Source organism: Oreochromis aureus, linkage group 23, assembly GCF_013358895.1.
Source record: "Oreochromis aureus strain Israel breed Guangdong linkage group 23, ZZ_aureus, whole genome shotgun sequence".
NCBI classification, from domain to species: domain Eukaryota; kingdom Metazoa; phylum Chordata; class Actinopteri; order Cichliformes; family Cichlidae; genus Oreochromis; species Oreochromis aureus.
This window is the reverse complement of record NC_052963.1, coordinates 6,041,090-6,185,268: the sequence shown is the minus strand read 5'-3', so window position 1 is coordinate 6,185,268 and position 144,179 is coordinate 6,041,090. Positions and strand designations below refer to the sequence as shown.

The 144,179-nt window shown below is 41.0% G+C and overlaps 3 protein-coding genes across 4 annotated transcripts; all 3 read right to left on the bottom strand.

Annotated features, from left to right (window-relative positions):
• Positions 1-32,452: 32,452 nt before the first annotated feature.
• Positions 32,453-86,250, bottom strand: fam155a (family with sequence similarity 155 member A). Its single transcript, XM_031732362.2, has 4 exons — positions 85,371-86,250; positions 41,582-41,753; positions 36,594-37,313; positions 32,453-32,924 (listed from the first exon to the last, which is right to left on the bottom strand). The coding sequence occupies exons 1-3, from the start codon at positions 86,055-86,057 to the stop codon at positions 37,015-37,017; spliced, it is 1,158 nt and encodes a 385-aa protein (XP_031588222.1). The 5' UTR covers positions 86,058-86,250; the 3' UTR covers positions 32,453-32,924; positions 36,594-37,014.
• A 2,397-nt stretch (positions 86,251-88,647) lies between these two features.
• On the bottom strand, positions 88,648-97,542 carry lig4 (ligase IV, DNA, ATP-dependent). Its single transcript, XM_031732352.2, has 3 exons — positions 97,442-97,542; positions 94,301-96,371; positions 88,648-91,977 (listed from the first exon to the last, which is right to left on the bottom strand). The coding sequence occupies exons 2-3, from the start codon at positions 96,361-96,363 to the stop codon at positions 91,308-91,310; spliced, it is 2,733 nt and encodes a 910-aa protein (XP_031588212.1). The 5' UTR covers positions 96,364-96,371; positions 97,442-97,542; the 3' UTR covers positions 88,648-91,307.
• A 32,555-nt stretch (positions 97,543-130,097) lies between these two features.
• On the bottom strand, positions 130,098-143,772 carry LOC116314366 (insulin receptor substrate 2-like). 2 transcript variants are annotated; one of them, XM_031732353.2, is made up of 3 exons: positions 140,882-143,772; positions 140,215-140,696; positions 130,098-133,009 (listed from the first exon to the last, which is right to left on the bottom strand). In XM_031732353.2, exons 1-3 carry the CDS (start codon positions 143,551-143,553, stop codon positions 133,005-133,007), a joined length of 3,159 nt encoding a protein of 1,052 aa, XP_031588213.1. In that variant the 5' UTR covers positions 143,554-143,772; the 3' UTR covers positions 130,098-133,004. The 2 variants fall into 2 exon arrangements, with proteins under 2 accessions (XP_031588213.1, XP_031588214.1); XM_031732354.2 differs by having other exon boundaries at positions 140,215-140,693.
• Between the last annotated feature and the right edge of the window lie 407 nt (positions 143,773-144,179).

Here is a 144,179-nt window from a genome sequence, read left to right as displayed (position 1 = left end):
TAGTCTTTACCTAAAAGCATTTTTCATGTTGTTTGGGAGCCTTGGAAACTTCCGAGATCTGCTTAATTTAAAGTCTTATGTACTTGCCTCTTATGCAAATATTGACCCTTGAACTGTGCTTTTTCATTTCTGTCCAATTTGCATAGCCCAAATAAGCTCCACCATGTCTGTTAACTCCATGAGCAATAACTTACACTTTTATTTCTGAAAATGGTTGGGTTGTGCCACAGGCCCCCAATGGCGCGAAGGTCAGCGTTAAAATGAACCCAGGCTTCATAATGAGCTTTTTAGTAGATCTGGAGGAACTGCGGTCTGACAACTTCACAAAGGAAGGCAGTCCTCCTAGAGAGAAAGAACAATCAGGGAATTTAAAAAAAATGTAAAAAGCATAAAATTATGGTGGTATTGCTTTAATGCAACACTGTCTTCATCTCCACATCTCTCCTATGCAACATTATGCTCAAAAACTGCTCAATATGTAGAGCCAGGAAAAAGAAATGTACAATCTCTGTGGGGAAATTGGGCTGATAGAATACAGTGTTGAAGAAAAAAGCAAATCTAGGTATTAAAAATGTAGAAATAACTAAAGTATGTATGCAGGCTGTGCAAGCATTGTTATATAACCTATTCAGCATCATTTAGTGTATATACATGTATCACCTTGCCATTATAAGAAATTAGCCATAGTCCACGTGATCATGTACATCAGGTCCAGATCTGCATACTGTAAGTGCATCACTGTTCAACCCTCCAGCTGGAAGCACCATGTGCACAGGAACATGTTCTCTGTCAAACTCAGACCACGTACAGCTCTGTGGGAAGAAAACCACTCCTTTCAAACACATGATAATTTCCCAAAGTCTCAAAGAGAAGAGACTGGCTCGAAATGTTTTCACGGTTTTCTTGGAGAAAGAGAAGACAGACACAAACAGACGGGGATGGGCTTTTCACAGCCTCATAAATGAGCATCCTCAAACTCTTTCAGTGCTGTTGGATTAAGTAGCCACTAGACGATTTAGAGCTCCTGCATTCTCGTGCTTTCCCTCCGTCTCTCTTTTCTCCCGGCGCATGGCATTTCACTTTGATTAAAAACATGCTGTATTGTATTCGCTCAGTCTGCTGAAAGAAAGCACAAACCAGTCGAGCGAGAAGCTTTGTTTTACTGTCATTTGGTTACTCTGCGAATCCAAGACCTCTGAAAAAAGTTGTTCTAAATTTTGAGTCAAAACTCGACGTTTTCTGACAAAACAGGTAGGCTACATATTACTGCACTGTTTAACTGACAAAAACGTAATCAGGCAAGTTTTCTTAAGGTTTTTTTTTAATAGTTAAGTAAGAAGAGCTCTGTGGAAAAAGATGCAGTAGTTAATCACTAATATTCTAATACAGACCTTATCTGGTAATTATGACTATGTCTTAATTACTGATGAATGAGAAAGAAACTGTAGTACCATCATGTTTTTATGGGGAGCTAAAAATGCTGATATCTGGATCTGTAGGGGCTATTTATTCATACATATCTGCATAGTTGCATATGTTCTACTGGGAAGCAGTCTAAGTTACTGTCTCTTTAAGCCCACTTTCTTCTGAATGGCCAGCTTTCTGAAGCCTACTGAGGGGCAGCACACCAGCACTGTGATAAGCTGCCTGTATATTGTAGTTGTTCTGGCAGCTTGTAGGAGAAGATGAAAACCCCAGGGCTCACAAAGATTACGTTTACATACATTTAACTTTATCTTTAACTTTTGCCGCATTCATCTGTATATGAAACACGGACATCATAGCCACTATGACATAATGTATTTGCACTTGCATTTATACCCTGCTTTTCAAGCCTCACTGATCATTTAAAGCCTTTTGAAGCCTGGTAAGTTATTCTTTGTTTGTTTATTTGTTTTTTTGTACCAGAGGAGTCTCCCCCTGCTGGTTATTTCAAAAGAATGCAGGTTTAAATTGATGCAAAAAAAATAATGGTCACAATTTTCCAGAATATAAACAAATTCAGACTGAAAATCAAGCTTCATGTTGAAAAATGACCCGACAATCCAGTTCACACTGCAATATTAAAAAAGTTGTAACCTTCTAAAATAATGCTGATATTAATGTACAAACTCATATCCATTGCATCTTATCAAACCACCTTAGCCTCTGCTAACCTCTGACTTACACAACAATTCAAAACTGCAGGATATCAACCTTTTACATGTTTGTTCCTCTTTAGTATACGGGTACAGACTCTTGTTTTTTTCTTCCAATATGTAAAATTTTGCACACTGCATGTGTGGACTTCCTCTTTTGTTTATGTTCGCTACACACAGTTTAACACCTACCTCTTACCATCTGACTGTAAAACACAGAGAGATTTTGTGACAAAGATGTGAGGTGAAATCACAGTAAGTGCCGTTGCCATCTGTTCTCCATGTGTGACTATGGCTGCAAGCATTATTAAAATAATTTGTAGCTGTCACATATGTTTAATGAATATGCAATTGTTATTTATATAAAAGTATATGACTGTTTATGTGAGTGTGCGTGTGAGAGAGAGGGCGGGCACTGAGGTTGACTTTGTACATAGAATTAATTTTTGGCTGCAAAGATGCAAATTAAACCAACAATAGCTAATTTGTTACCTATTGTGCGAAACACTTGGCCAAAATATGAACTTGTTGTAAAAGCCACTGGTTAGCAAATAGTCATCTGTGTTTACCATAGACTAGATTCAGTTTAATTCAATTCAATTTTATTTTTATAGCGCCCAATTAAAAGATGGCTGGAAGTTTTGAGTTTGAAAAGTGAAATCTAAAGTGGACGTGCTTTAGAAAATGTGTTAGCAAATGAGTGTGCAGATTGTCAGCCAGAGCCGCTTTCAAAACTTGAAAACGGTGATGGTGAAACTATGAGGCTTCACACCGGGCCTTAGAATCAATGGTTGACATTATGACAACTACATCCATCTTTTAAAAACAGTCTATTCATACATCGCCAATGCAGAGGCCTGTTAGCATTGTTTTTGGTCTGGCTATTTAGCCATTAAGTCCTACACCCTGCTACTGTAACTAGCTAGTTGCTAATTGTAGTTTTAAAATGATCAGTTTTGAAAACCAGCTGGTATAGTGCCCTAATGAAACCATTTCCAAACTGTTTTAATGGTCTTGGACTCATGTGTGTTGCCTGCACTTAATATAATTTTTCAACTCAAAAATTTTAAGTACTAGCAGCCTAGCTAGTTCAAGGTTCGGGGGCGCTGCAGAGGGAAGAGTAGGAAGTCTGTCTTCTGTAGCTCTTTTTCTCATTACCGTAAGAGCTTTGATAGATCTGTAGCACTAGGACCATAGGTGGACAACTCTCAGTATAAACTCCCTGGTGCTGGCTAGATGGCTCATTTCAATTGGGCATAAGGGCTGTTTAATTTGAACTTTGCCTGCAGTATGTGTTGCATCCTGTGTAAAAGCATCTTTAGCTCTTAAAGGTCAGATTAGCATTAATTTGCCAAATAAAAAAGTGCTAAAATCCAGTGATCCCTCAACAGGACAACTCACCTCGTAGTTTGAAACAGGCAATAAACCAAACGTTCCTATGTACAACTTCTGAACTGTTGTCTGCAGGCGCCTCCATGACTCCTGCGGGCTGAAGCAAGCAGGGTTTCAGACCTATATTGCAACCATTTCACAGCCTGTTTGAGATACTTTGGCTTCACTGCCAGTGAGGTGCCACCTTCCATCTATAGAGAGACTCACTTTCTTACAATGCTAATCGTCTTCATATCATCATAATGGCAGTTTTGTGAGGCGCCATTTCAGGCAACCTCTGCTCAGACCTCTTATGGTTTTGACCCCACTAGCAAAACATCTTTAGCTTTTGGAAATAAGTGTTGCAAACACACTTAAAAGTCCAATCAGCAAAGCCTGACAAAGAATGCTTTTTTCTTAAATGTATTCAAATGGCGTAGAACAGCCCATTTATGGAAATGAGGCAGAGACGGGTTTTCGCTCCATCGCTCCACCTAACCATGAAAAATTGTGGTCTGAGAGTTGAGCGTGAATGAATTAGACTCCACTCAAAGAAAATACTTTCAGCTGAAAGTTTCTTAAGCATTATGACTCCATCAATCCTCCCCCTCTCTCTGTCTGTTTAACTGTCTGTCTGTCTGCCACCAGGTTGTGTGTTTCTCTCCACACAAACAGCAGTATTCATGATTGTTCTTGTAAAATTCAACGCTGTTTGTTGTAGCTCACACAAAGAGAACATAAACAGTTTATTAATCCTGTAAATTGAACTTCTAGGTTCTCATCTATCCGGTTTGCCTGTTTTCACATCATTCTCTGTGTCCCTGGAAGTAGAGTTGCATTATTCACAGAGGGCTTCAGAAGAACATCCAGTTCCACATGTGGAACTGCTGACTTAATCCCACTCTTTTGGTGTTTTTAGACACTGATTTATTTATGAGAGCTTCTTTGGAGAGAACATACTTCAGATGACACCAAACACTGCTGTTTTCTGAGCCTGCATGCCTGCACCACTGCCAATAGCTTACTACTGATTGCTGCGCTGGGGAAAAAAAAAAGTCATTTTAACATACCTGTAAAATCAGTTAATCCAGCTTAAATGTGGGTATGTACTTGTTTCCGCACTGTTCACCTGATGAAGAATATGAACTATAGTGTTCATATTCTACACTGTGTAAGTGGATGTAATGTGTATTATTTAATCTGTCTGAGGTTTTGTCACGTGCCTATTCTTGTATTAGCTAAAATTATTAAAGAAATGATGTGAGTTCTGAATTCTTTGCCAGACAAAAAGGTCCAAGGCTGTGCCATCAGTGCAGAACTATCCATCTGTTCCCCTTCATAGTCTAGTTACTACTGCAGTCCTGGTCCAATCTGTTCTCTCCAATAGGTTAACAGTCCTCTAGGGCTGCTACAACAAGCTGTTGGCTTGTTGTTAGCATTCGGTGAATGCAAGTAGCTAGCTACTGCTTGGGAAATGAAAGGGAAAAACAGAAATGTAATCAGAAAAAATATATTTTGAACTCTTTAAAAATGCCCTAAGTAAAATGATAATTGTTTAGTCATGTGGTTAAAAGTAGCCTGCACAAAGCAATAAGCTGATCTTATGTATGTTAAAAGATAAATGATTGTGAGATTTGGTAGATATTTATTTCAGTCAGTTATGTTCTGATCTCCATCTTCTCCCTCCTGTGAAAAATAGTCCTCTACTACAATAGACCCACCAACAGTGGTGCCATGCTAGCACCCCCACCCGCTCATGGGTTATTTTCCATGCCCTACTATATAGAGAACTACTATAGTGTATAGTAAAATTATCTATAAATTAATAAATGGTTTGGGATAGTGTATATGATTATGCACTGTTCCCACTTCTCTCCTCCATCAATATATTTTGTCTAAAGCATTCGTACACAGTCCTTGGGTGCACACCACTGGTTGGACATTAGTCTTCATGAGGCAATTTGGGAGAATTTGAGGAACTAGGCGCTCGACTTTGGAAGTATTTCTACAAGGACACAGTTTTTGGATTTTGCATGTGTACACCAACACAGACCAAAGAAGATGTGAGTGAAGTGCCACATTTCAGCCGTAATTTAAGCAGAATCCTAATTAATGATTACTGCTTAGGAATTACAGCCATTATTATACACATCCCTTTTTTCAGTGGCTCAAAATTAATTAAACAATTTACAGGAAAGCGGTTTTTGTGGTCAGGTGAGGGCTGCTTCTTTTCACTCATGACGAAGCGACATGATTAAAAAAAGGTCTGCAGTTTATTCCAGGTGTTGAACTTGCATTTGGTAACTTTACCTTTACCTGGTACTCTCAGTTGTTGATGCAACGGACAGAGGCCATCATTACACTGAAAAAACAAACTCAATCAGTCAGAAATAGCAAAAATTCAGCAATTTGGTGGATTCTTTGAAATAAAGGAATGCACTGGGTAACTCAGCAAGGTCTGAAATACCACAGAAGACAACTGAACTGCATGAAGACTTCTTTCCATTGCTAAGAAAAATCACTTGATAACACCTATTCAGTACAGTACAATCTTGAAAAGCTTTTATGAATGTAATGAAATTCCAGTTTACAATAAAGGAGGCCAGATTTTAAAAAGACAGAGAACATCTAAAAGAGTCTGCAGAAAAAAAGAGAAAGAAGTTACAGAAAGATGGGAAGAGCTTTCGTCCCATCATTATCGTTATTTGTCAAACAGTTCTGGCAATATTATAGCATGGGCTGACATGGCTGCCAGTGGAAGCAGGTAACTAGTCTTTGGAGTTTCTCAAGGCAAAGAAAAGAAATACTGATTAATGTCCAGATCAGTCACTTTATGTCAACCTGCGGGAGAAAGATCCACAAACAAACAACAACTGAAGTTGGCTGCAAAAAAGGCCTAGCATAACATCTCAATCTTAGCTTAGGATTAGCTTACTATGGAATCCTAAGCTAATAGCATGAATCCTAATTAATAGTAACCCCCGCTGATGTTGCTGTATGACTGTGTTGTGTGTATATATATATATATATATATATATATATATATATATATATATATATATATATATATCATGGCCAAGCTTGAAACCTGGATCCCCGTAGCGGTTACCAAGATTACGTGAAGTACCCTCAGAAGGTCTGCTGGATGATGTTAACGCAGCACCACGGATGATACCTACAACCACGATTACCGACACTAACAAGCTGATCTACACTACGGCAGCAGTGATCAGTGAGATGCTTGGCTACAAATTGAACAGCCACAGGGGCAATACCCTCCATGGAGAAGGAGGCTAGAGGGCAAGATCAAAGTAGCACGGAGGAGGTTAGCCAACCAACGGAGTTGCAGAAAGGTGCGACAAAGAAGGTGCATAAGAAATACAGCAAGCTGTCCATACCTGAGGCCTTGGAAACTGCCAAACAAAGACTCACAGCCTTGGCCACCCGCTTGAGGAGGTACACCAGAGAGAGAGAAGGCAGGAGAATAAACCAGCTGTTCTTCACAGAACCAGCAAAGGTGTACTCTCAGTGGCAAGGGAACAATAACAGAACAGCACCACCAAGGCTGGAGATGGAGCAATACTGGAAGAGCATATGGGAGAAGGACGCAACCCATAACGGCAATGCTCAGTGGCTAGTGGATCTGAGGGCAGACCATAGCGACCTCCCCTGAACAGGGTCCAGTAACCATCACAGTGGCAGATATCCAAGAAAGGGTCTCCAGTATGAAGAGTTGGACAGCACCAGGGCCCGACATGGTTCACGCCTACTGGCTGAAGAAGCTGACTGCACTCCACGAGCGTCTGGCAGCACAAATGAACCAGCTGCTAGTTAACGAGAGACACCCGGAATGGCTAACCGAAGGTCGGACGGTCCTGATCCCCAAGGACCCCAAGAAGGGACCGGTCCCATCCAACTACCGACCAATAACCTGCCTCAGTACCACATGGAAGCTCCTGTCAGGCATCATATCGGCTAAGATGAACAGGCACATGGGTCAATACATGAGCGGGGCACAGAAAGGGATTGGCAAGAATACCAGAGGCGCAAAACACCAGCTACTGGTAGACAGAACGGTCAGCCGAGACTGCAAGACCAGACTGACCAACCTGTGCACTGCCTGGATTGATTACAAGAAGGCCTATGACTCAATGCCCCACAGCTGGATACTGGAATGCCTAGAATTGTACAAGATCAACAGGACCCTAAGAGCCTTCATCAGGAACTCAATGGGGATGTGGCGTACAACACTAGAGGCCAACTCCAAGCCCATAGCACAAGTCACCATCAAGTGCGGGATCTACCAAGGAGATGCTCTGTCCCCACTGCTGTTCTGCATAGGCCTGAACCCCTCAGTGAGATCATTAACAAGACTGGCTACGGATACCGACTACGAAACGGAGCGGTTGTCAGCCACCTCCTGTACATGGATGACATCAAGCTGTATGCCAAGAGTGAACGAGACATCAATTCACTGATACACACTACCAGGCTATACAGCAATGACATTGGAATGTCGTTCGGACTGGAGAAGTGTAGTCGGATGGTAACAAAAAGAGGGAAGGTAGTCAGAACTGAGGGGATCGAACTACCAGAAGGCAACATTGCAGACATAGAGGACAGTTACAAGTACCTGGGGATCCCGCATGGCGAATGGGAACCATGAAGAGGGCGCTAGGAAAGCTGCAACCACCAAGTACCTGCAGAGGGTCAGGCAAGTCCTGAGGAGTCAGCTGAACGGTAAGAACAAGATCCGGGCCATCAACACCTACGCCCTGCCCGTGATCAGGTACCCTGCTGGGGTAATAGGCTGGCCAAAGGAGGAGATAGAAGCCACTGACATAAAGACAAGAAAGCTCCTGACCATGCATGGAGGGTTTCACCCTGTTATGAGATTCTATGTTTTTATGTGTTTTATTCTTTGTTTTATTATCTTTTAATATTCAAGCATATTGTAAAGTGTTTATATATTTCACAGAATTTGCTGTACTTTCCCATGTCACAAGATTCGATGTATTGCTCCATTGTCATGCAACCCGACAGTGAACTCTGCAATACATATAGTTTAAGCAGGAAACAGATGCGGGTCACCCAGACTACAATAGAAAACGGATGAGGCACCTAAACCACAACAGGAAAACAGATGCGCGACTCCCTCAACCACAAAAGATTAAGTCAGCGCCACGTCTTTTAGAAAGAAGCAGACACACACACACATATACAACTGTTGGTTTAAAGGAATTTGTAAAAGAGGAAATGTGACGTATTTGCATACGCGATGTAACCTATAAATAAAGAACTGTGCCTGCACTCAGGGTGTGGGTCTCGCCAGAGTCCTCACCCGTGCGTGAGTCTCGTCAGAGTGCTCACCCGTGCACGTTAATGTTATTACATTCTAACTGTTTGAGTGTCTTTATTCAGCCTGAAGAATGTCTTATTGAAAATAAACTCTTGACATTTAATTGGTCCTTCGAGCCGGATTTAGGACATCGAATTATAACTAATTTTATGCTCCAACGGAGTGACCTCGTCGTTTCCTGACATCGTGGAGAGCCCGCGCTGAAGTCTGTCGACAGCCTCTTTCCTATGAAGGAGAAAAGACCAACCACGTGAATTCGGGGTTGGCCAGCGTTCTTAGTAAGAGGTCCACGATCCTGGGGAACGAGGAGGAATCTCTGACCGCACTTATATCATCATAACCAGGTGAATATTAACACTCAAAGACACATCGCAAATAATCGTCTTTTAGATTGACACTTTTCCAAGGGAAAAAACTCGTCCTGTAGGGACTGGCAGTTGAAAAAGAGACTCGCTTGTAAGACGAAACTGGCAGTCCAGAGGTGACTCGTTTCGCAGCAAAAAAAGCTGGTAGTCTAAAAGACTCGCTTGTAAGACGAAACTGGCAGTCCAGAGGTGACTCGTTTCGCAATAAAAAAAAAAGCTGGTAGTCGACAAAATTTACTCCGGGAGTAAATGGGAAAAGGAAAGTGTCAATTAAAATAGGATTACACTGCCGCGTATGTGAATTGTTTGTATTTAAAAAGAGGAAGTGAGTGTCATTTGAAGAGGGACAGTAGGACCCTACACCACTTCTATTGTTTTCCTGTGTCGACTGAAATACTGGTGAGGAAGGGAAAGGTTGCGCTCCATCGCATAAAATTAAGGCCGCCCTTGACATTAGGACAAGGGTAGAAGGCTGCCTTAATAACCTCCCCTAACTCTAATACCAGAGAAGGTCACACAGTTCTGTTTGTAGTATTAATAACACAAAATCAAAATGGGAAATAAGGCAACAAAACTCACTGCTGACGAGCAGTGGCTAGAAAAGAAATGTCCAGGCGCCGGAGAAATTAGTGCATATAGATGGAGAAATCCAAAGAAAACTAAATGTCCCACGTGGGAGGAAAATGCATTAACTAAATTATAAGAAACCCTCCAAGCAGAAATAAATACTGAAAAGGAAGCCAAAAGAAATCAAACATACACAAGAGTTGTAATATTTTAAAGCATGGAAAGAGGAATGAAGTGGAATAAACAAAAGGTTAAATTAAGGTTAACTTAAATTAAAGCAATGAAACAAAATTGGGAAGACAACCAAGCTGAATGAATAGAATGCGTGAAACCAGATAATTCACACAAAATATATCAAATAAAAAAGAGACATGCATAAGGTATATTAAGGCTGTGTCATTGTTCAGCCAAGGAAAATGTCTCCAGCTTGGGAAGGTGTGAAGCTGCAGGTCACATCGGCCTTTGATGGATACATAATAAAATATAAACTAATAAACTATTGTATATTAGTAGTAAAGTAGTGTATTGTGATATACTGTTGCTGTTATAAAAAAGGAAAAACAATACAATGATAACATTAATAATGACATACTATTAATAGGAAGAGGCACTTCAGTCAGTTATGATGTGAGGTGGAAGATTGTTAAAAGTAGTCTAAATCAAGCTTAAGGTTTGCTCAAACTCAGTACAATGATATAGGAGATGAAGAAAATAAGGAAATAACTACACTAATCAGGTGCATAGAGACACTTGACCTGCTTGTAAACCTGTCATCTTAGATGAGACTTTGTTAAGATGAAGAGCAAACCTATACTAACAACTAATGAGTCAAACCCTGTATACAACAGCTAAAGCTACAGGTTTGAAAAGCTGAATAAAATGAATTAAATATGTGGACACTACCAAGCTGATGAGCAAGTTACACATTTTTTTTTTTTTATTTATTTTTTTAGTGCAGAAGCTGCATATTAAAGGTCACACATGCAGCTGTCTGTGAGCTCAGTTTTTCCTCACACTTCTGCTCTGTTTCTGGCAGCAGCTTTTTCTTTTTCTTTTGTGTCCTTGATGATGATAAGTCCAGAGCCAGCTGAGAGCTGGGTTATCTGTTTTGTTTTATGTGACAAGGCTGAGAAATTAAAACTTAGTTTCTTGTTTTGAAAAAAAAAAAAACAAGAAAAAAAAAAAAGAGGTTTTGTGTTTCTCAGCCAAGAACAACTACAATTTAATTTTCTGTTTTGAGACAGGATAATAATAATAACAATAATAATAATAATAATAATAATAAAACAAAGAGTGATGTTTTGTTTAAGTATTGAAGCAGGCTAATACTGCAACATATCGTCTAGTGCATGATCTGCGAGCAATATATGAAATCATCTTGTTTATCTTTAAATAAACTCCAATTATGGAGACCTGAAGTCACATGCTTAGGGCACACCCTCAGGTAAAGGCAGAAAGCTACTAAACAAAGAAAAAAAAGCTATACAGAATGCGCCACAGCCACAAAACTAAGTATTTACATTCTTTCTGACTCTTTGTGAGCCTGAGTTATGACCTTGGCTCCCTGTTTTTCTGCTTCCACCAAGGGTGGGGGTGACACTCCCGTGGCATGTGCTCTGTTCTCTTTACTATCACAAAGGAAAAAAAGAGAGAGGCCCCTACTCTCTGAATACAATATTCTCTGCATAACTCGGCAGTATGAAATGTCATGAAACAGTGTAACTCACTCACAGTAAATCAGCAGTAAATCAGCAGTATAGGATAATACAAACCTATCTAATAAATCTAATGATTTTCACATTCTTTTAACTAAGAAGTATGATGTGGCCTACAGCAGTATCATGATTCACTCATTTTGATTACAGGTATAATGTAATATAATCTCACAACTGCTACAAGCACATTTGCCTTTCTTCACACACGCGAGTGAAAGGCAACTGTTAAGAAAAATGCCCTTTGGGTGAGACAGGCCCAGAGGCCCTGCATGCAAGCGTACTAACACACATACATGCAATGAAGAGCAGCTTACACTAGAGCACACACTATATGTGCGCCTCTATATCTCACATTGGTGTTAAAACAGGAAAAACTTAATAGTTTTGTTATCAACTGCTGAATTTACCCACTACTGACATTTAACTCTCCAGCTTGCAGGACAATAGGTGAAACGTTTGTGAAAACAAAGAAGGAAAAATAAAGACACAGAGAGAGTCTGGTATGACCAAGCAGTGACCAGACAATAAATTTAGTTGGTAATACAATAAATTGTGAGATGCTTTCTGTTTGATTGATGCAACACAAGTAATTTACTGTATGGAGGAAATTCTCTTTTGTGATAATCTTTTGAACGTGCATTTCTGTTGACCTGTCAATTTAGCGCATTATAAACTGATATGCAAATTAGTTGATTGATATTAGATTTGAAAAATAACTGTATTATAAAATAAGTGAATAAGATGTAACAACGGTTGAAATTAGTTTTTGTTTCTAGTGTGTGGAGAAGGTTTTATCATGGCACACATCTGTTTACATGGGAGGAAACTCCTCATGTGATGCGACATTTAGCAATTTGCAAGTGTGCAGCACATCAGAAGAATGACTATGAAATTACAAAGGGAAACAATTTTACTGACAAAGGATGAACAAAAAGCAGCTCCCACAGCTGAGCAAAAGAAATGGCTGAAATGCGGAGCGAAACTAAAAGATGACTTGATGATTTGTGAAGGAAAACCAATACTTCCAAAATCTCTACACAAAACAGCAGTTTTAGTGACACATGGAGTTACTCTCCATGCGTCAACAGGAGGGATAGGAGATATAATCTCCAAAACACACTCTAAATTTCGAACACACTCTAAATTTGAAACTTCAGCAAAATGCTTATGTAACCATTTTATTCCAACATATGGCATCCCCACTCTGATAAGATCAGATAATGGGACACACTTTGTCAATGAGGTAATCAGCAAAGTCTCTGAAGCACTAGGATTCAGCATCAAATATCACTGTGCTTATCATCCTCAAAGTGCCGGCCTAGTAGAAAGGACAAACGGCACAATAAAACAGAGGCTTAGAAAATGCATGGAAGAAACAGGAAGACCGTGGCCAGAGTGTATAGGCCTAGTAAAAATGTGGATGAGATTAACCCAATGTTCGCAGAAACTGACACCATTTGAAATTATACATGGTAGACCCTTCCCTCTGCCCATCACCAGTGAACCAATAGACAAGTCAGTCAGAGAAACAACCCTAGCAGAATGGATGACAAAACTGCTAGAGAACAAAGAAATAGTTCTGAGCAACCAACTGCCGAATGATTCTTCTCCAGTCTCTTCCAGGTTGAAACCAGGCGACTGGATCCTGATCAAGGTACTCCAGAGGAAAAACTGGAGCTCTCCGAGGTGGGAGGGCCCTTATCAGGTCCTGCTAACGACGCCAACAGCGTGCAAGATCGCTGAAAGACCTTCGTGGATCCACCAGAGCCACACCAAAAAAGTACAAGGGGACACAAGCCCAGACGCCAGTTCACCTGTCATCTAGTGATCTGTAAGTAAAGGAGAGGGCAGATCGGGTATACCCCGCCCTCTTAACTTTTCGCTTTCAGTCGACACACTAGGTGATCTGGTGAACTTGGTCGACCTGAAGAAACCCCATTGTAGCCCGAGCACCGACCTAGCCCCACCTGCCCGGTAGAGTAAAGGAAGATCAGTCCAACCTGCAAAACCAGAAGAGCAACCCATCACTCAAGTAACTACTCAGACACTCACAAACAATGCCTGACATAGACGTGCAAAATGAACATTCAGACATTTCAGATGGAGAGGACCCAGTCCCCAACAGGACTCGACGACGATGCTGGTCAGAGGAATGCCAACTAATGCATAATTATGTACCCCATAACAAAATTGAAATGGCATTCTTTGTAAACCTACTACAAACTCTAGAAACAGTAATAAATACAAGTCTGCGTGCATGTGCTCCAAAGGAACCAATAAAGAGCTTAATAACACTTCCGGTCACACCGCCCGAACTAGCCCATAACATGACCATGGTCTGCCTATGGAGACTTAGAGTCCCAGAAAAGCAGGGTGTATCTTTTGTTTATCCAAATAAGACACTGCAACCGGAATCTTCCTGGCACAAGCTTATAGCCCGATAGCAACTGAGGAAGAAGAAGACTGTGTTTAAAAATTTCCTGTACTTAACATGGACGTAGCAATTGAAAATGTGCAAACAAGTGATTGTCTACTGAAGCCTATGAAGTACGAGTGAAATATATTAACAACAGGAGGGAATGTTATGAGATTCTATGTTTTTATGTGTTTTATTCTTTGTTTTATTATCTTTTAATATTCAAGCATATTGTAAAGTGTTTATATATTTCACAGAATTTGCTGTACTTTCCCATGTCACAAGATTCGATGTATTGCTCCATTGTCATGCAACCCGACAGTGAACTCTGCAATACATATAGTTTAAGCAGGAAACAGATGCGGGTCACCCAGACTACAATAGAAAACGGATGAGGCACCTAAACCACAACAGGAAAACAGATGCGCGACGACCCCTAACCACAAAAGATTAAGTCAGCGCCACGTCTTTTAGAAAGAAGCAGACACACACACATATACAACTGTTGGTTTAAAGGAATTTGTAAAGAGGAAATGTGACGTATTTGCATACGCGATGTAACCTATAAATAAAGAACTGTGCCTGCACTCAGGGTGTGGGTCTCGCCAGAGTCCTCACCCGTGCGTGAGTCTCGTCAGAGTGCTCACCCGTGCACGTTAATGTTATTACATTCTAACTGTTTGAGTGTCTTTATTCAGCCTGAAGAATGTCTTATTGAAAATAAACTCTTGACACACCCCAAGTCCAGCACCCTGAGGCTGTACGCTAAGCGGAAGGAAGGGGGCCGGGGACTGGTGAGTGTCAGCACCACAGTCCAGGATGAGACAAGAAACATCCACGAATACATCACGAAGATGGCCCCAACTGACAGCGTGCTCAGTGAATACCTCAGGCAGCAGAAACCCAAGAAAGAGGAGGAAGGCGAGGAACCATCATGGAAGGACAGGCCCCTGCACGGTATGTACCACCGGCAGATAGAGGAGGTGGCTGATATCCAGAAATCCTACCAGTGGCTGGACAAAGCTGGACTGAAAGACAGCACAGAGGCACTAATCATGGCAGCACAAGAACAAGCTCTGAGTACAAGATCCATAGAGGCTGGGGTCTATCACACCAGGCAAGACCCCAGGTGCAGGCTGTGTAAAGATGCCCCAGAGACAATCCAGCACATAACAGCAGGGTGCAAGATGCTAGCAGGCAAGGCATACATGGAACGCCATAACCAAGTGGCCGGCATAGTGTACAGGAACATCTGTGCCGAGTATAACCTGGAAGTCCCGAGGTCAAAATGGGAGATGCCCCCAAGGGTGGTGGAGAATGACCGAGCTAAGATCCTGTGGGACTTCCAGATACAGACGGACAAAATGGTGGTGGCTAACCAACCGGACATAGTGGTGGTAGACAAACAGAAGAAGACGGCTGTAGTGATCGATGTAGCGGTTCCGAATGACAGCAATATCAGGAAGAAGGAACACGAGAAGCTGGAGAAATACCAAGGGCTCAGAGAAGAGCTCGAGAGGATGTGGAGGATGAAGGTGACGGTGGTCCCCGTGGTAATCGGAGCACTAGGTGCGGTGACTCCCAAGCTAGGCGAGTGGCTCCAGCAGATCCCGGGAACAACATCGGACATCTCTGTCCAGAAGAGCGCAGTCCTGGGAACAGCTAAGATACTGCGCAGGACCCTCAAGCTCCCAGGCCTCTGGTAGAGGACCCGAGCTTGAAGGATAAACCGCCCGCAGGGGCGTGCTGGGTGTTGTATATGTATATAAAAAAAATAGTGATTCAGTGTTAGATATTATATCTGTGGATTGGTTTCACAGTGCTTCAAATAGGAATGCAAAATTTACTTGCCATCTCTGGTGTGTTTGTTAAGTAGCTGTTAGCTGTTATTTGCCAAGCTTGATATTACACCTATGTCCCAGTAAAGCAGAAAAGGTGAATAGTGAGTGTTTTTGGGTAAACTGCTGACTGTACTCTTATGAAATCAAAACAAAAGATTTGAGATACAATGGTCCCTCGCTATACTGCAGTTCACCTTTCGCGGCCTCACTGTTTCACAGATTTTTTTGTGTGCAATTTTGCATGGTTTTTTTTTGTTTGTTTGTTTTTACAGCACATTGTGTTCTGGGTCCTAATTGGCTGTAGACCATTGTCAGTCAATATCGTGCCGTGTCTCCTGTACAGTACAGAATGCGTTCAGCTTGTCAAATTTACATAAATCTTTGATTGCTAGCAGTGTGACTCTGAAGTGCTGTACTGTATGTCGTCATCTGCGGGTGCCTTTGGTTTCATTCTATAATACTGGACTTGTTTTTCTACATGGTTTGAACTTTGAGAGTGTTTAAAAAAGAGAGAAAAGTGTGAAAATATTCATGCCTGTTTGAGAAAAGTATATAAAGTATGTAGTGAGGGGTTTTACAGCCTTAAAACATCTATAATAATTGATTAAAAGTTGGCAACTTCGCGGATTTCACTTATTGCGGGTTATTTTTAGAACGTAACTCTCACAATAAACGAGGGACCACTGTACCTCAAGTTGGATAGCTGGCATCACAGCTCATTATCATCACTCCATCAGACTCCATCCAAACTTCAGCACTGACTTAATTACTTTACCTAACACGGTAAAATACCCTTTGTAGTTATTCTCCATTGTGTTACTGTTATTAAAGTGAAAATATGAGCTCTCTGACAGGGCCACAATAGGGTGCAGCAATTATTATGTATTTTGGAGCCAATCTCCTTTATGTGCCTGAAGGCCAAAGTAGTTCATGATTGATCTGAGGTCAAATTAATTTTAGCACCGGAAGGAAATTCAAATTACTTCAAGATTAATAATGTACAACCAGTGTTCTTGAGGAGAAATCTTACAATTGTAAGGAATGAAGAATTTCAGTAAATGCACAGACACACTTCTATTAAAATACACAATAGATACACTGCCTTCATTTTCTACCAAAAAAACCCCAGCAATGAGGTTATGATTCATAAGAGCTACTTGAGTCATAGATATGCAGAGCTTTGTTTTTTTCATGCAGTCTGGAATTTTGTTCTTGTCTCTCCACAACAAACACTTCCATCTGCTCGCCGTGTTTCAGCTCACTGATTACAATCAATGCGTGTGGGTGCTGTGGGTTTTTAAGTGTTTGCGCCCCCTCATTTCTCCATCCCTTGCAGGTAACTGGGTAGCTGACAGCCTCGGCTCGCCTTGGGCTTCCCACTTCTCGCCATCCTTTATGCCGTCACACTGGCTGTGTGGGAGGAACACACTGATTTTGAAAAAGGTGCGTTGCTGTCATTATGTGACACAAAACAGCAAAAAAATTCACATATTTCAAGCATGTCTCTGAACTTTTCAAACCTATTCCTCTGCTTTTTTGCTTAAAAGCAGTTGAGTTCTTGTTTTTTTCTTTAGATTTCTTCTAGTTTACTCCAAGGAGTATAAAGTGACAGTAATTACCTGTGAGTAACAGCCAGTTTACATACTTTTACACAACCTTACATACACAACCTTTAGTTTCCTTTTCTTATTACATTTGACCTCTGATTTCACTTTTACATCTGTTAAACCTCTAAAGTATTGTGAAAAAAAGAGAATGATCTGCTTAGTTAGTTAAAATATACTTAAGTAAATATATAATAAACTCAGTATATTCAAATAGTTTTCAATTCAGATTCATCCATCCATCCATTCGCTTCCACTTATCCTTTTTCAGGGTCGTGGGGGGCGCTGGAGCCTATCCCAGCTGTCATAGGGCGAGAGGCGGGGTACACCCTGGACAGGTCGCCAGTCTGTCGCAGGGCCAACACACAGAGACAGGCAATCATTCGCACTCACATTCACTCCTGCATTCACACCTATGGGCAATTTGGATTGATCAATTAACCTATCCCCACTAACTGCATGTCTTTGGACTGTGGGAGGAAGCCAGAGTACCCCAACCCACGCAAACACAGGGAGAACATGCAAACTCCACACAGAAAGACCCCGGCCTGATGGTGGAATTCTTGCTGTGCTGCCACAGTGCTAAGCACTGTGCACCGTGCTCAATTCAGTTTAAATCAATTTTATTTACATAGTGCCAAATCACAACAACAGTTGCCTCAAGGTGCCTTATATTATTATTATAAGGTAAAGACTCTGCAGTAATACAGAGAAAACAGTGAAAAACCCAACAACCCCCTCTGAGCAAGAGCTTTGGTGACAGCGGGAAGGAAAAACTCCCTCTTAACAGGAAGAAACCTCCAGAAGAATCAGGGTGAGTGAGAGCACATGTTTTATATTATGGTTTAAAGGGGATGTGGGTCGGACTTCTGTGCTCACAGATAGAGCTTTGTGTCTTATGAGTGTATTTTTGAATCTAGTGACATTTCCACTCTAGCTATCATTTGCCACTTTAAGAAAAACATTTGTACATTTAGAGGCAGAAACCTGCACCCTAGAAGACTTAATAATATATTGATTATCAAATACTGACTGATATGATATGCATGTGCATTTGGTATGCTGCCATGCTAGTTTCTTGAAACAACATGTTTCATATTTGGAAAAGAGGATGAAATTGTCAGCCAAGGCTAGGACGCTTGACTAGCGAGCTGCATTCAGTTCACTTTGCTGAATAATCACAACACAGTTGGTCTGCTCTGCCTTCAAGCCTCAAAGTTTGCCTGTAATGAATCCAGAGCTTTAGCAGATTTAAACTGCCTGATTCCCTGATGAAGGTTGTGTGTATGCTTCCTGCCCAGCAGCTCTTTTTTTGATCGTTTAGAAGAAGTCGAGCTTCTGTGTTAAACTGGGGTCTCTGGTTATGACTGACTCTAACCGAGAGGCCAAAACATTAATTTTTACTAAAAGACCTCTTAAAAAAGAAAAAGGTAACTCAACTTGGTGGGTTTTTGTACATCCTGCCTCCTGCAAGCCAAACTAAATGTCACATTGAAAAATCATCACTAGAACAAATTAAGTACAGCTTGTCATTTCAGCCTCCTTCTGAGTGACCTTTACAATGCATTTCTTGCTGAGCATCTTGATTGTGATTATACTGCTCTGCTTCTTAATGCAGAGCTTTGCTTTCCCTGAGTAGGAGTTAGATGATGATGGTGATAATATCTGATTTTAATTAACCAAGATGGCAAAGGCCTTCATTATGTGTCCACTCCAGGATTTTCAAGTGTCACTTTGCACAGTGTGTTGGCATCCCTCGCTGCTGTCCACACTCCCAGTGTGAGGTGTGTTGACCTCAGACGCATTTCAGAATCTGAGCTCCAAAGTCTGTGGAATGAGAAGCAAGGGAGATGTTGGGTGTGCATCAGGCCATGAAACAATGTGGTTAGTATGTGCTGAAGGAAAACAGGCCTCTGATAACAGTCCCCTATAGCTCAGCTATACGGCTTACTGTTTATGAATGATTCATGCAGCGAGAGGCTCTAATAACACAGAGGCAAGAAGCTAGAGGAGGAGATTTACGAAAAGTCATATCTGCTCAATGCTGGTTCAGCCGGGAACGTCTCACAAGCCATCTGGCATTTGTGACTTTTTACAGATTCTTGGACACAGGGGAAAAAAAGAAAAAGGTGTGTGTGTGTGTGTGTGTGTGTGTGTGTGTGTGTGTGTGTGTCAGTTTATTGAATGGAGATTCTTCGCATTGATCAGTTTACCTCAGTAGCTTCTGCCAACAACTTAAAAAATATTTGTTTTCTGTTAAGGAAATACATCAGTTTATGTGTCTTCCTTTTCCAATGAAAGACAATTAATCACAGCCTGATTCCCTGTTATTTTTTTTCTTTCCCCATGGTCAAATAGTGTGACCGTCAATAAGTGCAAAAAATCCCACAGAAACCACAGTAGCCTGAATGTGAGTCTCTGAGAGCCTGCAGCTGAGCCACAAACCACACCCTGCCACACTGAGCTTACATAGACAAGATATTAACAAAACAAAACCCCTTTTTGAATCAATTTTGGTAATATTGACTTACCTCTACTCCTTTTCCTACTTGGTTAAAATAAATAATCTGCACACTAACAGGATACTTGTGCAATGGCAAATTCAAAGCCTCACAGGACTGTTTAACTTAACATCTTCAGTTTAGCATGTTATTCAGTAACATTGTGTTCAGAGTTTGATTCTTGTGAGAGTATAAAGTGACTTTCAGGGTTTGTGTGGCCAAAAACAGTGTAAATATTTAGCTAGCAGCAGACCACCACGGCAAGGACTTCTGTGGAGACGAATGACTCCCGGAGTTCATGTTCAGGATTGTTGTTGAATTAAAACCAGTGTTTCTTTAAAGAAATGTAACAGTTTCTGGTAAGCGCTACACACCACAACAGAAAACGTTCAACAAAATCCAGCCTGACTCTCCCCACATTTTCCAAAGCATATGCATGAGAACAGCTTCATTCATGTCACTCTTTTGGTTGATGGCCAGGATGTTCGTTTGCGCCTTCCTACAGAGAGTGAGTACTCATGTGAGCAACAGGATACTGCCTGCAGTTCACTAATGACCATCTGTGGCATTTTTAACAAGAAGTTTCTGAACATTACTCTTAGAAATTTTACATTTATGTAGCTGCTTGCTGACAAGATTCAGAGATTAGAAGAAGACTTTTATGTGCTTTCATACAAGGAAACCAGCCAAGAGAAAATGTGAAACACTTTTCTCTGACCAAATGGTGGAGAGTCCCAGGTATTTAAGCCCTAGTGGAAGTTATCCTTTAAGAGGGTCGTCGCCCACTATTGATTGCGTGCCGCATCACATGAGTCAAGGTGTGGAAAAGGGTTTGGGTCATTATCAGCAGAGGTTTCAGGTCAAACCATTGTGAGACATTGCCTCACCCTATCACCTATTGCGACCTATTGCGATCAACAGACTGTCAAGACGTGAGTGGGCGTTAAGGCGTCTGGGAATTCAATGTAGTTCAATTCAATTTTATTTATGTTGCGCCAAATCACAACAACAGTTGCCTCAGGGCGCTTTATATTGTAACGTAGACCCAACAAAAATACAGTCAAAGAAAAACCCAACAATCATATGACCCCCTATGAGCAAGCACTTTGGCGACAGTGGGAAGGAAAAACTCCCTTTTAACAGGAAGAAACCTCCAGCAGAACCAGGCTCAGGGAGGGGCGGCCATCTGCCGCGACCGGGAAGAGATCTCAAAGGTGGATTTTAGGTGACAGAGAGTTGACGTCGTAAGCTCTGTCCAAAATGTGGACATTGGTGTCCTCGAACGAGTGACCTTTGTCCTTTAGATGAAGATGGACAGCCGGGTCTTGTCCCGTCAAGGTGGCTCTTCTATGTTGTGCCATGCGCTTATGAAGTGGTTGTTTGGTCTCTCCAATGTAGAGGTCTGAGTACTCCTCTCTGCACAGCATACACTATGTTCACTGTAAAAAGAAAATAGGTGAACCAACTTAATTGAATTATTTCAATTGGTAACACCTAATTTAATTAAGTTCTTTGAAATGAAGTTAATACATTAGATAACACAACTGATTTATCTAATGTATTAACTTCATTTCAAAGAACTTAATTAAATTAGGTGTTACCAATTGAAATAATTCAATTAAGTTGGTTCTTTTTTCAGTGTTGTTTAGTTTGTGTTTGTGTTTTTAGTCTAGTCCTTGGGATTCTGAGAGTATGATTGGATCTAAAGTACACTGGGATGCCAGGCTTGGAGAAGACTCTCCTAAGTTTGTGTGATAACTTGCTACCTAAGGGATGACAATGCTGCTCCATTTCTTATCCTGTTTCTTAGTAGTTGGTGTCTGACCTCCCTTAGTCCCTCCCACTAGGGCTTAAATACGTGGGACTCTCCACCATTTAGTCTTAGAACTGAAGAAGCTTCTCAGATGAGAGGTTTAAGAAACTTTAAGAAGTCAAGTCGCTTTTCTTTCCATGACGTGGATGACTGAGAACCTACACAGACAAAAAAACATTACTAAACACTAAAGTGAAACACCAAAAAAAGTGACTATTTAACCTACATGAATTATTGATTGTTTTGTGGCAGTCATTAAAAATAATGTACTGTAATTCAATAGTAAGAATGTGTCTTCAACACATGTTGAAAACTGTCAAACTTTGTGCATCAACACGGATAAGCAGATACGAGTCTGGTCTACTGAACACTCGTGTTCTTGTAAACAGAAATAAAATTAGCGTCTGGAAGCACAAACTATTAGATCACATGTCTCAACTTTTTAATAAACTCCCATTCGCCTTTGCTGAAGACACATGAGCACCACAAGGCGATTCTTTAAACACAACAAAACACATGAAGAAACTCATATGACAGCGTTAAAATTTAATGTGCTGTACAAGATAGAGTAGCTGCTCTTTCAACCAAGATTGAAAACACAATGGCTTCGGGAGCTTGTTTGACAAGAGTGCACAAGACAGATGGAAAGTGACACGTGTGTCCCGAGGGCACGACGCGAGACTACAGAATCGCCGGACTTCAACATTGTTGTGTTTGTGTAGCACCTTTTTTTCCTTTGCTTCCCTTTCAGACAAAAAGACCATGTAAACACATTATTCTCTTTCACTCTGATGTCAAACTGCCTAACTCCTCAAAGGAAAGCATCGCAGTGGTAGCACCAGTTGTTCTCCCTCAGGCACCTGCAGTAACAAATCCAGGAGTTTTTTTGTAACCTCGCCAACTTGCAGTCGCGGTGAGGCCTTTGATGCAGATGAGCCCGGGCGCTGGGCAGTCTATTGGGCACCGGCAGCTGAGGTGTCACGTTATTGAAGCGGCTAAGAATGAGCCTGGATTCCAGTTTGCTCAGTGATTAAACTGCGATTGGAGAGAAGAGTGGGCAACGAGAGGACAAGATGTGGGAGGGAGGCTGGCATCTCCGATTCATTTTGAGCATGTGACAGCGAGAACACAGACTGGGTTTTTTAGCGTTAGTGATGAGCTGCTCAAGAAAAACACACGTGCTCTATCTACTCACACAGAAAAGAGAAAGAACAATATTTGACTTACTAGTTAGCTTCTATTTGTTCTTGTGTGTTCTACATGCAAGTCTGTAAACTTTAGTGTTGACAAGATGAAAGGTATTTTTGAAATGCACTTAGTAGTACAAAAGAGATATTGTACTTGTGTAGATGAAAAGTCCTGCTTCAGTGAGAATCCATGAAAACAGTATTTTATGTCAAAGAAAGGGTTCTTTTACACGGGATTGTTTTTCTACAGGTGTATATTTATCATACAGTTTTCGAGTAAATGAGACAATTTGAAAAAAGTGCCAGACTTCAGCATACCAATAAGCATTTAACAATATGTAAATCACAATACAGAGTGCAATGTCACAACCCTGACCATATCTAGTGGTTGTGGAATTCTCACTTGGGTTAATGGTACTTCTTAAACACACATTTTATCTACAAAAAAAGAAAAGGAATATTGTAGTAATTAACACTATAAGGTGGGACTGTCATTACATTTTTATTTAGAAACAGCAGCCTGGCAGTATTAGTGCAGAGTTTTTGTAGATGATGTGATGAAGTAGAGATCATGGGATATTGAACTATAACATCTGATCAAATAAATTTGGGGCATAATGCAGGAGAAATCAAAGCAAAGCAATGGTCTGAACAGTTAGCAAAGATAGCTAAAACGAAAAGAAAAAGTATTTTTTTAACCCATTAAATAGTATCAGACACTGTTTGAAAAAGTTTAAATTGCCTTAAATAGCTTAAATATATCTAAATATAGTTGCCTAATAAACGCATTAGCTAGTTAACCCAGAAAAAGAGGTTCTAATAGTTTTACCCCAAATTGTCTGTCGATGTACGCCGTCGAACGCCTTCTCGAAATCAATGAAGTTGATCGAGAGCTTCCGTTGGTGTTCCTGCGTCTGTTCGACGATGGTGCGCAGAGTAACGATCTGCTCCACGCCTGATCAACCGCTTTGAAATCTGCCCTGCTCGTCACGTAGCATTTCGTCGACTGCCTACTGTAATCGGTTCAGGAGGACTAGACAGAATACTTTCTCCAGGAAGTGAAAGCAGGGTGATTCCTCGCCACTTGTTGTAGTCGCCTAGATCACCCTTCCTCGGGAGCTTAATTAATCCTAACTGAAATAGCTAAAAACAATTGGAGATGGTTTAAATATATATTAAAGACAACAACAGTTAGAATGAATGATAGTAAGAATATTTACAATGCTCTGCAACAGTTAGTTAAAGGATCTGTAAATAAGCTCCTGAGATAGCTAATAAACTATAGTTAGAAAAATCTGGCTGCATACTGGCTTAAGAGACTAAATATGTTATATAATCAGAACATTCATGTTATTTATGCAGTAGTTAAAAGACTTATCTGGCAAGCAAAACAGAACAAAACATAGAATCCCCCCTTTGATTTAAACTCAGCTCTCTCTCTTTTATGATGTCTCTAATAGCATTAAATTCAACTAAAATGACCAGTGTGGTTGATGGATAGGAGCTGGTCACAGATTTCGAGAGACTTCCCGAGGTCTACTGCCATACCACCCTAAACATGCCTGACTTTGTCCTATCTTGGAAGCTAAGTAGGGTTGGACCTGGTTAGTACTTGGATGGGAAATAGCATGGGAATACCAGGTGCACTAAGCTTTCCTCCCTGAATCTGTTTTGGCCAGAGGCTTCGTTGTGTTAAAAGGGAGTTTTCATCATTAAGTGCTTTCTTATAGGGGGATATCTGATTGTTGGGATTTTCTTTCTATTATTGTAGAGTCATACACTCTTATAACCTGTAATACTGTCCAGAGTTCATGCATGAACAGTTCACTTTTTTGTCTGCACATAGCTGTTTGCAGATTAGGCTCTGAACAGCAGGCAAACCAGAAGAATTTCACTGTGCAGCCAACGTTAGCTGAGATATAACAGATGGATTTAAATAAATTTTTAACTTTATTATGCAAAATCCCTGACTTTAATAGAAACACTTGCTTGGCGAGTTTGGGGTCAGTCACTCGATTCAGGTCATACTGCATTACTTTGAGCACATTTACCAGATTTGGTCATTCTAACTGCCAGAGACGAGGATTATCCAGGGTTGTTGGCTAATGACTTGTGAAAAGTCATTAGCCACTGAGCGTTCGGATCAGAAGAACTGAGATCCTTCCTTGACCTATCTCATCTGGTTTCAAAACACTAAAGATGGCAATGGTGAAAATGCTCATCACAGGCCAATGGATAATGTCATGGTGGCTAAGTCCACAGCAGCTGTAGTATTTATGACTTTAGCAACCTACTTTGAATTGCATCAATTATGCATTTTATACATTGAAGAAACAAGTACACAAATTTCTTGTTTGGATTCAACAGGAGCTCAGAGCTCAAGATGTCCATCCTCTTTTCCCCGGCTTCTGTATGAATGTCTTCCTACCTGGATCTGACCCCATGAGAAGGGGAAATGTCAGTTGACATGTGGTTCAGAGGGGAAAAATGAGTGGGAGTTAAGAGAGCATTGCTGTGGGAGAACACATGAAAAGGCTAAGGAACAAAAATGCCCTGAAACTTCAATAACAGTCAGACCTGCTGCTGGAATCATCTGTTTGGATAAGGAAGTGAGCTACAGTAAAGATGAAGTAGCAGCTTTTATGTCATGTCCGTATGTTGTTTGTTTGTATGTACAGTAGATACATAATGTAGACACACCTTGTGTTTCTTTTTTTTATGCGGGGTGCTTTATCTTACATCTTCAAATTCTGTGATGCATCACTTGGATTCTTTTGGATTCTAGTTTTTCACCTATTTCATAATATTTAACACATATTTCATTATTCTGTTACAGTATTTTTCCAATCTCACACATTGCAATGCTTGACAATGGCTAAACTCTGCTAACAGCTGCTCATTTAGCCTGGTGCTATGGTTCCCCCTTGTGGCTAATACAGGGTAATACATGCATAAAGCAATGTGGACTAAGGAGCTTGGAAAGAAAAGCTTAGCTTTTCTTTCCAAGCTCCTTTTCAAGCAACTCAAAGAAGTCCAGACGCTTTTCTTTCCAAGCTCCTTAGTCTACGATGACCTGGATGACTGAGAACCTTCACAGACATAAAGCAATGTGATTCTCCCAGTGCTTTCTCAAAGTGACTCTTGGACTGGTATTGAATTACCAGTGAGACTGTGTACTCTTCCATTGGATTTTTCCCTCTTTAAAAAGTCCGTATGACCCAAACACAGAGAGCTGAGAGAGTTCATTTAAGTTCTTGATTGTTTCTTTTGTCAGTGGGCTGTTTTTTGTTTTTGTTTTTTGGAGGGGGGGGTGTAAAGCCTGCCATATCATGACATAATTTAACTTTATCTCAAATATTTTTCCTGTTTTGACAATAATGGCTTCATTAAATTCAATGATGCCCACAAGTGAGAAACCAGTTTCTGACACTAGTGGAAAAATTGGGATTTTACACTTGATGTTACACTGAGGGAGAGGAAATGCCCCCGTACTCAAAGGTAGACTGATGAATAGCAAATTTCATCAGAACAAGTGGAAGTGAAACGTGACTGATGCTCAGGCCGAGGTGTGACGACGAGGCATACTGGTGGTGGCCAGAGGGCCCGGTGGCGCCAGTGTTCGGCAGCCTCGCCTCTGTCAGTGCGCCCCAGGGCAGCTGTGGCTACATATAGCTTGCCATCACCAGTGTGTGAATGTGTGCGTGAATGGGTGGTTGACTGGATGTGTAAAGCGCTTTGGGGTCCTTAGGGACTAGTAAAGCGCTATACAAATACAGGCCATGTACAGTAGGTTCAAGATGGCGTTCACTGTAGCGTGAAACTCCCAAATGTGAAGCTGTACTCCCCTCTACTGGTCAGTCTGAGAAACTGTCCCAGTTATCCCTGCAACCATATTATCAATAAAGCACCAGTTTTAAATTTTTATACAACACAAAATAATACAGGAAATGACTGAATCTCAATTAGTTGTATTGTATAACCCTTGGTCACAAACTCCCTACTTGTCAACTACTTTGAGCCAGTTTGTGACAAATATTACATGCTCAACATGTCCAGGTGCTACCGCAATTAACCTGTTCGCTACTTCCACTCATTTAGTTATGATTGATAAAGTTAAACTTTCTGTTTCTGACTCCATCAACTAGAGGCTGCTGTAACTAAACATGGAAGCTTAGCAAGGCTGACATAATACCACCATGCTAGGCAGGACAAAAAGTTTTTATTTCGTTTGGGGTAAGAGTTTTAGTAAAAGTAGTTGACATGATCTGGTTACACTTTTTTACACTTTGATTCTGAAGATGCTTTTCAGAGAAAAGCAGAAAACCCATCATGGGCAGAGTCCAGTTATCAACAATTTATACTTGGCCAAGCCAACGAGTGCTGATATCAGTGATGTTGCAATATCAAAGTGGCTAAATGTAGCCGTTACACCCATACCCAGAGGGCATGGGTACCTTTGGTATCTTCAAGAGGATGATGAGCTGGTCCAGTGTTCCCTTACCAAGGGGAAAAACATCTTGCATGGTTTCTCTTGAATCTGAGATTAAAGGGCAGATCTCCTCTCCAGTACTTGCCCAGCTAAAATGAGGAGTGCGATTTCCCTGAAGTTGTCACCCACCATCCAGTCCCTCTTCTGAACTTCACATCTAGCAGATGTGTTATTTATTTTTGACATACTGAAATGAAAATATTCAACAGAAAACCTATAGACTATAAGGCCCATTAAAATCGAGGGTGAGGAGGTGGAAACAGTGGACAGCTACAGGTTCACCTGAATGACAGCCTGGACTGGAGGACCAACAGTCATGAGCTTTTTGAGAAAGTTCAAATCCTTTAATGCGTGCAGCAAGAAGTTAGAAATCTTCTACCAGTTTGTGGTAGCGAGTGCATTCAAGTTGCTGTCGTCTACTGGGAGAGGCAGCATCAGTGCCAGAGATGCCTGCAGCATCAACTAACTGATTCACAAGGCTGGAACCATCATTGGCCAGAATTTGGAGGCATTGGAGTCATCAAGAGGCAGGAAGTCAAACTGAACAAACTGCTCTCCATCACAACCCATCTAACCCTGCTCTAGTCCACAACTACAGAGGCAACAGAGCTCCTTCTCTCTCAGACTGATCCAACCTTGGTGCCATAAAGAACACTAGAGCCTATCCCAGCTATGACAGGGCGATAGTCAGGTTACAACCTGGTCAGGTCGCCAGTCATTCACAGCCCTAACACATAGAGACAGACAACCATTTGCATTCAAAAAGACAAAAAACAAACCAAAAACCAGCAATAAACAACTTAAACATAAAAAATCACAAAGAAAGAACAATACAGTATCCACATCTGAACCAAAGAGTAAAACAGTGAAATGTGGATTATTAAATATTAGGTCTCTCTCCTCCAAGTCTCTGTTAGTACATGACTTAATAATTGATCAACAAATCGATTTACTCTGCCTTACAGAAACCTGGTTGCAGCAGGATGAGTATGTTAGTTTAAATGAATCAACACCCCGAGTCATTCTAACTACCAGAAATCCCGAAGCACAGGCCGAGGGGCGGTGTGGCAGCAATTTTTCACACCAGTCTATTAATTAACGAAAGACCAAGACAGACTTTTAATTCATTTGAAAGCCTGATGCTTAGCCTCGTCCACCCCAGCTGTAAAACTCAGAAACCAGTCTTACTTGTTATCATCTATCGTCCACCTGGGCCTTACACAGAGTTTCTCTCTGATTTCTCAGACTTTTATCTGATTTAGTGCTCAGCTCAGATAAAATAATTATTGTGGGTGATTTTAACATCCATGTAGATGCTAAAAATGACAGCCTCAACATCGCATTTAATCTGTTATTAGACTCAATTGGCTTCTCTCAAAATGTAAAAGAACCCACCCACCACTTTAATCACACTCGAGATCTTGTTTTAACATATGGCATAGAAACTGGACATTTAACAGTGTTTCCTGAAAACCCTCTGCTGTCTGATCATTTCCTGATAACATTTACATTTACAATAATTGATTACACAGCAGTGGAGAGTAGACTTTATCAAAGTAGATGTCTTTCTGAAAGTGCTGTAACTAAGTTTAAGAATATAATCCACCCACTGTTATCATCTTCAATGCCCTGTACCAACATAGAGCAGAGCAGCTATCTGAACGCTACTCCAACAGAGGTTGATTATCTTGTTAATAATTTTACCTCCTCACTACGCACGACTCTGGATACTGTAGCTCCTGTGAAAACTAAAGCCTCAAATCCAAGTACCTGACTCCGTGGTATAATTCTCAAACACGTAGCCTAAAGCAGATAACTCGTAAGCTGGAGAGGAAATGGCGTGTCACAAATTTAGAGGATCATCATTTAGCCTGGAGAAATAGTTTGCTGCTTTATAAGAAAGCCCTCCGCAAAGCCAGAACATCTTACTATTCGTCACTGATTGAAGAAAATAAGAACAACCCCAGGTTTCTCTTCAGCACTGTAGCCAGGCTGACAAAAGTCAGAGCTCTACTGAGCCAACAATCCCTTTAACGTTAACTAGTAATGACTTCATGAACTTCTTCACAAATAAAATTTTTATCATTAGAGAAAAAATTACCAATAATCATCCCACAGATGTAATATCATCTACAGCTACTTTTAGTACCATCGGTGTTAAGTTAGACTCTTTTTCTCCAATTGATCTTTCTGAGTTAACTTCAATAATTAATTCCTCCAAACCATCAACGTGTCTTTTAGACCCCATTCCTACAAAACTGCTCAAAGAAGTCCTGCAAATAATTAATGCTTCAATCTTAAATATGATCAACTTATCTCTAATAATCGGCTATGTACCACAGGCCTTCAAGGTGGCTGTAGTTAAACCTTTACTTAAAAAGCCATCTCTAGACCCAGCTGTCTTAGCTAATTATAGGCCAATCTCCAACCTTCCTTTCATATCAAAAATCCTTGAAAGAGTAGTTGTCAAACAGCTAACAGATCATCTGCAGAGGAATGGCTTATTTGAAGAGTTTCAGTCAGGTTTCAGAGCTCATCACAGCACAGAAACAGCTTTAGTGAAGGTTACAAATGATCTTCTTATGGCCTCTGACAGTGGACTCATCTCTGTGCTTGTCCTGCTAGACCTCAGTGCTGCGTTTGATACTGTTGACCATAATATCCTATTAGAGCGATTAGAACATGCTGTAGGTATTACAGGTACTGCACTGCAGTGGTTTGTATCATATCTATCTAATAGACTCCAATTTGTTCAAGTAAATGGAGAGTCCTCTTCACACACTAAGGTTAAATATGGTGTTCCACAGGGTTCAGTGCTAGGACCAATTCTATTTACATTATACATGCTTCCCTTAGGCAGCATCATTAGAAGACATAGCATAAATTTTCACTGCTATGCAGATGACACGCAGCTCTATCTATCCATGAAGCCAGGTAACACACACCAATTAGTGAAACTGCAGGAATGTCTTAAAGACATAAAGACCTGGATGGCCGCTAACTTTCTGCTTCTTAATTCAGATAAAACTGAGGTTATTGTACTCGGCCCTGAAAATCTTAGAACTATGGTATCTAAGCAGATTCTTACTCTGGATGGCATTACCTTGGCCTCCAGTAATGCTGTGAGGAACCTTGGAGTCATTTTTGACCAGGACATGTCCTTCAATGCACATATTAAACAAATATGTAAGACTGCTTTCTTCCATTTGCGCAACATCTCTAAAATTAGAAATATCCTGTCTCAGAGTGATGCTGAAAAACTAGTTCATGCATTCATTACTTCCAGGCTGGACTACTGTAATTCTTTATTATCAGGATGTCCTAAAACTCACTGAAAAGCCTTCAGCTGATCCAAAATGCTGCAGCAAGGGTACTGACAGGGACTAGAAAGAGAGAGCATATTTCTCCTGTTTTGGCTTCCTTCATTGGCTTCCTGTTAAATCCAGAATTGAATTCAAAATCCTGCTCCTCACATACAAAGTCTTAAATAATCAGGCCCCATCTTATCTTAATGACCTTGTAGTACCATATCACCCCATTAGAGCACTTCGCTCTCGCTCTGCAGGCTTACTTGTTGTTCCTAGAGTATTTAAAAGTAGAATGGGAGGCAGAGCCTTCAGTTTTCAGGCCCCTCTTCTGTGGAACCAGCTTCCAGTTTGGATTCGGGAGACAGACACTATCTCTACTTTCAAGATTAGGCTTCAAACTTTCCTTTTGCTAAAGCATATAGTTAGGGCTGGACCAGGTGACCCTGAATCCTCCCTTAGTTATGCTGCAATAGACGAGGCTGCCGGGGATTCCCATGATGCATTGAGTTTTTCCTTCCAGTCACCTTTCTCACTCACTATGTGTTAATAGACCTCTCTGCATCGAATCATATCTGTTATTAATCTCTGTCTCTCTTCCACAGCATGTCTTTATCCTGTTTTCCTTCTTCACCCCAACCGGTCGCAGCAGATGGCCCCGCCCTCCTGAGCCTGGTTCTGCCGGAGGTTTCTTCCTGTTAAAAGGAGTTTTTCCTTCCCACTGTCGCCAAAGTGCTTGCTCATAGGGGGTCATATGATTGTTGGGCTTTTCTCTGTATTTATTATTGTGCTATCTACTGTACAATATAAAGCGCCTTGAGGCGACTTTTGTTGTGATTTGGCGCTATATAAATAAAATTGAATTGAATTGAATTGAATTCAGATTCACACCTACGGGCAGTTTTGAATGACCAGTTAACCCCACTAACTACATGTCTTTAGACTGTGCAGTTAGTGGGCGGAAACCAGAGTACCTGGAAAGAATCCAAACTCCACACAGAAGGGCCCAGCCAGGTGGTGGAATTGAACTCAGGAGCTCCCTGCTATGAGGCAACAGTGTTAATCACCGCGCCACCCTAACGTAAACTCTGTAAACTCTTTGCACTGTCTAAGTCCTCACTCTGAGCCTGTGGCACTTTACCTTTGTTGTTTACTTATTGGCAATAAAGGTAGTATTGTGATTCTATAATTTCCCTCGTGGGATCAATAAAGAATCTATTTATCCGACCAAAATACATGAAAACACTTACTTTGAAAGGTAACAACTTCTAGTTTGTTAGAGGCCTAGTGGACGTTAAAAGGGGGAACCACAACCCCAATTGACAGTCCAGAGGCACTGTACCCAACCTTGGTTTGACGTTGCAGAGGTACGTCAGCTGGGACCGCCCCACAACATCCAGATCTTTGAGTGACTCAGGACAAATCCATCAATCCAGAGGGCTTTGGGCATCGAGGAGTGTTTTTTTAACTACCTCAGTGACCTCTGCTCCACTGATAGGCAAGCTGCGTCCCTCGTCTGATGCAGCACTTCATCCCTACTGTATACAGTTTGCACAAAGCATTGCTTCACCGTCCTACCAAACATGTCCCACACCCCAGTTTTTGCTTCACCCAACCCACTCCTCCTGGTTCCTCTCATTACTAAATACTTTGCAGCTCTTAATGACACTGGAAAAAAGCACAAACAGCAGTAATGTTTAACATAATTTATATTTATTTTCTTTTGAACAAAATGTTAATAAATGTATTCGTTTTACGTCCAAAAAAGGTCATGACTCGTGGGACGCATTTTATAAATAATTTCATCCAAGTCTTTTGTAGAAAAAAAAGAAAGTAAATTAGCAAACTAAAGCATCTCTAGTATGACAATATGACAACTTTATCAGATTTTTTTCCTCTATATTTGAACCCTTTTCTCAATCCAAGCTTCATTTTTTGTATATTTTCCTTTAATACCTCTTTCATCTCCTCAACTCACACCACAGCTTTAGACAACAGAAAAATGCAGCAAAGGTCTCAAAAAACAGACAAAAACCAAGGAGCCGAACAGAAAACACAGTGAGATTCCAACAGTGGGGGAAGAAGGGAGAGGTTAGGGAAGATATTTGGGATTCCACATCCTCAGGACATATTTACAACATAAAGGACAAGGAGCCGGTGGATGGGTTGGCGTGGGGGCGGTGCTGGAAAGTGGTATGTTGATTTGGGGTGGGGTTCATCTGCATAGATCCACAGGACTCAGATCATGAACACCTAGAGATTGAAGGAAGGAGGGAGAACAAAGTGTGGGTCTATTACATCCACTGCTGTCTTCAAGGGAATGTAAGTTCTTGTCAACAGAGTTTGTCAAGGAAATCAAAACAAATCGCAAAAAATAAAAAAATAAAAAATAAAAAATGAAAGCCAATGTGGAAAGGTTGTATGGCGGTGGTAGACGTAGGGGTAAAACTATGGACATCTTAAAAACCTGACTTACTTTTGGACTTTATCGTTTCGCTCTGACATGTGAGCGAAGAGCAAATCGATGGGTGGTAAATAATGTGAGGCTGTAAGTGAGGAAAAAGCCAATCTGGAAACAAAGTTCACCATAAGCAGGACAAAAGAATGTCTTCATTTAGATTTGGTGTACTTATTGTAAGATTTTTGTCACTATTTGCTCACAGTTGGTTAAAATCCCTATTTCTGCTGCCTAATAGGTGAGTTCAAACTAATCTTAATCCCTGCGTGATCCATCCTCGTGTAAATGTGCACTTTACTAGCAGCAGCCATGCAAAAAAAAAAAGGAAAAAGAAAAAAAAACAGAAAAAAAAATCACACGGATCAGCCCTTGAAAACTCCTCACACTCCTCACACGCTGACAGTAACACAGCCCTTTGCTAGTCTGTGAAAGATAGCAGTTGATCAGCTTGTCTAAGGGTGATGTAAGAGTCAACGGTTTGATAGATTGGGTGGCTGGCTAGTCACATGCACCAACTCTGTGATACTGACAAGCTGAGCCATCAGCAGTGAAGATGTCACAAAGTAGGACACTAACCCCAGCTGTTTGTTTTTTTCCCTCCTATATTGCACTTTTGCCTCATTAGATTTATGCAGCAGAGGCACTCAAAGATCTCGGGGCCTCATTTATCAGAACTAAAAATGACGTTTTGTGGGATGCATGGAATGGGGCCTGCAGCACTGAGTTGCTGGCTGGTTAGGCACGTTAGTGTTTTCTGTAGTAATTTAATAGACAACTAACTTGAAAATCAGAAAGGAGACATTTGTTCACTCGCCAGGTTGTTGTTGGTTAATACTGACAAACTGATCAATGATCAATAATGCAATGTGTTTAAATGCTTTCAGCGCTTCCATTTTTTCAACATCTTTCTTGCACATTGAAGTCTGAAGAATGATGTCAGATCTAAATTACTTGGAAAACGCGAGGAGCATGTGAATGTGGAGTAAAAAGATTTTACAACCGATTGACTGACGATTTCTGTGAACATTTAGGGGCATTTGACACTGTTGAACTTTCGTACACTTTCCTGTAATTATGATTTTCTGTTTTCCAGCTAGCTAGTAACATCAGTGCCATTCTCCTTGATTTTAGCTAGTATTTATAAGACAGTTGCCATCCTCAGTCATCTGGTGAAGTGAACACTCACTTGTTATAAAAACGGGAATCTTTTGCCTTCTTTCCCACAATGGGTGTCGCGATAACTGTTGATTACACCGATTTTTCACAATTAAACATCGGTATTGTACGGTGGCCCTGAGAGATCAAACGCACTGCAACTTAGCATAACAGAAAAATTATGTTTTAGGACTTTACTTTTTATCTTTAAATTACACATTTGTGGTTTGTGTAGGGTGTGGCGCAGGACCCACATGCATGTGAAGTCAGGGTGAGGCTGCCGTGGAAAGCTACTAGACTGCATAGAAACAGGGAGATAGGAAGGAGTTTTCCTTTACAGGAAGAAGACCTGTGATTGGAGCAGAGATGAAGCATGAGCCGGATGCCAGACCAAACACCAGTAAGGGAGAGCCTAAGCCGTGGCTCCTCCCCAGATTTTTAACAAATCAAATTCATGTCTTGTTTGTACCAAAATATAAAAACTTTGTTAATTAGGGAGTGGCACCCTTTCTTTGTCTGGGCTACAGGAAAGAGGGATGCCTATGGCGCCATGTGTAACTTGAAGCTTCAACCATTTAAGAAATTTTAAAAACGTATCATTTGAATTTGTTCATGTTCTCTCAAAAAAGAACACAGCAGCTGCAAAATCTCACAAAAACCAATGAAGTTAAATGAAAAAAACAATGTAAATAGAAAAAAAAGAGACAATAACTTCACGGAACAGTGGCGGAAGTGACAAGCTAACATTAAACAGCTAATAACAAAAATGTAGCTACAGCATTATATGACTCACGATTAAAACGCTTTACCTGGGAGGGGGGGATTTTTGTACTTTTGTTGTATTTTGTGTGCCTCTGCAGTGTCTCTCTTTTTCCTGGTGTTCTCTCAAGTTGATTTGCATTTGACCACTCAGGGCCACCGTAGTATTGTGTCGACGATGCACGTATAATATTATTGTAGCTACACGTCATGACTGTAACTGTAAGCGCAATGGCAGAAATAATGCTACATAACAATTCTGACAGCAAAATTTTTGTTTCTATTTTTTTAATGACTTTTTAGGAGATACTGAGATAAAATGGAACTTTTTTTGGGTCATAATTAATGACAAGTAACCCAAGCATCCTGGAGAAAAGCTTGATGCCTATTAGAGCCTGATGTTGGCCTCACAAACAACCTTGTGCAGTAAAAGTGACATCAAAACTGCCGGCGTGCGCTACACTTTGGTGTTTCAGATTGTCGTGTAATTCTTGATTTTTGTAACCTGCTGTATGAGCGGGTCGCTTCCATGATACATCAGCGGAGTAGTGCTGTGATTCCCAGATTACAAAGACGGAGAGTACTACAGCTGGAAATGGCGAGACTTTCTACAAAACAAAGTCTGCAATCCTTTTGATTCCAGTTTGGATTTCTTTTAATCCCAACAGCACTGTTATGACTTCTTTGTGTTTCCCTGAGAGGCAACATCTACCGCTCAGGAGAATATTACAGTGAGTCTGGCGTGCCTTGAGCATCAGTAAATGGATACAGGGCTGTGGTGATGTCACAGTTTATGACGTCCATAGGCTAAGCTTAATGAGGGACTACATAACAACATGACTGCACTTAAGGTTAGCACTAAGGTCTTGTCAAGTGTAACTGATAATTTGATAGCTTACGTGTGGCTGATAAATGAGGCCCCTGGTGTTTTGGCTTCATGCAACTGTCCTCTAGTGTCCCTGGGTTGTCCCTGCAAGTCTAAGTACTCGCCGTGCTGCCTGTCTGCAACACCAACACCACTGTATGAGGTAAACTGAACACTTTAGAAACCAGAAAACACCAGTTCCCCCCGCCCAGGAGCGCTACACGGTGACTAATCTGAGCTTCCTGTTCCTGCAACACCATGCAATTGTGAGCTGAGCCGTCACTACCTTTTCTTTTTTTTGTAACCACTCCACCTCTCCTAACTTGCTTAACAACCCAACAAGCTAGAGGAGAAAGTGAGCCAGTCTCAGAGCACTTAAGGTCCTAAAATATGTAGGCATGTACTGTCATAATGGGTTGAGGAAAGGTCCGGTCTGACAGAAACACAAGCTGAACATCAGAATACAGAATCACATACATTTTGTTTTCTGGGAAACAAGACCCATGAGTGATAGATGGAGCTGGGCCCGGCAGGCCCTCGAGCAACATGACATACAAGGTAGTGAAGAAGATCCCTCTAAGGTGATGGAAAGCAGGAAGTGGGAAACAGCTGATATGTCAAAAACATTCTGGCACCTGAAAGAAAGTGCAGCAAAAATCTAAAAGTAACGAATGAGAGTGCAGACCTCATCGATGTCCATTTTTTCCTCTGACATGCTATCCGTACACACACATCGAAAACAGACAGAGGAGGGCGGAGAGAAGGGAGGGGAGGGAGGTTGGGGGAGGGGAGGACAATATGCTAGAAAACATTTGGATGGAATAGAAACAATGAGCAGGTTTCAAGTGGCAAGAGGTCAGTTCTTTTAGGGGTGGTGGTTCTCAAACATCTCTCTTCAGTTGATGTCCAATCTCAGCACCCTCCGCTCCAATTAAAACCTTCCCACTTCCTGTGGTTGGCGGTTCATCGGCAGCAGGCTTGTGGAGGCATTTCCAGCACATCTCACCAGCTGTGTCCCTGGCAGCCATGACACTGTAAAAAGCCTTGGTCTTCCTCCCTGTCAACAATTGCTCTACGCAAGCTCCAGCCCTGATTCAACCCAAGGTTCACTCCTCATTAGAAGCACTTTCCTCTGGCGAGAAAATGGCAGCCACGCCCACCAACGAAGAATTATGGGAGGCTGAAATGATAATGACAGTGTGTAGGAGGACAAGGGCCAGCAGGCAGATCTTCAGTCGCCCGCTGCACAGTCTCGGGGTGGCAGCGGAGGTGACCGAAGCCCCCACAGGCTGGCAGGAAGAAGCAGTTCTTTTTAGCGTGCCGCCTGAAGGGTTGTCCATTTTGGAGTCCCATCGGACGTCACAGCACTCCGCCTCACTGTCTGATGGATGATCTCCCAAGAGACCTGAGAAAGAGAAGACACTGGATGAAAAAGCTGACGTTCCCCTGCTGTGCACTTGTATTTATAACAGGGGGTCACTGGTAGTTTGGTGTTCTCACAGCATATATTACAGATATAACAACTGTGTTCTGTAGTCCACTGTTTTGCTGCACAATCAGCTGCTCACACGCTCATATGGAAGGCCAGAAAGAACCCAACCAAAAATAAGAAATGGCTCATATGCCATTAAATGTAAAAGTGCATTCAGTGCTTTGCAAACTTTGAAACACAAGAAACTAAAGTCGTGACACCATAATTGCTTCAAGATGTGACACTAAAACATTTTAACATTATTAATGTGACTTTTAAACATTTAAGCTAACCGGTGCATTCAGGTCTCATGCCGTCTTGTAGCCTGGTGAAGGAGTTAGTTTCTTTCCAAATCAAAGACAATTGAATTATGCTTGGTGATAAATGAGCTGAAAAATGGACAGTTTTGTTTGCTGCAATTCCAACTATCCAAAACTGATGGCAACAACATATTTACGCATTTGCGGCTTATTGTAGGGCTCCTGCAATAAAAGTAATGTGCTCAGCACAAGTTATAATGAACCAGCCAACGTAAAAGGGGGTCAAATTTGTGCATTAGGGTCAGCATACCTCACTAATCCATTAATTTCTGCGATTTTCCAACAGCAGCCAGCGATATCAGACAGTTCGGCTTCACCCGTCAATACTGGATCCATGAAGAAAACCCAACGTAACAGCAAGATGTGAAAAAAGGTTTTTTAGCTGAGAAGGACATGAACTGAAATTTTTATTGATTGTTCAAGGATGCAAAGAGAGCCCTTGGCATGTTTTGGATATTTATAGAGACTGTAGGTAGCCTCATAATTAATATTATCAGTATGTGTCAAACATTAACAGTAATTATCTAATACAAAGAGACTAACAGAGGAAAGAGAAACTGGTTTCCGTTTAGCCTTTTTAGCTAAATCTGATACATCTCTATGGATGTATCAGATATAGGCTTTCTGTGAAGTTGCTTAATAATAATAATTTTAAAAAGTTGAAACAATAACCTTATAGGCAATAAACGGCTCACATGGAGCACAAACGACAATGATCTCTCTAACACCAGCCACCTTGTTGCTCATCTGCTGCCTCGGTAAACGGATCAAATGCACTAGACCTCAGCGTGTGGCTCTAATCACGACCAGACACGGCGACCCTCAAATGAACTCCAATTAGAGCTCACCACGGCACAGAGGGTGACGCATTACTGCATCAGTTGATGGTTCTGGAAGTCTTAACTTGCCAGCATGTTTATAAAAAAAAGAAAAAGAAAAAAAGCACCAACACTGCTGTCATCATCTGCACGGGGAAACTTAAACCGCCGAGAGAGAAGCTCATTTAGTTCTAACTAAAGCAAAGCATAAGGAGAGAGCATGTGATTGATGACGAGAGCAGATGGAAGACTGATGGAGCTGCTGGATTAGACCCCTTCTCTGTGTGGATTGACACCTCGCCTGACTCGTCTGTAGGTTTTGTTGCACCTGTGACAAGTGAGATGATTTACCCTTTTATCATCTTTAAGAGATATAATGAAAACGATTAGGTTTGAGTTTGCTGTTGAATCTTAAACTAGTACGACTCATTTCACACCTACAACCCTTCCAACCTGAGGTTTTGGCCCCTTCCACGTTGATATGCCACTAATGTAAGAGGCCATGCTGCTTCTGTTGCCATACTGCTAGTGTAGGTAAAATATTGTGTACCACAAGAAGCATTTTGTCACTTTGAACTGGGGGATTATCTTTTTGGATCTGCTCCCATGCTGTATTGATAGATGCAGACTGGATTATGCTGGACTCACACAGATTTGTGCCATAACGTGAACCCTATTTGTTGTTGCAAAGCACTGCCAATTTAATTTTAGCAGCTCCTGGTTGCAATGTTCCAATAAGTTTATGGACGAGTACACTAAATTGCCAATTCACTCACCCATCCAAATCATTTAATTCAGGTGTTCCGATCCCTTTCATGGCCATAGATGTATAAAATCAAGCACCTAGGCATGCAAGCTGCTTCTACAAACACACATAAATGAATGGGTTGCTCTCAGGAGCTCAGTGAATTCCAGCGTGGTACCGTGATAGGATATGACTGCACTCCGGTAGACAGAGCAAGGTCCACAAAGACATGGATGAGCCAGTTTGGTGTAGAAGAACCTAACTGGCCTGCGCAGAGTCCTGACTTCAACCCAACCGACACATTTGGGATGAAACAGAGTGGAAACTGCGCCGGGTCAACATCAGTATCTGACCTCACAAATATGCTTCTGGAAAAATGGTCAAAAATTCTCATAAACACTCCTGAACCTTATAGAAAGCCTTCCCAGAGTAGTTGAAGCTGGGTGACATCATATTAAACTGGGATGTCACTCAAGTTAATATGCGTTTGATGGCAGACAAGTGAGTACTTTTGGCAATATAGTGTATCGCTGGATTAGTTCAACACTGAAGAAGGCTTAACAATGTAATAATATCTAGATTGTAGCTACGAAGGGTTTCTAAGATAATGATATGTTTGAAAAGTGCAAGGCACACTGAATCTAAAAATGTGAGTATCACAGCTGGGTGCTTACATTTAGCTAAGATGTGAAAGGAGTTTTTTTTAAAGCAAAACATGGAAGGGCAGGCAAAGAGGATTGGAAGTCACTTAATTGGCTCCAAAAGCTGAGCGCCACAGACAGCCGTGTTGCTGAAACTGCTGACTGTTACCGAAATCAGGAGCTAAACTAGCATGACTAACTTCCTGTTGATTCTAGAACACCTGCACGCACCTGCCCCTTTCTCCTCACAAAGTATCTTTGGCTCACAGTTTGCTTACAGGGGCCATTAATATTTTTGATGACATATTTTTACATTTATGGCAAACTAACTTATTATAACCATTAGAAAATCTTTCATTCATTCACATCATTCATTAGTAGCTTCAAAATCACCAGTTAACCTAACATGCATGTCTTTGAACTTTGGAAATCCACGGAGACTAATAATTTTCATCAGTTTTCCTCAATAACCTTTTTTTATATAACGGAAACAAGACGATAACTGAATAAAAACTAACGCACGATGAAATGCATCGACACCTTCATCAACTAATAAAAACAAGATCAAAATACTCTGGAGAGATGAGATCCAATCACAACTAATTAAGGTGTGTGAAAGGCGGGACGAGTTTCAAAGTGATCCAATCAGAAGTCATCTTGTTGTGCAGTAAGGTCAGATGCGCACATCTGATCTGCCCCCAGGAACAGGTAGGAAACGAGACAAATGTCAGCGCTTGGGAGGAAGAGAAGAGGAGACGCTTTAACACTTTAACTTTCACACTTTATATCTAATTCAGCTGAATCAACTTTGGATGTAGTCTATCTAATGATATTTAGTCAACTAAAACTAAAATAATTTCAATGCCTAAATTTTGACAGCACTTAATTAAAATTTGCTGTCAAAAGGGAAACATGCCTCTGTCACAACGTTTTGAAAACTTTTCACTATAATTTGATAAGATGTGTTTTGTACAATTTTCAGTTCAATACAGGCTTTAAAAGAAAATAACTGCTTTCTGTTTTCAATTCAGTTTCACGCAGCATTCCATCTATTTTGGAATCTGGGTTGTAGTTGACCCGACAATCTTATTTAGCACTACAGGAATTGTTTTCAGCTATTTAACCCCATTATACTTTCATAGAATCATCACACAGGGAAAGTTGAAAATCAAAATTTGAGGTCAAAATAAAATCATGACTTCAATCTATTATAAGCATGCACAAACCTCAAAGCCTTTAGGTGTTGAAATGTTTTATGTTGCCAGTCTCATTTAGGTAACCTGTGAAGCTGACCTTTATGATTACAGAATAAAAAAATTCTGCAGCAGATATTGAGAGAAGGACTAAAGACTTAAATGCATTGTTAAAACGTCCTTGCATGAGCACTGCAGTGCTCAAAAACACCACTAGATGTCATCAGAAAGCCTTTAGAACCACTTCACTGTTTTCCTGGTGAGACACCACTCAGTCAATACAGAGAAACACACACTGGATGATTTATTACTGTCTGTCCTTTTGCAAAATGCTACTCACCAGCTATTCACTAGCATAAATTAAATTAGAAGGTTTTTCTGTGAAGAGGATACAAGGCCCCATGAACACCCACGCATGCAAGCACACAAACTGCACTCATCTCCAGGATACAGGAAGTGGCACTAGGCAGCAAGTGGGTATTAACCTGTGCAGATGAAGCTGGGGCTGCCACCGTGGATCAGGTCGTCATTATCGGGCAGGATGAACGGACAGCTCTGCTGGACCTCCAGGCAGTACTGGTGGCATGGCACCTTCTTCTGGCAGGACTGCTGGGTGGTGGGGAAATACTGAGCACACAGCCAGGGCTTATAGGCCGCCTGAGGAGGAGAAGGAGGAGGAGGAAGAAGAAAAAAAAGGCAAGAAAATTACATAAATAGATGCAGGTTCATGGCCCACTAGAGGACTGGAGGAAGTTACTGCATTTGTCTCTGCTGGGTATTGGCCCTCCCCTTGGTTCAAATAGCTTTCTTCACAATAACAAATAAATATCTAGAGGTCCACTAAGCATCACTTATGTTTTTTCCACCAAAGTAGAACAGCAACACTTCACACATCAATCTAACAGCCACTGGGATATTGGAGGTTACTGTTCAGAGATTAGCTAATCAAAGCTACACCAAATACAGAGTAGTCATTGGCAGGCAGGACTTTTTTTTCCAATAAAGCCATTAAAGGCACTAAATATCTTAATATCCACCATGTCATCGGTGACTCATCTAGGATTAGGGGCAGGGTTTGGTTAACATCCGCCCCCCTTCTGAGAGACTTTTTGCCTGTTTGAAACAGCCAATTGGAAAATCGTTTAACAGAAGAAAAAAAAACAGTCATGACAAAAATGTATGATACTTTATTTCACAGCAAAGGGGTGTTTTTAATCTGCTGTGATGTGTTTGGCTGCTTACTGCATGCCAGTGCAATCAAAACCAAATGGCACAAAATAAACTCACCACATTTCATCCTGCGTCTTCTTCCAAGTTAAATTTGCTTTAGTTCAATGTGAGGCAGGATGTAATACAAAACGCACAGACTTATGTGCATAAGGAGACAGATGGTGACATGTAATAGCCAAAGCCTCGAGCTTGGAAAGCTTAGCAAAACTAAATAAACCAAGGGCATACCGCAGTCTGGATTCATTCTCATTCTTAGCCATTTCTTTGTGTGGTTTTTATTGGGATTAACACAGGAGAGGGGAAAGAGCACAGATGATATCAAGCAGAGACTGAAATCAGATTTGTTTAGGACCCCACCGCCTACTGTGCCAACCCAGTGGGACCAAAGATCACTGTAAGTTCGATAAGTGGCCTCTAACACAGTCTTTAAAGGTGGACAGGCACTTTCCCCCCATCCGATCTACCTTTGTAGCTAGCTGGGATGGGGAGAACACTTGTTGAACCTTTAAGCTGAATCAACCTATGCCTCAAAAACAAGAGTTAGCATGATGGGACACACCACACCGGACGCTTTTGTTTCCTTGGACTGCTTACATTGTTACATGCTTCCTATGATCCAGCTATCTTCGCTCTACTTGGAGTTGGCAACACAATATTTCAATTATTGTCTCACAGAAGCCACAAAGACACGCAATGAAAAGCTGTGTCAGTTAAATAACAGCGGAAATGTGCTGCTATTAAGTGATGAAAGCCACTAAAAGAGTCATTAGGCTGCCTGACACATTTAAGCAATAGAGGTACAACAGCAATTTTCAAGTGATGAATCAAAGACAAAACAAACCATTACCAACAGTCATGTAATTGCCAAGTAGTACAATGCTAAAATCTTGCCGTGAGCAAAGTTTTGCACTTACTAATGAATGTTGCAATAACGCAATCGAAGTTTTAAGCGGAACACCACCAATGTTCCACATTAGTAAGAAGCCTTTTAAAGTTGGGAAAATGAAAATAAAAAGCCCATTTTGGGCGTTGTGAAGCCTGTGATATGCTATATTTTTTTTTATCTTTAATGTTTCTTCACACTTCTCCCTTTCTTAGTAAACTGTCGCTCTCTTCCCCATTCCAACCCACTTCTCAACCAATCAACATCTGACCTATGCCCATTCTAGCTACACGATGTTGCGTTTTTAGAGGACTGCACAGGAACATGCTTGTGCAAGCTGAAAACCATACAATCCACCTTCTCTGGGCCAAAGCTCATTTAAAATTGACTAATGCAAAGCAAAAAACTGCCCTGTGGCCAGATAAACTGGAAGTTGACCATCCGGCTTGCCATTGGCATGCATTTAAAAAACCTGCATCCTTAAATATATAGGGGGGTGCATTAGTGCCCATGGAATTGACAGCTTGCACATGAGGAAAGGCGCCATCATTGCTGAATGGTATATACACATTTTAGAGGAACATATGCTCCCATCCAAATGAAATCTTTTTCAAGGGAGACCATGTTAAACCACATACTGCATCTATTACAAAAAGCATGGCTTGGTAGTGGAAGAGTCCAGGTGGTGAACTGGCCTTCATGCATTTCAGGCCATTTACCTGTTGAAAACATTTGGAGCACCATGACACAAAAACTATGACAAAGAAGACTCAGGACTGCTGAGCAGCATCTTTACTGCTGTTAAAAGAAGAGGGGATACTACACAGTGTTCAACATGGGCCTGCCCCAACTTCTCTGAAGTGTTTCTGGCATCAATTATTTTTCTTCAAATTCTACATTTTGTCAGTTAATAAGATTGGCAAATCCCTGCATTCTGCTTTTATTTCTATTTTAATAGTTTTTTAAAATTAGTTTTTTTTTTATTTTTAGCACTAAAACTATTCTTTATTGTTAACCTTAAAACTGTAAGTTACCATGTAGATGCTCACCAGTGTCAATATGGTGAGCATATTGACACATATTAATATGTCAGTCTTATATATTGATTTTTGCACCATCATCTTTAGAATTCATGAAATTATTTTTAATCTAGAATTGATCCCCTGATACGTGTGATAATGTAAGCCTGTGTCTGTCTCTTTAAGGCATTCCCCCTCCTCCGCTCTGTTATGATTGGCCAGTTTCCAGAAGCATCCTCCTTCAGACTTTGAATAAAAAAGTAGCAAACTTTAGCTTTTTGTCTTCTTCTTTTTAAAATTTAACTTACTTAAACTAAATTTAATCATAAAAAATGAATCTGATTTTAAATATTTAAGTGAAAAACTAAGTAAACAACTTTAGCAATTTAGGCAAACCAAATAAATACAAAACTGTTCAAATAAATTAAACTAACAAATTAAACAACTGATGGGGCCTTTAAATAATGTTTGAAAGTAAAATCTAAAATTTGGTATGTGTAATGATAGTCATTTACAAAACCCCCGAAACTACACAAAAAAAACAAACAAAAAAAATCCAAAGGAAAAGACAAACCGGTGCAGGCACAGTTAATTATCCCTCCGTGTTATTTAACCACACAGAGGCATCCATGCTTTGGAGGCGGGGCTGTCATTGTGGTTTGACTCCTCGTGGTTTTAGATGTTTGTTTAAATTGCACCCAGGTAAATCTTCACCTCTTGCACCGGCCTCCCACATGTGCGTCTGATTTCCTGTTTATGCCAATATACAAAGATAACAAACAGTGCACAGGCAATTATATTAATTATAATAATCTGATTACGATGATGGGAATCATAATGAGAACAATGTGCTTTGTAAAATCTAATATATTCCAGACACGTATGACTTCATGTTCACTCTACATGCATCTGCGACATACTGTACTGTTGGGCTTATTTACAGGAAATACACTCATCCTTCAAAGCAAAAGGAGAGGGGGAAAAAAAGGTCAATGGTGTGTGGGATTTAGAGGGAAAACCGTCTCTGTTTTAATCCAAGCTCACACTTGCAAAAAAAAAAAAACCTCTGCTGTGGACTATAGTGACTACACCTCTTTGTTTGTTGGAGGGTAATTTAGGTAAACCACACTGACAGTGTAATTCCCATGATTCTCTGCTTTTGGTAAAAGTGTTGTTACTGTGAAGGGGCTCAACAGCTGAACGTACAGAGGAAAAAACAAGCTCAGGGCCAAGATAAAAATCAGTCAGATCAATGATTGGGGGTTTATCTTTCAAGAGTTTGTTGGAGTGTGACGTGTTAAACCCGTGACCGAGGATTTTCACTGTGCCGGCTTCTTGTCTGCGCATATGCTGCTGTTTAATTTGCGATCATTTTATATAAATTCTCACCGCTGTGAGATAATCCGTCTAGGGATACCGTGGCTATCAAAAGAGAGCCAAAACAATACGATCGCAGTGAGACAGGAAATCTGGGTCCTCCTGAAGATGTATGCTGGCAGTTGCCAAGGTAACGGCTTTTTCTGCTTTTCATTAGAGCTCAATGGGTACTGCCCCACTCTCTGTCGGTTTGTCTGTTTTGTCTGTTTGTGTGCACATGTTTAAGCGTGCAAGCAGGTCTGTGTGTGTCTGCGTGTGTGTGTAAATGTGTGCGTGCGTATGCTCAGCGTGAAAAGGGAAACGTACAAGAGCAAATTGAGTTAGTCAGGAAGCAGGCCTGGAGTCTGATTTGATCAGTCTAATGTGTGATCAGTGTGAATGGGAACCTGGCACTCAAAAAGCCTCTGTCGCCATGCAGCTTAGTCTGCTTCGTACAATTTACTGAAGCCCAGAGACGCAGACAGGAAAGACACCAAGCTGGCAACTGCTTCCACCAGGGCTTTACTCCCTGCAGCTGATTTCAGCAAAAGTCCATCTATTTGCACAAAGAGCTTCAGTCCTGTTTAGATGCCACACCTGTCAACACCTCACGTGTCGGTTGGTCGTCGTGTTTTGGGTATTAACTTTAGAGCTATAAGTAATTTTCTCCCAAGCCAATTATTTAAAGCTGAAGAATAACTTTTAAAAAAAATTCTGATTTAAGTGCTGATGTTAAGTGCTGCACTGTTTAGTCCATTTCAATCAAGCTCTGTGTTGTTTTCTCCCTTGGTGCGGTTTGTTTGTGCAGGTGTGAATACAGTAATCGCTGAAGTGCGGACCAAAAGAACCGCACCGAGATCACCTCCTCCAAAGAGTCTCGCTGCAGTTGTTGTCGTTGATTTCAACTCCAGAGCGGTTTGTTTATGGTGTGAATGTGATCCGACCTCGATCCAAACTTACTGCGAGGTCTACGTTACAAGTCTGAGCTAAAAATAAGAATAAGTCTCGTAACCATGTATGCTTTGTATTCTGGGATGCGGCAAGTTATGATAAAAGTGCAAGGGTCGGTATGGGTTAGCACTAGCTGTGGAATGAACATAAATTCTCAACACATTTTGGTTCACTTGGACTTGACTTGGATTTTCCTCTGTGTTAAAACAAACCACAGGAAAAAGCTACAAATTCATCAACTTATTCGGACCAGAGGAAACAAATTATATTTGGGAAAACGTCCTTACAGTCCATGTATCAAAGTGTCCTTGGGAAGGATACTGAACCCCGAGTTGTCCCAGCTGTATCAATCAGAGTGTTACTGAGAGCATGAATGTCAGATCAAAGCGCCTAGGTACAGATAAAAGCATTACATGAATCTGTGTGACTGGGTAAATGAGACTCAATACATAAGCACCATTTCATCTACTATTTCTGGGTAAAGGCTCCTAATTACAAAGTACAGATCAACTATTGTTAGGGGTCACACGGGTCTAGAAAGCAGACATCGACCATCTGGCAACCATCAGTCACTGAAAAGCTGGCATGTGTGCAGCCACTTGCCAACTACTCTCCAAGTTGTAGTGAAACTTGAAAAAGTGTAATGCAGGGCATAGGAAACACAGACAACTGACAGGAGGATGATGAAGAAGTGGTCCTGTCTGTTACTGACTAACCAGCTTTTTACAACCTAACAATGACAGAACTTCATTGTGGAGTCCTGACCTCACAACCATCAAGACTGTAGATGTGTTAAAGGCATTTAATAGCCGAGAAGCTAACTGTTGTAACGCAGGGATTCATTTACTACTGAATAATTACAAACAACTGGCATCTACAAATGTAACTAAAAAACACAAGCCTAATGGCCCAAGCTTGGTTCTACCGCAGGTTTTTTTCTTAAAAGGGAGTTCTTCCTTCCCACTGTTGCCAAAGCACTTGCTCATAGGGGTCATCTGATTGTTGGTGTTTTCACTGTTTTCTCAGTCTTTACTTTACAATATAAAGTGCCTTGAGGTAACTATTGCTGTGATTTGGCACTATATAAATAAAATCAATTTGAATTGAATGGAATTCAAAGCCAAGGGAGAATATAATGTGTATTTTAATTGTAAATTCAATCTGACTTTAATGATTTTAGTTCTAATGCTTTTGTTTGCCACATGAAATAATTGGCAGGTTGGAAAAAAGTGCATCTGATGCCTTCAGGGAAGGTTTTCTGCCTGTGTGCTGTCATGTAGCATCAATCAATCGGAGAGCAAAAAACACTCTCAAATCAAACAGTGGAGCAACTGTGTCTCTGCAGGGAATGCATGTGGGGGGTGGTCACTCTATTCCATAATGTACTGGTTTTGCAACCAGCAGGTAGCATTACAGCTGTGCTGTATGTTGAAAGATAAAGATTAACGGAGCTATTCTGGTGCTACATGCTGCAAAAGTTAGCAGCCAGATAGGAAAAAAGTCACATTTACGATGTAATAAAAAGACCCTACAAATAACTTCTCTCTGCTTGGCTAAAAGGGGATCCACTCCTAAGCTCAAACGGATATCACCCACTCCTGGTGACTTTTGTATTGTAAAAATGGGTCAGTTTTTGGTCATTCCACCAAAACCAAGAGCTGTTCACAAGAAGCGGCTCTCAGGCTGACAGCTACTGTAAATCTGACATGCAAAGCAGCTCGTCCTCCATTCTGCTTTCCCGGGCTGCAGGGCTTCCCCTCACCATTCCCAATCGCATGCCTGTCATCTAACACAGAGAGGACTGTGGGAGAGCTTGTCTGCAGACAAGAGGAGCTGCTGAATTGCAGACACATGTAATTGTCTGCTCGGTATTCATTTGGTAGCAACAGCACAAAAATCAACACTATATAGACACGTTAAACGCTCGTTAAAAAAAAACTGTGCCTTTATTTTCTACTTTCAAGTGCAGACCAACAAGAGGGAAAAAATGGGGCGAATGACGGCCCAAAGATCCTGTGTGGAGCTACATTATGATGATCTAAAGAAATAAATAGCTGTACGTATTCTTTGTCAGATATAAGAGACACTAAATTCTGCTTCTTTATGATGAAAAAAATTCTGACTATTAGGGAACTAAATTGTTGTTATCCACTGCTATCATTAATTTCTTTATCCTTAATTAGTAATTTTAATTAGGCCGTTGGATAAGTTGTTGACAGAGAAACTTGTTGCAAACAAGTCATATTATGCAAGATGTCCAAAACCTCAGTACGTAACCATAACCAATAATAATATAACATTATTATTTAATAATGAAGTATGCAGACACTGTGACAGTGGTGTCGACATCACAGACATTGTCAGACAGTGACCAACACAGCTGTTGTGGTGTGCAAAATAAAAAATTTCAATTAAGAATTATTGATTTATTTTTGTATTATTTATAATTTGTTTATTATGTATTATAATACAATACTATTAACGTGAATAAAGTGTCAAAAAATTCCAGGTACTGGTACTAGTTCAAACATGAAAGGTAGCTAACATTTAGCGTCCCCTCACCAACCCAATCTAGCTTCGTATTTAGTTTAGAGACATAAAATAAATTGTGTTAATTTTGTTAAATTCAGAAAAATCAAAGCTAGATTCCCCCCCCCTTTCTGTTTCATATGCTAACATAATCTAACTTCATATTATATTATTTTAATTTTGTTAAAAGAGGCCAAGCTAGCCCGCTTCACTTCCAGCTGTGATGATAAACTAAGCTAAAATTAATATTTATGTTACAGAATTGACTTAAACTGTTAATTTTCTTATTTTGAAAAAAGAAGAACAAAAAAAAACAAGAAAGCTGCTTTTTAGATTTTATGATAAGCTAATGTAGCTTCATGTTTGAATAGTCAATTATGTTACATTTGAAAAGAGTCAAGCTAGCTGTTTTATAAAAAATCTGCTTATTTTGTTCCTGAACAGCAGCCTGTTACAGCAGCCCCCATATGCACTGCTGTTTTTCAACTACTCTAATTCATTCTTAATAACTAATAACTCATTTACCAATTTACTAAAGAACTGACCAAATACCGGATGTCTTGTATCATGTTGTATTCCATACCCTTTAGTTTTTGTTAAGAGTCAAGCTAGCCCCTTCCCCTGTTTCAAGTTTTTATGCTATACTACTATGTGCATATATGTGGAGATATTATGTGTTAATTTTTGTATCTTTTCAACTCTTGTTGAAGTGAATGAGTGTGTTTCCTAAAATGGGGATCATAAAACAGTAAAATGGCTGCTTTTGAGTCGGAAGCTCCAAACATTACTCATTAAGTGTGCATATTTTTTTTTTAGCCTTAATATAATACTAAACACAGGCCATGAAATGATGTCTTGAGCCACAACGAGTGTATCCCCGAGTTCTGCCTCATAAATGAAGTGCCATGTTAACTGTACTCATATTGGCTTAAAGCTCCCGGGTATGTAAAAAACTTTAACTCAACATGCTGTGAAGTATCAACACTCTGTTTCTTTCCCAGCAGGACGGTGTTGTCGCACACACACACACTTATACAGACGCACACACACACGCAGCGGCTATAAAGTGGAATGACAGAGACGGCTATAAAAAGCATATGAGTCAGCAGCAGAGTGAGATCCCAGTTAGAAGCTGAATGACACAGATCATTACCACTCACACAAATCATGGCTGCGTTAGAACAGGAAGCGGCTCTTACACTACCTGTGCTATTTTCTGCTGCGTTTCGCGGATTGACGAGGCTTTTTTAAAGTACCGTACAGTACCGAGTGTGCAAAATATCAGGGCTAGATTCCCGATACTGAAGAGCTCACATTTGAAGTGGAAATCAACAAGCCAATAAGATCTGTTTCATTCAGGAAAAAGAATTTTATAAACCACACAGAGCAGGACATAAAAAAAAACACCATCAATACCGGCAAAATTCTGTTGATAGGACTTTGATCATTCACAGCTTAAATCTCAGTGGTCGCCTTGGGTCGATGATGCAACACTTGGATAATCCAGCAGGACAGGCAAACACAGGGTTGCCTGTTTTCCTGCATTGATGTGTGCACTTACTGCATCACATCCTCTGGTGATGTAACACATCCAGGCAGAGCTTCTGTGTGTGACACCGAGGCAGGGCGCTCTCACCAAATTAGATGGTTTGCAATTTCAGTGCGACCCTTGTTCCTACCTTGACCGTGTCAGCCTCTACCAACAAGTGCTCACTTGGGAAAAATGGAGTGAACAAAGAAAAATCGTTTTTTTTTAACCACATAAAGACTAAACACTTACCTCCATTACTTTTCAATAACAATATGCCAGCAGTTAATGTCCCAGAGGAGAAACTAAGCATAAGACACCATCACACCAAGATGACGGCAAGTAAGGACTTAAAAAAGAAAACAACTTTCTGGACAGCATAAAAATAAATATACAGAAATTCACAGATATATTTAAAGGACCTTAATTAGGATATAATGAGATTTTCAGAGGACGTCATCACTGTTAGGACTGTGTTGATTATTGTAACTATTTAACGTGTGTCTTTCAGTCCTCTTTAGCCCGACTTCAACTGGTCCAGAAGGCAGTTTGAGCATCTAGGCTGCCAATAAGAACTAGCAGACACCCGCATATATCCCAGATTCTTGCTTCCCTTCACTGCCTTCGAGTGAAATTCAGAATTAAAATTCTATTATTAACTTACATAGATACATGGCTCTGCTTATATAGCAGAAATACTAATAACTTGTAACAGCAGCCAGCCTCTCCGATCATCAGGTCTCCTAACGTTCCTACATCCTTATTTTAAAACCAGAGAAGGTCTCGTTTTTATAAAACCTTCTCATGTGATCAGCTGAACCCAAGCAGTATCTCGATTACGTGTCTGTATTTAATGTGTAGCTTCTATTCAAACTGTGAGAAACTTTACTACTGTGTGTTTTAAAAAGTGCTATACAAAAAAAGTTATTACTAGTATTTCAGATGGGTCTAGGTCACATATATTTCTTAGGCCCTGTGTCAGGTCTTTGCTAAATTATGTCAAGATATGCCAAATGTTCAGCTAATAGCTCTTTGGCAATCACCTCAGTGTTGCAAAAATACTGTTTTATGGCTGTCAAACTATGTTACTGTTGACATTTTTAGTGGGTTGAACCAAAGAAACGGAAACAAATTCTGTTTCTGTTACAGGCAGCTACTAACAAAGTCCCTAAAGATATAATTTACAATTGTCTGTTATGTGAAGGCACAACACTGGTTCATGCCTCTAGTTAGGGGCCTTTTTCACGCAGGAATTATTCATGGGTCAGTGTTAAGTGGCTTAACAAAGACAAAAAAAACCCCAAACTTTCTTCTAACAATGATCAGGTACAAGAACTGGATTGAAAATGAGTGAAAAACTTGGAAAGACCTTCAGAAAGGCTGGAGACTTATTGCACAAGACCACTGAAAAAGTGTAAGAATAAGAAAGGCGGGCTCTTTGGAAGTAAAATATAAGGAAATGAAGGTTGGCGCACGACATTTGCTCAGTACTGTCTATTTTTATACAACCATTTCAACTGTTCAACAAATAAAACATTTTTAAAAATTACAAAAAATTAGATTTTAATCTATTTTATTATTTTTGAAATGTCAGCATTTGACAGTAAAGCAGCTCTGATAAACCTGTGAACTGAAACCGAGTGTAAATGCTGACAAATTGTCAGTTTCTCCAGTTTTTCAGAAGTAAACAAGCCCAAAAAGAAAGGTTTAAAGGTGAAAACATTAAACACTGCCTTAAAGATCAATCATATTGACAGGCTTCTAGAAATCTTGACCCTTTTAGCTGGAAAGCCTCTCTAGCGGACACAGCTTTATGAGACGTCTGACCCATTAGGCTTGACTGACATGAACCGGAAGATTTTTACGATCCAACTCGACGCTATCTGTTCCTGCTTTGCGCCCAATGCTGCAAGATTGGATCCACTTATCAGGACGTAGATGCAAACATAGCATCATTTCCCTGAACCGTGTTTTGTTCGTCGTTTCTGAGAAAACATGATCATGACTGTGCATGGCGGGATTTGTTTTCAGCCTGGCTCCATTTACAAAGCAGGCAGGTCTAACAATTGGCATTCAGCCCATGTAAAAATCCTATCTGCTGTGAAAAACAAACCTAATTTCTTTAGGCATGAGGTTGTTTCCCAGGTTTGGTTTTCACGGTGAGTAGATTAAGCCGTGCTCTGGTCGCAGAATCCCTCTTGGCTCGGAGCCAGCTCTGCAGCTCTCCTCTCCCAAGTTTTAAAGGCTACGTTCACACTGCAGGCGAAAGCGCATCAAATCCGACTTTTTTGACCCTATGCGACCCATATCCGATCATGGTATGACAGTGTGAACGGCACGAATCCGATATTTTCAAATCCGATCTGGGTCACTTTCGTATGTGCTACTGAATCCGATACATATCCGATGTTTTAGAAAGCGACTGCTGTGTGAACGGTCATGTTGCATTAAATCCGTCTTTTACGTCACTGACACAAGACAGACGCCAATTATCAGCGCCGGAGAAGCGCCCGAGAAGACATCGTGAACGCTTCCTGGCCATCCAGTGTAGATGTCAGTGAAACTGTTGGGAAGACAGTGTGAACATTTTATTTGTACTGTATAATCTGCAGATTCTGACAGAAATCTGCAACTATCCTTTGAAGCACCGCTCCTCTAAAACAGCAATAAGGATAATTATTAGGTTATTTACATTATTATGTAAATAACAGAATAATTTAAAGCAAAAATTGGGAAACGTAAAGTCCGCTTTGAGCGTTCACACTAGAGCGCGTTTGCTGTCGCATTTTATTTGTAGTGTGAACAAGCAGACAAAAAAATCGGATTTAATAAAAAAATCGGAATTGAGCATTAAGACCTGCAGTGTGAACGTAGCCAAACAAATCATTTTCAGCTGGATCAGAGAACAGCAAGGCTGCTGAATAGGTCAGTGTGACTCTGCTTTCTTCATTGATGCAGACCCTGCTGACTGCAGGTGGCTTGACATAAGCCTGGGACATATCGACTGAACCATCCAACCCCCGAGATGGCGCTCCATGATACACACAGCGGGATAAATGCTGAGTAGGGACCTTGTCGCCATGACACACAGGAACCACAAAACTGAGCTCGGCTACATCACTCTTATCAGCAATGAAACATGACGTCTAAAACACCTGGTTGTTTATGTGTCCGCTAACATGAGGATGAAAGAACTGGAGTCCAGGTAAGTACTAACATGTCAGGACTCCAGAAAAAGACAAGGTTCAAAGGTGGGAATACTGGAAAGAGACAAAGGGAGAGACAGATCTATAAATATCCAGACAACTAAAACAAGTTGGCAACATTAATCTCTGGATTCAGTCCATTTCTAAACTGTCACTACACGCTGATTCTTTGACGTCTGCAGAGAATAAATTCAAGGCGACTGACGTCGTCACCGATGATCGCTTTTCAAGGTATAAAGTGTAAACGGTGATCATCACATCCGAGTGTTGGGAATAATGACAGAGAGGGAATGAGAAGGAAGGGCCAGTGTGGGAGAGGAGAGCAATCAGCATATAGATGTCAAAACTGTGATCCGAAAACGATCAGAAAAAAAAGTATTACTCCTTTAGGGGTAAATTGCTTATTTTTGACCCTTTTGACTCTTGTAGTTTCTTTTTTCTACCACAATGCAACAAAAATAGATTTTTTTTTAGAAAAGGTGTAAATTTGGTTCATTTCTCTTTTTATTACCTATCCCTAGTGCTGGGCGATATGGAAAAAATATTTATCACGATATGAATTATTTTATATCACGATAACGATATATATCACGATATACCACCTGACCTGTGCTCATCTGGAAAGTATGCAGTCTGTAAACAGCGAGTGGAGAGGGTGCAGTCTTTGTTTTGAGTTACCGTAAAGCATGTCGCAAATCCGGGTGCACGTACAGCAGCACCATGTGTCAAAAACACAAGACGGAGTTTCTTTGCGAAAAATATCATTTTTTTTTATACTTTATTTTCTCTTGCATAGAGTCAAGAGTATGTATAGTGAGAAGACAACACTAATATATTTGCCACAGGCTATTTAACCCTTTAAGACCTACCATAGAACCAAGTCCGCCAGAGCTTATCTTTACATTTTACATTCTGTAGTGCCATTTGTGGGAGCATTCCTAGTTGCTATACATCAATACAACCGTTATAGCCCAAATTTTAATAATATGTATGCATGAAGTCCATAGTAATTACATAAATTGCAAAAAAGTGCAATAAACTACAAAAAAATTGAAAATCATTTTTGTTTTGTTTTTTACATGTATATATATTATATATCTAGTTAGAGAAATTTCAGAGGCTTATCCCTCAAAACTGTAAATACAAAAAAGTTGCACAAAATAGTTTCCAACCACGAGAAATTTATTTTGAGTGTCTTCATAGTTTTATTTTTGAGATACACTAATTTTTATATACTACAGGAAAAATGAAAATAAATAAATGCAAATTTGCAAAAACACCGCATGTGCATCAAAATAAACTATTTCCAACAGTGTAATTTGACTTCTAAGCCTCCCAGAAGCGATACAGAAAAGCATAAAGTCAAACATGACTTTTAAAAACACCAATATAAGCTTTGAAGCTAGAAAACTACATTTTCCGCGAAAATGTCGTCACTTCCGGTTTCGGACAGGTAATGGCGGACATGCGATAGTTCGCGCTGAGTTATATTCCAACTAGGAAGTGTTATGAACAGCTGATCGGATCGGCAAAGCGTGTTTCTGGAATATTATGTTTTTGTTGCTGGAAGTGCTTTTTATGCAATTTTTGCAAAGCTATATGTGGAAGGAAACCGTGACCTCGGGCAAGCTAATGGAATAAGATGTAAGTACAACTCCTACGGTTTCATATGCAAAAAAAAATTATTGCTACCTTACGTGGTTCCAGTTCTACAGGGATTTAAAAATAGTTAGGCAAAACGGAGCGTGCCTGCTCCGACCGGTTGCAAAGGGTTAATTATATATTTTATGTAATAATTTATAAAATTAGGGTTAGAAACGATAGAAGACAAATGGCACGATAGACACTTTTCTATCGTCCACACGATATATATCGTCATATCGCCCAGCACTACCTATCCCATGTCTGTAAGAAGATTCTAACCTCTGCCTAGTAAACCCCTAAAATCTAAGAAAAATAAGAAAGAGTGCAAATATGTATCTTTTACTGTTTGAGCACACTGTATGCTTTAGGGCCTCAAGAAGAAACAGTTACCTTGAGATCAATGATCAGCTGTGAGGGGTATATTTATGTAGAGTGCAGCCGCAGAGAAATGGACTGCACCCCTACCTCGGAGAATTTAACAGTGTCAGTGTGAGCCTTCACTCGGTCAGTGCCTCAGAATAAGTGAGGGATTGCAAGTGTGAGCAAAAAAAGAAAAAGGAAACTAAATAAAGTTTCATCGTAGAATAAATTTGTCACAGTCTGTCGTCACACTGCCCACTTTTTATGGCTCGATTCAGACAGATTTAGATTAAACGCAAACGTTCACAAAGATATTGATGTTGATGATCAGTTAGTGTGGTGTGCTGCCCCCTATTTTGAGATGCAACAATTCCAATTTACTTGGCATTTCCAACTTATTAAGTCCAATTTTTAAGATCACCAATTTTAATTTTGGCTAACTTTCTAAGAATTTCAACTAACAGCACAAACAATAAGTGCTGTTTTGTTGATATGTAATTACATTTCTACATAGGTAAACTTTAATAACAGGTAAATGTACCAACTTATTCCAGTCAACAACCAATCCACTGGTAAATCTTGAGTCTCCAGAGCTAAATCTTCCTGTTTTTCGCTACTGAACATTTAATATCACAGTGAATTATGGACACACCTCATTAACCAAGCTAACAAGCCACAGATAGCATTAACTTTAAAAAAAAAAAAAAGAAGCTTACTAAGCTAATATTAAATTATAACTCCCAGCTATTAGCCAAAAGACATGTATTTTTGAATTAAAAAACAACAACAACCTGTAACTATGTAAATGCTTGTCTATTACACACACACACACACACACACACACACACACACCATAGTTACATAACATGATAAGTGATCATTTTATCAGATGGACAGCTTTTTGCTGTTATCGTGCTATTGTCCTTTCCTCTTCTAAAACATTTAATAATTTAAAAATAAACTTTGTAACTAGAACATGAATACCAAAAGCCATGCTAAGAGCGCTTCAATGTAGTATGTAGACATGGTGATGTGTTGCACTAAAAGCTAATGCTAGTAGGGCAACAAGCTCCCAGTACTATCACAGGATTATGGCATTAACAGAGACAAGATCTTCTGGTTATTTTCCAGCCCCCAACAGTAGAAGACATTGTTATGATTGCATTATAAAGTTAAGTGTGTGTTAACTGTGTTACTGTTCTAACTTCCCAGAGACCTCAGAGAAAAGTGAAGACATACACGTCTCTTAAGTAACTAGAAATCAGGAAACTGATGCAAAGCATTGTAGGTATAGAATTGATAAGGAAAAATGAAAGAATCCACCTGTTGATCAAAAAATAAGATGATCATCATCAAATTAAAAAAGAGTGCTTATAGACCTCTGGAAATGCACACACAGAAATGTCACCAGAGGTATGCACTGTATGTGTGTTTATTAGTGTATATAACAATAAAATGGCAGTTAAACAGCCGAGAGGCCTCCCGTTCCACCCACACCAGGAGCCTGACACAAGTTCCTGCGTTCATACACCCCCTCCTCCTGCCATCTCTGCAGCCTTGAGAGCTAACTGCGAAAGAAATTTGTTAATATCTCTGGGACATATTACAGTAGCAGTCGAGTGCGAAAGAGCATCTATTAGAAATGAGACAAAGCTGAGGAGCGCGATTTCCCATTTAACATCTATTGTTCTAACAGAGCTGAACACTGCTGAAGAGGTGGGAGAGGGTCTCCACAGCAGTGTGCAGCTCCTCGAAACGCACCAAAGTGGCTCTCAACTCAGGTGGCCACTTAGCAGTTTAGATGAGGGGAGGATTTGGAGGGGAGGTCACGTGGGAACGGCATCGGGACTGTGGGTGTACCAGGTGGCTCTGATAATGGCTTGACATTCTCTCTATTTGTGCTAAACAGAGCAGCTCTCTTAGATAGAGGTGCATGATCTGCGCTGATCTATTGCCAGACAAGGATGCTCAAACTGGAGCAGTCTGCAAAAGTTTGAAACTCCCTTGCTAATGATATGGTTAGGATTACAGCTAAATGAGAAATAATACTGAAAAATTAGAAATATGATCAAATGTATTGCTTTAAGTTTTTTGTATGCAAATTTAAATGGATGCAACTTGTTTCAACATCAAGGAGGAAGCCCGAGTTGGGTTTATGTTTGCAGGGCTATTTGTTTGTCCTTAGTGCCTTTCTAATATTCATTAATGAGCATGTTGTTAACATATTTCACTCTACATGTGAAAGATTCCTGGTTTGTGGGAGGAGACACAAACCCAGCCCCAGCAGGTAAACATGTTTACACGTAGACAGGCAGGTGGCTATTTAGGTAGTTAACAATGGTGCATTTTTCTTAAAGAAATTTTTAGGGGGAAAAACCCAAAAGGGTAAAAAAAAAAGTGCTTTGTACAGTCCCGATCAAAAGTTTAAGAGGACTTGAAAAATGGCAAAAAATCATATTTTGCATGGTTGGATCTTAACAAGGTTCCAAGTAGAGCTTCAACATGCAACAAGAAGTGGGAGTGAGACAAAACATTTTTTGGAGCATGCAATTTATTGAAAACAACGCTTAAACTGAAACAGGCTGTTTAACAGCTGATCAAAAGTTTAGGACCTCATGCCTTTAAAAGGCCAAATCTGTGCAAATATGTGGATTCATTGTCATTTTCTGTCAGGTAGTCACACTGCCATGACGTTGTGATAGCAAAGGCAAAACAACTTTCCCTGAACATGGTCGGGTTGTTGAACTGCATAAGCAGGGTCTCTCGCAGCACGCCATCGCTGCTGAGGTGGGACGCAGAAAAAGTCATTTGAAATTTCTTAAATGATCCTGAGGGTTATGGAAAAAAAAGTCAAGTGGAAGACCCAAAAACATTTCACCAGCACTGAGCCGGAGGATCCAATTGGCTGTCTGTTGAGACACTGGACGATCCTCGACCCAAACGAAGGCCGTTACTGGTGCCAACTGCAGCCCCGAAACCATCAGACGGCATCTGAGATTGAAGGGCTTCAAAAACAACGTATTCAAAGGCCTCGTCTCCTTGAACGCCACAGAACTGACCGTTTGGACTTTGAACATGGGACATTGAAAGGTGGAAGAAAGTTTTATTCTCAGATGAGAAAAAAACGTAACCTTGATGGTCCTGGTGGTTTCCAACGTTACTGGCATGACAAGCAGATCCCACCTGAGATGTTTTCTATGCACCACAGTGGAGGGGGCGCCATAATGGTCTGGGGTGCTTTTTCCTTCAGTAGAACAATGGAGCCTGGGTGCAGGGGCATCAAACGGCCGCTGGCTGTGTCCAGATGTTGCAGAGAGCATCCCTCACGACTGAGGGTGCTCGTCTGCGTGGTAACGACTGGGTTTTTCAACTGGACAACGCTACAGTACACAATGCCCGCAGGACAAGGGACTTCTTCCAGGAGAATAACATCACTGAAGCTCTACGTGGAACCTTGTTAAGATCCAACCATGCAAAATATGATTTGTTGCCATTTTTCAAGTGCTCTTAAACCTTTGATCGGAATTGTATCCAGCTATAGCTATTTCCATTTCATAATGGCGGTCTAAGGGTGAAGTATTGGGGTTCATTTTAAAATAACACAGTGGCTATTGGGATAGATTTTCAGGGAGTTTCAATACATGAAAAGGATGACAAATACTAGAAAACAAATATGAGAATTAGCTGAGATTTAGTGACATCATCCTGCATCACCAGCTCATTGCTCAGTGACATGAGGGAAAATCAGATTCTGGTGACTGACAGCAGGACTATGAGTTTTAATACTTCCCATGTATATTTATAGTCTCTGGTGGCACCAACCGCTCACAAAAAAGTAAAAATAAAAACTGACAATGAGGATTATTAGTGGGTTATTACTGTAGGCTGTTATTCTGTGCCTTGAATACTAATGAAAAACAGGTAGAGACTGTGGGATTGCTCTGTGTTTTTAGTGGACTTAATGAAGTGAGAAAGTCAACAGAGGCTACAAACCACAGCTTCAACTGTTTGTGATTTACCGGAATAAAATCCCTGTACTCACATGATTTACATTCACACTGCTTATGCCACAGGTCTTTACTCAGTAAAGAATACACATTAATTCATAATCTTGGTGTGTATCAGAGGGCAGATGTTATTTTTACCATTAGTAATTACAGCAGCACATGTTAATCTTTCAGCAAATAAAATATAAATAAAATATTTTCTGCTTTGCACTAAGACTAGTGAGTAGGCAGTACAAGGTCATGAAGGGATTTATATGATACCTGTATTTGTAGGTGTATATAGCATAGATCTATGAAAAGAAAAAGAAAAGCATGAATAATTTTTATGTGAAAACAACAAATTTTGGCCCACGAGACCTGAGTTTAAACAGATCATTAATGACACTGCTTCCTGAACAGTTCACCAAAAAATGCATTAATTAGTGTTTATGCTTTTAAACTCGAGCTAAAAATCAACAACCCAACTGAAAAAAATCATTTAACACCACTGACTAAAATATCTTTAGTGTTAAATTAACACAAAAATTCAAACGACAAGCTTTCTTACTTTAAATATAATCATTTAACTGCTTTCAAAGTTTGTGTGTTCCATTTCTCTTAATCGATCGGTCGATCTTTCTCATTCCTTCCCTGGATTGGAAATTTGCTACAGAGTGATTAAAGACAATCCCACTTCCCTTACTATTAGCCAAAGCTGCTAGCCGCTACCTTAGTGATAACTTAACAGACAGCCAGTGTGGCTATCCAATAAAAGTATTTTCAGCTTCTCTATTTCCGCAGCAGATGGATCCTCATGGTCGATTTGGCAAGATTTTATGCCGGATGCCCTTCCTGATAAAACCCTCCTAATTACGCATGTTTGGGACCACACTACACTAGCTTATGACCCCCTGAGGAAGAGTTTGCGGCTATCACGTAATTGCTAACAGTTAAGCAGTTAACATTAATGTATTATAAACTTTATTTATAACAGTTTAATGTTTCAGTGTTATTGAACCAAATTCAGTGACGTGAGTGTCAACTACTTTAGTCTGTAGTGATGGGAAGGGCTGTGTTCCAGACTCTCTGCAGCGGTGCTGTATGAAGTTGTGCATGAATTGGAAGAGGCACAAACAGCACTGTTTGTATCAGTACTACTGCAAATGAGTTTCTAATCTGATAGTAATTATTAGTATTGATTAATAGCCGAGTATTGAAAACCCTATTCAAGACCATCTGCTGAAGTTCAAACCAAGTATCAGAATCGTGAAGAAAGATGATTTAAAGTAACTCTGAGCGTAGCCCGGTACTGGTGCGGTGCCAGATGGGCTGGTCTGAGTATTTCTTATCTGTGGTATTTTGCATCACAGCCTTGTTTAAGGTTTACAGAGATCTGTTCAGGTTAAACAAAGAGAAACTTTCCAGTTCTCTGGTTGAAAATATCTTGTTGGTTCTCAAAGTTAGAGAACTTGCCAAACACTAAAGCAGATGAGCTATAACATTACAAAACCACATTGGGTGCCACTTCTGTGGAAACTGAGGCTATAATTTGTACAGCCTCAAAAAAAACAAAAAAAAAAACAAAAAAAAAAATAAACCACAGGAGCTTGGAAAACCTGCCTGGTCTGATGATTGGTGATTTCTGCAACATGGATCTATCCATTCTGCCTTGTCGTATACTATTATACCTTAGTATAATAGTATACGACACCATACTATTATTGTGGTGTGTGTGTGTGGGGGGGGGCTGTTAATGATAACAGCGACACTATTGTTGCTGACCATGTCCATCCCTTCATGACCTGTGTACTCATCTTCTGATGGCTGCTCCCAGGATAATGCACCATGTCGCAAAGCTCAGCTTATCTCAAAGTACTTTTTCTTTAACAATGCAATGAGTTCACTGTTACCAAATGGGATGCACAGTCACCACATTTCAGTGCAACTGAGAACCTTTAGGATGTGGTGGAAGATTAGATTCGTATCATGCACAAATCTGACAAATCGGCACTAACTCTGTGATGCTATCACTGGACCAAAATCTCAGAATTAGAGATTTATCAGTGGAATTTGCAGACGTTTCTGACTTTTTGACATGATAGTGAATTCCAACTCAAAATGTAGTATTTCTAACCAGAAATTGAATATTCAAGCTGTTATTAACCATCCATAACGAATAATTCTCTATTTCTCTGTTACAGATTTACTCTTAGTGCACAGAAACACAGATTAACAGAATTATTAATGGAATTTGTACTTCTTAACAACTATACTGAATTTTTATAGCGAATTACATTTACCTGAATGATAGATGTAAAGTCAGAAGAGACACTGGTTGGCCTATATTACCTGTCTACATTGGTTTATCGCAGGATTGTTTTTGGCAATTCCCGTACTGACTTTGCATCATTATGAATTATAATGCAGGAAAAGTCGCTAGGGGTAATTTCAAAATGGTGTCATTACACATTTACAGGAGATTTATCTCTTATTGGAATCAGTGTAAAATGGACGGAGGATGTTTGATTACAGACAGTTTTATTTTAAGTGGATTTGTAACTGTGGATGGGATACCACAGATAGCCTTTTCTTTCAATCACTGGGTGCAACACCCAAGGACAAGATATCAGTCGCATCTTATCTTAACCAGACCACAGAAAATACTTTCTGTTAAAACCACTGATGTCAAAGGCGTACTGCTTTTACTAAGAGACCAGTTTAACAGATTAGTTTGCAGACAGTACTATTATACAGTGAAATATGAAAGGCTATTTCAGATACAACCAGTACATGTTATATTGACTGAATAGATTAATTGTAATTTTAAATGTTTTCTCCTTGTTTTGACATATCCTTAAACTGGTATTCCTTGATATTAGACAGGCTTCACTGTAAAAGAACAGCTCTAACATGTTCACTGGTAATGATTAAAAAACCTCCTTAAATGCACCACACTGTTAAATGTGTAACACAAAGTCCAGGTGCCACATCTAAATATTAGCCCTAACGGGTAAAGCATCAATTCAAAAAGAACACACTGATGAGAGAGCTCAGGTTGATTAAATCTCAGTCTACTGCAAGGCTAACACATAGAAACAGACAACAATTCACACTCACATTCATACCTATAAAAAGTGAAGCTGATGATAAAAGTCTGTTGCATTGTTCAGAGTGGCCAGCAGATGGCGTCTGTTCTGGCTGCTAAAAGAGGTTAAACTGTATAAAAAGCAATGACCTTGTTTTTCACTAACCTTATTAAATATTTTCCTAATAAGGTCGAGATTTCTTCCATACAGCATGGTGTTCATGTTAATTATAGTCCAATTAAGGCAAAAACATACGATAAACAGGGCGTTGTTTTAGAGGTGGCTGCTACTTTGTTAATGAGAAGTTGCGACCTGCACAACCGTCGAACTGTCCATTAAGGGCGAGAAGTGTCCACGATTCTTCACTAAACTCTTTGAGCTGTCAGTCTGAATGTAGTTGGGTTGATGTTATGCTTTCCACACGCGCAAGTATGCAAAGGTCCGCTTAAGTCTGAGCGACCTAAATTTCGTCATCAAAGGCTCCAAGCGGACGTGCTCGCATCTCCCACCTTTTTTTGCAAATTCACTGACTCGTCCACGGACACACTACGCCACGGTGCACCAACTACCCATGCACCCTTTGCAGCGAACTCCAAGTAGACTTGAAAAAGTATACATGATAAAAAGACTCTATGGTCAGTTGCTCATGTCCACATCCACCAATTTCTGCCAAAGCATTTTTTTCCCTCTGTCACTTCCTGTTTTGTGTTTTCCCCGCCTCTCCTTGGCTTTTCTGCCACCTTTTGTACTGTGCATAATATAGTTCATTTCAGAGCAGTGAGGGAAGCTGATGAAATCACCACTGCAGCAAATCCTGAATGAAAAGCTGCTGGTTCTCCCGAACATGGCATGTGCCGTCACTGCAGATAGTAAAGCTAAGTAAATTAGGTTTCACTGTATCCTACAGGGCTGCATTTTTAAAAACACAAAAACCATTATGCAATCCTATAACTCACAGGCTGGCAGTGTACTCTGTGATACTGTAAATCACCTTACTGTAAAAAAGAAAAAAATAATCTGTTGCTCACTGTCACACTATGCTCTAATAAACAAAACTCATGTCCAGAAACTGACAATTCATTTACCAGGACAGACATGATCCTCAATCATCCTAATGGGCCACACAGAGCTTAACAGAACCTTTTACCCAGTTCACTGTACTGTATATACATGCACACCTGGCTTAAAAAAAGGGGGGGTGGCAGCTAAAGAGAGCGGTACCTGACTAAAGGGAAAGGCAGATAATTCCATTAGTGCCAAGTGGTGGGGAATTTTAGATGTGATCATCTTAAGGCAGCACTCAGGATCGCTTGTCATCAGTCTTCATATATGACACCACCACGGACAACACCGCTGAGTGCTTCATAAACAAGGGCACCACCACCCCCACCACCCTGCATCAAACAGGCATTTTCCAGATTAGCTAAATACCATAATGTAATATAGCACAAAGGGACTGGGATATGCATTCAGGCTTATATCAGCCCCTGTAAAAATAATCCATTTAAATACCTATGCAGACAATAGCTCTGTTAGACTAATTGATGCCATGTGCTTAAATGAATGGAGGCATTTGCCTGACCCTTAGGTGTTTCACAGGAAAAGAACATCCTGCTTGAAATGTCTTCATTTTCTCATAATTACGTAGCCAAACTAATGAATGTTTTTACTATAATTAAATTTTCGTTGTTCCATTATTGCTTAACCAGGAGAACAGCTTGGCAAGTAAATGCAATCCATCTCCAGGGAGGATTTTTGAACGATGTGTCACTATAACGCATCTGTCTTTTCTTTGGGGCATACACTTTTTTTTTTTTTTTAATCTTCAAACAGGAAGTAGCAGAACATTTTCACACGGAATAAATCCAAAGCTATAAGAATATGATTAAGTGTCCATCTGATCCGGACTTGACTATGACCAAACAACTAGGGCTCCAGGCCATCTGGTCAACTGTTGGCCAATAAGTGCTGATCTGGAATCATTCTTATTTATTAGAATACAGGAGAAAAGCATTACATTAATAGCTTTCCAAGTTTTAGTCTTTTTTTTCTTTTTTTTGCAGTGGGAAGAAGAGACTAAGCACCTGTTACAAAAAAAAACACACATTCTCACACCCTTAAATGAACCCTACCTTATTGGGGACTGCAAGGTCTAACTTCTAACGTAAGGCTTTGCAAGGTTGGCTCAAAATTCACTAACACCATATCAGAAAAGTTGCTGGTTGCATCTTGTTAAAACAGACAACCGAAAAATATCAAGTCTAAACTTTGCAAAAAAACCCCACCAGTTTGTGTATCAGGGCATCAACCACTAACATATCATCTAAAAACAGACTAGCATCGCTAGGATGTTCAGACAACTTGGTGCTTGGGACTTTGAATGGTTTGTAGGTGTGATCAGCAAATGTAACATGGATGTTAAAGCTGAGCAGAGAAAATATCAGCTTCTTTGTTAAAATGACCTGACTGGTGGATTTCTGGAAACCACCCAGAGAGCAAATGGATGCATTCAAAGAGTTCACACTTTCCAAGTCCAAAGATTGCTCGTCAGATCAGGAGAGCGACCAGGCAGATGTTTTCCACATTTATGAGGTTATGCACTGTGAATTTCTATTGCACAGATCATCCAAGTGCCCAGGCATCTTAGTGACCATTGTGCCACCAGCACATGGTGAACTTTAAATGGGTTTTGAGGCCACAAAAACAAAATTCCATTCCTTTTGATGTTTTGACACACTGGGAGAAATCCAACACTCGCCACAGAGGTGCAGGTGGAAACAGGAAAAATGGGATTTCAACAGGAGCAGCACTGAAATCAATCCAGAGGTGCATGTGAAGATGACTCTAAAGGGGACATTGGCCTAATTTAAAATGAATCTGCCTCTGTGGGTAGGTGCACTCTGGTCTCTTCAGTCTGTCATTGGATTACATTATAAACAAGCTAAGTGAAGCTAATAGGCTAGCATGCAGCGTTCATTCAGTACACTGTGGCTGCTGTAGTTCCTTCCTTGAATATTTACATTTACATTTACATTTAATTAAATTTTTAAAAAAGGTTACATCTGTTTGTTTTTTTAAACTATCATTCCAAAACCTGACATTCTCTTTCCCCTCACCCCCCAACCGGTCACAGCAGATCACCATCCCTTCCTGTTAAACGTGAGTTCTTCCCTCCCGCCATTGCCAAATGCATGCTCATAGATGATTATCTGATTGTTGGACTCTAACATTGTAGGTGTTGCCCTTGCAATACAAAGTGCCTCGACGAGGACTTTCAGATTATTATCCATCATGTTGAGTCTCTCTTTGAAAGTCGAAACAAAGATGGCGACCTGCCGACAGTCAAAACAGAAAACACAAGCATCAAAAGAAATTTTTTACCTTCTGTTATCTTTGCACTAAAATAGACCAGGGGTGTCAAATACGAGAATTTTCATAAGTTTTACAGTGTTTACCTACTGATAAAGACCTCCACCATTCATTCTACACCAAAGCAAGAAATCAGCATGGAATCACAGAAAAGTTATTGTTTCTACTTTAGAAATTTCTGCTTTTTAGAGAAAAAAAGCATTTTCTTGGCAGTGAACTACCAGAACTTTGTCAGTAGTTTAATACAGGTGTTTATTTACTAATGACAGATTTTTTGCACTTAGTACTAGTGCTGGGCGACATGGAAAAAATATTTATCACGATATGAATTATTTTATATCACGATAAGGATATATTTATAACGATATACCACCTGACCTGTGGTCATCTGGAAAGTATGCAGTCTGTAAACAGCGAGTGGAGAGGGTGCAGTCTTTGTCTTGAGTTACCGTAAAGCATGTCGCAAATCCGGGTGCACGTAAAGCAGCACCATGTGTCAAAAACACAAGATGGAGTTTCTTTGCGAAAAATATCATTTTTTTTATACTTTATTTTCTCTTGCATAGAGTCAAGAGCATGTATAGTGAGAAGACAACACTAATATATTTGCCACAGGCTATTTAACCCTTTAAGACCTACCATTGAACCAAGTCCGCCAGAGCTTATCTTTATATTTTACATTCTGTAGTGCCATTTGTGGGAGCATTTCTAGTTGCTATACATCAATACAACCGTTATAGCCCAAATTTTAATAATATGTATGCATGAAGTCCATAGTAATTACATAAATTGCAAAAAAGTGCAATAAACTACAAAAAAATTGAAAATCGTTTTTGTTTTGTTTTTTACATGTATATATATTATATATCTAGTTAGAGAAATTTCAGAGGCTTATCCCTCAAAACTGTAAATACAAAAAAGTTGCACAAAATAGTTTCCAACCACGAGAAATTTATTTTGAGTGTCTTCATAGTTTTATTTTTGAGATACACTAATTTTTATATACTACAGGAAAAATGAAAATAAATAAATGCAAATTTGCAAAAACACAGCATGTGCATCACAATAAACTATTTCCAACAGTGTAATTTGACTTCTAAGCCTCCCAGAAGCGATACAGAAAAGCATAAAGTCAAACATGACTTTTAAAAACACCAATATAGGCTTTGAAGCTACAAAACTACCTTTTCCGCGAAAATGACATCACTGGCGGACATGCAATAGTTCGCGCTGAGTTATATTCCAACGTAGGAAGTGTTATGAACAGCTGATTGGATCGGCAAAGCCTGTTTCTGGAATATTATGTTTTTGTTGCTGGAAGTAATTTTTATGGACAGGATTTCTAGGCGCAGCCAAGTGGCGGAGGGCTTTCGCTTCGGTGGCCTCAGAATCTCATCTCTGCTTTTTGCGGATGATGTGGTTCTGTTGGCTTCATCAGGTGAAGGCCTCCAGCTCGCACTGGAACGGTTCGCAGCCGAGTGTGAAGCAGCGGAATGAGGATCAGCACCTCCAAATCTGAGGCCATGGTTCTCAGCCGGAAAGGGTGGAGTGCCCACTCCGGGTCGGGATGAGTTCCTGCCCCAAGTGGAGGAGTTCAAGTATCTCGGGGTCTTGTTCGCGAGTTATGGGAGAAGGGAGCCGGAGATCGACAGACGGATTGGTGCTGCGGCTGCAGTGATGCGGACGCTGCACCGGTCCGTCGTGGTGAAGAGGGAGCTGAGTGTAAAAGCGAAGCTCTCAATTTACCGGTCGATCTACGTCCCTACCCTCACCTATGGCCACGAGCTGTGGGTAGTGACCGAAAAGAACGAGATCGCGGATACAAGCGGCAGAAATGAGCTTCCTCCGAAGGGTGGCTGGCCCTCCCTTAGAGATAGAGTGAGAAGTTCGGCCATCTGGGAGGGGCTCAGAGTAGAGCCGCTGCTCCTCCACATCGAAAGGAGCCAGTTGAGGTGGTTCGGGCATCTGACAAGGATGCCTCCTGGGCGCCTCCTGGGTGAGGTGTTCGGGCATGTCCCACCGGGAGGAGGCCCAGGGCAGACCCAGGACACGCTGGAGAGATTATATCTCTCGGCTGGCCTTGGAACGCCTCGGTGTTCCCCCGGATAAGCTGGAGGAGGTGGCTGGGGAGAGGGAGGTCTGAGCTTCTCTGCTTAGGCTGCTGCCCCCGCGACCCGGCCTCGGATAAAGCGGATGAAGATGGATGGATGGATGGATGCTGGAAGTGCTTTTTATGCAATTTTTGCAAAGCTATATGTGGAAGGAAACCGTGACCTCGGGCAAGCTAATGGAATAAGATGTAAGTACAACTCCTACGGTTTCATATGCAAAAAAAAAAAAATATTGCTACCTTACGTGGTTCCAGTTCTACAGGGATTTAAAAATAGTTAGGCAAAACAGAGCGTGCCTGCTCCGACCGGTTGTAAAGAGTTAATGATATATTTTATGTAATAATTTATAAAATTAGGGTTAGAAACGATAGAAGACAAATGGCACGATAGACACTTTTCTATCATCCACACGATATATATCGTCATATCGCCCAGCACTACTTAGTACAGCAGCATTTACTGAGATGTACTGCTGAAATTGCACTTCTTTTTATATTAAATGGGATTAAATGCGTAGTTAAGCATCTTTACACCGACAGAAAGGGGACTTCCTTTGGTTCGGCCCACTTAAGATCAAAGTGGGCTGCATGAGGCCCACAATGTAAAATGAGTTTGACATCAATGAGACAGACAAAAGACTGTTAACCCTTTTTTATTTTTAAGCTACTGACCATGGGCGGGCAGCTCATTTTACAAGCACTCTTTAACTGGCACTAACTCCAGTACTGTTTGTGCTAGAGTCAAAAATTAAATGTTTTGGGAAAGAAGAGAAGGCGAGCTTTACAGTGATATTCGGTGCATCATGGTAGCACAAAGCATTCACGAGGTATGTTTATCTGAACACAGACAGAAAAATCAGCTCTTTTACCATGTGCATCTCAGATTACTGTAACTCCTCAACACTTTTGAGAGAAAATTCTAATTGTTCTAATTGAAAAGAGCAGAATTATTTTGTAATTTTACAGCCAAAATTACAAAAAAATAAATTAAATTTAAAAAAGTAACAGGGACCTGTAAGACACCTAGGTGATGAGGGCAGAAAAGGTTTCTCGTGATGCCTTCAGAACAACGGTAAATGTTGTTCTGAAGAGCGTTGTTCAAAGACCCTTTTAAATGCCATGGGTCCAAACTGGGGCTAGAGCCAGTGTAACGAGAACTGGTGTTATAGTAAATTTATGGTGCTCCAAACCAAAGCACTGAAATATTTAAATTTCCACTCCCATAATCAAACATGATCTGGCTATGATTACTTTAAGTCTTTGCCCTTGATTTGACAACATTAGTTTATGTCAGAGAAATGACTCCATGTGTCATCTCTAATTGAAATGCCATAAAGGTTGAATGAGGCCTATTGAGTGGGTAATTCACGTGAGCCCAGTTTAGCCCAGTGCAGTTTCTCCTCTTTCCCAGCCCTGCCGCTATCTCCTGTGATCTCATCGGATCTGCTCCCTGGACACTCAAAAACAATATGGAAGCGCTGCCGTGCACTGCAGCAGCTAGCCTCCCCTCTCTCCTCTCCCTGACTCATTACCATTCTGCTCAGGGATCGGCCCATTCATAGAAGGGGGCGTCGTGGAGTGGGCCAGGCATCTTGAAGGGACAAAACCTCTCCAAGGTCAGCATTCACAACCACCGCAGGAAGGCACAATGGCGGAAATCGCTCGCTAGTGCGTCCATCCGTGGCTTTATTGCAACCTAGACAGGCGAACAATGCAATGCACCGCAACAGTCTCTCATTCGTCAATGCACAGGAGGCTCAGTAAGACTGTAACAGACTCACATGCACCGTGTTGGCTAATATGAATAATAAATAAAGGCTAACAAAGCATGTGTGATCACAGGATATTCATGCAGATGAGTTAAAGCACATTAACACTGTAACATAAGGGAGAGATCTGTGGATAAGAGAGTCTGTATCTATGTCTTGCTGTCAAGTAGGAGGTACTGTGGGCTGAGCGAGAGAGCGAGTCAGAGCTGCAGCAGCACCCGTATGTGAGCCACTTCCACTCCGAGAGCCGTCATAATCACTGCTGGTTTGATGTATACGCACAGAGTCACCGCTACACAAAGAATCCATCTGTAAGCTGATTTCAAAATAAAGCCAACACAGTGAGGGATCTGCACAGTGATACTGGCCCTTTCCTGATGAAAGGATAACGATTTTTCACAGAAAATTAGGTGACAGTTGATGCACTGTCTAGCTGGAGTTTGCCCCCCTTTTCCCATATTTCTGTAAAATCTTATTTTGTACAAAATAAGACAATTCAAGAGACAGCCTTAATTATCACATTTCTTAAAGACTAAATGAGTAATTCATTAGAAGAGAAAATAATAAACACAGTAATGAATAGCTCCTTTTTATCCACAGATGTCTTGGTGTCCCAGCCATCCTCGGTAGGCAGCAAATCATCTTTTTTGCCAGTTCCAGGGGTCATTTGTTCAAGAAAGGCTCCACTTTGCACAGTAAAATGCAGCAAATAAATACATCAAATTCGACTGAAATGGTAGTTACTCCTAAATAATAAATGCCAACGGGAACAAAACAAATAATTTAAACTTGTATTTACAGTTTCCACCTACTTTATTTTCACCAGTCTCGCTTCAGCTCAGTGTGAGAGTCTTAACTTTGCATGCTGCTGTCGTTTAGGCAAGCTAGTTTGTCTTTTCTGTGCTTTCACATGATGCACAAACATGTGAGTGAGGCAGAGTAAGAGAAGCCAATGGTAGAGGCAACGGAGCCTTTCATTCATGCTGACTCACATGACCACATTTAGTGGTTAAGTCAGATTCTGCTGCAAACATACAACGATCCTCTGCTTTACCTTCACTATACAATGCTAGTGCTAGCAATCCGTTATCACCCATACCCAATTGAGATTTTTGGATTGGGATCAGAATATCCTTTCCAAATATCAGCATTCTTAGTCCATGTGTCCATTTGTTAACCAGTTATCCAACTAAAGCAGAGGCAGTAGTCAGTCAGCATTTTTGCTTTGCTGTCACCATCTTCTTATTTTGAAACCGGACCTGACAACTGAGTGGGGTGGATCTGACTGCGAAACTCAGAGACACTGCACAGTCACTGGCTAAAAGACTTTTGACTGGCAAGTTGTTGGCTATTCAGCATAACATTAATAACCCTCCATTCTGACTCTGAGGATTTAGAAAATAAATCAAGTTTTATTCAATATGACCTGAAACTAGCGATTGAGCACTAGGTAGGGAATATTTGGACGGCCCCTGTTCACCATTAAAAAGAATGCAGTCTTAAAGCACTCCCACGATGGCTTCACTTTCAGAACAGGAATCTACATCCATCTGTTACACTGTATTAGATCCCGATCGATATATGATTTTTAATCCCAATATTTTGTGATTATAACTCAGATATGTCAGTATATTGGCTAACATTTGTTTTTCTTTCAGATGCACAAAAAATAAACAGATTTCCCTGCATATAAATGTAATTATTTATATACTCATTTACGCTCTGCCTGGATCAGCTGGTTGTGTTTGTCCAAACATATGTGTTGCTAACAGGAGTGCCTCTGCTGGACAAACTATGCAATGTCAATACTCATAACATAGCTGAAGGGTGTTTCTCCTGTCACTTCTTTAATTTTCATGTATTCACTGGTGTAAATGCAGATACCAATAAACTGGCAAATAGCTAATATCAGCTAATATTATTGGCCTGCAGAGAAATTGGTCTGGTTTAGGGCTAACACAGAGACACAGCTGACCAGATACTTTCACAACCATGCCTGCAATCAAGAGAAATAGTATGATAAAGAACATGCAACATGGATCATTCTCAATTGAGCAAGCTAATTATGAAAAACAACAACTAATATAGATGGGACAGTCTTTACAGGACAATTTAATCTTAAAATCAGATGACTGTGTGAGGAGGAGAAGTCCACCCAGCACATAGTAAAGTAAAAGTATCACACTGGTTTTATATTCAACTGTAATGAGATTTTGCTGATTTCTTCTTCAAAATGTAGCGCATAAGCCTTTTCCAAACCCTAACAGGAAAACACATTACTTCACTGAGCTCCATCTGTGTTTAGGTTTAGTTTCAAGGCCCCCCATCTGAGAGCTGATATCCTTGTTGTTACACATCATTTGCTGCACAATTGCATAGATGTCCATGTTGTAGGTTGAGAGATAACAGATGAGGCGGCTGATACTCTAACACTGGTCTCTTTATAAACTGTACATGCCCTCCTCTGAAACACACGTTTGTTCCCAGGTCGAATGGCACAATCAGACAGGTTCAGATAATAACGTGATGTCTTCACTGAGCTCAGCAGCTGCCCTATTTTGGTCAGAGGAGCTGCCCACTATCAAATGAAGGACGTGTGAACATGCAGCGCTAGGCTCAAATCAATAGGGATCAACCTCTTGATATCGCTGCCACCCGTCCCTCTGGCTCAAAACGGGCTGAGATCAATGCAGATGTGTGCGGTTGACAAGGATGTAAAGAGGGAGGATGCTGTGGATGCTGTCCTCCTTTCCATTTGCACACAACACCGGCTAAGATTAGACTTTCAATCGGACCTGAAGGGAGGGGCGGAGGACATGAGTTTGTGGCAGGACTGGTCAGGGATTGTGTTCCGAAATGATGTGGTGTAGTACAAAAAGCATCCAAATAACCAGCAGCAACAGAGCAATAACAGAAGCACTAGTACAAGCAGGAAAAGTTTTTTACTTCCAGAGACTCTGTGATTACTTTCCATGCAGGTGCCGAGAGTTCTGCCTTTCAAATCCACAAATGAGTAAAATTACCCAGGAGGAACAACGGTGCAGACACCTGCACCGTTAATTCATTATTCTTCCCGAAGCATATTTCCCAGCGATTCAGTAAAAAACAGCAGATACTTTTGTGTCGTTGCGTCAAGAACTGAGAAAATTTTGAAGATGCAGAGGTCCAAATTAAGATGAGATCAGCCTAAGGGCTTTTTTATTGAGGGCCTCCTCAAGAAAATTTGATTTCATTTATCACTTACACATTTTTGCATCTTTTTGGTTGATTATGATTACAGTAATAATACAAATACAAACAGGCTACTGAGTAGGTGTAACTAGCCAGCTGACTGAGTTATTGTTGTGAGCTGATAAGGCTCAATAATAAAAGATAATAAAAACTTTTCTACTGCAGATGTGTGAAGTGCATGACTTTATGGTTTCCAGGTAAAAACATCTGTTAACATTACCAAGGCCTCAAAAAGTAACACATCACGCCACAATCTGAAGAAGCTGAGGAACAAAGTGTGTGACATCTATCAGTCTGGAAAGGGTTACAAAGCCACTTTGGGACTCGAGCAAACCACAGATGGAGCCACAAATCCACAAATGGAAAAAACTTGGATTAGTGGCTAACTTTTTCAGGAGTGACCGATCTCCAATTACTCCAAGGACTCTGCGACGACTCATCTAACGCAAGGCTTGTCTCACATTTTAGACGTTTGGGGAAAATATTCCATAAACTTTTTGGAAGGTTTGAGTCCTGTTGCATCTGGTAAAAAGCTAACACAGCATTTCATAAAAACAACATCAGACCAACGGGGGGGGGGCTGAAGCCTATTCTAGCTGTCTTTGGGTGAGAGGCAGGGTACACATCACCAGTCTGTCACAGCACTAACACATAGAGACAGACAGCCATTCGCATTCAGAGTCACACCTCTGGGCAGTTTTGAATGACCAGTTAACCTAACCCCACTACCTGCTTGTCTTTAGTCTGTGGGAGGAAACCAGAGTACCCAGAGAAAACCCACGCAATCACAGGGAGAACGTGCAAAGTCCACACAGAAAGACCCCGGCCTGATGGTGGAGCACTGGTTTAGCTTCAGCTCAATGAGATGAGCAGGTGTTCTAAGAGAAGGATGCAGAGGCCTAGTTTCCTATGGGATTAATAAAGTATAGATTATTATTATGAACTGAACTCAGGACCTTCTTACTGTGAGGCAACAGTGCTAACCACCGTGCTGCCCAGTGGATATATTATTATGGTTCATAATTGCTTTCACTTCCAGCACTGTTCAACTTAATACATTAAAACTACCTGAAAAGCAGTATTTATTTGTATTAAAGAATTCTTAATGGAGCATTATTTGGGTGAATACAATGCATCATTTTACTTACGTTTCTGACTTAAACTATGGACTTGGATGCAGGCTCATCATTTCTGGTGGGAGATCACAGAGTTGAAGAATAAAAACATATAAAAGCTGGAAATGAAGATAATAGAGCCCTTCTGAGAGGTGTGCAGCCCCACTGGGATGCTTCCTATTTTGCTCAGTTGGAATACAAATCCTTTCATTACAAACAACAAAACATCAGGATTCTGAATCAAACCATGCATCCTATCATTATGTTAGTATATTTTAAGCAAAAATGCCAACATTTACCGTTTAAAGTCCCAGTTTAACGTCCCCTGTGTGGCTATAAAGGTGAAAAACAACTTCTAAACAACTTCTAGGCTGTGATCAGCTGACCTGTGACACTACTGCAATATTCACTGCTCTTTGTGCATTCAGCCAGCTGCATTCAACAAGAATCTCACACTATATTGCTGATTTTTTGATTCATAAGCTCCATAAAAACTGGGTGAATCTAATTAACACCATCACCTTAAATATAAGTTAGTGTCCGACACCCTTGATGTAGCCTAGCATTGACCTGAGCACCACAGCCAGCTCTATACCAGTAAATACAGTAAATTTCTCCAAAGTACTGCAAACTAACCTGCACAAAACTGCCCGGTACAGTATTTCCATGCAACCTTTGCAAAACTCCAGCTTAGTATGAGTTTGTATAATAATTCCACAATATATCTGAATTTAATATCTCCAAAGTGAAATAATACGTTGCTTGTAAGCTTTCATTTTCCAGTTTATCAAACTTCACTTGCTGTGACTCCATAAGCTTTGAAAATAATCTCCTCTTCCTCTCCTGGCTTCCTTGCATCTTTATCTCTTAGAGTGGAGCACACTAACGTTTTGAGCAGACGCACTGTGCAGAAAGAGTTTGTGTGTTTGGTGATTTATTTGTTGAGCTGTTTGAAATGTTACATTTGAAATGACCTGCCACTTAAGAAAACACTAATCCATTAATGCTTGCTCCTCTTCTATATTCCAGGCTACATGTGGAACACCACAACTCCAGCTTTATTTACATCTGCCCCATGAAAGGATCGCAGAGATGAGAAGGGGGAAAAAGTGTGTAACCGTGCTGTAGGTAATATTTTCTTATTACTGAGCAAGTAACTCCATGCAACTGGAAATAAGGCCAGGCTCATTAAAATGAACGCATTCAACAGCAATTTGCATCTCTTTAACGTTCGAGCCAACTTTAGCCTCTGGATCAAGGCCTGAAAAGTGAAGCCATTGTGAAAGTGCCTAAAAAAGCCATCTATGTCCACTGTGAACGACCATCTTTGAACAGAGGAGGTGGCTTACGACACCAACCGTCTGCCATCTATAATCCAGTTTTGAGATCCCTTCCCAGACGGCTTAACGCCCACTCACATCCACGGCCATTTGACCTCACTAAATCACATGATAGGGTGGGGCTAGGTTTCACAATGGGTTCACCTGAAACCTTGACTGATTGTGATCTACACCAGTTTTCACAACCTGGCTCATGTGATTAGGCAGAGGATCAATAGGGGGTCCATGACCCTCATGGGGACACTCCCATAGGGCTTAAAATCGGGGACTCTCTACCAGTTGCTCTTAGAACTGAAGAAGCTTCTCAGATGAAATGTCTTCAAGAAACTTCAATGCTTTTCTTTCCAAGCTCCTTAGACTGCCTAAAGCCAGCATTGTTATTACAAAAAGTTGTATAGATGTTTACAGTGAAATGTTTATGGGCTCAGACAGAAGTTTGCAGTCTTACTGACTACAACATGATGCTTGTTAGGACAGTGGGGTCTCCACTGGAGTCAAAGGGGACGATAAAGCATTAAAGGTCTTTAGCCCCTCCTTGTGTCTTCGTGTAAGGAGAATTCAAATTTGATTATAGGGCAGGGCAATATGGCCAAAAATATTTATCACAATATATATTTGAAAATTTGTGATAACGATATAACTGACGATATAATTGACGCAAGACAAAATACTTCACAACTTTATTAGTGTAAAAAAAAATCCCATCAATGTATTGTCACTTAAACAAGCAGCCGTTTTTTATGTGCATTAAAGTTATATAAAAATGTAACAGTACAAATTCCTCGCTGACAGTTTAACCAAAAAGGCATTTCCAGTGGAAATTGGCCGACATATCCTCAGCATAACCATGTAGAATATCCACAAAACGTAAAAAGAGGTTATACACACACAATACGGTAATATTATGTTGATGCACAGTACGTATCACTCCGCGAGGCTCCTGCCTACGATAGCCATAATGCTCCGACAATCCATCAAGCGGTGCGGGTTCGTAGCTTAGCAAAGTCGTACTAAAACATTTGACAGATTTTCGAGTGCCGTGTACCACATAAAATCGTTTCGAGGTCAGTAAACACAACCAGAATTCATACATAAGGCACACGGGATTATAAGGGGCACTGACGATTTTCAGAAAAATCAAAGGATTGATTTTAAGTGTGCCGTATTTTTCGAAAAACATGGTAATAATGACGACCCACTTGCATGCTCTACCAGGCAATGGTAGATACACACCATGCAGATACCATGGAGTGTATCTGACGGATGAACTTGCACCATTTTTACAAACCAATTCTGGTTCATCCGTTTCATTCAACGATCCGCTTTCGCCCTTCTCATTCTCCGTCGTCGCCATGCCGCCCGAAATATCTCTAATCCATGAAAGATATTTGGAGCTTCTGAGCCTCTAAAGCAATGCCAATACAGAAGTGTTGCTAACCTGCAATCTTTTTTTTTAAATTACTTTTTATTTTGTTCTTTTTCGTATAAACAAAATTAAAAGAAAAAGGGAGGGAACTCAAAAGAAACAGACTAAACAGAATGAACAGAATCTGTGGGGCAAAGAAAAAAAAAAGGGCAGATTACACATTATGTTCAGATATCTCACAGAATTCCCTTATCTCATTCTCAGAGATGCAAAAAAAACCCCAAAAAACCCCACATATGTAACCATAACTGTCTCAGAGAGGAACTCCTGCCAGCCAGGGCATTCCCAAAGTAACGTCCAATCGACCCCATCCCAAAACACCATCCACCCCGCCCCTTACATCCACAGAAAGACAGCCAGACGGAGGCAGTCCTCTCCCAGACAGGTCCAGTTCCATCCCCAGTCAAAGCAAGTTTGACCCCAGAGGCGAGAAGCACAAAGTACCAGTCTGTCAGAGTCCAGCCATCCGCCTGCACCTCAAAGGGTCAAAAACAGAAGCAGCTTGAATTCGAGAAACCATTTCAGCAAAGAAGGGTCCGTGCCTTATGGGGTTGAGTGGGTCTTATAGGCTACGCATTTTGCCCAATGTTTTCGGAATTTGTCGGATTTCAATCTCAAAGAGTAGGTCATTTTCTACATTATATATATTTCCTCAATTACATCGGTCCATTCTTCCAATTTTAAGGGGTCACTTTTCAGCCAGTTTCTTGTTATTACCTTTTTGCTTGTCAGCAACATAATTTTAAACAAGTAACAGTACTCCTTTCTTATATTTTCCAATAGTCCAAAATACAATACTCGTGCCTCGCACAGCACATCATACCCAAACACTTTCCTCATTGCTACCGCAATACTTTCCCAGTAAGATGTGATATTTTTGCACTTCCAAAAAACCTGCGATCTTTTTAAAAGATCAAAAGTAAGAATGTTGGCTGAAGATGAACTTCCTCAATCTGAACAAAAGCAAAACACAAACTTAGAGGAAACACTCTTAGCCGATTACTGTCATCCGGTTGCAAGGAACCTTGTTGTAATTTTTGACAGTGTGATAAACAGATTAGCTCTCTTGTTAAGATCAGCTTCTTTCAACTAATGCATGAATTATGCTTTAAATGGAAATTGTACTGTAATTGTGACATAACGGGAAATTCCTTTTAACCCCACGCTGTAAACTTCCAAATAACCTCACGTGCACTTCCTGAGAAAGACGTCGATTTCCTGCAGAAGTCTAAATCAAGTTCAGGCTCCTCAGTGAGGTTACCTTTACCTACCTCGTGCCACGTGATTTTGAGAGAATAATCCATTCACTATCACCTCCAAGCAGCAGCTCACCTATACTGGCCTCCTTCCTCTGGCTTCCAGTCCATTTCAGGATCCAGTTTAAAATTTTATTGCTTGTTTTTAAGGATCTCAGTAGTTTGGCGCTCCCTTACTTAACAGAACTTTTGAAGGCGTACAATCCTGCAGGAGCACTGAGGCCTGTGATCTTTCTAGATGCAGGCTTGAAAGCAGAGGCGAGAGAGGCTTTTTTTCATGGTGGCTCCTAATCTTTGGAACAACTTATCTTTTCACATAAGAGCTGCCAAGTCTCTTAATCGTTTTAAAACACTTTTAAAAACCTATTTGTTCTCGCTTGCTTTCGGGTCTAGTTGAGCAGATTACTCTGGCTCTTCTTATGCAAACTGCTTTATTTAATTAATTTGTTTATATATCTATATAGATATATGTATATAGTGTATATTCTGTATACCTTTTACAGCACTTTGGTCATTTGATGTCATTTCAAATATGCCACAGAAATGAACTTTCTTGAGAATTCCTCTGGATTGAATAACAAGTCTGGTTTTTATAGAGATCTATGGTTACAATGAGTCTCTGGCTCCCTCAAACTGTGACCTCAGTAAAGATTTTTCTGATGAGTTCACAGAGTCAATCTCTAGTTTCAACTCTTACTGATGTTCTTTTTTAAATACTGTCCAGAATCGAGTCACAGGGAGGCTGAAGTGTGTCCCAGCACCGGAAGGGAAGAAGGCAGGGTACACCCTGGACAGGTCGCCAGTCTCTCACAGGGCTAACACAGAGACAGACAACCAGTCTTCTCATTTTACCAGCTTTTACAAAACTTACTAAACCACCACTTTAAAAACAAGGCTCATAGCAAATCGTGAGTTTTGTGCACCTGCTTCCAGAGTAGGGAACACCCTAATTAATGTGACGCCTTTGTTAGCTAACAGTCGTTTTCCAGTCAAATGCTTTCTGGAGAGCTTCACTGTTTCCTGTAAAACTCTGAGTGAGTCTGACATTTTGGTTCACGCTCGAGATGGAAAAAAAACAAAAACAAAAAAAACAAAAGCTGGAAAATACCGCTGCTCAGTGCATCTGCCCTGGTTTGTATGTTCCAAGCCCGCCCTGCTGTCAGGATGAATGGTGGGTTTTCACAGAGTCCGATGATGGAGGATCCCATTGTGAGGAACAGCACACTGGCTGTGTCTGCTGTGTGATGTTTCACCTCAGGCGAGAGGAATCAAAGCACCACCTGCGGACCACTGGAGACACTCCTGCACAACAAACGCGACTCTACATGTCAAATATCCTCGCTCAAAATGTCAGAGACTGTCCTCTAGCAAACGCCTGCTGTACCTGTCTGCACTGTTAACCGTGCACCAGACAGTGAGTCAGGCCTCTGTTTGTTTAATGTTTTCACACTTTTCCATCTGAGCGGGCACACAAGTTGAACCGCTAAGTTTCTCCAAGGCAGGTAGCCATTAACTCAACAAGAGCTCGACATTATCCTTTGAGTCATGCTGCTCTTTCCGTACCATACGGAGGACTCGGGCAACCCTATAATCTAGAAGGTGACAGAGAAGGGTCATTGTTAAAGAAATTAGCAGCTTGACTAAATGACTGTTTTCCCTTCAAATGCCAAGAGGTGAGTGTGAAGAATGGGCCTGAAGACTGGCAGTGGATAAAACATGAAATCATGAGCAGGGCTTGAGTTCAGCAGGGGAGAAGAAAGAATGTCAGACATGGCGGCTGGAGTAAAATGCACAGCCGTCTCACACTTATGGCAGGAAACTTCAATAGTCCAGCAAGATCAGCTATTTATTTTCCTTTACACTATGACTCTACATTCTTATTTTTCTCCAGATATCATTTAGTCCAACTCGTAGACCTAACAACCTCCTTAACACTCGTATTATCAATGACACCCACAGCCTGGCTGATGAAGCAAATATGGCAGGCTAGTCAACTAGCCTTTATACTCAGAAAAGATTTTGCTAGTGATAACCTTAGCTAGTGACATACAGTGAGTCTGCTGTAACTTATCTACACTGCACAAATCTGGTGATGGTTGGTTAGTAACATTAACTCAAAATAATGTGAAAAAGGACAGCCAAGATGCCAGATCAGCCCTGGGAGTTTGGATAAAACAGCTAGCTTTATCCACTCAAGACAGTATTTTTCCATGTGAGCAAGCACACTAGCTTTAGCTAACAGTAGTCTGAAAAACAACAGCACTGAGTCGGTTCTGAGCCGAGAGAGAAACAAAAATTCTACATGAATGAAACACCCTGCTATTGTTGCTGTTGGTTTAGCCGGTTTGGTCAAACCGGTTTCATTAGATAAAACTGGCTTTCTTTTAGCTAATATTGGATAACTAGGGATAATCTTGGCAACTAATTTTTTACCTGAAAAAAACAATTAGGCTAACCGACTAGTCTTACACTAAAAAACAGTCAGATATAAAGTTCAATTTGAGAATAATTTAATGTCAAAAACTGTTTAAACAAAGGCATTTGAAACCATTAATATATGACTTCTTCAATAATGAACTATGCGATGTAACTGGCCCATTATGAGCGTTGTACATAATACTCCAAACAGACAGGGAAGAAGAAAAACCTAAAATAAACCGATGTTAAATATGATATGAAAAGATATTACTACAAAAGATTCTCTTGTATTACTGAAATATTTTTTGAAAAAAAAACAAAAAGTCAGGAGGCAACAGCCTCAGCTGGCTCCTTTCAATGTGGAGGACTACTCTACTCTGAGCATCTCCCGACTGACTGAACTCATCCTATCCCTGAGGGAGAGCCCATCCACTAGGGCTGCACGATTAATCGTTAGAAAATCGCGATCTCGATTCATACTTATGTGCGATCTCATTTCCAAATGACAACGATTTAAAAAAAAAAAAAAAAAAAAGACAACGACGATTGTACCGCATTTTGATCCGGGACGTAATCTGCATGAAAACAAGCGCTCCCTCTTCCTGCTCAACAAATGACAAGGGCGGAGCCTTATACCACGTGATACAGAAGCTGTGCCGTGATGCTCAAATTGGCAGGGAAAAACAATGGAGAACACGTCAGGGATGACGAGAAAGTGACAGGAGAAAATTCGTCCCGGTCAACCACCCAAACATCAATAACGGGAACCTTATACAGCGCTTCCCTATACACGTCGAACTCCCGCAGGCACAAAGAAATTACAGAGGCTATTACTTATCACCTGACCAAAGACATATCAACACTGTGCAAAACAAGGGATTTAGGAAAATGATCAACACCCTAGACAAACGCTTCACAGTGCCGTCCTGCAACTATTTTTCTATTGTTGCACTACCTGCTCTATACACGCAGTGTCCAGCAACGGTGGAGATGGAATTTCAAGCAGTACAACATTTTGCGGCAACCACAAAATGTGAGGCATTTATTGTTTTTATGTTTATTTATTGTTTTTATGTTCAGTTTCAACTGTTATGAAGTTGATGTGCAGTTAATAAGTGCAATAAATATTTATATTGGAAAAGAAAATCGTGAGAGAATCGTGATCTCAATTCTAAGCAAAAAAATCGTGATTCTCATTTTATGCAAAATCGTGCAGCCCTACCATCCACCCTTAGGAAAAAGCTCATTTTCACCGCTTGTATCTGTGATCTCTAATAGTGTTAACAAAAAGATCTATTTATGGTGTTTCTCAAATTCAGTGCTCTATCTGGTGGCAGCTGGCTGCATAACATTTAGGACTGGGCATCAATTCAAATGTTAACAATTAGATTTAACGACTAGTACGTCTGGTACCGACTACTGACAACAGCAACCATTAGTCGTTTAGTCAACTAGTTCTGCACTGTAGCTAACATTAGCTTGACTGCTAACACAGACTTGATACCCAACTTGGCAACTGATACTGTCAGTAGCACTTTGAAGCCAATTGTTGGCACTGTGAGTCAGCCATTTGTCACTCAGGTTAGTGGACTCTTTCTACACTACTATTAGCTAGTAATGCTCACTGTTGCTGGCATCAACAAAGAGGCAGTGCAGCAGGGCACTTAGTAATGAGCATAGGTTTTGCATCCTTTGGATGTTCGACCTGAGTCCTTTGTAGAAAAGTCACTCCACTGGCTGTTAAGAGTCAAGAAAAGTATAATTTTACATAACTAAGTTATTACCCATTCACACATTGACAATGTGTGAATGGGTAAATTTTCACACATTATAAATTTTCAATGTACCCTGGTACATTGAAAATTTACCTAACATACATACAGAAATAGAAATAGTGGTTACAATTACTCCTAAAAGTGGTGGGAATGCAGACAGATTACTGTTAAAAAGAAGAGCATTTTGGATTCATACACTAGAAATTGAAGAATGAATGTTGAGCTGCTTCCTGTAGCCTATTATAATAACCGCCTACTGGGATTTCCATTTTATGGATGCCCCTTTCACAGATTAAATTTGATGCCATTCAATTTAAACATTGTGCATTTTGCTCACTGTATAGACGCGATTGGCTGCACAGGGTCAGAATGTTATTCTGTATATGATTTAGCATGTTTGTACATTTGTACATCTATTTATATAAATTGCTCATATATATATTTTAATGAAAAGCTTCGTACTAATGTTTTTTTATGTACGTTTGCTATTGTTCCCTTTATTGTAAGTATTGTAAGAGTTTTAACTGCAGATGATTAAACTTGACTTTTTTTTTTTCCTGGATCACATTCCAGTGTGTTTTACCTTGAGATGCTTGTTGTCACAAAATTGTGCGTAGCCTTTGTTGATCCTCACGTGCAGTAAAAATGCATTAATTTTGTCCAGCTAAAAATAGTAAGCAGAACAATAAATCCATTCAGTTTGTTCTTATATTGTCAAAAACTAGCCTCTGATACAGGCTTTGAGACTTGGAATTGATCTCTGTGCTACTTTTATCTTTTATCCAAAAAACACCCAAGGTGTCTTTAAGTGTCTTGCCCAGCAAAAAAACATCTATCATTTGCATTTTTTGTATGTATTTTTGTAGCTAATCCAAGTCTGTATCGAGATCCCACAAATACTCCAAATATAAAGAGACTTGTAACAGCAGACTGAATATGGAGCCTGGCTTTAAACACTGACAGCAAAACTGTCAAGAAAGAAAATAAATCCTGATCCACTGTTGTGCAGGAGATAAATTCAAGAGCAGTTGCCTCCAACGCCTTTCTGCACTCAAAGAATCAGAGTATTTATATGCAACAATATGCATTATCGAACCTAAAAAAGGCTGCTGTCTTTACCAGCATTAAGACATTCAATAGAACAGAGATATAAAGAAGAAAGTGAATCATAGTTTGCTGACTGCAAATGCACACAAAAGAGGGACTTGGTTTGCCTTTTCACGTTTCCTTCCCCTAGATCCTAGCTACTTTTTCCAAACTAGGCCCCGCTCCTGTGCATGCCACACATCAGGTTTGTATAAGCAGGCAGATGGCCTGGTTAGATTTTTCGCTTGACGCCTGTGCTTGTGTCTCTGCTGCTGGTTGGGTGAATGGAGGCCATCTGGGATTGGCCAGGGCTTCTGTGAATGGAGCCGGGGAGCGCCATTCAGCACTGTGGACAGCTCCATGGTGCTGAACCAACTGACTGTCAGAGGCAGCTCTTAACTGGGCACCCATTACAGCCCACATTAACCTCGCCGTGCTCTGTCAGGAGATGGTAAACGATCAAACACTGGAGCCAACGCGAGGCCGTTTGCTTGTGTGTGTGTGTGTGTGTGTGTGTGTGTGTGTGTGTGTGTGTGTGTGTGTGTGTGCGCGGATATGGAGATAAGCAAATAGCAGCGGGAAGGAGACTTCCGGCACATTAGGCAGGGAAACCACCTCTTGACTGTAATGAAACACTCTTGATATGGAGTGGGGCAGTGGTGGTGAACACCTGGCGGACTGCAGCAACACACAAACACACACACGGGGATCCTAGAGTTGTTTGCATAAGGTGCCTGCCTCATTCCTGATCATTAAACTGTTAGAAGGCCATAAAACTGGAGTGTCAACTATGCGGCACAGTAGCCAAAACAGGCCCGAGGAAGGGTCCGATCTGGCCCAGCTTGATGGCTGGTACATAATTACTCCAATTTTTCGGTAAAATGAGCTGCTAAACATGCTGGCAACATCTGGAAATTTAAAGCACTTCTAGACTTCAAGTAGTAAAATACTGCTGTGTAGTTCCAAAGACTTAAGATTTTGATTTCAACTGATTAACAGAACAGACAAAGACAACTTGGGCTGTTAGAAAACGCAGGACTCATTAAATGTGCGTTTCCTGGGGGGGGGCTAACAGGGAGGCCAGAAGACAATGATCAGCAGCGGACTGAGCCACCTGCTCAACCAGGTGAGCTACAAGGGCACTTGTACATTTAAAAGAGCAGACACATTTGGAGGGGGGGGGTAAATTGGACCACTGCATTAAATTATCCAGTGGTCTTACTGAACCATATGCGGTCTTCGGTATTATGAAGCGCACAAGCTTGTAAAAGGGAGGACTGTGGGGATGGGGCGCACACACACACGAGTAGGGCCTCCATCTGCACATTAGCATGGGGCCTAAACACGATGAGGAGATGAATGAACATGAGGCCCGAAGCCGGGAGTCTCCTTGAATCTGTCATCCGTCTCCATGGCGACAAGAGGAGGAGGAGGAGGAGGAGGAGGACCACAAAACTGGCATCTATCCGGGCCCAAATCAACAGATGGCCACCATCACATCACCCCCCCTCGCCCCAACACCCTCCCACCCCATCCCTTTTGTTTGTTTGTTTGTTTTTCTCTCTTTTCTTGCCGGTTTTATTTGTTTGTTTGCACCCTACCTTGCAGTGCGCCATGCACGTCCTCACCGAATATGCCCCCGGCTCGTATTTTTGAGTGAGGAGCTCAAAGTCCTCGTATTTCTCCTGGGCGTGCTGGTCGTAGCGCTGGTACGCCTGGACGCACAGACTGCAGCGGTTCGCGTCGCCGTCGCCGAGCGCGTCGAGGCTGCAGTTCAAATTGTCCGGACTCGTCGAGCCGTACAACAAATCCAGCAAGGAGTAGGAGTTACAAAAGGAAAGGTACAAATTGCTCATATTTACAGCCCGCGTCCCCTCTCTGTCGGAAAGGCCCTTGCACAACTCGTCGGCATCCAAGAAAGTAAAGCAGTCGTTAGATAAACTATCCCGGTGGCAAGTTTCGAGCCGCCACAAATGTTTGGTAGAGTTTCCTATAAAAATATCATCTGGGTTTCCTCTGAGGCTGCTGTGTGCTGAGTATGTCTGAGGTGACAAAGGGTGGGGGGATGCGAACTTGTCCCGGGTCCGGGCCAGCGTGGCCTCGGCGCAGAACCACAGGTGATCAGAGAGGAGGATGGTTAAGAACAAGAGGGATGCCAAGGACAGTCGCCATCTCTGCGCCCTCTCTGAGTCGGTGAATGGCTTTTGGTTGTCGCGGGGGGGCTCTAGCCAGATTTGGAAGCCGTCGTCATCTTCTTGCTGCCAACACGTCCCAGCACCCCTGGTCATATTTTGGGAACCGGCCGACTCCACCGTGGGGGCTCCTCTGCCGCAACAGTCATTGACGTCGGGTCCGCTTCGCGTTTTCCTCCCCTCAAGTGTCGGGCGGTGGGTTGTCCCGGCTTGCCTTTGCTATCAGCGGTAATTCCCATTAAAAGGAGCGTGGGTCGGGTGGGAAATCAAACGCTGGCGACCACGGGCCGCATCCTCCATGGCTGACCGGTGAAGCCGCTATCCTCCCGCCCGCCCGCCCGCCCCGAGCTCTCCTCCGCGCCGCGCCGCTCCGCTCCTCTGCGTAGCCTCGACTCCGTTTTTAGAAACACTTCCCGACGCGTTTACGTTTCCCCCGGCCTCGGTCGTGCAGGGACAAAGGCGCTATCCTCTTCCAACATGGCGAAGCTGTATGCCTTTGTGTCGGCGGATGGGCCTACAGCCTGTGACAGACCTCTTTTTCTTTTTCAAGCCCTCACCATCCTCGGCTCGCTGCCGTTATCAAGTTGCCGCCATGTTCGCTAAGAGATGGTGTGTGTTTGCTGGAAGCTGGGTGAAGGCGGCGACGATAACGGGCGGCATTTCCGGTCACGCCGTTCAAAATAAAGGCTCGTTTTAGGCGCTCCGAGTGATTCGTTTTAACAGCTGTCCCGCTTTTTAGGAACGCGATGCTTCCAAAATGAGGGGTTTTTTGTTTTGTTTTTAAGGGTACTGATTTTTTTTTTTAAGAAAATGTCTATAAATCAACACAATTTTTTTTACAAAAAATCAAACAATAAATAAATTAATAAATTAAAACAAGAAATAAAGAAGTAAAATTAATTAAGAAAAAATAAAATCTTCTGCCTTGGATCCGCTTTAGATTTATTCTGGAAGCCTTCAACCACACATTCAAAACCCTCAGAAAATGTTAAACTACCAATACCCAACCTCTTTATTTAAATGAAATGAAGGAGGAAAAGAATGTTTCAAGCAAAATAATGAAAATCTAAAAAAAATCACACAATAATTTTAAAAGTTTAGCATTATGTAACAAACCAAGGCACAATCATATTGTCATTACTATCTTTATTATTATTACATTACAAATACAGAATATCACATTTAAACAAATTGAAACCTAGCTTGCGTTTTATTTTGTCGGTAATTTCGATTAACATCCGGTATGGTGCTACTTAATTAACGCGATTTGACGAAACATCTCCAGCTCTGACGTTATGCGCGCGCACCACAGTCGCCGCATCTCTCTGTGCAAGGGCGCATCAAGTCAAACAGACCGTGCTAAAATTTCACCAGAAATGTTAGAAGTGTGACTTCAGAATTAAAGTTCCGAAATAAACACTCTTTAAAAAATATATATATATATATATATATTGCTGGACATAAAATTCATAGAAATGTAACTAAATAAATATAAGTATAGGGACTTAGTATTTTATGTGTGAGTGTTGTGTATCAATTATAAGTCGTTCAGAAGCTTTTCTGAAAACTATTTTATTTCATATTGGACTAGACATTTTAGACAGGTTGGTGGTCACGTGGTTTTATCCTCTGACAAGAAACCGCTAACCTGTGTCCTAAGGCTAAACCACCAACAAACAACTCTAAATCCTACTAAAACACACAGTAAACAAATAATGAAAAAAGCTAACTGAACTTGATTGTAGCTTTTAATTCAGAATACATTAATAACTGATCCTTTTTTGTCTAAACCCCTAACTTATTCATGACTTATTGGTGCTTTTGTTTATGCTCTACTTCACTAGAGTAGCTTTGCATGATTAAGTGTCAAAGCAAGTGGTTCATCTACTTGTAGCTCCTCTCCTGTAAGCCAACTTTCTTCTGATTGGCCACCCCTTGCAAACAGCAGGTCAGAACAGCAAACCTTCTGTGCTGACAGCTCTAGCTGTATGTGTGCTTGAGCTGACCATATTAGGGATCCACTTTCTATGACATCATACGGATGTGTCCACATTTTTTTTCTTCTTAATCAAACCACACAATACTCTGTGCTCTATAGTTTGTATTTACCCAAACTATTTTAGCTGCTCCCTTATTCACAAGGATTCGCCCCAGTGCACATTTGATTGGGCAGACTTTTACACTGGATGCCTTGTCCAGACAACCCCCTCCCCAAGGCATTTGTGTCTCCTAATTTACCTACTAGCAGTCAAATGCCATCCTTAGGAAGCACCAAACAGAGCTTGATTTACTGCCGTGTTTGGCTGTTACTTTCACTGAGGGCAGGCCGTACTAATTGCAGACTCATACAAACCTTCCCTGCAGCCGTGAACCTGTGTTTGGTCTTATTACTAGCTCATTTACTTCCCCTGAGTGTGTGCAGTACTGGTGGTCCAGGAGCTGCTTCCAAACCATTTGTCTTCTGCTTTTGTCCTTGGTGCTGCTGCTGGTACCAGCTCTCCAAAAGCTGCAGCCAGCCTAATGAGAGCATTTATCCCATTAGGGACATCATATTTCAGCAATGCTGGATTTACAGCAGATGTTTGCATCTCCAGATCGTCGGGACTGATAATCTGCTCCTGTGAGTCCTTTTAGGGGACCAATGGCGGCACTTCGTACTCACAAAGCTGCACAAGAAAAAGAGCTGGTTGAGTATCTCTAATTAAAACCTGTCACTCAAACGCTCACTCGGCATCACCTGGAAATAGTCCAGAGTGGGCGTTGGGTTACAGAGTGCACATTGAAGCGCATAATATTTTTTTAACTACTAATGAAGACAGTTTTTATCTCTTATTTTGACAAATTTGGCAGAAGACTTTGCTGAAAAAACATGCCTTAATCTTTATCAATGTCTTAAGTATAGCATTTTAATTGCAAAACTACGCAACAACTCTACAGGGAATCTAACAACGTGTTAACAACAAGCCATTATTCACAGTATATGATTAGAAAGAGGTATCTCATCACTTATACTTTAAAAATGTATTCATGCGGCATTTACACATAACAAAGCCCAGGGCGCCGCAGGCAGCTGCCTGCACCTTAGAGATGATGCTAATGAAGGTTAGAACATATCAAAGAGTCCCAAGACTCCTCAGTGACATTTTTGAAGGCAGGAAAACATGGCCACATCTTTGTTGGAGGGCCTTGAGCTGAGCCGATTTTAACGTACCCCCCGTGTGGTCCCTTGTTGAAGAGCTGAGGCAAAGGCCATCACTTCACACAGATGTTGTCTTTAAGAGAATTATTAACAAATTGTATTTCAAACCCCTTCAGGATTATTTATTAGAGTCGTACTTCAGACATAAGGACAAAGACACAAGAGCACAAAAAAAACAAGAGGATCAGTTTAAGACATTTTTCTTACATTAAAGGACACCACGTGAAATCGTCTTCACTTGTCGTGAACACGCAACGATCTCCAGGGTGAAAAATGTAGGGCACGTGAAAGTGCCGAAAACTGCAGTTCCTCTAAAGCCACTTGGGACTTGTTCCAAAAGCAAATCAATCCCAAAGATGAATATAGCTACTGTGATGCCTCAACATTAGCATTTGGCTATCACTTTTGTGGAGCCAGAAGTTACTGTACTTGGACAAAAGGAAGAAGTTTTCAGCTAATGGTAGCAGGCTTAGTTAACTGGCTGTATTTACAAACACATAAGTAGCAGGCTAATAAAACCGAAGCACAGACTTTGATAGTTTGTACCACACAGCAGGTTGTATTACCTGTCACATCTTTCTATTACAAAGGGCACAGACAGTAACACGCAAACACAAGTCCAATTAATGAAAGTGAGACGGTAGCAGATGGCTTGTATCTGGACACCTCTAATTCAACTATCCAAATGGATTGATTATATTAAACTTATATAAAATTTTTGCAGTAGGCTGTGGTAATTCTGTAAAGTTGGGCATTTTAACATGGGCGTCAGTGTGGACTGACTCACTTTTGAAACCAGCGTCAAATGGCCATTAGAGGAACTGTACATTTTGGCACTTTCGCTCCAGCTTAACCTTTAAACCACAGGTGTCAAACTTCAGGCCTCGAGGGCCGCTGCCCTGCTTGTTTTCCACCTAACCTGCCCTTGTAGCTTCTTATTGGCAAAGCACACGTGATCGAGGTAATCAGCAGCAGGTAGGGCAGGGATATCTCAAAAACAAGCAGGATGCTGGCCCTCGAGGACTGGAGTTTGACACCCCTGCTTTAAACCCTGGATGTTGCCTCTTGGTAACTCGCCATAAACTTCAATGTTAAAATTTATAACTCCACATTATTAAAAATCATGCTTCTAGCCTGGTGCACAAAGTGTTTGGGTTTCTATGGATACTCTTTCCCTCTATGACAACTGAACAGGAGGTAAATGTTTCCGTAACTCACCAGCCTGGATACGGGTAAGATGTGTCACATAATAGCTATAGCCAAAAACTTCATTCATTTATGTAATTGAAAGAAACCTGCTGCTGGTTCCTTTTGGAGCATTTTAATGGAATTATCTGGAAAATAATATGGCTTGCTATGAACTTTAGATACCAATGAGTAAAAAGCACAGTGGCCATGCACATCTTTCATTTACAGTCTGTGATCATGTTGAGTGTCTTCTAAGGCTCTGGAGGGAAGGCTCCAAACTTAACTGGCTAAACTACCCTCAGGTTTGATGTTTTCCCAGTGGGTTTGGAGAAAATGGATATTTAGAGGCTAAGGTCGATCAAATCAAATACACTGTGGAATCATGGGAAACACGAGTCAGTTTTTCAAGGTTCAATTTGAACCATTATTTTCTTAATCTCTCTCTTACAAGTCCGTCAGCTTAACTAAAGTGTAACATGAAACCACTGGAGCGCCCCTTCACAATGGACAGATTATTATGGCAGAGCATTCCCTTGCTGCTGCTCACTAATATGGATCATTCACTGAAATTACTATCAGAATTAAACCTTCCATTTCTGGTTAATTGGCAAGTCTCCTTTCTGCTGCAGAAACAGTTTTAATAACTGCTTGGCTAAAAATCAGAAAGAAGGAAGGACCGGCCCCCACCCCCAACCCCCAAAAAAGCACCTGAACCCTTCATAATGATTCTGAGTTTGAAAATTGAAAAACCAGTCAGCAGCCTATTCATTTAAAATTACTAATAAGCTGTCTCGTTAAGAATACAAAAAGACAAAACTCACAGAAACTCAAAACCCTGATAATTAGCGTCATTGGAGTTTTCATGCTGTAGGTTTTATTAAAGAGTTTATTCCTAATCGTATTAGGAACAAATTAAAAATGCTGAGTGTCCATTTAAACGTACTTCACTAAGAGCCCCTTCAAGCCAGATATTCAGTGTCATTCATCACATGCCCTGCTTTGATTGAATCAGTTACCCATGTCTCTTTTACTATCTTAAACTTCCTCCTAAAGCAGCGCCTCAGAGTCCTCAAATCCAGAAGTCTTGTTTCCTCGGCAATAATAACATGTGAAACGCCTTCCTCCAGCTTTTCCACCACTTTTCCTCCATGGTAGCGAAACTCCAATGACCTGGTGTCCAGGCAGGTGGCAGGTATGGCACTTTTAGGGTCTCCTATGTCAGCAAATCTGTCCATATATGCTGTGAATGGTCTGAACATGCTGGTTGGAAGGTCATCCCAGCTGTAGCGTTCCTCCACCTGCGTGACATTCACCTCCTTTGACACGTCTGCGCTGCTGATCCTGTTGAACACCTCCCGCAGCTGCTGCTCGTCTGTGTCAACAAAGTAGCTGTCGCCATAGTTGTCGTACTCCTTGGCAAAGTGCTCCCTGGTGGAAGGCGACATGTGGATCATGTGGCGGGGTTGCCATGGAACCACCTCCTTCCGGTCCAGACACTCCAGCAGCCAGGTGGCCCAAACTATGTCATGCTGGTTGGATGAAATCAGGTTCTTCACGCGCATGTTCTCCACACCAGCAACCACGCAGTAGGTGTCCCGTCCAGGGTTCTGAACCACAAAACCTCCACACCTAAAGTGGGAATTACATAAGAAATTATTAGCTTGTGAGACTAATTTAAAACACATCTATACATCTAAAACATATCTTGGTTTTCAGCCTGCAACTTCAGTTTGTGGCCAGTCCAGTGCTAAATTATCTGTAGTGTATTTGTAGGGATACACTGATATATCACAGTCACATTGTTCAGTGTTCATTCATCAGTGTGATTTAGGGTTTGCTACCAGCAAGTATGATGACTTTAACCCTTTAAAGCCCACTATAGAACCAAGTCCACCAGAGCTTATCTTTTTATTTTTACATGCTGTAGTCCAATTTTTTGGAGCATTTTAAGTTGCTATACATCAGTTTTAATAATATATAATATTTCTACTTACAGAAATTTCAGAGGTATATTCCTCAAAATTGTAAATGCACAAAATAGTTTCCAACCACAGAAAATTTATTTTGAGTTTCTTCTTAGTTTCATATTTGAGATAAACTAATTTTTATAAACTGCAGGAAAAATGAAAATAAATATTATTTGCAAAAAAACAGCATGTGCATCAAAATAAATTATTCGCAACAGTGCAATTTAAGTTCTAAGCCTCCCAGAAACTGTACAGAAAGGCATAAAGTCAAACACGACTTTCAAAAACACCAGTAAACCTTTGAAATACCCGATAGGGAAAAAAAAAAAACTACGTTTCCGACGAAAAATGACGCCACTTCTAGTTTTCGCAGGTAATGGCGATACATGCGATAGGTCGTGCTGATGTTTATTCCAAAGAAGGCAGTGCTATGTACAGCTGATCGGATCAGCAAAGCGTGTTTCCTGGATTATTATGTTTTTGTTGCTGCAATCGCGTTTTACGCGATTTTTGCAAAGCCATTTGTGGAACGAAACTGTGACCCTGGACAAGCTGATTGCATGTTATGTAAGTACAACTCCTCTGGTTTCATATGCGAAAAAAAAATATTGCGCTAGCTTATGTGGTTGCAATTATACTGGGATTTAAAAATGGTTACGCAAATCGGACCGTGCCAGCTCCAATGAGCTTAAAGCTTGGAGAGCTAAAAGACCTTAAAAGACACTCAGTCATAACCACCGCCTGAAGTTTCTTCCTGTTAAAAAGGAGTTTTTCCTTACCAGTGTTGCCAATTGCTTGCTCACAGGGGGTCGTCTGAGAGTTGGGGTTTTCTCACTATTCTCTGTATTTTGGGGTCTTTAGCTTCCAAATGAACCCTTTCATTCATGAAGTATGACAACCTCGATCAGGATTTTTTTCTTACGTATTTTTATTCATCTTTAGGCATGAAAAAAAGATTTCTGAACTTAATTTTTTTAAACATGTACTTTTCAAAGAGTTTTTTACATGTCCACTTAGGCGGACAACATCACCTTTGGAGTGGGTGGCAGGGTATGGAGTGACATATCAGTGTCCAATGTGGTGGTTTATGTGCAAGTATACCATCAACACTGATACAAATAGAAGAAAACAGCCTTTGAATAGCTGTCCACTGTAGTGACCGCTATGCATAAAAGGGTTAAAGTGCCTTGAGGTGATTATTGTTGTGATATAGCGCCATATAAAGAGAACAGATTTGAGACTTTCCTCCTACAACTGGATAGACTCCAACTCTTGGAATCCAGTGGATAATGAAAGTCCATGTCCTGATGTTGCCTCTCTAACCAAACCTAAAACACATGGAAAGCTAGTGCTGCTATGCTATAGCTTACCATGGCTGTAGAGCAGAACAACTAATATTATTTCCAGCTACAGTCCAATATAGTCGAATTGGAGTCCTCTAACTGGTTGAGAACCTTTTGGAATTACAATTCATTTAAGAAAGCGAAGGAGTGCCTCCTGAATGCCAGTGCCACTTGCACTGCCACAGTTCCACTGTTGTTTACTCAAACATAAACACAGAAAAATTGATCATAATAACAAAAGTTGAAACAGATGTTCCCTGTTTCTTCACAGGGCTTGGCTAACATGCCATTAAAGTCCCTACTGTTAGCTAAAGCAGTGAAACTGTATCTCTGCCAGGGCTGTCACATGTTTACATTTATTAAAAGTTTCTCCATTTACATTTTCTTACAATGTGTCTTCATCCTGAAGACACATTATAAAATGTATTTATTAACAACTTTATTAAAGTGAGGACTCAACCTTGATATCAGTGCTTTACTTTAAGATAGAATTGACTTAATCATGAAAATTTCATTTCTTAAAAAAAAATGAAAAAAAAATGTTGGCTGCCCAAAATTTCTAATTCAGTCACAATTTTTTCTTTAACTAAAATACCACACTAACATTTCATTTACTAGAAAAAAAAAAAAAACTTGTGTTACCTGGCCACACCCTTTTCCAGTTCAGACTTGGGATGATCTTCGGTGCCATTCAGGATGCAGAACTCCACATCCTCAAACATATCTGTTTCCTTGGTCACCCCGGAAAGGTCCTGGGGCTTAAAGTGGTCAATGATGCCGATCACTTTCTTGGGTTTGACTGGCAGCTTGCGCTTTTTCTTTTGCGGTTCATCGTTGTCAATGTGAAGGTGCCGAGAGGCAAGTTTCCCAGACGCCTTGCTGCGGAACTGATCCAGCTCTGCCAGTGTCATGCACTGGTGCCATTCTTTGTCATCTCGAATCTTCTCAATCCTGGGGAAGCGCAGAGTACAGTTGGTTTTATACATGTCACTTCCGACTATCTCAGCCGCCTTAACCTGGATGATAACGGAGTTGCAGGGTTCAATGTAGACTTCCGGTTTCTCTGTTCCACACAGGATGGATGCTGGTGGGTTGTTTTTCCGGTAGACCTTCCAGTGTTTGGTGAGCTTTAAACCAAGGTCATACAATTCTTTCATGGTGTAGCCGGAGCCAATGCGGCAAAGGGTATGGAAAACTGAAGGTTTCTCGCCAGGCTTTGGAGCTTCGGCCACAGCACATAAGAAATGGGACATCATGCCACCCCTTCTCCCTTTTCCCCAGTAGCCACCAACAATCAGCAGGTCAAGCTCATCCATCAAGCCATCCACATATTCTGGTTTTATCTTCAGCCAGCCTTCACCTCGCTTGTCAGGTTTGTAGATGGATAAAGGATCCTTCACCATGATCCCCTCTTCTCTGCTGTCAATGGCATCATTGAGAGCATTCACCACCTCCTGCATGGTTCTGGCTTCAGCCTTTGGCACCAGATGCAGCCTTCCCTTGACTGGAGTGAAAACTGTCTGAAGAAGCTCATGTCGCTTCTTGAGAGTTTCTTTGCCTAGCTTCTGATCATTTATTAACAGCACGTCAAACACACAGAAGCATGTCTGCAACTCGGAGTCATCCATCAGCCTCTTGATGTCAAATTTGCTCCCTTTCTGCATGAAGGTGTCTGCTGCCGGGTTGTATGCCATCATCTCACCATCGAGAATGCAGTTCACCACATTGCTTTTAAAAACATTGTGGATATAAGGCGTCAGTGATCCTTCCAACGGGGATCCTCCAAACTGCTGCGTGTACTCAAAAGCATTTCGGCTGAAGTACTTGTACACATCCCCATCTTTGTGCAGCTGAATGCGCTCTCCATCCAGCTTTGTCTCAATGTAAAAAGTGCTGTTTCCCATCTGTTTCTCCACGTTGCGGATGTTAGCCACAGCTGCCAGCATAGGTTTGAAAGCAGAAAAAAGTCCAATAGAGACTTCACTTAAGGACACGGCTGGATTGTGTAACTGCTGGCACACCTTGTTCAAGTCTGTGTTGACATTGTAGAGCTCAGCAGCATCTGGGTGGAAAACTTGGAGAACGGTTTCTTTGCTGATCCCGAGCTTCATGTCCTTCAGAATCATTCTAATGAGCCACTTTTGCTCAAGAGCTGAGCTCTGGGTGATGAGGTGCAGCAGACTCTTTTTGACAAGATCTTTCTGCTTGGTGGCGTTGCTGGTGGCTACTGAATCCAGGAAGTCGTTGACCTCTTTAATACTGAGATTTCCTTGGCTGGTGCATCGTTTCTTCAGCACAAAATACGCCATGCCAGCAAAGTCTCCAGCTTCTCCTTGGGATGTGGTCGGAGCACGGTAATTCAACAGCTTATTAGCCTCAGGGCCATTTTTTGGGAGGCCTAATACATCAATGTAGAGTTTAGCCAGCATGCTCTCTTTGATGCCATATGCCATTCGCTCTCGTTCAAAAGGCGGGACTATGAGGCGCATGGCAGGATAGAAAGAGTCTGTAGTTTTGGGGTTGTCTTTGTGGAGGGCAGAATGAAATTCACGCCATTTCTCAATGAAGTACCCAAGGATCTTGGATTTCTCTGGACGGAGTTTGGACTTTTGAATTTTTTCTAGTGTGGTACACAAGTGAAGGAAAGGAACCTGAGAAGCAACAGATAACTGACTGGAAGCATCAGTTTTGGAAGTGCTGTCCATGGTGAAATCTGTAAGACCAGTTAAAAGAAAGACCATCACCACCAGCTTGAACCACTGATACAAGACAGGATGAATTCATGGCCTCACCAAATTCTAACCCTACCATGCTTGTTTTCAATTCCAGCAGGTCACCTTGACCATGCGTGCATGCCTAAATGCACTTGCTACCATGTGATAAAAAAATTATTGTCCATCTTTTCATCACAGTGAGAAATAGTGTGTTAATGTGACAGCGGTATTAACTGGGTACTTGGAATCAGCAAATATATAAAGCCAAGGTATAAGGACTTAAAAAGCTGGATAAAAGCATGAATATAAAAACACAATACATTGCTGAAATAAAATCAACACCTTTGTAATAATAATGATAATAATAATAATAATTTGTTCTCTCTCACTTTCAATAGAACAACGTGTTTTTAACAACTTGTTTTTATTTCATTTTATTTTGTAGTTGATTTTTAAGCTCAACTACAAAATAAAACTTAATTCAGAAAATAAGCAATAAATTTAAACCACTGCTAAAGACTTGTGGGTAAAAATAAATTTTAAAATGATTTAACTGCTACTTTAAGTTTACAGCTGCACATTCGCTGATTATTGTTCCACACAGATCAAACATGCTCTGACATGTTTCACACTGACTATAAACTGGTTAAACAGCAGATACTCCCACATAACCGGAAAACTGTCTTTACCCTACCTTGTAAGTATTTAGTTAATAATAGTTATATATACTGATAACTTGATGTCTGGTACAATAAAGAAAAGCCTTTTAATGTGTTTGAAAAAAGAGGCAATTCCGCTCACGTTTCAAAATAAAAGTACTGTTGTCGTTTCACGTGTGTGTTTGTCCGGGCATGTCTGCTCACAATGAGTTCAAGACCCTTACTGACAAAAGCTAAAACAGATACGAGTCATTTTGTGTTTTAAATATCTGAGTGAAATATTCCGTTCACACAAAGCCAAATGTGAACTAAGCGCAGCAAACACTTTGCTTAAGTAATGCAGGTTCCGTTTGAGAGAGTAACGACACATATTAGCAAAAATAGTGAAAAATAATAGGTTAAAGACTTACCGTGTTTGCTTATATCCTCAAAAACGGCAGTAAAAGACTGATTTCCCTCACCACAACTACATGTTTACGCTTCCTCGAACTTTATGTGGGGAGCTTCAAGGAAACCCTTCCCATAGAAACCGAAATGGAAACTTGGTTCCTAGAGACAATGTTTCCTTCCTTTGAAAGAATTATGAAAAATAATTACAAATTTGCTAAAAACCCACAGGTTTGGCATTCAAACAGGACAGGAGGTGCATCAAAGGTTTGTTCTCTTGGTAGTGCAAGAAACTGAGAGACGTGAATTATTTTTGAAAAGGTGAAAAGCCATGTCAATAATAAGACGTATTCATTTATCAAACCGGCTTTTGTTGAAAAGTGCCTTTCTACTCTTTATCTTTGTTTTTGATTCTTTATTGTGCTTTGTTATCTAATGTATGTATGTATTTATTTATTTAATTATTATAATTATTATTATTTGACCTAGTCTGTGGTTTTTCTTCACCGATAACTCTTCCTCAGTTCAGTGATTTGTTTCTGTGTATTGTGGAGTATTTGTTGTTACCTGCTGGTTTGTTTGTTTGTGATTACAGATAAACGTCTGCTTTAAAAACACAAGCAAAAAAATGTGATTTTTCTCCTTTCTTTTAATGCTCATTACTCTGTGAAGACAGCTTCTGGGACAATGCTTGAGTCCACAAAAAATTTGGCTAAAGTGACAATAAAGGATATAGTATCATATCATATTGTATTGTAAAAATAGAACAAAATAAAACTAAAATCATTATTCTATATATGAACAGCAGGTTTTGGTTAAATCTAGTGAAAGCACCATATATACCACACACAGGATAACCCTTCCTCCATTGCAATTAAAGATCTAATTAAATTAAAGGATCTTTGTTTGACTAATCTGATCAAGGGGTTTGTTTAACCCTTAAACACATGAATAATTTCAGTATTAGGAATGCTATTTTCATAACTACAGGGCTGCTTATAACATTTGTTGGTATATTAGTTAGTTATCAAACTGAGGACATGTTCTTTTTTTTATTTGACTTAAACATAATGCTCGTGTGAATTTCCCTCGATATCATTTTGTTTTTCCTACATTTACCAGCAGAGGGCAGCAATGAGACACTGCAGTACTGATGGAGGTACAGGTGGAGGTTGTTTACTGCTTTGATCTTGGGGCAGCTGAGTCCGAAGCAAAAGTAAAAGGTAATCATGCAGTCATACTTACTGGTAACCATAAGGCCATTCTCATCACTATAGATTTTGTGTAATCACCGATCAGAGTCCACTGGAAGGAGGAATGTTTATGTTTTCTGATAACTTAATAGATTGTAACAACGTGCAGTGTTCTCGAGTTTCAGTTTACAGTATTTGGAATTTACCAGTGTTTACTCAGAGAGTGCAGTACTTTCCAGAGTCCCAGCTATATAAATAGAAAATAAATAAAAGCCCCTGGAAGCTTTCCAAGATAAATGGTGTTATTGTCTTTTTCCACTGTGTGGAATCTGTATGGTCTTATCTTTACCTGGCATGTCAGGTGTCACGTGCAGCACATGTAAGTACTTTGATGGTTGTAGTACAAACAATATCAGAACAAGGAAGCACTTTTAGCCCTATTGCAAAACTTTGCCAGGTATTAACAACAACAACAAGTTGTTGACCAGTAATCTGCTGTGTTGAGGCTGTGTTCTGCAGAATTCCACAAAAACTGAAAGCCTTGCCTCCTCTTTATTCTAAGCGCCTCCTAACACAGTGCTAACATACAGAATGTAGGGGTTAAAGTATGACTGGGCTGGCTCTAAGAACACCGCGAGAACCATGTAGTGGTGCAGCATGGATGTGGAAACGACTCACAGAACAATTTGAGCTGTAAACTCGATTAGATTAGTTTTCTTTGTGTACACGCTGTGATCAGGTGACCTGCACTTCTGCTGCTGCTCTGAGGTTTACTGCTCTTTGTGGATTTTTCCAACAGCATTCTGCAGTAAATAAGAAGATATAACATTAGCTAGAATGGCTGCTTCACAACCCCTAACCAGTGTAAAGCAAGACAAGATGATACTAAAGAGCTTCACGATCTTAAATTCAACCTAACTCCTACCCATAACCGATCCCTGAATAACACAATTTGCTTTGCACCAGGTAGTTGCCCTCCAGCACTGTAAACTTTATTACAATACTCCAAACCCAGTTTTATATATTATGATTCATTTAGCTGTAAACGACATTTCACAGTATAATATAACAAGAAGCACTCTGAGAATACAAACCTCCACCCAGGCAGCTCAGTCTCTGGGGAATGTTTCATTTTATATTGAATTTTCTATATATTCATTTTGTTTTCCTTGTTTGTTTGCTTGTTTTTTACTTCAAATGATTTTTACAGCTGTAAAAATGAGGTCAGAGATCAAATGTGATGTGATCATTTAAATCTTTATGTGGTAGTTTCTATATGTCAACTATACACACCAAACTTGTAAGACCTATTGTCAATTTTTTAACCAAGAAATCGTTAAATTGACCTTGAGGACCTTGATGGATGCAAGGGAAGTTTTAATGAATTGTCATAACCTCCCTGGTTATCATATACACATTCACTGTCTGATTAAAAAGCCTAAACTTGAGTGCTCTGATTTTCCTGCCTTTCTGTCTCCATCTGTAAATTCTGTCACACGTAAACATTTGTTTAATCTACCTGTTGTCCCCGGGACATACAAAAATATAGTCAGTCAGATTAGAAATCAACTCTCTGAAAAGTTGCATTTGACATGACATTAGCGACCACTCATAATTAATAAAGAGCATCTAGCTAGATGATGAAATTGTGCCACTGCAGCTTTATTGACATGTGCTCACATGAACACAAGATAGAGACAAGAAGGTGTATGTGAGTCTGTATTTCCATGGCACCAGTCTGAAGGGATGCTGGGATTCAGCACATAAAAAATGACCAGATGTTATGATTATTAAACTGCCTGCTAGATTTAATTACTCATTAATGAAAGGTACAACCCTGTTCCGGATCATTCCAGCCCACTGTAACCCCTGCATATACGAGATTCATGTATTCTCTTCTCTGTTCTTTGTGTGTCACAGACCAGATTATGTCTTCTCATGATTTTGAAAAATGAACTAAAATAAAACCCAGTGGAGGCGCAGGAATCAGAGTCCCTCTTAGACCACTTGAACTACAATGTGCTGAAACTTTATTAAAGATTTTCCATCCAGTATGTTGCATACTCCAGCTTCAGTACATATAGTATGATTTACAAATTCAACATTTGATTTGAAGCTGTTCTGCCACGTCCATGTGTGATGGATGCAAAGGGACAGCTCGACTGCTTTTTAGCCATCGGCTTTGTTTCCATTCCAAACTTGTTTTGACACTTCATTAGCTGGTAGCTGGTGTGTTTCCAAGTACACGCCTGTTTCTTTTAAAGTAATGCGAAATCGTTCCAGTGGCGTCTGGCTTCAAATCAAAACTATTTGAGGCATGTGCTGATGTGGAATCCAAAAAAACACAGGTCACATTCCACGCCCGTCCAGGCAGGGCACGTTCCTTGAAAATAAACACAGATACTCATTTCTCCGAAACCTGGGATCTGAGTCTGTTGGGCGTCCTATTGGACAAAGAGCCTGAAGGCTTTTTGTGCAGTTTGATCTGTTATTAGAATGGCAGCTCTCCTCCAGCTTCAGAGGTGCTGTTCAGTCAATGACTCTAACTACTGATCTGTGTTTGTGTGTGTGTGTGTATTTCACGAGCTTTACTTTAAAGAGCACAAATCCTGCAGTATATATCCACACATACGCAAAGAAAAATGACAAGTACTGATGATGTATAGGTGAGATTCTGCCATACTATGAATCTTAATAGAGAAAATGTATTCATAGACGTGAGACACACTCTCCACTAACACTTAAACAGTGACATTGAAGCTGTTTACAGCTGTTATAAAGCATTTATAAGATTAGCTTAAATAAATTGCCATGCAGCAAAAGGTCACCAACGATAAAAGCATTCAGGAATATCACAAGTGAGCTGTCACTGTGATCATTGCCAGAGATGACAGCAGCATTTTTTACAAAGACAGTATATCTGATCTATTGGGAAAGATGAATTCAAGTCTGCTTTATTTATATAGTGCCAAATGACAACAACAGTCACCTATATTGTAAATATCTGTTTTTTATGTAAAGACTCTGCAATGATTCAGAGAAAATCCCAACAATCCCCTACGACTATCCCCTACAAGCAAGCGCTTGGTGACAGTGGGAAGGAAAAACTCAAAACTCCCTTTTAACAGGAAGAAACCTCTGGCAGAACCAGGCTCAGGGAGGGACGACCAACTGGTGGTGAGGGGAGGGAGACAGGACAAAAACAAGCTGTGGACATGACAGGTGTCTCTACTTTTTACATGAACTCTCTGGCGATAACATTATGTTTAACTTCTTTAAAGATCAGTAGACGTCCTGTTCAAGAAGGTTCGGCGAGTTTATCTGTTATAAGCTATACATGATACATTTAAAAAGACCATGAAAACATTAAAATACAAACTGGGCCATAAACCACTTTAAGGGAAAATGCCAAACAAAACATTTATAGCGCAGTCCAAATCTTGCATGTTACGAAACGCTCAAATGAGTGCAGAGAAAATGCAGCTTAATCTGCTATTTGTCTGGTGTTTCCTCTAATTTAAGCACTGACATCAGCTCAGTAGGAGTGGACCACCTGTCTAGCAGGAGGACTTCATTTTGACCTGATAAATAAAACAGATCCCGGCTCCACTTTCGCTTCCTCGGCAACCCAAATTTGGTTTTGGTCATTCCTTCCTGTTCCCAGCAGGGGGCGAGGTGTGTCCACTCTCGAGAAGGCAGGCAGCTGTGAGCCAGAGTTGTTTACCTCTCTGCTGATGCTGCAGCAGCAATGGAGGACTGTGGCGCGCGCGCGCGCGCGTGTGTGTGTGTGTGTAGAGGGGGTCCTCTTAGAGTTACTATGTGCTCCAGGAGTGAACCCTCTGTGTTTTCAATCCGCACACAATGCAGGCAGTGGAGGGAAAAGTGTGTGTGTGTGTGTTTACTGTATGTCTGCATACAGTATGTGCATGCACCTGCGCTTATGTGCGTGGGGATGATGTATCGTGCAGGCTGCAGCATGAGACCCCCGCCCACCCTCCCGCAGCACACACACTCTGCAGTAAAGCGCCCGTCATGCTGCCATCCAGCAGGCAGGGGGGTTACATAAGCCCTGCTGGATGTGCTGCTGCACTGCAACGAGAGGCGACCTACAAGACAGTAAACAACTAACGTCACTGCTTCCGTGGCATGCGTCAGCTCGCACCGAAGAGAGAGAGAGGGTGGGGAGAACGAGGAGGGGGGCTTGTGTTTATAGCGTGCTGGTGGGACTCGGTAATATCCTGGCATGGAGGCACAAGAGGAGGAAAAAGAGAGGGGGGGCTGCAGAGAAATCACGCTGTTCGTGATTAAATGATGCTTCCACTTTCATAGTGAGCTGTTGGAGGAGTGTGGCTGCAGAGACAGTGGTAAACACTTCCTGGCCCATGCAAGGGAGAGGCGGGGGGCTGACACACTGAGAAATGGGTTTGCCAAAAAACTTCACCCCCCCTTTTTTTTTACACTCTGCTCAGGTATGGAGGGGTAAAGGTAAAGGATGGAGAGAGAAATTGTAAGAAACAGAGAGGCAGTTTTAAAAGAGCTGCTAATTCTACATGTGAGAATCTGCTAACTAGTCAAGAGGAGTGCTGCTCAGCCCGTGAAAGCAGTTGTATAACATTTTCTGTCAGCCCTGAGGGAGCTTTTTATGGGCTGGGAAACTAACCCTAATGATGTCAGAGTGAAGTCATTAGAGTTTAGAGTAAATACTGTGCTTAAATTCCAATATCCCTGTCGGTAACACTCTGTGTACAGCATGTACTTGTTTGTGTAGTATGTGAATTTCAACATTGCTGAAAATCCAGTACAAGCTGTTCAATTGGAGGAAGCGATGTGTTTGCAGCGTTTGGAATTGATTCTCCTGCTAGCTGTGGCTTTTTTAAAAAACTAACAATTCTGAGCACACGATGTAAAAATCTTCCACACTCAAGCACGGTGGAACGCAACACCTGAAATCCATCTTAGAAGACCATAAATTCAAGCGTGGCCGCTTAACCTGTCAGATCAGCACACCTAAATGCCAGCCCACATTAGCTGATATGCTTGTGTGCATCTGTTTGGCAAATATGGAGGCTGTGATTTTAAGGCTGATTTAACCTGTTCCTGCTCTAATTTCATTCTACTGTTGTCTGTACAATAAAGCACCTGTTGTGAACTGGACTCTCTGAGTCCACATATTTAAACTTATAACAGACGAAAGGAGTCAAAAGAACCTCACGACTAAACTGCTGTTAAATCCTGATTCTTTGGTTAGAGCTTGAGCTTAAAATCCCTTACCTCTGGCATGGTGCCTTCTATACATCCAATTAGCAAATATCATACAGGCCATGCTATTTAAGCTGCTTTGACCTACATCTGCAAGCCACTTTGGAACCCATTTCAACCCCAGCATCTTCGTGCTGTATCTGACTTAGACTGGTATTTATATTGCCTATATATATATCTATAGAGAGATTCTAGTGCTTTTCACCACTCAAAGAGCTTTTACAGTATGTTCACCCATTCATACACTTTCATATGGCCCTTTATTCTAAACCCTTTTAGCTCTTTTATGAGTCTCACACAGGCTCAGACATGATAGATTCATTTGGGGTTCAGGTTAGTAAACAACTTGCTCTACTTTCTGAGCCACAGTCTACTGAGTGTTTGGGAAGACCTCATGAACGTGCAACAGGATGCTGTCAACTGTAAATTACTACAGATGGATATAACAGTCTCCTTTTTGGCTGTAGTGGTCCTGACCGAACATATGGAACAGGAATGCTCGTTATAGATCTGAAGCGTATGCTGCTGGTTCGTCCTGCCGGTTCCTTCCCTTCTTCCACTAGATGCCAGCCCCTGAGGGTAACAAGTGTACAATTATAAATTCCACACACTTTTGGTAGTTTTCAGCATACTATCCTGGTACTGATAGTGTACTAAACATAGCCAGTATAAAAGCAGTCAAAATACCCAATATAACATAAATTAGGCTTATTTTGAATTGCGAATCAGGCAAAGCTACTATAGTAGAGTCCAGGAAATGAGCATAATAGGTGTCTTTTAAACCTACATTGTCAAACCTTACTGTTGAGCCATCTCGAGTGCTCAGGGGAAACATTCCACAAACATTCTCCAAGAGCGTCCTGTAATTAATTACATTTAAACATGTGACTTCATTGCAGCTTAACCACAGCGCATCACATGATTTTCACAACGCCTTTACCTGACTGCTCTTTTTTTTCTTTCTATTACAGCCACAGTAATGTGGTTGCACAAGCTCAGTTTCAAAGGTAAAAGTGAAAACAAGATAAAGTGGGTAGGTTTCCACAGGCTGATACATATTTACTCTTTAGTTTTACCTCAAAATTCTTACAAATTTCTGTGCTGTTATATTTTATATATGACAGGAATAGATATCCAAAACTCACATTCTGGTCTTTAAAACCAGCTTTTTATGGTTTTGGCTTTCGTCCATTATCTGTGCTTACTTCATGCTGCTGCATCACCTGAAATCCCTCAAATTCACTGTTGTTTACTGCACTGTTAAATGAAGCATGTTCTTGAAACCACCGCGTCTAGAGCACCAGCTGCAAACAGCAGCCCAAAGACTCGATCTGATATACATCACAGGGCTTACAAGCGTACGTGTTTTTCCGTACAGTATGTACCCACACGTACAAGTGCCTAATTTGTGTTCCCAGCAGTTGCTGTCTATACAGAGTGAGCAAAAAATAATCCACACTTGCCAAAGCCACGTTTGATGTTGTGCCGCCGCCTCGAGACACAAATGAACTCCTCACCACATAATCTTACACAAATGTCAGGAGAGATGAGGACAGTGCGATCCTGTTTGTCAAAATTGCAGAGCACAGAATTTTGTGCTAGGCCTTTTTTTCTCTCTCTTTTTTTTCAGCTGGCAGGGCGAGCCAGACAGAACCAAGTGATATTAGAATACAATTAGACATCACTGTGAATCTGGAACTCTTTGATATCTGTCTGTCTTCCCTGTTTACTCTCCTTCATAACATGCTGTGTCATAACAGCACCTCCCCTCTCCCTCTCTCAGTTGTTATGAAATGCCATTCCTATGAAATCCCTGACTGGACAGCAGGCTAACCTGTGACCTGTGATTATATCATGTAGCATAATAGCAGAGGGTTCAAGGGGTCACCACAGCAGCACAAACCAAGAGATAACAGCTAGTTCAGCCATAAAACAAACCAGATGCACCCGTGGTAGCCAGGGTTAGATTATTAGAATGTGAGAATAACGTAAGAGTACTGTGTAATTTCCAAGCAGAATTTATCTGCTCATATCTCCTATTGAGCTATTTTACTACGAATTAAATAAACTTTCTGAAGGCTCAGTTGTTTTTAGGAACTAATTAAGTCATAGAAGTCATTCATAAAACACTCGTCAGGTCCACTATCAGCGCAGTAGACTTGTGTGAGTACATTAAAGGGAGGTGACGGGTTAATGCCAAACTCTCACTGATGCCTCTTATGCTTTACACTTAAGCCCATTCAGACTAGTGCTTTCTCATTGTGCTGCTGCTTTTGGCACCACCAAATACATTATCCGAATTTATTAATAAAAGACCAGATTTCACACGACAGGATCTAAATTAGATAGCTTCTCTCCTCTGTCTGTTCTACCGGAAATTTGCAGTCTCTAGTGTTTATAAACAAAATGAGAAAAACATAACCGCACGCCCACAGAAAAGCTGATATTGACTCATCAGTGCTTCGAGGTATGATCGCATTCAGAGCCACATTAGAATCCACAAGTGTCAGGAAAGACGAGGACAGGGAGATTCTGTTTTGCTAACTTTCAAAATATTATGTTAAGTTTTTGTTTTCCAGCTAGTGGTGTGGAACTATGGAACTAGTCTTCAAGCAAGAAGTGGTGTGTCTATAGTACAGTGGCCCTGAAAGGTCAAACACAGTGCAACTTAAGAAAATACCAACAAATCCTGCCCCCAAAAGAAAATGCTGCAAAAGCACACAAAACACATCAAAATTGAATAAATGGAAATGAATTTTTTTCATGAAAACAAAAGTACAAGCTTCCTGTAAAGTTTATTCCACTGAGCAAACCATATTATGGTTCTCAGAGGTTGTCACGAAGGGGAAACTATTTATAAAGGCCCAAATCATTTTTTTGTACCACGCTGTATATCAGTCTAGTTTCAGAGACTTCCATAGAACTGAGTATTGAAGGTGCTCAAAGATGTGCTAACTCTGGAAAAAGTACTGTTTTAATTCTTTTAGACTTCTTTTAGACTCAAGTGAGTTTTTGTTACAGCCGTGTTACCTTTCAGTCCAAAAGCCGTCACTTGAATGTGCCTCAGGGCTCGATTCTGGGGCCTATTATGGTTTGTTTTCAGCCTGGGCCCTCACTGTTTACAACCTTGCATGTATTTTTTTACTATTTCAGTAAACGACCATGAAGGAAGTCTTTGTCAATAGGAAAAGCTGTAAAACTAACAAAAACACAGTTAAAACTCCAAAAATGTTTGCCCTTCATCACATTTCTTTCACGAGGGGACTCAACTCAGCTGGCTGCCAGCTGGTTGTATTCTGGTTATTTTCCTATAGAACAGGAAGGTTGCTTAGCACAAATCTGATAGTTAAGTGTTTCTGTCTATGTAGAGAGGAACAAATGTTTGATTTTCAATGATTTATCACAGTTAATTGCTGCATTATCAGAAACAGATTGCATGTACTTTTCAGCATGACCCCATTCAACCGCAGACAGACTATGTCTTATGGTAATATTTATGGCAGGTTAATAATCTCATTTTGCAGCAAAATTAATAACGACAGTGAGATAACTTTATCTTATTGTATAAAACTGATACTGACAAAGTTGAACTTTGAGGACATATTTGAAATGTTATAGATTGTAATGTGTCTTCCTGCAATACCAAGAATATCAGAAACATTTCAAAAATCACAGTGGTATTGTATTGCGAGTGAAGTGTTGTGACAATGTTGTATCATGGGGTGTCTGGTGGTGTCTAGTATTTGCATTGTTATTCTGTACATTTCTAATGTAAAAGCAACACTGTACGTAGTTCCCTGTATTCTCAACCAAGCCTCTCTGTAACATGCATTTGCACTGTTGTCATTTATAATGTCAGGGTTCTCCTCCCATAAGGTGATGTTGTTGATCTCACTGACGCTGCTGTAATTGTTATCTGCTGCAGTCTTACTATCTGAATGTTTTCTTTGAACTCAGTGACTTAGAGAGCTTTGTCAGGAAGAGCTGCTCCCATCCTGACCTTCAGCCTAAACATGACGCGCTAACCTTCACTCGCTGATAATACACACAGTATCAGCCGCCACAAAGAAGACAAGACATTACCCTTTAATACATCTTATGCAACCTTATGCTATCACTGGTCCTTCTCTAAAGTACGGCGCTCTGCACAAACAAGTCCTTACATAACATTCAAATTAATGACATTTCTGAGGGACAAGGCATCTTGTTTGGTGAGGGGGAAAAGCTCTGATGTGAATGCAGGGGATGGTGCCAAGACAGTAGGCTGTACACTTTGAACTTACTTACATACTGTTGGCTACTTCACTGCTGTGTTGTTTACCTTTATAACAATTTATTGTGCTTAAGCTACAGTTCCATCATAAAAACGTAAACCTAGATATTTACGCTCCTGTGAAATGTTACGATCAGGTCAGGATTGATTCATATATTAATTATATATAAATTGCATATACATCGCTCTGTGTTATTGACATGTTTTTGTTTTCCTCAGGCCGGCACTCTGGCCCTGCGTGTGTGATACCAGTCTGGGACACTTGGCAGTGGCCGTAATCCAATGAGCAATTGGAGCGACTACAATCTGGTCATTTGTAAACAAACATTTGCTCGCAGCCTGTCTGGGTGGCCCAGAGCAGCACTGTCTCAATGTTTACACTCATTTGTATTTTGAAAATGCCAGACTATGCATGTCCAAGTCTGCGATACTGTTAAAGTCAAGCAAGATTATGAAGACTTTAATCGTATTAACATGTGAGGAAACCCTCCAACAGCCCATTAAGAGCAAGTCAAATTCACACATCCTATGCGACATTACCTGTTAAATGATTTGTAGTTTGTGTCTAATGAAGTGTTTTCTATCAACTACTAATGCTTTGTAGACTTATCTATAAAAACCCATTGTTGTTTCTCCTCCATATTAATTGCAACTTACTTAACTTCTCACCTTAACAGCATCTGCCTAAGCATAGCTTAGAGCAGCAGCAGGCATGACAGGTCTGTTAGGGTCTATACGCGTAAAGCCTTAGTGAGATTATAGCAGAAACACACACCGTTGCTCACACTATTCACACCAGTGTTGCTAGCAATAGGTTGCTACTTTCAAAGAGAAAGAAACACAAGTAAGGTAATTTAACTAAGTCGCATAGAACGTGTAAAAAAGAAAAGGCATAACCACTGTGATGTCACTCATTACTTTTCTAACACAGACAGTGTGATGTCATACACTGGTTTCTTGGTGCAGTGGTCCCCATCCCCCGTGCCACGGACCGAGTTGTTTGGTTTTCATGGTTTTCATCAGTTTTTATTTTTATTTTTTTATCGTTTTTATCATTAACTCGGTTTCCCTAGGTCTTTTCCATGTGTTATGAATAAACCTTCTTTTTTTGGTACCAGTACTGGTTTTATTTTGTTATATTTACCCGCGACACCTTAAAGGCCAGTCCGTGAAAATATTGTTGGACATAAACTGGTAGCGCAAAAATCGTTGGGGACCGCTGTCTTAGTGCATTCCAGATTAAGATGGAAGTTGGAATATCAGAGTTTCCAAATAGAATTTTTATCCGGAACACCGACTCGACTTGGTTTTCCGACTCGAAAAGTCAGGGCAACCCCAACAACCCCATATTATCAATCCAAAATGGCGGCAGTGAATGTAAACAGTAGTAAAACTGTAAAACTTTTAATCTGCACTGCCACTGTTGTGTATTTGTGACTCGCTAAATAAGCTGACCTGGCTCTATCCGTGAATGTGCTGCAGCTGTGTTTTTAAGCTAAAAATCTCAACTATAACGCTGTACTGCTAGCGATGCATGAATGGGGCTAGCTTACGAAGAAGCAAAACAAATCCTGCTTTTTGAGCTTTTCCGACTTTACTGTTTGAATACACTCGACTTGGCAGTGACATCACTCCTGAGTTCCAACATCTGACTTCCAAAGTAACTAAAACGCAGCATATTAAGTCCCCTTCTGAAGCCTTGAGATTGGTTTTCACTGCTGCATTCTTCTTTTTTTTTAATGGATGTGGCAAGGAGGGCTGTTTCTGACTGCAATCCTGCCTGCTCGACGGCATTGTCAGTCATAAATTTTTAGCCAATAAGCATACCATAGATAATCTTCCATTTTGAAACATAGTAAGTCCACTTCCTGAAATGATTTCTCATTCCTTTTTTCCACTGAAACTGATAAACAACAACCTATTAGGATATTTTTGACTGTACAAAGATTTGATTTGATTCAAACATGTAAAGGAAAATGGGGAAAAATGCAAAGGCACAAGACTGTGTATATATATTTATTTATTACAATGAGGGAAATATTCCAGCAAATCCCAGATTCGTAGGCGAACAAGGTCCAGCATTCTTGAATTAAATCATTTTTCTTTTTCTTAGTGTATAGTTCTGAAAATATTTTCATAGTTTGTGTTGCATGTGTAGTAAAATACAACCCAGTTATCGATCACAGCACAGTGCGTAAATTCTGACTTCCTGACTCACTAAGCAAACTGCTATTCACGGGTTTGGACATTTCCATGGTAACAGTGACCTCCACCAGTCAGAGACATCGCTGTTTCAACTCTGCTGTAGCTCTTTTTCATGACAAAGTGAATGCAACACTCTTTTGTTAAAACAAGGTTGCTATCATTCAGACTTGTGTTTCTACAGGAGCACAGATCATCATTTCACAATGTCACACCTCCCACTAAGTTTGCTTTGGATGGCTACAAGATTATGGCTTATATTCAAAATTCCTTATGGAGAGCCAGACGTTTCCATAATTAGGTAAGAGGGAGGAGTGCTTTCCGTTCCATTTCTGCATTTGTTTCCTTGATAGTGTTTTATTTTAAATATTTCAGGCATTTAAGTATTTTATATGCCTGTGTAACTTATATGTGAGGTCTTGAAATAAAAATTTTGATGTGACAAAAGTCAATCCTATTCACACTATTGTCATGTGTAAAATAATTATTTAGTCATTAAGTTGTTTTGTAAATTTTCATTAACTTTTGACCTATGACCATCTTCAGTTTCAGAGCATTGCAGCAGTGTGAAAAGCCCTTTAAGAGTCAGGTCCATGTTTAGGTGGAAAATAACATAACTGGAAGCACAATAGGCCACTAACAGCCCCACTCACACCTGCAGGCATGTCTTATTTAGTAAGCATTATGACAGGAAATAAAATGTCATGCTCTGTTTACAGCAAGCTTACATTAATACAAAAATCGTCACGTTTATGATGTTCGTTGAACTCCTTGTTGAAGCTTATCACAGATTCCACCCCACCTCCACCCTACTGTATGTTGTTTCTACAAGCTGACTTCAACTGTTTCGCACCTGCTGGTGATGTCAGAGAGATGGGGCACAGAGTTGTTTACTGGATTTGATCAGCAGGTTGCGTGTGCAGCTTCTTTGCGTGCTGCCGACCTCCATTAAGCCCCTGTGAATGTGTGTCTCCGTCTTACTCGGCCCTGTCTCTGTAAGCTTTAGCCGTGTGGCTGGCATGTTTGACAGATGATTTACTTGGCTGCCATGCATGCAAACATGTCCCCGCTGTTACCTCGGTTGGGTGTTGTCGTGTCACTGACTAGGCTTTCTATAGGCACTAACCCATTCAGAGTAATAGGATTGTTTCAAATTGTGGCAGACAGCCACGTGTAAAAAGATCATATGGGGAATATGGGAAGCACGTTCACCACAGAGTTCTCTTACACATATATACATATCTGTATATATAGAACTCATATTTCAGGTTTTATATATATGTATGTTCATGTTTGTAGCTACTGTATGGATGGCGAAACAACTAGTAGCTCAGTGTTCCAACATTTGGAAGAAGGAACTGCTATCACAAATGAGGTACAACACAAATGCTAAGGCAAAAGGAAGCCAGGATGTCAGGTCAGGGGGTGGATATCATCACCCCCACCTGAGATTAGGCTCCAAGCCCCAAGTGCAACAGAAGGAGCGTTGAGTGCAAGAGCTGACCTGAAAGATAGCATCACGGTGAAGCTGGAACCTGGACCCTCCATATCCGGTTACCAAGATTAAGCAAAGTACCCTCTGAAGGTCTATTAGAAGATGTGAATGCAGCATTATGGACAATCCCTACTGTGACCATCACTGAAACCAACCAACTGATCTACGCCCCGGGTGCTAGGGAAGGTAGCCAACTTTCGGACGTGCAGAAAAGTCAGATGAAGAAAGGGGGCCTGAGAAGTGCAGCAAGCTGCCAACCAAGGACTCACATACTTGGCCAGCTGCTTGAAGAGAAAGACCAGAGAGACAGAAGGCAGGAGAATAAACCATCTGCACTCTACTGAACCATCCAAGGTGTACTCTCAGTGGCAGGGGAACAATATGAGACCATCCCCACTAAGACTGGGAGAGCATCCGGGAAAAGGACGCAACACATAACAGCAATGCTCGGTAGCTAGTAAAGCTAAGAGCAGACCATAGTAACTTCCCTGAACAGGGGCCATAAACTTTCACAGTGGCAGATATGCAAGAACGAGTCTCCAGTTTGAAGAGTTGGACAGCACCAAGCCCATCAAGAAGATGGCCACAACTGACCGTGTGCTTAGTGAATACTTCAGGCAGCAGAAACCCAAGAAAGAAGAGGAGCAAGAAGGACCATTATAGAAGGACAGGCCTCTGCCGGGTGTGTACCACGAGCAGAGAGAAGAAGTGGCTGAATCCTACCAGCTGGACAAAGCTGGACTGAAAGACAGCACAGAGGCACTAATCATGACAGCACAGGAACAAGCTCTAAGTACAAGATCCATAGAGGCTGGGTTCTATCACACCAGGTAAGACCCCAGGTGCAGGCTGTGTAAAGCACTTGGTGCTGTGAACCCCAAGCTAGGCAGGTGGCTCCAGCAGATCCCAGGACAACAACCGAGATCTTCATCCAGAAGAACAGAGTCCTATATATATACATATACATGGGTTCTGCACTATTTATACATTTATTTTCATCTGTAAACCTCATGAAGTACAGTACATTGATTCTGAAAGTGACATTTAAAAGGGTTTTCTGTTCAATCTGACCCAATACTAAATTCTTTGCAGGGGGGTGGGGGCATCCAAGAGCCTTTGGAAAGAAATATCGACTTGCTGTGCTCATCAATAGCACCCTAACATATAACAAACACATCAGTGGTGTGTTTTCAGCAAACATGAGAGGAAATTTCCATAGATTGGTCAGAGTATAATGGCAACACACACACTGGAACTGGTTAACAACTGCCCGATGTGCATGTGTTTCCACTGTGTGTGTGTATGTGTGTGTTCAGAATGCGTAAGCTAAGTGGGCCTTTATCTTTGTTGTGTGACCTTAAAAGCCCGGTTATTGGTCATAAAAGCGCACGCGTCAGGACACTGTGCGCAGACAGAGTGTAAGGCCTCAGCACCAGTGTGTGCAGCACGCGTGTGCGCTGGAAAGCTTAGCAGTGTGTACACAGGGTTTCTTTATTTGATCACTGTTTAGATATGCTGTGCGCGACACCAGAAAGGCCATATCATTAAAGCTGTTTGTTTACGTGTGGGTCAGTGTCTGTGTGTGCTGCCCTGTGAGCCAGGTAACAGGGGAAAGTGTACTTTCTGATAGATTAAGCCTTACATAACTCCACATTCCACTCAGCAGGTAAACAAGCACTAGGACTAAGGTCAAAAACAGTGAGGTACCAGCTCGACTGTGGAGCCAGACGCTGGAGCCTGAAGCACATCCCAGCCTCAGTGACCCATATGCTCACAAACCCAAGCTGTCATTAAAATCTGTATGGCTTAGAAAGCTCAGTAATCAACAGGAACTGTAAGCATCCATTTGCGTAGTCACTTAATTGCCACTGTAGTGCAGTGACAGTCTCCAGCGGAGGTCGAGGAGTGCTTGGAAGAATGTTTGGACATGCAGAAAAAGCCTTTATTTACACTGACACACTCAAGCTAGGAAAAGTACGGCTGCTTGTTTCATTGGGAATAGATAGAAAGAGAGATACTATAGAAGAAATTCAGAGTTAGTAAATCCTGGGTTCGAATATAACAGAGTCTACATGCAGGAAAAGTGAGATTACAATTGAACTAACCCTGTGAGGTCTAAGTCACGATTGGTGATGATCCTAAACTAACTTGCTAGCCAAAAGTCACATGAAAGGGCTGACACCGCTCACATGTCTCTTTATTTATAAAACTAGAGCCCGGAGAGCAGTTAGCTTAGCATAACGACTGAAAACATGCAGGTAGACTGAAGTTTATAAAGTGTGCTTCTACTTTTCTTGAGTAGAAAGCACATTTTACACTTCACCTACACACACATTCATACTTCAGCACTTTTAGTCTATCACTGAAATATCAGTGGATGCATCAGGGTTCAGCATCTTGCCCTGGGACACTTTTCACATGAGGCTCTTTGCTGTGTGTCCTCACTGTAGGTTATCTAATCTTCTCCAGGTTTGGGTCGTGAGTGCAGCACTCTGAGCAGAGAAGCCCAGACTTCCCTGACTTCCCTGGCCACCTCTTCCAGCTCATCAGTGAGGACACGGTCACTCCCAAGCTAACCGAGAGATAGAATCTCCCCAGTGAGTCTTGGGTTTGCCCCAGGGGCTCCTCCCAAAAGGATACGACATGCCTGAAACACCCCACCTCTGAGGCATCCAGGAGGCATCCTAATCAGATGCTCGAACCACACTAACTGGCTCGTTTTAATTTGAAGGAACAGGGGCCCTCCTCCAAGGCCCTCCTCAACCTATATCTATAGGAGAGCCCAGCCACCCTTCAGAGGAAACCTGTATCTGTGAGCTCATTCTATTGGTCATTACTGAGATCTTGATAAGTCCATGACCACAAGTGTGGGTAGAAATGTAAAAAAAACCTTGCTATTAAAGTTTATTCCCCTGAAAACAGGAAACGGAGGGTTAAATATCAACACGGGGGCTTTCTTTTTCAGCAATGCACATAAAGCCAACAGTACGAAACAAGTGAGCATAAAAGTCCTGTCTTTATTCACTCGAAGGCAACGCTAATGGAAAGATAAATCAACTTTATTGCTTCGGGGAGAGCAGTGATTTCCATCAAATTAGGCTTAAACATACAATAACTGGACAGATTCATTACAAGACAACAATCTGTTTACATTTATTTAATGGTCTTTACGGAGACGTCCACATGTACACATTATGCTTACGTGTGGACGACTTTAATGCACAAGGCTAAGAGGCAGGCATGACCCTGGTTTCACATGCACGAGCCTCGCTACTAGATTCACGGAGATGGAATTAGAGGAATGTATTTGCAGGGAGGGAGGTTTTAACATGATTTGTAACAGGATCAAACTGCATTTGCATTGGAATTGACAACTGAATTTGCATCGGTGACCAAAACATTCAAGTCCAATCTTCTAAATATATAAATTCATTTACAAATTGTTGTTTTGTGATGTATGTTTATTGTCCCAGTGTTAGCTGTATATATGTCTGCATGTAAAGCTTTTATGACCATTTATACAATGCTTAAATAAGTGTTGTGTGATTGGTGTTTATCTGTGCACATGAGCACAAAATAAAGTATCCTAGTGGTATAGTAGCACTGAAATTTAATTAGCTCATGGACACTTTTTGGCAATAGCCTCTACTCTGATCCTTACCAGCTGTACCTGACTCTGTCCAGCCAACCTACAAAGATATTTTACTCTCACCTTAGCAAACTCACAGGCTTGATGGGTCATTTTCAATGCTCACTATACAGTTATTTTTCAAGCTGTTTGGAGAAAATGTCCTTCAGTGGTTGTCGAATACCCAGCTCCTTCAAATCATGCATGGTCTTTACCTCAGAAGCTGCAATCCAGGAATTAAACTGACAGCTCGACAAATAAACAAATTCAACATAAATCTGACTTTCTGACCTTTTCAGCTTCTTTAATTTCTGGCAACACTCATCAGGCACCACTTCAAGAACTTTAAGCACTGCAGGATTACCATGGACAACTTGGTGCTGTCATTTAAGTTTAATGTATAGAACCTTTCTTGTCAGACTGCTGGTGTGTTGATAGGTAACTAAAACCATTAAGGTAGCAATTATAGAGTCTACACTTTTTTGCCATGAGCCTTAGACTGCATTGTAAAGAGAACAATCCACTTCAATAAAAGACAGAAGCTGAATAGCTGAACGTCCTTTGTTAAATACCACATAATAAATTCAATCCACCAACCAATGACTCTTACCACTGCACTGCCAGTGGTTACTTTCACCCTCATGTTATCAGTTTGAGTCAAATGGTGCACAACCACACACAAGTACAATCTGTCAGGAAGGTCACTTTACTATTTCCAAGATGTATTTGTTTACATTTAATGTCTAATGTCTTACTTATTTTCTAATGTAAATAAGTGCAGCTAAGAACCAAAGAAAATGGTCCAAGTAATGCTTGAGGTAAACAGCGAGGGCCTGTGTTGTGTTGTGCATGCGTGTTTGGCGCTTTTAGGTCACCAACAGTGTCATCCCAAATCCAGCGAGTCAGATTGGTTGTGTGCTAAAGCTGTCCTCAATGTTAAACTGCCATGCTCTGCATTATAGACTTAAGCTAATGCTCATTAGCAACAGCGTCTCAGTGGATGGGTTACATGCACACATTTTTTGATTGAAAATTTCAGGTCAAATTTTACATGGAAAGTGATTATGATGTTTCTAATGTTTGCATGCATTTGTCTCCTGCTTATCTTTTTTGATCAGCTTCCTAAAAGTCCGCAATCATTGCAGTCCTGTAGTTATTGCGGACTGTTGTTTACAATTATATTAAAAAATTTAAAAACAAAATGCATTTTTGGGAAGACAAAAACTGTATCAACATATTCATGCCAAGACGGAGAGTGTGTGCAGAACAAAAAACTGCACCCAGAAAGTAATCAACTATTCAATCCACAAGAAGTGGTCTTCATGTAAAAGTAGCTATATGTAATAAAGACAACAAACTAACTTGAGTAACTTAACTTTACATTGTCCTCCATTACAGAAACATACGAAACAGGACAAAAATGCAGAGTGCATTAGCAGTAAAGAAAGAACAGTATCGCACATGGACAAACCTCTACGGCATTCTCCACATTATAAGGCTCCTCAGGTGTGTTCAAATTTCTGAGCATTTACCTCATGTGCATGAAACCATATGCCATCAAATGACTTCCCACCTGAACACTATAGCTTGGTAGTGGAACATTCTGCAAAGACACCATAAAGGATTAAGCAGCGATAAAAAAAGACCAACAGATTAGGCGTCTTCAGTAATAATGATAGAGAAAAGTCTTTATGATGCTCTTCGTACAGCAGTGTGGGTCTTTAAAGTTGTTTGCCCTTGGGCCAGTAAAGGTCAGAAACACAGATGGAAAACGTGGATAAGCCGACAGGATTTATTGCCCAACTGTATGTGTGCACCAAAGTCACCATTTCTCCTAATCTCGCCTTGTGTGTTATGGTTTCTGATAGCGGCAGAGAACGCCACACTTAAAAATCCACTCATGTCATGCACACGCTGTGTTTCCTGACATGAGTGGATTAAGTAAACTGTGCATGGAAGCTATGCTTTTACTCTATGTTGAGTTCGTGACTTTAAAGACAATTGCATAATTACAGAGATGGCAGGAAGAAGCTTGCTTTCATGATAAATAAAGGATTAAATGGGATAAAACAAATGTAGTCTTTGACCTTTTTAGCTTGGCTAGTGACATTACTCTAGGGATGCTACAGTGAGTTGATCTGTCAGCCTAGACTCAAATACATGGATCTCAAATTGTCTCTGATAGAGTGCAATGGTATTTTGGCCATATATTCATTCATTGTACAGAAGATGACTTCTGATGACTTTAGTGTGTGATCAGATTTGAATTGTCGTGCCACCACCTTGACATTTTTTGGCCTTGACTTTAATAGCGCAAATACTTTTTTCCAACTAATTCAGGATGAAAACATTGATGCTAACTTTAAAATTGTTGACATTTAGTAAGATTACATGCTAGCTAATCCAGAGGTTAGCTGCAGCAGCAGCAGCAGCTCACTATTGCAATGAATTTATGACCTGAAACTTTAGCTGGAGTATATTATCATTATATGAAACATGAAAAAGCACTTGCTGCTTAGTTTTTCAATAATATATAAGGATGAAAATATTGTGGCTAACTTTAAAATTGTTAACAGTCAGTAAGATGACATGCTAGCTAATCCTGAGGTTAGCTGTAGCAGCAGCTCACTGTTGCAGTGAATTTATGACCTGAAACTGCAGCTGGACTGTATTATCATAATATGAAACATGAAAAAGCACTTGCTGCGTAGTCTTTCAATAATATATAAGGCACTTTAGAGCTTTTAGTGACGCTGTATTGTGATTGTTAGTTTTCATTTTCTTCAGTAAAGTACAATGCTCTCTGTTTCTAACTTTTCTGTTTCCATTAATGTACACATTTCTCTATATCTGCTCCAAAATAAAAAAAGATAATCAAAATAAATGATGGGCACACCAAAGATCTGTACGCAGGGGTCTGTAACTTGATGATCCAGGTATGTATTGTACCATTTTGTTTATGCCCAATATCTTTGCTATTAGGCTGTATTAGAGGCTAATAGCAAAACAGGAGGCTAAACCATTCTGTTCACTTGCTCAAGCCAATGAGCTTATGCTGTTTTCTGCCTTCACTTAGTCTGGTTTCAAAAAATATAAATTAAAATGACTATGGCAAAAGTGTTCAGCTTGAGGCTTCAAACTGAGACATGACTAATGGGTAACACTGTGGTGCCTTTGTCTATGTTTTACAGGCTATATAGTTCATGGGAAAACATCTACATCCTAGCATTACTACGCCGAGCATGTTAGTGTTCTTGCACACAGTTTCAAAGATCCCCTACTGTTGCTGTATACACTTAAATTGGCACAATCAGAAACATTACAAAATTCCAAAAAGGAGCCTAAAAACATATTAAATGTTGTCACTGGTAACAACATTGCCACTCTGGAAGTCTTGAAATGGAGCATTCATAGAAAACATAACTGTTATCTAACCCTGATCAGATGGTGTTGATATCTTAAACTGATTAAAACAGGAGTGAAAATTACACTAAACAATAAATAATGGTTGAAGATAATACCTGAACTCAGAGTGGAAGTACTGAACTTCACACTAAGGCTGATGTAAATAGTCACTGCAACACACACACTCACATTCAGTATCCAAAAAGCAAAGAAGGTTCAATGTCCCACTGAGAGTTTAAAATGCTCCAATGAGAAGTGTATTATTTATATATATATATATATATATATATATATATATATATATATATATATATATATATATATATATATATATATATATATATATATATATATATATATATATAAATATATTTGAAAAATATATTCATTATGAATAATAACATTTGTGCTTCAGTTTAATTATTTAAAAATTGAAAAGAATATCTCAAACATTTGTTCTTTTATTCTACAAAGCACACTGAATCACCATGCAACAGCTGGAAACTGAGAAAGTACAGGCTGTAACTAAAGATCTCCAAAACAAAAAGCCATCTAACTATTTTTAAACAGCCGGAGGCAAGAAAGTAATTCACTTAAATAGGTCATGCAGATTTTATGTCATGTACGTTCTGTACTTGCCAGTGGTTGTGTGAGTAAAGATGACACTTTTGTTACTTGCATATTACCTGTTATCAAGAATTTGCAAGATCAATACGTGTTCACCTGTTCAGCCTAAGGCCTGTAGTGACTCATGCAGGCCCACATGCGTCAGTCAGAGAATTCCAAGCTTTTCCAGGCTTGTTTTTCCCATATGAAGAACTTGCAAAGACGTGAACTTGACTGAGGTCAAATTTCAGGTAAACTCTTTCCAATGGCTTTTTTTTTCTTCTTTTTTTAGGATCTGAGGTTTAAAATTCCAGGAGTATAAAATGTATATTTAATACATATATAAACAGGCAAACAGAAAACTGACTTAGAGATATTTATACAACATATTGGGAATGTGTGTCGCCATTCAATCTCAGCTTCAGTACGTGTACGGTGCTAGCAGTGCTGCTACAGAATTGTGTTAAATGCTGTTAGCACAATAATCGGCGTTTTGGACAGAAGATTTTTTTGACTGAAGAGACTTATGTATTTAAACTGAGAACATGCCTAGCACATCTGCAGCTGCCCTCTTCTTGTCCACAGCTGGCAAAAAATGTTCAGTGAAAAGAATAAAAACCAAAATTCTTAACTTTTCTAAACTTACTGTTTGTCTGCAACATTCCCACTGATGTAGGTGCTGCTGTGATCCAATCATAGTTAACATTGGCTAATGTTCGCAAGTTAGAAATATCACTATTTCTAATTTTCTTATAATAATATTATTATGTCTGTTCATGATGTCGGCAAAATAATGAACTTAACCACACTCAGAAAAGTCAAAATAATGGGGCCGGTAGATGTTGTTTATATAAATAACTAGAAGATAAATATGGGACTCGTTGTTTGTTTCTATACAGCAAAATACCATCCATCCATCCATCCATCCATTGTCTTCCGCTTATCCTTTTCAGGGTTACAGCGGGGAGGGGGGGGGGCTGGAGTCTATCCCAGCTGTCTTAGGGCGAGAGGCAGGTTACACCCTGGACCTGGACAGGTCGCCAGTCTGTCGCAGAGCTAACACATAGACACAGACAACCATTCGCACTCACATTCACACCTACAGGCAATTTACAGTTTCCAATTAACCTAACCCCACTAACTGCATGTCTTTGGACTGTGGGAGGAAGCTGGAGTACCCGGAGAGAACCCACGCAAACACGGATTCCACACAGAAAGACCCCGGCCTGATTGTCCAGTTCTAACCACCGTGCTGCCCTTCGCAAAATACATTTATGTAAAATTATGGGACTGCATCAGCTGTGCTTTCTCAGCCCTACACTCACCAGCCAGACACTGTTGACACTCCTGAAGCCTATAATAAAATACTAGTATGCAAGATTTTCCTCAGTTAAGATGTTTTTTAATTCTCTTATAGAAAAAAAGAGGATTTCATAACTCAGCTTTCATTATGTTTGCATATCTATATTCCTTATAGTTTAACTATAGATGTCAACGACATACAACTCACAAAAATACTTATGATGATTTGGAGGATAAAAAGGTGATTAACATGGCTTGAAGTCTCATTGCTTAAAATACATTTAGACAATTATTTCTTTGACTTTTTCTAACAGATAGAATTAGGAAACATTCAACAACAACTGAAATGAGGAGTGTAATCTTGTCACTTTTTTATATTTTATAGCTCGTATTCACAGCAGAATATTTGAAAAACAAAGCAGGTACAGAATTGTAAAATGTCATATTCACACAGATGTTGGATGGATGTTGATCTTCTAGGTTGCATGTTAGCTCTTCAAGGCTTTATCAGCAAATCTTTCAGCTTCCCAGAAATTTGTCTTCACTTCCTTGTCGGCTGAATTCCCTTTTCCCAAACGGGATTAACACATCCTACACATCTGGTTTGCTTCTGTGAGACTAACATTCCAGCCTTAAACAAGTTTCAAGCATGAGGTAACTGGGTACAGGTCATGTGTTGCAAGACAAGCATGGAAGAAAACCAGCCTGGGGTCCGTTCTTCGTACCTCGCTTACTACATCCAAGATCAAATGACACATCCAAGATCAAATCATCGCGCTAACTTTGAGCTCGCTAATCCGGTTCTCCGAACACACCTGTTGTTGACGATTAGTATAGCTGGATGAAGTAATCTGAGATCACTGGGTGGCTTAAAAGGGGCTACGCATCGATAGTAGAAACATTGATCGGCAACCCTGTGATTGATCGGCGAAGATGTCGAAGCCGCGCGCTCAGTATTTTACGGCAGCAGAGCAAGAACTCTTGATTGAGGGATATCAGGAGTTTCAGAGTTTAATTAAAACGCAAGGGAACACTGCAAAGGCTGCAAAAGCAAGGAGAGAGGGCTGGCAGAAAGTTGCTGACAAATTGAACTCGTAAATAATTTATTATATCATATTCCATTATATCCTCTTTCACGATAGAGCCACAACAGGACCCACTAGAACATGGGGACAAGTAAAAGTGAAATATAAGAATATTCTACAGAATGGTAATAGTTATCACTTATATTGCTTTTAGTCTCTTGAAAAGAGACCCTGAAATAATCTGTTTGTTTGTTTATAACAGCAACCAAGAAAAGGGCAGAGCAAATAAAGACAGGTGGTGGTCCTGCACCCCCTCGTGTGTGTGTGTCTGTAAATATATATATATATATATATATATATATATATATGTCTATATATATATATATATATATATATATATATATATATATATATATATATATATATATATATATATATATATATATATACACATATAGTTATATATATATATATATATATATATATATATATATATATATATATATATATATATATATATATATATATAAGGAGGAGGAAGGACAGGAAGGCTCCTGTCTATCCCATCTATCCCGCAATATACGCTGAATTCTGGAAACTCTCCTTATCAATCTTGCACCTTCCTTGCTCGCGTACAAACGGACAGGACATGGCTGCGACAGACTTCCCAAATCCACCCTGGCTTTTATAGCCGTGGTCTCTGATCTTGATTACACGAAGTAATTTACTATTACTACTCTAAAATATGAATTACATCTGAAATAATCAAATACATGTAATAGAATGATTACTAGTACATTTCCCTTTTTTTAGGAAATGACCTGTATGTATCTGTATGCAATCAATAAAAGAATCAAATGCTGCATTATCTTTAGTTACATTGATAATATTTATTTATGGAGAAACAGTGGAGAAATATCGCTGTTGCTTTCGTATAACTGCAGCGGACATACCTGAGTGGCCGCGATCTAATCCTGTTTACATAAAGTAAGCCTGCTCCCGAGCAGGTTTACGCTTACGGATCTGTTGCTATGACAGCAAGTCCCGGATGGGCTTCGGAGAACCGAACGATCCAAGATCACGCGAAATCGTCAACAATCAAATCCGGCTAACTTACTTAGCGAGGTACGAAGAACAGGCCCCAGGAGGCTAGCAAGGTCAAACAATGTATTCTGTTTTAGCTGAATCCAAAATTAGTAACACCGTATAATGCTGCAGACATATCGCTCCCATTCAGCATGTCAGCCACTGAAGGTCATCAGAGATATAAAAATATATAAACCTAGTTATGTTTGGCTCTTTTACAACTGTTTTCCCTGAGAATTCCCTCTGCAAAACATGTTTACAAGCTGTGAGAGTGTGTCGACTGATAAGACAGCATGTGGACAAGCAGGCTTGTCTTCCACTCTGCTGCCAGCATGGTAAACACCAGCGGGAGTGTTTGTGAGCAGTGGGCAGGACCTGGACTCCACATGCTGTTCAAACACGTGGATTCTGAATGCCGTGGACCAAGAAACACAGAGCTTTGGAGCACCCCTCCCTCCACCCACACGCACGCGCGCACACACACACACGCACGCACACACACACACACACACATGTATGCACAGGCTTCTTCACAGACGTGCATATTTGTTCTCTATTCATTTATCTAGCAAATCTATCTTTTCTTTTTCAAGTAGGGTCTCTTATTAGATGTCTTACTCTTATAAATCCTAAGAGAAATCCATTTTAGACATAAATGACTAAACACAGAATCCAGAGTTCCCTACCTGGGCAGAAGTGATTATTATAACTGTTAAGAGATAAATAAAGCCAACTGACCTGCTGACCTCCCATTGAGATCACAAGACTAGCTAAAAACAGACTCAGATGACCTGATCACATGTCCTCTCTCTCCACTTTTTTCTGTGAATCAGCCTTTAACGATTTAATACCTACTGCATCAAGTTTTTGCTTCTCCAGCTTTTCATTTACTGCGATTACCAAACGAATTCCCAACAGCCACTCCTCTTTATTGTGCTTTTTGTTGGACAAACAATAATGGTGAAAGCTGTTGTCATGGTGTGGCTGGCTGGGCTCAAAATCCTTATTTTCCTGTTTTTCTAACCCTTCTCGGTTTTAGTCTCAGGAGTTTCTCTGTTGGTGCTTTCTTACACCTGCTGTGCGTCTGGTAATCAAGTGCTTGGTGTTGGAACGGTTCTTATCTTTGTTTGCCTGCATTAATCCAGTCTCTCCTCACCTCTCCTAGTTGTCAGCTTGATGCTCCTGTTGAAACCTTACTAACTCACCTGCTCCATTACCCACTCTCTGCAACATGTCAGGACTTACCTGCTTATCTGCCTGCCCACTCTCCACTTGTCACCTTTTCCAGTTCTTGAATTACTGCCAGCTGTTTATATACTCCCACCTAGTCTCCATTCCTTGACAACATAAGTAACACTGTCTCAAATTATTACGTTTCATCCTGCAAACAGTATTTAGTTTCATTTATACAGTGCCAAATCACAATCATCGCCTTAAGGTGCTTTATATTCTAAGGTAGAGGCCCTACAATAATACAGAGAAACCCCCAACAACCAGACGACCTCCTATGAGCAAGCATTTGGCGACAGTGAGAAGGAAAACCCCCCTTTAAACAGGAAACCTGCCCTACTTCACTCCCATCTGGGAACCGGTAGTGCTGTCCACCTCCAACCCACTATTAGAAAATTAGTCGCCCTCTGACAATAAACACAGTAAACTTTCCAAATGTTCTTTGAGCTCCTCGGGTCGGCTTTTTGCCAAAACATGATAGTTCTATTGTTCTATTTAATCTGAACATGGCCCTAAAAACGTTAGTGATCACTGTTGGACTCTCTTGGATTTATTACCACTATTCATTTTAAAGCTCAGTTTTTAAAACCTTACCATGTAACTACAGCCCAGCCCATGCAGCAGTAAATTAATGACTGACCTCGATTAGCTCAGTTGTTCTCCTGACTGAAGTTTGGTCCATTTACAGCATCCTGCCATGGAATTGCATTTGTCCCTAACCATCAGGAACCTTCACGTTAACGTTTATTGAGTGGACAAAAGTTGGCGTTCATCCTCCAGCTTCACTGTGTTTATATTGTGCTAACCATAGCTGTAGCTAGCCATCACGTGCACATCATTATATACCAGCTAGCCAAACTTCAGTAACCCTACAAACATCACTGCTGTTTAGTTTTCTGTCTTCATTTATGTCGTAAATGATAGCAGAGCTGTGCATTTTAATTTTTTAGAAATCTCTCAGTCAGAACATGCTATATCATGTTTAGGTGGAAACTAGCGAGATAACTTCCTGCTAACTTCTAACTCCGTTAAACTTCATAAATCCTGTTTTCACGGATGCCTGGATGTTAAACTTGATTGTTAGACCTGTTAGAGCAGCCACACTGATCATTTTATTAATGAAAGAATTTAGACAGTTTGTAACTCTCAGTGATGCCGCTGTGTTTGTTTGACTTTGGGACCTGAAGCAGAGTTTGGACCTGGAAACAGCTAATGACATCAGACTTAAAGACCTGATAGAGATGGCCACCCCAGTGTCCAGTTTGCACTCAGTCCAAAATGAGAGCAAGAAGAAATTGTTCTGGGCAGAGTGAAACATTAAAAGACCAGGACTAAAAATTAAGCTAACACAGAAGTATGAACAAAAATTGCAGTTTCTCTAATGGCCACTTGAGGCTTGTCCTAAAAGTGAGTCAACATGTTAAAATTCATGTTAGACAGTCATGTAAAAACATTTAGTGCCAGGTGCAAAAAAATGTTGTGGCTTCTATGGATAGAGTGCCCCTTTTCTTCCCTGTTTGTGGTGGTGGTGGCATTTTTCAATGAATCATCTACTGTTTATATGATTAGCACTAATAAGCAGTATTCACTGGACTGACAGTTGGCTTCAAATTAATAAAATAAAATAAACAATATGGACTTTTGTATCTTCAACAAGTTTCTATATATGTTTTTAATTTTCAAAACATTTCTTGTGTGTTTTAATGCAAAAGAGTTGTTTTTTGTATACATGGTGATTCTATCAGTCAGTGCTAGCCATAAATAGCTATAAAGGTTCAGTTTGCCCTAACATTACCTACGTATTACTAAAACTGGCAACGGCCAGAAGAAACAAATCAGTAACTTGAACATGGCTACAGATTAACCACGGTAGCCTAAGCATGCATGCATGCAAGCACAAGTAGCAGTTTGCAGTCATAACGTGTGGACTTAGCAGTTAGTTTAAAGGGGAGTTCATGTCACTGACTCTGCAAGTGATTAGGTTTATTCCCCAAAACCAAAATACAAATGCAAACATACTGTCGAAAAAAAAATCAACATTGTTTTTAGTCGGTGAAAGACTGTGGTGCTCAACTGTAACTTAAAAAGTGTCATACAAACAATATATTGTCACTGCTATTTGATTTCATGTGGTATTTCTAAAATATATGTCAGTATGTTATGTTTTCATGCGTATCAGCAGTACTATGCGCCTTTATTGCCTCCTCTGTGAAGAGCCAGGGCTGGCTACTGTAAGTGGGTCACAGCTCCACCCTGCTGCTGCTGTGCGGTGGAGCTCAGTGAGCCCGGCTGAAACCCTCCTTAGGCTGATTCAGGGAGAAATAATGGGGCCAACGACTCCCAATCCCCTCAAGAGCCATGGCAAAGCACGGCAGCAAGCTGGCAGGGAGGCCCAGTGGAGCACAGGGTGGAGGAGGTTGTCAAAGGAGTAGCCACTGCCTCACTAAGACCCTCTCACATGTTTGTGATTTACAGTGTATGCCACAGAGGCTGTTTTGATTTACAGTGCAGCGGGTCTATACTGTAATTAGGCAGAAATGCCTTTGAAAGTACTACCTGATATGATTACGTCCTATTTGGCAGCATTCTGCACAAGTCAGGCCTCAGATATGAGTTTCATTTCAGTCATGCTTTCCTTCCAGTTTCCTATAGATCCCAGATGGAGGTGGACATAAATGCCCCTTAAACTTATAGTATTATTATTATTTATAGATTGAAAATTAATTATCATTTTTGTTGCAATATTCTACAGTCAAAAATCCCCAAACTGATAATCGGTAGCTTGTCTATAAATACAATATATCACAAAGGATCATGTCACATGTACATGTTTGTACAGTGCTTTCTGTTGCTAATTCAGCTAACATGCTGCTGTCTTTACATGACTCCTTTTGGAAAGTAATGTCAGCCATGTCTGCTGAAGTCAGAATTTTTGCCATATTCAAAAGAATCTCCAAAATTGAACATGTGGAGCTAGCCGCTGGGACAACCCTTTGTGAAAAAGGGGGCAGCTGAAAGTAGCTTCTTACTCTTTTACCATCTTCAAAGATATCTACACACAGTTTGGAGGTTGCCAGGCTACCAAATCACATAATGATGGCAAAGACGAAACTGATGTTCAGCTTCAAGAGCCAGGCTGAATTCTTTGCTGCTTGTCCGTGTGTGTGTGTGTGTGTGTGTGTGTGTGTGTGTGTGTTTACATATCTTTGTGGGGACCAACAACCTTATACAGTCAGACTCAAAATGTGGTTTTAGTGTCAGGTTAGGTTTAGATTAAGAGTTAGGATTACACATTCATTTTTGATGGTTAGGGTATGCGGCTAAGGAAAGCCTTATGTCAATCAGATGTCTCTACAAAGATCTGAAAACACGGTGTGTGTGTGTGAAATGAAGTGATTGTGAATGACATTCTAGCTTTGGTAACAATTGGACACACACACACACACACACACACACACACACACACACACACACACGCACACTTTTTGAGAGCAGCATCCTGTAAACTGTATTTAGGAGGCCTTAGCTGTTGTAGCACAGGCTTGAGAAATCTACTCTGTTTAGGAAGCTGTTTAGTCCCCTTTGTTGAGGAGCACAATGACAGAAGCGCTGCAGAGCAAAAACCTGCTGCTTTCCTGTCCTCCTGTGGTTTGCCTTTGGAGCAGAAATGCCCATAGAAAGATTTTTAAAGAAAAGGGAAAGGAACAATGCTGATTTTTTTTAAAAAAAAATTCAGTTTCAGACAGACAGTCAGTGTGGAGAGGGGTGAGGAACACTGTGTTCCTGCTGGTGGCTTGCTAGAGGGGTCTTATGTAAGGCTGGTTTCTTTCTGGCAGCAGTGCAGAGCCTCCGATGACAGTGTCATACTGCTAATTAATACACACCAGCTAGAGGTGAGCCCTCAGTGGCTGCTTGTGTGTGTGCTCATTTTTGTGTCTACATGGGAGACTTGGAAACTTAGAAAGCAATGCTGATTGATTATTAAAGGGTCACAGATGCATTTTAATTACACTGTGAGACCTAAGGTGCCTGTCTGAAACTAGATTCTTATTGGAATATCAGTGTAGTCCAGATGTAATCAGTTATGATGAAAAGCATTTTCAGTGGTGGACTAATGTGATCACCCTCAGCACACCCACTAAATGTGTTGCTGTGGCTACAGGAAATAGCTATACAAATACACTAGTATTGCTAATATATGTTAGTGTAGCACCTGCACTGGAGCAATTTCTTTTAAATGAAATTTTTAAAACTGAATGGACTCAAGTTTGAAAGGAAATTATTTCTTATCATGTGGAGAGCAAGAATACAAATTGACACCACTCTCCTGTCCCATTGTCAGTATAACTGAAGCGTGTTGAATCTCCTGACCTTCCAGCTCTGACTACACAGTCTTTTCTGGATCCAGTTGGCTTGGCAGGAAGTCATTGGCTCAGTATGAGCTTCCTGCTTCTGCCTTAGCCTGAAATAAAAACACAGAGAGAAAGTTCTGGCTGGAGACTCCAGCTCTTCACTCTCCACAGGACAGAGAAAGGATATCCTCCTCTCTTTACACACAGTCAGGAAGCTGTTTGACAAAGTGCCAAATACATGATGATATCCCCTAGTGTGTTTCTTTCTTCTTCTTCTTTTATCTAATTAATTCCTTCATTTAAAGTTACACTTTCATTTAGAGCTGTTAAAGATATTCCTTAGGATCTATAAACCTTCCTTCCTTTTCCCTTTGGCAAATTCTTCGTAACTCCTTAGACCTGCAGAAAGTTAATCTCACGATACTTGTATATTTTCATTGTGAGTTTTCAAATAAAATATCTAATAAAAGCATAGTTTTTATATGAATTCGGTCACTTTAATGACACATATTTGCAGGTATATTTAACATAGTTATTCACATTTTGCACAGTTTTGCATGAACTTAACTTAGATAAATAATGCACTGTGTAAAATAGCAGCAAAAAAACATTCTTTGGCATTGTCCATACCTACATAGTTACTTTTACTCTCCATGTTGGCCTTTCATCCACATGTAAACAGCATTTTAGGTCGCTGGAAGTAGAGCTTTTAAAAAATGCTTTTTTGGTGAAGATTTTCAGAAACTCGGTTTGTGTTTTTACTTGTGGAAAAGGAAAATAAGATTTTGTCTTGCAGCATCAAAGCTGCGTACCTTTTTTCGGTTTTTAGTCAGATTGTGTGTCATCTTATTGGCCAGTATTTCTATATGGTTGGGGTTATATCACCAGTTGTTCCTTTGGCATGCTTTTGACAGGACTTGATGTTTGTGTTTTCATATAGACAGGGATATTTTCTAAATTAAATTGGGAATAACGTGCCTTAAAAAGTACTGTTGTGAGTGTGGGTGTAATGTTGTTCTTACAAATCATAAGCAATCAAACAGACACTTCTTTCTGGATCAATTCTGGATTTTGCTGCTGCAGCCTGTCTTGGTTTTATTATTAGCTTGTTAGCTACCAAACTGTAGATGTAAACAGATATTGCCGTGCAGTTTGGCTTTGCCATTGTCTTGTACACTTTGTTTTTGATGCCTTTAAAATGTTCCACTTGTTATGTATTAACGTCCTAGGACCTGGCGTCCACATATGTGGACATCACATTTTGGGTTGTCTAGACCAAAATATTAAATTTTGCTCTACAAGGGCCTGATATCCACTTAAGAGGACATTATACTGCCACTGTTCTGTCAAAATTTAAAGCGAATGTCCTCATATGTGGATCTCATTTTTCTCAGAAACAAAAATCAGGTTAAAAAAAAAAAAAAAGTCTTTGTTTTTATATTCATCAGGTCCCAATCAGCCCAAATAGCAAAGAGAAATTAAAAATGCATGCCATGGAAGAGTTCGGGTCTTAGGGGGTTAAACATATGAGACAAAGAAAGAAGTCAGTAATTATTGTTATGATGTAGTTTGCAAGAAATATAACTTGTGGTAATGAAAAAATAAGGACAAAGATGGTAGCTCTTTAAATAAATTCATTTATTTCTTTAGGTTTGCTATTCATAATTAATACAGACAAAAGCAATACTCGACTACCAAAATTTATAAATCATTATAATCATCTCTTGTGTTCATCACAATAAACAGTATGTTGAATTATGTACACTGGAAGACAACACATTCAAACTGAGTCAATCAAAGATGAGCGGATGAAGAAAAATCTGTCTATGGACACAGAAATGGGGAAAGCGCATTTAGACATGTCGCGAACAAAGTTCCCAGCCATGGAAAAACAAAAACACTTGGCAGAAAGAGAAATGTACAAGGAGCTAAACAGCTCCTGCCCATCACAAGAAAGAAAAAGAAATCAATGCAATATTACATTTGGTTCCACAGTTGTAAACTAGATTTTATTCATATCACTATTGCATATGCCATTAGGTAAAGTGTGTCAACAAGGCAAAGAGATTTCTATAGTAAAATAGACAAAGAGAATTTTTTTTTTCATATAGACACTGTGAGGGAGAAAAGAATAAAATAAACTGTATTTCCCCAAAGCGCCCCCACCCCCTCTTTAAAAATCTGTAGCCAAAGTCTTTACACAGGAATATCATTGCAACGTATTTTAAATCTAAGTACTCTATGTATATCCAATAGATTTTTTTCTTTAGTTAAACTCTATATACATAATATACACATTCAAGATTATGAAGATAAATAGATACCACGACTTAGTGTGGTAAAGCTCCAATATTATTTAACTCTTGTCAAAACCATTTGCACATTGTTTCTGAGGTGTTTCCACCAGCTCAACGATACATTCAGACATAAAATTTTACAATCTACTGTACACTAAAGGGGTAGAGAGCCAGTTGGAGTTGCCACAGCAGACAGCACAAAGACCACAGTTAGGGTACCGATAGAGTGCTTTAAATTTACCTTGAAAACAAATACCCTAGCGGCCATTTTGGAGGTTCACAGAAAGAGTCTTGATTCAGATTTGTTTGTTTTTTTTAAATAATTTTCCCCCAACTGGATTCATCAAATTAAAACAAGCCAGTTTTTCTAAAGAGGAAATAACACATTTTCCTCTAGCAAATGAAACTGTCAATATTGCAAACAGTAAAGTTAAAGGTTTTGTGTCTATGAGTTAACATTAGCAACATTTGCTAAGAGTCCTAGCATTACCTAGCTTTTGATAACATTAGCCAGTTTGCTTACTTCTGAAATTTCTTTAGACTTATTAGCTTTACACAGTATGTTAGCATGTTCAGAAACAGAAAAAAATACAACAAATACAAATTGTTCTCTTAGGAGTTCAGACATAATTTGGTCTGGAATAAAAAGTTGGTAATGGGGATCACAGTTAGCCACAGGCTAACTGCTTGCTAATGGTAGCAAAGGTTAAATAGACGCATTTTTGTGATAGATCTTTTCCATTTAGTTATCATTATATTTATTACTATTGCTGACTTCTACTCTTCTTTGCTTGGGCTAATGCATTATCCTGTCACGAAATAATTATTAAATAATAATTCAATTACAACGGCTTGCTTTAACTCGTAACCTTACATAATTTTCTTCAGCTAGCTCCAATTTTGTTATACTGTCTGCCATGTAATCATATTTTCCAGACAGCTGACTCTTCCGTGAGCCTCCGTGGGGGTGTCACATGTGGCTGTGGGCCTCTCTCGTGCTACATTTTATTTGCTGCCCAGCCCTCCTCCCCCTCGGTGCCCCATTCCCCTTTTCTTCAGCTCTCGCTCGCCGACCAGATATCGGCTCAACTGCGCTCCCCAACCTCAACAGCTATCGCCGGCTCCACCCCTCCGTTATCACCTCGCCTAGACAATTGTACAGTCAAACGATATCACAGCAGGGCGACCTGCATCGAGCTAAACAGCAGGCCGTGGGTTTGAAGGTAGGAGTGTGTGAGGTTTTCAGGCTCAAGTGACTGAGGAGCTGTGGGAGGTACAGTGCATTCAGATGCCTGGTGTTGTGGGGGTCTGAGCTGAGTTATATAGACATGCATAACTCTTGAAGAGATTTAGAAATATATTCCTTTTAGTCCAGCACTTCTGATTGGACAAAAAATAAACTAAGTTACAATTAATAAGAAATTATTAATTAAGAAAATACTTTAATATCAATACAATAAATCAACTCTCAAGCAGCCCCACAGTACTGTACATTTCTGAAATAATATATAGATTTAATGGTAAACTAGGCATTTTACTTTCCACAAGAGAATAACAATATAGAGATGTAGGTCCAAACAAACATACAATAATAGAATATTTATCAATTATTTCATAGAAAACATAAGGACAGTATAGACATTAAGGCATTGTGTAGGTCTTTTCAGACATTCATCATCCAAAAATAAATAAAGTATCTAATCTAAGTATACTCAGTGTACCTTAGTATCCTCTCTCCCTTGGCCATTTCTAGATTTCATTGTTCACTGGCATAACTGTTGGTCGTACTTTTTCTCAGAAACACGCACACACACATGCAGGCAGTCATAAAACTACCCTCAAGTAAATAAATAGTATTTGGGTACCGTTAAACTTGTGTTATTGTCTGACTATCTTTGCTTCTGTGCTTGTGCCAAAAACTGGGTCACAGGAGAAATGGCCTCTAAAAGTGCAGGAGACACACCGATTCACAACACATTAACACACCCATCTACACAAACACACCTGTCCTGCCATCAGCAAATCCATGACATGCATAGATGATGATCTGCTTGTGTCCCAAGTGTGTGTTTGTGATGCTGAGGGTCCACACAGTCTTTTCGGGCTGTAGAGCCCCGTAAAAGGGCAAAGTTTGGGGTGTTTTTTTGTTGTTTTTTTCTGTTTGTTTTTTTTCTCTCGTCCTTTTGAGCAGCAGGTCAGTCAAGATTCCAAGTCAGAGGACAGATCAAGTCCTTCAGTCTGGAAGAGATTACAAGAAAGAGAAAACAACAGTTTTATAAAAATATTTAACATTTTCATTCTCACAGCAGCTAAGCCAAATAAACTAGTACACTTCAACTTGCACCCTCTAACGATTATATGCATATTTGGTCATTTGCATCCAACTGTCAACCAAAGCACACTCAAATTCTTGGCATGTAAATCCACGCAAATACGTCTCACTTTAATCAGTTTAATGAATGGAGACTTAAAGCCTCAATTTTCTTTGTTTGGAAACAAAATGACCAAATCTTGTGTGAATATCATCCAAGGTCTAAGAACTGTTTTTTTCATAAAGCACCTGTAAGGTCAACTGGCCAAACGCTGCTCTATAGCACCACTAGTGGCCAAAAAGACCCACATTGCACCTTTAATGCTGCAAAACATCCAATGACTTAACAAATCTGGTTCTTCGACAATCAAAAAAAACAAGTTCTTTAACTAGAAAACTGTAACAGTCATCCTAAAAGGAAATGACCCGTGTTAGTAGTCTGATAGTTTCCCCACAAACAACACTGGTGCCAATTAAGCAGCTCTCTTGAGGCAACAGACATGAGGGCCTCCGAGAGAACAGTGTTCACTCTGTAAGGTACACATGTACTGTACAGAGTGAACTCATTCACAGGCTCAGATTAGTCTTTTGTGTGTCACAATAACAAGGAGGCACAGGGAAAAACAGCTTAAATATCAAGTGGGTGCCACACACACGGGACAGTTCTTAACATATAGTTTTACACATCCACAACAACAACAACAACAACAACAACAACAACAACAACACATTTGCTATTTTTACATCAATATCACTAATGTTTTATAATCTGACTCTAGCTTGGTTATTGATTTAAAGGCACTTTGGTATTTGAAGCTATGCCTCTTATCCACAGAGCTACAATTGGGTCATTTTGACCTCACATTTCTGGAGCTGCTACTGACTAAATATGAAGATCTTTCGTCCAATAAAAAGTATCTTACAGCTGAAGGTGTTGCAAGTGTGTATGCTGGGCCTTATTGGAAAGTAATGTTCTGATCTTAACACACCAGCTGTTTAGCCTAGGAAAGACTTGAAGGACAGTTTGTGTGTGTGTGTGTGTGTGTGGGGGGGGGGGCGCCTCATCCACAGCAAGCATCATTACATAATCTAGGATGCAGAAAGATGAGGAGGGGGTGGGTGTTCCTGTCATGCTGTTCTGGACACACGCTGAGCGCAGCTACAAGCGGTACAGCAGCATCTCTAATATTAAACAAACGGAAAGAAACGGTGGCTGCATTTATGCTGCAATAGACGATAAGAATGGAACGTTTTGTTTTGTCTTTCTGTGGAAACGCAGCAGCGGTAGGAGCTGAGAAAGACAGGGAGCATCAATGTCCTTAAACAGTTTGAGCTAAGAAAACTTTAGCACTGTAAGGCTGATGAAACCCTGGGGGAAAAAAAGCCAGCTGAACGACCTCAAATATGCACAGCGATCAGGCTGTTTTTGTTAGTTCCTGAAAAGCTGCCATTTTTGGATCTGTCATTCAGCGCTCTTATAAACAACCAGCCCAGTTCCCTTTCACAGAACGACACATTTAGATGTTTTGAAGATATTTTAGGCCCCATAACATGATGGTGTAGCTGAGGAGGATGTTAGAGATGTTAAATCACTAAATCCAAAGATAAGTCCCTCGATCTTATATGATTTTTTTAGAAATGGACTATAATGACAAGATAATTTTACAGTCAGGGTCAGATTTCTGTTGAATTCAGCTTTTTAAACATGTTCAAATTTGGACAAAACATCCTAAATGCCCACACCTTACGTTACGCATTCCCCAGCTGCTCTCCATGGAGCATCCACCGGCTCTTGCTGATCTACCCTTGGCCGTCTAATCTCGCCTGCAGAGGCTGTAATCTCATCTGGAGCCGTGGCTGGCTAAATGTGGGGAACGCTGGCCACGCAGTTATCTAGCAGCTAGCGCTTCTGTCTGGAACATCCCGGCCTACTTTAGCCCCCCCTCCTTCTCACTGAGCCGTGACACACACACACACACACACACACACACACCATTGGAAACTCTGACACAGGAGCCTTTGGCATTACGTGTTTGTTCTCCATATATCATGTAACATGGCATTTCTGGAGTTCCTACTTTGGTTGTTTGCCATTCTTTGTTATTTTAGTAAGACCCCAACTTCAATTTCCCTCTGACGCAGGTGTAAATAAACTATTTAACAGCCAAGCATGTGTACGTGTTCAAGGGTCAGCAAGAATGAATTGTGCAATCAGGCTAATGGGTACAATCAGGTGTCATCTGTAGGAGTAAATCCTCAAATCGCAAAAAAAAAATGTGTCCGTAAAATCAAAACAGAGCTCTTTGTTGGGGTAAATTTCTAAAGAGGATGGAGTAGTTCCAGTGCTACCATCAAATGCACAATTTATCTGCTAGTATTTGTGCCATCAAGTTGCTACACAGCCTTAATATTTCGAATGGAGTTTGAATTTCCTGTACAAAAACTCATTTTTAGCAAAAAAGCAAAATAAGATACTTTTTCCCCCTACCATTTCTCTTGTGATGCATAACACAAATCTCAGCCCTTACTTTGGGAACTGACTAACAACCTGGTCTACTGGGCATGCTCTGAGTAACTTAGTAATGCATGGCTGGGCAACTTAGACCGCTTTTGCTTGCTTCCCCCTCTGACATCAAGCACACGAATCAGTGGAAACTTGTGTAACAGATACACAGTGCTTGCAGTGGGTGCATTTACCCACTGCATGCACTTTGCAATGACATCACTCACAATACAACCAACCGAATGACGTCAGGAAGTGGGATTTGAGAAGATGGATGCGGATGTCTCTAATCTGGCCGACAAATTACACACACAGACACACAAACACACACACAGAGCTGATACACTCTGAAGACTGTGGGTGCAGCAGATGGTCTGGGTTGGGGGGGGGGGTCAACTGGTTTGGAGTTTGGGCATGCACTGCAGAGAGACATATAGCAGGATATATGTATGTTTACGAGGTAGTTTGCATGCATGTGTAAGGGAAATCAGTGTAATGAGAGTGTGTAAAGAAAGAACAGGATGGCAGGTGTTTAACCCCCCCTTACAAAAAATCCATGCGCCCTCCGGAAAATGGCCATCTGCCACTAGCACTCAGGAGGGACTTGAAGTGACACAGCAGGGCTCCTTTTGGACTTGCAGCCCCCTTAGGCCTCAGCCTATTTCCCACCTTCTGCTAATGTTTAGTTAAAATTGAAGCCCATAGATAAAAACCACTAGTCTAGGTATAGATTTATAACACCTACATGTTTCCAGTTTTTTTTAAGTTTCACTAGTTTGCTAACTATTTCTGTTTTCAATAAATGTCTTTCTAGCAGTAGTGTTCCAAAGGTTTCAGACCAAATTACCTTGCTATTAATACAAGTGTTCCACAGGGCTCCATTCTTGGACCTCTTTAATTCATCCAGTACACACACACAATATCACTTGTGCAATCCAAAACTGTACCGTGTATTTTAAGGCAAGATGACATCATTTCATAAGCCATTATTATATAGCTTCCCTTGATCTGGCTATTGCAGTTTTGTTTTGGATACATTTCAGAAATCTCTTGCTAAACACTAGCTTTTCCAAAGCTCAAGGGAGCTCAAGATTGTGATGTCACCGGTCACAGTCCAGGCTGATAATAAAGTATACAGAGATGGATGCTGCTTTTGGGTTTGAAAGTTAAATTGTGCATGTCAGAAACTCATCACAATGGTGAGCTGCTATGTTGTAATTTGATACAACTGTACAGATGACTGTAATGTCTATTCTGATAAGTATATTAACAGCAGAGAAAGAATTCTGAATGCCCAGCTCCTTGTATGCGTACACTTATACATGTGCACTCAATAAAGCAGATTCTGATTCTGTGCTTTCCAGACTGGAAACAGCAACAAGGAGCTGAGGTTTCAGAGGCAACACTGCATGGCTTGGTTAGCAGCTGCAAGAAGGACAAACTTCACCTTTAACAACATTTTGGAAATTATGCTTTTGTGATCACTGCAGTCGTTTTGACACAGCCCAAAATATGGATCTCTTGTTTTGAATTCATGCCAAGTTTCCAACATGAACACAAACTTATCTGCACCATGAGCATTTAAGCAGGTTATTTCCCCAAAAAGTGATACAGAATGCACTTCACCCATTCCTGATGCCTGATTTTTACATACAGATGCTTGCATCACAACTTTCTGCAAACAAGATGTGAAATTCACCTGATTTTAAGGAGACAGTCAAACAGTTCTGACAGTCAAACAGATCAGGTCTAAACCCACTGCCTAATGTGTTCCCCTCAATGCTTAAACAAAATGTACAGCCGTAAGTCTAGTGAAGGACAATCATATCAATACAGCATTAGGAATGATCTCTTCAATCATCACAGGAAGCAGGAGCTGATTGGTGCCGTCAGATAAAGGTATTAGTCAGAGGTGGTGGAAACAGAGATGGCTGACTTGACTAATCTGAGTCTGGTACAGAACATCCACCTGGCTGAGCTGCGGCTAGCCAGGGCCGCAAGTGGAGACAGCCAGCTTGGGTAAGAGCGGCAGTAAAACCGCCTCCAAGTCACATGGCCTGGCTCCCTGACAAAACAGGAGGTAAACAAACTCCTGACCCTTATGCCAGGCATCTAAGCTCACTGGAGGTGGAGCATAGAGAAAAACAAACAAAAAAAAAACAACAAACCAGGAAGCAGCACGTCACGTTTTTTCAAAATGCAAGGTTGTCACATGGAAGGAGGAGCAATTTGGGTGTTTAGTTGCTTTGATCCTCACTTTAGAGTGAAAGTTACCCACCCAGCCAAACTGCATTTATCTGTGAGTGTAAAACTAATCAGCAGGAGTATTTGTCTGTAATGAAAACCTGCAGACTTTTGGGTCAGAGTGGCACACGGTCCAGGAGCCCAGTGTGCCGTCCCCACAAACACAAGATCAAAGCCCTCCGCCAGCGGGGCACGGTGCCAAAATCCTCCCTTGCAGAATGCTCTGACCTCCTTCACCCCGCTTCACCGCGCAGCAGAGGAACCGGGTAAACAAGGGCTCCAGCTCTCCCAGAATGCACCTCAGTGGAAGAGGGGCCTCGCAGATGAGTCTATTTGTTCCTCTAAAAAGCCAGAGAGCCTCCCCTCCCCTTTCTACCGAGCACTCTGCCTCCCCCGCCTCCTTCTCTCTCTCTCTCTCTGCTTGTCTTACTTCTTCTAAGTGAACAGACTAATGAGGCAGAAGGGCAGCGGAGTGCACGTGCCATCCTGCCCCATTATGCACGCATTTACTCGCTCTCCCGCAAACAGGCAGGCAGGCAGCACTGGAAAACAACACAGCCTGCCTACCCCCCCCCCCCCCGTCTGTCTGTGCACATCTTTGCCAAGCGTTCACGGATACAGGCTCCACCGCCGGAAAAAAAAAAAAAAAAGAAGAAGAAACAGAGACAGAAAAGAAAAAAAACCACCCTATGTGTACGTGCTAGAGTCCACATGTATGTTCCCTCCCCCTTTCCCCTTCCTCTCCATAGTCAATTCAAAAGCTTTATTAGTGTCATAAAAATACTAGCACTTGTCAAAAACATGAGTAGGGGACACGTGCAAGCCAGCAGAGACAAAAACAAACATGTCACGGTCAAAGATGGCGCACAATTGCAAGCTGAAAGAGAGCAGGAGAGAGCACTCCTGGGGGAAATCAAGCAGATTTTTCATGTGGGGGGGCTCGGTATTGTCACATTACGCTTTATTTACCAGAGCGCCACTGACTCTCCAAATACTAATAACTTACCCCCCCTATTTCTGCATCCTAAAAATCCAACCTCCTCACACAAGGGAGGGCTTCTGGTGAAATAAAAGCCACCGTCTGTTCAATCGGCCTGGAGCTGGAGAAAAACAAACCCCCTCTCACAGCAACTTTTCCTAACCAGCTCAGCCAGGAATGCAGACCATGACATCCAGTTACCTGATGGCCCTGCTTTGTCGTTTTCCCCTAGTCATTGCTCACAAGGACACACACATATATCCATTTACACTGGGCCTCACATTGGGGGGTACAACATCCCTCCACCCCCTCCGACCTCTACGTGCTCGCAAGCACATGTGAGCTGCATGTCTCAGATGGACGGCAAAGGGGTCAAAGAGTCACACTTAGCTTTAAAGTCAAAACTCTGCTGCCCCCCACTCCACAGCACTTTGTGTTTGTGATCCTTTCGTCTACTGCCCCACACTGGGGCTTTTGTTTTGCTCACTGGGATATTCTGGGACGCAGTATTGATCACAGGATGGTGGGAATAAGGGGTCTATATAGAGGTCACATTGATGTGCAACACATCCTAATGCCTACCCAACTGAAAAACAACAGCCGGAAATGCCTGCGGCTCAGAGAGACATTACGGCTGACAGGAAGCCTCCACTAGGATTCCCGTGACATCAACAACTGGGTTATGCCTGCTAATAACCATCCACAGTAAACCAGTTACATACACTTCACAGATAAATATTTCATGACTTATTAGTTGCTCTGGATTTTTTTGCATGAGGTTTAAAATGAATCTCTAGTTTGTCATTTCTGCCCTTTTTTGCAACAAACTTCCATTCTTTATAAGCGTCGGTGGAATTCTGAGCTTGTATTTTTGGTATCTTCAGCCCACGACAGCAACAGCGAGGCAGCATCCTGCTCTGTCATGGTGCTTGTTTACTTCACAGCCCTCAGCTTGGTCACGTTTCATAGCAGTCACATGGTGTGTTCACATGTTGTGGGAAATACTGCAAATTCTCTATGTTAGCGATCTTAAAAGCAGTTAAGAGTATCTTTAGAATTGCTGCTGCTTTCCTCGCTTTATGTGGATACTCCCAATTCCCAGTAGCACGCTAACATTTAAGCACAAAAAGATTAACTACTCACAGAAGAACTCAAAAGTAGAAGCTTAAAAAGAGCAATTGAAAGCAGCATCAGCTGCTGAGGGCCAGTTTGAATTTGAATCTAGAGGAAATTCAAGTCTGCCTTCTCTCATGTTTTTTTTCCTCACAAATTTTTCATCTGTGCAGTACCGCTTTCTTTTTAATTAAAGAGATGCCTCTCACATTCCTGAAACCCTTCATTGCCTGTGCTAAAATCTGACTGTTTGGATATTTTATTCAGCAGTATCTGACATAAACCTCACCCACCTTTGGCAGTGGTTGCGGCCTCCTTGAATCCCAGGCAGACATATGGTGAGCTGTGCAATCCATTGATGCCCCCTTTGCAGCTGCTGGTGGGTTTGAAGCCAACCAGGTCCTCACACTTCTCTAGGTTCAAGGCAATATAGTTGAGTCCATTGGGGTAACCCGCTGAGCTCTGCCGGTTCTCAGGGCTGCCGTACTCCTCGTCGGAACCCTCGCTGCTCCGTGATGAGATGTTTTCCACTGAGCTGTGCCTCTTCACAGCGTCGCCACGAGCAAAGGATGTGAAGACCGGGGTCACAGTGGCAGTAGAGGAGAACGTTTCAGAGCTGTGGCGCCGGCGTCCCTGTGGATTTGCCCTGATTACCTTGGCAGAGCAGTCAGGGTCCACTGTGGAGGAGGAGGTTGGACCGAGCAGGAAGACCCCGATGTGCTCTGGAATACCCTGGTCTTCCATGGAGAGCATCTTCTCTCTGCTGCCCTGACTACTGGAAAACAGAAGCAGAGAAATTAAGATAAAAGTAACTAAAAATGTGACTAAAACTAAATATGAATTAAATATAAATGATGTTTTGTGGCCACCTGCAGTGAACCAGGATTTTTACCAAAACACACAACCAAATACTTTAAATGAATAATAATTAGTGATAAAACACAACAAACAGACACACACCTTGCTGCATTCAGAGGTACGAGCTTTGGGGGCAAACTGGTCATCCCAAATGTCATCTCAGTGTAATCATTTTTCACCTCATCACTGAGGCCCTGGGAGTCTTTCTCACTATCCACATGGTATACGCCATCCTCCTCCGAGCAGGGGCACAAGGTTAGCTCTGGGAGTGTGTCCAAGCGCTCAGCAGGAGTGTCAGCCTCCTTGGGCGAGTGTGATCCCAGCTCCAGGTTTATGTAGTCTGCTAGAGATGACCTCCCAGGACCCCCACCGCTGGAGCCCAGTGATGATGACTGGCTCTCTGTGGATATGACAGAGGGCGGAGAGAATCTGGCACCACTGAAGTCGATGTTAATGTACTCCCCAGGGCTCCTAGGCTCCCCTGGGAGGGGATGTTCATTCATGCTGGGCAGGGTTCTGAGGGTGTCCAGAGACAGCCTGTTAGGCCTGCCCAGCCTCCCCCTGTAGGAGAGGTTCTCAGCCCGGCTGTGTCTGATTGGGGAGGGTGCTGAGGGGCACAGTGGTGAGGAGTGAGCTGCACTGGGCTGCATCACTGAATAATAGTCAGACTCCCCAGGTCTCTGCCTCAAACTCTGGGGACTCATCAGCACATACTGGCTGTTATCTTCATTCTTGGAGGCCTGCAGTTTAGCAGGTAGTGTGAGGGAGCCGGTCTGATATGCTGATCTAACTGATGTGGGTTCAGCAGCCAGCAGGCCCAAGCAGTAATCTGGTGGAGTCTGGAGTGGAGGTGGGTTTCCAGGGGACATGTTCATGTATTCACTGTGTCTATCTGGGCTTTCGATGGAGGATTTAGAGCCACACCACATTCTCATGTATCCGGTGTCTTCTAGGGAACTGGAGGAAGGGGAGTTGGTCTTGTAGCTGCCACTGGCAGCCGCCTGAGGATGCACCCTAGGGTTCACAATCTGCTTCGGTGCTGAGACGCACATGGGGCTCATAGGCACGTAGTTGTCTGCCTTGCCAGACTGAGGTGCTATACCTGGTGTCATGGGCATATAGCCATCGTCACCAAGGTTGCTGCTGGAGCTCCTGGATGAACCAATTTCAATATCACCGTAATCCTCCGGGTAGCACACTTTGGGTGAGGCAGAGTGGGAGTTCTGTCCATGGGTCATCCTCATAAGCGTGTACTCATCCAGAGAGGCTGAGGACAACGGCGCCACCACCCTCTGTTGACGCGGTGTGGTGAGGGAGTGTGTTCGTTTCCTGTAAGCCAGACCCTCACCCCTGTTGCACCTGCTCCCATTTACTCCCTCCATTATCATATAGCCACAGGGGTCACTAGTGTCACGGGACGGAGGAGTGCTGGACAGGGAATCGGGGGTGTCACTGCGAGTAAGGGGGAGGAACCGGAGTTCACCTGGGCTGGAACTGTAATCATCACACAGCATGAAGCCAGTGTCGCTGAGAGAGCCCGAGATGGAGGCACTGCAGCTGAAGGGGCGCCTAGCTTTGTCGGGAGTAGAGATCCTGGCCCCCCCTCGTGGAGACATGCTAATGGGGCTGGAGACAGCAGGAGGGGAGTTGGACGCCGGCATCGATCGGCTGTGATGGAGGTTGTATGTGGACTCCAGCATCCTGCAGGTGCGCCCATTGCTGAGGGTGTGGGACCTGTTCAGGGGAATCCCAGAGTTTGGACTGGTGGGACTCCCGTTCACAGATATGGACATTGACACAGGCCGGGTCACACTTCCGTCTCCCTCGCTGGACGTTCTTATCCGACAGGGCGTGACCTTCCTCCCTGGGGATGTGGCTGCCATGCTGTCGGTTCTGGATCTCCTCACCAGGCCCGTCTGACTTGGGGGGAGGTTGTTGAGGTTGCGCCGCGTGGGCACAGAGATGGGGTTGGTGCTAGCAGACTGGCTTTTGCTCCTCGGCCTGAATTCAGATAGCTCCTTCATGGCCTTCATGGCATCCAGGATGGTTTCGTGGATGTTCTGCGCCACCACCGAGTCCTCCGCCTGCATCCAGAACTCCCCGGGCCCCGTGACCGCAGAGCGGCCAACCTCTATGAAAAAGAAGCTGTCGGAGTGGCCACATCTCCTGATATTCATGAGCTGTAAACTGACAGCAGCTGTTTCAGAGTTCAGTTTCACAAAGCTGATGGTCCTGCTGGACAAACACAGCCTGTACACTCCAGTGAGGTTCTTCACCTGACCCAAACCTTTGGATTTCAAGTTGACCTGCCATACTTCCTTGTAGGTAGGTGTTGCTGGAGTGAGAAGTCCGTAACTGGCCTCTTCAAAGCCAACTAGAGAGGAGGTGGAAGCAGGACTGTCATACACTTTCCCCTCAGCTATTAAATCAGTCAAAACCCTGTACCAGCTCTCCTGCTCCTGCTCGTTGTCTGCAGCTACGGCGAAGTATTCGTCCTTGGTGTAGAGGGCGATGAGGTGCTTGTGTTTGGCGTCGGCGCGTTTGTTTACGCACAGACAGGAGTCCAAAGTTATAACCCGTTTCGCGGCGGACTTGTTTCTCCATTTCTTCTCGCTCTCATAATACTCCAGGCGGGCCGGGCAGCGCTCGATCGGCTCCCGGAGCACAAAAAATCGCCTGTGTCCGTGCTTCTGCTTCCTCAGGTATCCGTACTTCTTCACCCCATTCGTCCCATTAGATAACAGGTGTCCTCCCGTCGCCGGAGGACTTGCCATTTTCCCTCCGCTTTTCTTTTCAAGTCCAGATCAGCAAATTCCTCCTGCTTTTTTTGTTCGAAACTCACAGCAAAACGCAAAATAAAGAAATTATTTATAAATATATAATACAAACCGTAAAAAAAAAAAAATCTCTAATCCATTGCAGGATATGTCCGCCACAGCAGAAGCAACAGTGCAGTGGGGACCAGACTGATCCGATCCAGGAGAAAAACAACATGTGACGCTGCTGCTCTAAAAACAGAATAAAACACAGAGTCATATGTGGGCGGGGCGTCCTGCAGGGGCCGTGCCTGTCCGTCACGCCAAAGCGTCGCCGACTATTGGCTGTTTTACTCACTTGAAAGAAGCAAACCCCGCCTCCCTCCCTGCTTCTCCAACAGCAACCTCTCTCACGTAGAAACGAAAATATCAGCGAGTCCATTGAGGAACGTGAATTCCTATTTCCCACTGTAAAACGAAAGCGTCATGCACCCCCACTACCCCCATCCCGCCCCCTCCGGGGTGTTTTCTTTTTTCTTTTCTGTTTTTCTTTTAAAACACCGACACCTCACTTCAAAATATATCCATGTTTGTCGATGTGATTGGCAGGCCAGTTGAGCCCATTTGGATTAATGGGGGATTTG

Coding starts and splice junctions, on each gene's coding strand:
- fam155a (XM_031732362.2), bottom strand. CDS start 86,057: ATGACCAGGGGTGCTGGGACGTGTTGGCAGCAAGAAGATGACGACGGC. Junction 41,754..85,370: donor CGTGCATGGCGCACTGCAAG/GTAGGGTGCAAA, acceptor TCTCCTCCTCAG/GCGGCCTATAAGCCCTGGCT. Junction 37,314..41,581: donor CCCCAGCTTCATCTGCACAG/GTTAATACCCAC, acceptor TCTCTTTCTCAG/GTCTCTTGGGAGATCATCCA.
- lig4 (XM_031732352.2), bottom strand. CDS start 96,363: ATGGACAGCACTTCCAAAACTGATGCTTCCAGTCAGTTATCTGTTGCT. Junction 91,978..94,300: donor CTGGAAAAGGGTGTGGCCAG/GTAACACAAGTT, acceptor TTCCCACTTTAG/GTGTGGAGGTTTTGTGGTTC.
- LOC116314366 (XM_031732353.2), bottom strand. CDS start 143,553: ATGGCAAGTCCTCCGGCGACGGGAGGACACCTGTTATCTAATGGGACG. Junction 140,697..140,881: donor GTACCTCTGAATGCAGCAAG/GTGTGTGTCTGT, acceptor TCTGTTTTCCAG/TAGTCAGGGCAGCAGAGAGA.